General features: G+C 35.9%; 4 protein-coding genes across 6 annotated transcripts; 2 read left to right on the top strand and 2 right to left on the bottom strand.

Annotated features, from left to right (window-relative positions):
• The first annotated feature begins 32,880 nt into the window (after positions 1-32,880).
• stx18 (syntaxin 18) lies at positions 32,881-79,979 on the top strand. The gene is made up of 11 exons (XM_088921042.1): positions 32,881-33,121; positions 53,817-53,884; positions 60,821-60,936; positions 61,587-61,664; positions 62,044-62,110; positions 66,962-67,068; positions 71,346-71,437; positions 73,029-73,087; positions 75,958-76,027; positions 76,610-76,690; positions 78,335-79,979. Exons 1-11 carry the CDS (start codon positions 32,969-32,971, stop codon positions 78,428-78,430), a joined length of 987 nt encoding a protein of 328 aa, XP_088777168.1. The 5' UTR covers positions 32,881-32,968; the 3' UTR covers positions 78,431-79,979.
• On the bottom strand, positions 78,913-95,116 carry LOC148840834 (neuronal vesicle trafficking-associated protein 1-like). Its single transcript, XM_088921165.1, has 5 exons — positions 94,710-95,116; positions 94,089-94,252; positions 92,499-92,615; positions 88,729-88,839; positions 78,913-81,012 (listed from the first exon to the last, which is right to left on the bottom strand). Exons 2-5 carry the CDS (start codon positions 94,218-94,220, stop codon positions 80,812-80,814), a joined length of 561 nt encoding a protein of 186 aa, XP_088777291.1. The 5' UTR covers positions 94,221-94,252; positions 94,710-95,116; the 3' UTR covers positions 78,913-80,811.
• A 13,877-nt stretch (positions 95,117-108,993) lies between these two features.
• zbtb49 (zinc finger and BTB domain containing 49) lies at positions 108,994-120,600 on the bottom strand. 2 transcript variants are annotated; one of them, XM_088924326.1, is made up of 8 exons: positions 120,525-120,600; positions 119,481-119,704; positions 118,144-119,276; positions 113,821-113,867; positions 113,404-113,477; positions 112,510-112,592; positions 110,102-110,263; positions 108,994-109,857 (listed from the first exon to the last, which is right to left on the bottom strand). In XM_088924326.1, the coding sequence occupies exons 2-8, from the start codon at positions 119,630-119,632 to the stop codon at positions 109,202-109,204; spliced, it is 2,307 nt and encodes a 768-aa protein (XP_088780452.1). In that variant the 5' UTR covers positions 119,633-119,704; positions 120,525-120,600; the 3' UTR covers positions 108,994-109,201. The 2 variants fall into 2 exon arrangements, with proteins under 2 accessions (XP_088780452.1, XP_088780444.1); XM_088924318.1 differs by lacking the exon at positions 120,525-120,600 and having other exon boundaries at positions 119,481-120,258.
• A 1,369-nt stretch (positions 120,601-121,969) lies between these two features.
• On the top strand, positions 121,970-134,973 carry lyar (Ly1 antibody reactive homolog (mouse)). 2 transcript variants are annotated; one of them, XM_088910406.1, is made up of 9 exons: positions 121,970-122,004; positions 122,221-122,402; positions 123,354-123,468; positions 124,816-124,923; positions 129,969-130,052; positions 130,239-130,626; positions 132,914-132,982; positions 133,983-134,068; positions 134,742-134,973. In XM_088910406.1, exons 2-9 carry the CDS (start codon positions 122,281-122,283, stop codon positions 134,877-134,879), a joined length of 1,110 nt encoding a protein of 369 aa, XP_088766532.1. In that variant the 5' UTR covers positions 121,970-122,004; positions 122,221-122,280; the 3' UTR covers positions 134,880-134,973. The 2 variants fall into 2 exon arrangements, with proteins under 2 accessions (XP_088766532.1, XP_088766522.1); XM_088910396.1 differs by having other exon boundaries at positions 130,236-130,626.
• The last annotated feature ends 9,206 nt before the right edge of the window (positions 134,974-144,179 follow it).

Genomic DNA, 144,179 nt, shown 5'->3' with positions numbered 1-144,179 from the left:
CAAATGGAGAACATAAGAAATGTTATAAACAAAAGTAGGCCATTTAGCCAACCTACTACCCATTGTTTGGTAGTAATAGAATAGTAGAAAAACAATCTGGATACATGTGAAATAATTGGAAATTCAAGTTTTGACACATAATCAAGATTAATCAATTTTAATTTAAGAATTGTACAGAATCACAACAGAGTATGCACCTCAAAATGTTTTTTACAAGTAACATTCAAATATATATATCAACTTCTTAGTCTATTTCTTTTGATATTTAACAATTTAACTTGAAAAACACACTCGAGGATTTTGAAGTTGTACTGCAAGACTCTGTAATTATTGCTCATGTAATTAAATACTTGGATGATTGTGAAATGTATACCTTTAGTCCTGCAATCAAATATTAAAGTAAAATTGAATGCTACAAAAGATTAGCATTCTTAAAACACTCTGTCATCAGAGACTGCTGAAACCACCATTGCATTTTTATTTAACTGTAGAACCCACAGATTGGATTCATTTGGATAATCAGATGTAATGAAGCTAAATCTTAGATAATTGGAGTGTTAAATTACAAGCAAATCTTTAAAGACCTTTAACAACTTTAAGTTGATATGAAGGAAGCAAACAAATCATTATTATTGTTTGGCTCTCCACTGCTCTTTTTGTGTTCAGCAAGACCTATAACATTGTAGGTCGGATCTGATTCTGGTGCCGATTTTAATTTGTGTTTGCCTCCTACACAATATTAATAGTAAAGTTAGTCAAAAAGTCTATATTAAATCTAAAAAGTGTATATTAGAGTGAAATAACACACATGTTTTTGATTGTGTTAGCTGATTCTATCCCTATAGTCTTTTATTTCAATATGTGCACAAAAAATGTTAAGGCTTTGTATTCTAGGATTCCAATAAAAGCTACTTTTGGTCCTGCATTGCCAAATTACATATTTTGTCTGATATGACAAACAACCAAATTCAAATAAATACAATGTTACAGTGCTGAAGTAAATCTAATACATCACATCTGCTTACACACATGAAGAGAGGGTGAATACAGTAAAGGCTGTACAAAACATATTGCAGAATTTTCACAGTGCATTTTATTGTGTGTCAGAGATTTTACACTATTAATAGCTTTCGTAAACAGCTGATGATCAGATGATCAAAGGTCTTACAATTTTTTTCCATAGTGCTTCCCTGAAAATCCCCAGGCAAATAGAACAAAGGCTTCTTTTAAGACAAGAAGATAAGATAACATTTCTGTTCACATTTGTCATTTGAGCTTGATTCATTTTATCTGCACTCTCTCAAAGGCATCTATGCAGTCACATATAATATAATTTTAAACAATTTTGAGGTATGCATGTGGTCACATTTTTTTATCAGTTAGAAATTTCATAAAGGACTCCTCTATCCAATATGTGTAATATACACTGTGTAATACACAAATTGTCAGGGCACACAGTAGGTATTCACAAAATATTGGCAATTGCATATTTCTATTAAACCTGACATTGTGGAACAAGTTTTTCTTTAACTTTATATATCATATCTGGATATTAACAAATACCTCTAGTGTTATTATACAAGGAAAAGTAATTATTTTTATATTATTTCTGAATTAAAACTCTGGCTTTGAACAGTATAACAGTATAACAGGTAAGGAATTGCTAAAAAAATGTCTATAAGAACTAAAATTACAGACATCTGAATTCCTGATTAAAATGTTCTAATATAAAAAAATATTGTGACATTAAAACAAACGATTGAAACTAAACAACTAAATCATGTCCTTCGTGTTTTAAAATCTGAATGAACATATTGTAAATCTAAGACCAGGATTTACATGTAGTTGTATAAAATATGAACAGCAATTCAGTCAAAACCATATAATTTCAGAACATTAGAACATAAAACAAATACAAGTGAGCTGAAGCCTTTTTGTTTTTCTTGTTTGATTGCCATTTGTTTTATGATCCAAAAAATCAAAAAAGAGTCCAACGTTTCTTTTGAAAATATGGCATGATACTACGTCTCTGATCAATTTCAGAAATTAAAAATGAAAATTTAGTCTTCAAAAAACTTTTGTGGAGAAAACATAATAAATGAATTATTTTCAACAGGGAGTTTACAAATGTTTATTGGATATGTTAAGGATATATTGTGTGTCTTCACTTTAGGTTCATAGATGCCTCAAAACGAAAAACTCAAAACTGAAACAATGAATCTTTTTTGTAAATTTAAGCAATATTTTTAACTGTGTCTATTCTCATTAGATGTATTTTTGGGAATGTTTGGTTTGTGGTGGGGCAATTTAATTATCATCTCACCTGCACTGGTGGTCTTAAAATTATCTACAGTCAAAATGATGATAATTGAATTGAATTTAATTACACGGCCTAGTATTTTCAGAATATGTTTTCCAAAGGGGTCTCACCCTGTACTAAAGAGTCAAGTCTCTCAGGCAAATACTTGTCTTTACCATCAAACACTGACATGGGATCATTAACCTAAACAATGCAAAGGAGGCATCACTTTAGATCTCTATGAGAGTCTGCCAAATCATTTTCTTGAAAAAAAGAACCGGAAATTACTGTTCTTGCCAGATGCAGTAACACCAAGGTTAACGCTTTCTACCGTCTGAGGTGCAGAATGAAAATCTAAGTTGAGTGGACAATGTTTTTTTTAAAAAGGTGATTAAAACAGTTGGACTCTTTCAGAGTTTGTGAAACCGGTCTGAATCTACTTTACATGATTTGTGCAGTGTTGGAGGAATCTTGTGAATGAGTGGGCATAACAAACATGTTTCTGTTGATTTGGAAGATAAGAAATAAAACAAAGAGTTTTGATATATTCTTCTAACTTTTTTATATACAGTATCTTTATTTGTCATAGAATAAAGGAGTAAAACTATGGTTCTGGAAAAATTAAGATATAGTTTTGTTACGCATTTCTAAAAAGAGATGTCTTTACAGTAGTTCCGGGAGTATCTACACTTTACCTCATGAAAGGATGATACAATTTTTATTAAGGTTTTTATAACATTTCTGTTGGTGAGTGTTTATTATAATGATCTGCTTACAGCTAACATTATTATTTTTGCCTTTATACTTTTTAGGGATTTCACTGAGATGTGGAATATCTAACGGTGCTAAAGAAAGAAAGTAAAATGCCCCCATCAACAAGTATGGGATAGAGAAAGTCTCACAGTAGTAATTAAACGTGTTTGGATACCTTTCAAGACACTCTGGAATGAAGGGTTAATTATGCAGTTTAGCACAGGCAATTATCCTTCATTATTACTTCACAGTGTTCTGTTTAAAAGACCACTGGATCCCTGGTCTCTTGCCTCAGACTGAAAGGGACATGTCACAGACTGTCAGGGCCTAGACACGAGGTCTGAATGCTGCTATCATAAACCTGATGATGATCTGGCAGGTTAATATGTTTCTGGTCAAAATAAGAAGGCTGAGTAAGCCTGTCAAGTGGTTAAGGTGAGAGAGGTGGGAGGACCAGGGGGATAATGGTGGTTAGGGATTAGCGAAGGATTACGAAATCAGAGTTTGGGTCGATTTGTTTGAAGTGCTGAAGCTTAGGTCCCCGCTTACTGTGCCCTGTCACGATCACTGAGAGACACTGCAACACACTTACTGAAATACAGTTTCCGGAAAAAATAAAAATCTGCATATATGAATTGCATCGGTAAATATTTCGAATAAAAAATGTAAATGAATCCAACGTCAAAATCCAAACTGTCACAATTTGAAAAGAATTATCCACTTAGCCATTTTGAAAAACCAGAAATTGCAATCATGGCACTGCATGGGAAAGATAAAGTGAATTCACAAGGGGATTTTTCATGAATATATTAAAAAGTCAGTTTGATATTAAGATTTGTTTTATATTTACAACGGTAAGAAACCTAACTGAAATATCCATTGAGGAAGTGAAAGATGCAGTCTCTATTACTCGTGACCAAAAGTCACAAGTGCTCAAAGATTCATATTACAAAGCTACTGTACTGACTATGTGAAAAATCAGAAATAATCACTTACACTTATCTGTGATCCCACAACATTGTGCATTCCCATTATTAAAATTGAGCTCATTAAGAGTGTGGATTTCACACCCTACACAAAAGTAGTGGAAACTATTTGCATTCCCTCTGCAATGCATAATAGCAACAGAGGGATTTATTAGGAGGCTAGTAGAATTTTACAAGTGTTGACGACCCTGCTGTCACTGAGTTCTCAGGCTATTACAGTTACAGGTTAACATCTCCACCCTTGGGAAACTGGGTTAAAGGGTTAATTAGACAATTTACCATTCATAATTATCTCTTATTACAGCACAAAATTCCATTGATATTAAAACCCACTTGGGTTACTTTGCCATGGGGACACGTAATAAGGTTTTGACTGTCATCATTAAAAGAGTTGGCACACCATAAAAATTGCTCTTAAATGGATATTAGTGACCTCGTGCTATTCATACAGTGATGTTTGTTTTTACAAGGCTCATAGCTACCATGGCAACATTTGCTTGTGAATTTTCCAGTGAACTAACAGAACTTATGCTGTCGAAGTACATGTGATATTTTAGGCAAATTTGTGTTAGAGGATGTTTTATTCTTGACTAAACTTTTTAGTATAATGGGTATTTCAGCTACTTTTGTGCTGTACTGTTTCTTTTTCTTTTCAGTTTTGGAATTCCAGATTTCACAGTTATGGCAGATTAGTGATCTCTGATCTAACCTTTCTGAATCTAGCATCCTTTCTCCTTTTGAACACAAGCAGAAATAGATTAGGTCTTTTGGCCATTGTGTACTGAATGAACCATAACTGGCTTAACAGCAAAACCAGCAAGAGATATTATGTACTTATCTGACAGATTTTCAGAAGACAATAAAAGAGATCAGAAGTACAATGAAAAATCACATCAAAGTCTGATGATGATGATTTTATATGCTGTGATAATTTGTTTATAATTGTCATTATATTTAACATTATCTGACATAGTTCTAGTATAAAGGGCTGAAAAAAATGTTTTTCACATAATATTAAATTATATTAAAATTATTTTTTATTGAATCCCCCGGGGAGTACATCCTGTTACACTCTAACAACAGATTCTAAAAGCCATGAACATACTGTTGGCTGCTCTGCACTGGATACCCATCAGATATCAGCTTGGTAGTGAAAGAAAACACAGCATTTGATTTCTACTCTAATAGAGATTTGATATTTGGTTAAGATTATAACTCTTGTGTCTGAGACAGCACTTTTTTAAACAATAATTTCCCAATACCTCCTATGTTTTATGTCAGTTGTGATCTCTCCGGTTGATTTTTATAAATTTGTATGGAAAAGATCTTTGTAAATGAATACTGTAATTCTTGTGAATTATGAATTCACAGTGATTGTTTCCTGTGAGTGCTTGAAGGTTTTAGTGTCATATTCAGGCAACTAATTTTAACTCCTAAAGGTTACCCAAAGTCTCTTTTCTTGCAACCAATCTACCAAAATTGGCCGTCAGTCAACAAAGACTTGATGTGTGTGTTTACCATTGGGTTGTTAGAACTGAGGTTACACATCAAGTTTCAGCACAAGCTAATTGTTATTTGTGTATGTAAACAGCTCAGCACAATTAACATTTAAGATTCTGCTTTCTAATGCTGGGTCTTATCTTTTGTTTGCTTCTTACTTGTTTTTCTGTTCAAAAGACTGAATCAACAGATCCCCATAGAGATGTCAGGAGCTTTTACAGGCATGTCTGGACTGGCAGAAATACAGAATAATACCTACTGACAAGATTCCATCCCATGCACTGCATTTCATCCTTTACTGAAAGAATAAATAGGAGAAATAAAAGATGCTTCAGAGTGATTCATTGATTGAAACATGAGCCACTTGAAACAAATGTTTTCTTATAGAATGTACAATACCCAAATAAGCAGCAATATACAATAAAGCTGAGTTAATCCTGTTAAAATCGAATTCAAATAACTTGCTTGTACTGTAAATGTATACTTTATAAAGCAATAAATAGCTCATAGTTTATGTACCTGGTAGTAGAGAATCATATGTTGTGTATTCTTGTTTTGAGAAACTGGCCACTCTGTATACAACAGATAAGCAAAGTAAGAATGAAAATTGTTATTTAGACTCTGGTGGAGTCAAGTGGTTCAGTGTTATCACCATCCATGTATGATTTCCAAAACTGCATATATTTTTTGGCATTGGTTATAGTCACTGTCATGAAAACAAATTGCTTAGTCTCTGCTTTTTTATGTCATTATATTTAGTCTGGCACATTGAAAATAAACACTTAGTTTATCACTGTTTATATGACAATTGTTGGGATGGTTTGTATCTTGCATTACTGACTCCTCTCATTTCTTCCAATATACAGTCTAATTTAATACATATTGTACCACTGTCATTAGGTATTTGCTATTAAAATTTATTGAAATATGTTTTCCAATATTATTTTTTAATTCCCAATATATGAAAACTAGATTTAACAGTTTTGTTGTATATGACAATATGTAAAATTTAGGGTATGTATATATTTCATGAATGTTTCATAAGTTGCAATGCAAAAGAGGTGCTGTGAGACCAATACCAGGATCAACCAGCTTTTTTCATACTGAATGGATACACAGTGCCTTGAAAATTCAAACCTTTCATGGTGTCACATAATGTAAAATTATAAAATGATGAATATACATTGTTTTTAAACTGAAGATTTTATTTGGAATTGAAATATGATGATAGCACAACTATTCTGACCCTGAAACTCAACAGTTGGAGCACCCTTTGCAGCAATTACAGCTGTAAGACTTCCTAGGTTAGTCTCTTTAGCTGTTTTCAAGTTTTTCCACAGGCTCACAGAACATTTCGAGTCTGAATTTCAACTGGGCCAGTCAAAGACATTTGGTTTCTGTTTTTAGGCCACACTGATGTAGCTTTGGGTCATTCTGAAAGGTGAGTTTCACTGAAAGGGGCATTTTCTTCCATCTCAGCTATTGGGCTCTGTAGGTTTTACAAAATCACTGTTGACCATCATCCTTAACCAGTTCCCCCCCTTGTAATGCTGCTCATTTTGGAGGGACATCCTCATCTGGGTTTTGTTTGGGTAGTAACTTCTTAATAGAGAGATGATCTGCTCACAGAGATATTGAAAGATTTTGTTATTTTTTGTCAACTTCTCCTGATTAGTGCTTTTCAATGACTTTATCCCTAACTTTCTTTGAAAGCATCAAAGTGTTCATGGCTGAGTCTGAAATTCTCAACCTGACAAAAGAATCTTACAGAGACAGGTGTTTTTATTCTGAAATAATGAGAACTACTATTAGTGCACATGGACAAAGGCCACGCAACTAATTATGTGACTTGTTAAGGTAATTGTGGACACCCAAATTCAGATTTGCAACAACAAAGGATTTGAATACTTGTATCTTTCAGTTGAATTATTTACAGTTTCTTCTTGTTTTTGCTTTGAATGTGTAGGATAGGTTATGGTTATAACAAATATTAATTATAAACAAATAATAATTAACGTGTCATGACTATAGGCTTTAAAGCAACAAAATGTGAAAACTCTACTATTGTCTAAATACTGTCAAGACACTGCACCTACAATATACATCTTGTTTCAGCCTGTCATGCAGTGTGACCAATTAACTTCTGAGAACTTCCGAGGCAAAAAAAAATTAATCAAGGTGCATTATTTGTGCATTTTAGTGATCTATGATTCTACAGGTACAGAAAGAATTAGTCAGGCTCATAGATTAGTTGAATCTATTCTTGTGTAGCTTTTAGAAGTGCAGACAATGCATACAATTGTTTATTTACTTATTATTATTTATTTTTATTTATTTAAGTTTAGTGGTTTGAAAACTAAGGGATTGACATTCTGTTAAACTTCATTCTTTAAGTATTTTACATTTGAACTTTTCAACAAAGTAAGCACCAGCCCTGTTTCCATTTCTCTGAGTACTGCTTTCACTCTTTCTTCAATAGTCTTTGTAGAAACACGTATCATTACTTTCTTACAATGGTCTCTGGAGCAATAGCTGTCATCACTTTGCAGGTTATTGTGCAGTCTCTTTTGACACTGTTAGTATACACCAATAATAGTCCTGACTTTATAAGAATTGCCATCCTGGAAGTGATATATAACACTGACAGGACAATGTCAGTACTGTAATAATAACAATAGTTCGCCAGAGCTGAAATGCAATATTTGCAATAAAGAAAAAGACAGTAAGCAGATGTGGTTTTACTATCTCTTTCACAAGACAAGGCAGAAGGCATTCGAAAGATTATGCTCCTGAACTGTTTTCTGTAAAACATTTTAGTAGCTTTGGGCATTTGTAACCCTTCTATAACCAGTTGTATTTTACACAGCATTGCTTAATTACAAATTGACAATGTTTAGAATATTCCTAATAAATCTTCCAAACATGGATGTAAATATTTGCTCTATTAATTACACTCATTTCAAAAGACCTTCATAACTTTGCTCCTAGAGGAATATTCTCCTATTGTCCTTGTCAAACACTGAACAGAACCTGTATTGACTGTCAGTTAATTACACACCATTTTACTTCAGTGTTTACCAGTCAATGGGACTGGTAGGCTGCAATCATATCATCTCAATCACTGTCTTGGCTAACAAAAGGAACAATAAAGATGAGTCACTTAATGTCACCAAGTGTCTGATACTCAAAGCCACCCATTCCTAATTGCCTTTAGAGATGGCTGATAATACAAACTTTGAAGTGAAAATAAGTCTAATGAGTGTCCTTGCTGGGAGGGGGGAAGATCATATGTCACAACGGTTTGCAGATGCTTAGGGGCAAACAAAGCAGACCTTCCCCTCAGAGCTCACAGGGCTATGGAGAGTCTAGCGTTCTTCGACCGGCACAAAGACAGAGACTGGCTCCCAGCAGGAGACCCTGGCCTGCTGATCAGGCTTGACTCCATCCATCTTCCGATCTGTCTTTAATCAGCTCCGGCCCGGCAAAGCCTTGGGCTCTTGTCTTGTTAACGTTTAATTCTCAGGAATGGTTTTATGATGTCTCTTCCTGAAGGCTCAAAGTAACAGGCTAACAATAGCTTGAACCAAAGGGCCAATTCTAAAAAAGACAAGCAACCCACACAAAAACAGATGACTAAGATTTTCTATGCAGTTTAATTTAGTTTCACACGGCATTGTATAGTCTTTAAAAAAGCTTATTTGCATACAAAGTACATTTTTGTTCTATCTAGGCAAAAACTAAAATGCAGAGATTAATGCATGCCAGTAGTAATGCTTTCTTTATGTATTGTTTTAACAAATGCATTTCTTTTGGCTTCTCCCATTCCACATCATTTATTTCTTCTTTCTTCCATTTTATTCTATTCTTGATGTGAAATCAAACCCAATTCACTTATTAATTTGCCACATCATTCATGCCAGTTCTTTGGAAATAAGACTGAAACAGACCAGTATTTTGATAATATGGGAATTAGAAAGTATATTAAATGCAAATAAAATCTGAAAAAAGAAAGCCAAATACTCTAGACTTTTTTTCTTTTCTTTAACTAATTGCACATTATCACCCATGTATTATGGAATGGTACAGCAATTTTTTTATTCTAGACAAAGTTCCTTCTCAATGTTTATGCTACATCTCCCAGCTAGACCTCCAAATGAAAATGTTAGTTATGTATTATAGCTCAGCTAAACAAACATTAGTTCTTACTAGAAGCAGAAAGCAGAAGCAAATTTAGATTTTAAGCATTATAGGGTCTTTTTTTGTTATTGTTGTGGCATACATAAATCTTGTTTGTATAGCACTCTTTACTTCAAAGAGTTTCTTTGCTAAAACAAACCTATACATGTTCTATTTTAAATAACAATACCCAAGAATACAGAAGATATAAGCACAGTAAATTAAGAACTTGCGTGATTGTTTTGCCTTAACTAATTGCTTGAAAAGCTATTAGGCTATTAGTGTTAGAAGAAAATTTGAAAAAGGACAATTGGAATCTTTTGATCGGAGTGATCACAGGAAAACTGAGAGTGAACCAAAGGAACTTTGTGGTCTAGGGGGGGCAGGAGGAAGGAGGTCACCACAAGCTTGCCACCACAGCCACAACATCCCCAACACACACACACAGCATTTTCAACTTTTATTGGCAAACAGATGCCTGTAGCTCAGGACAATGCAACATTTTGAAGACGTTACAGCATCGGAAGATGTTACAGAGTGAGGCAGGTTATTTTAAATTTGACAGCTCAGTGTTGTAATATATACAGTAGGCAACACAAGACTCTGTGATGATCTCCAGTTCTTTTAATGCAATTTATGATCTGAAGTTCCACATTGCAACTCTTTGTGTGCTATAAAAATCCTCTTTTCAGGATTTTGCTAAGGCTTCTGCTTTATTTTTTAAAGTTATGACAATCTACATTTTTGTCTGTTTTTTTTATTTCTTCTGTATTCTAAAGTTAAAAAATAGGAACTTAGGAATTTGTAGAGATTAAATGGATTCATCGGAATTAATTTGAATCAGTTATCTTAAAGTCACTGTATCCACAATTATGATTTAGAGTTTCTTATATTTGTCTTAGAAATTGCCAGAATTCCAAGACACGTGTACTGAGGATCCTTCTTAAATATTCCATGCTGAAGTTACTGTTATTGATTTAAACTTGATACTGAGGCCCTTTTCTGTTAATGGAAACGAGCCACAAAATAGACCAAATACTGACAAAGTTACAATTCAGTGAAGACTCAAAACATCCAAAGAGAGCATAGTACACCGTTGTAAAGTTTAGAAAGTCCAAGAAATCTCTAAAGACACAACAAACGTTTCCTGTTGTAATCACTACAACTTTCAAATCTTATGTTCCTGCTCTTCATAAATCAACTCCAGTCCTACCAATAACTGAAATGTTTATATACTGCCAACATTATTATAATTATTGTTGTTGTTGTTTAAAATAATACTTAGAACAGCAAATAGTTATGGTGCTTCTAACACAGATATAACATTTATACAGTATATAGTAACTATTTCAGCAAAGCTATGTGTCAGGCAAAATGTTTTTTATATGAAAATGGGTTTATCCTTTATGTTCTCCACTTTTGTTGTCCAGTTGTGCTAATGATAGATCTTATACAGGTCAGTTTGACTTTTACAATTTATTGAGGCAAGAAACTGATGTTTGGCAATTTTAAGACCAATCATTTAAAGAGTTTCCAAAAAGATTTTAAAAGCTTCATTGCTCTAAAAAATGTGAACCTCACAGCATCTTTTGTCCATGCGAACCTTGTCAATTGACTGGTGATAGTAAACATCAACATAATTCAATTTTGAAAAACTATTATTTTAATATCAATACAGACTTTTTAAAACCTTTGACTTCTTTTGTTCAAAAAACTAACCAAATAACTCTCAACATATCCGGCATTATTCCAAGGAGCATCAAATTGAAAAAAGGAAAAATGGTATGTGAGGAAACCAAAATGGCCTCAATGATAATGTGTAAGGAATAAGTCTGGAGACAGAGAGGAGTCAGTGTAAATGAGACTGAATGGGACAGCAACTCCCAGAACCCTCAAGGGGAAACTGACCCAATAACCAAGGTGAAAGGTCAACAAAAGCCAGAGAATGAAGGAGAAGTGTGGTCCTTTGATGTTTCTTGGCTAGAGGTGACCCACAGCCGCTGAGTGGGCAGCAAGAGAGAGAACCACATTGGGAGAGAAAGAATTGGCCTTGGAAAAGAAGGAAAGCAATGCTGGCTTGTGGAGGCTGGTTATGAGTCTCATGGAGAGACAGAAAGGAAAGAGGTCAGTGCACTGAAAAGACTGTGGCTTGATTAATGCACTGTTTAAAAGACTCTTGAGATTCATTTTGAGCTTTATACAACCATTAACAGCATAGTAGTGAGGGGAAAAGAAATGGTTTACTTGAAGCTCCAGATATGGAGCTAGAATTTTAGTCAAATCTGCTTATTTACAGTTCTTGTACTGTAAATAATAAATGTGTGGGAGCAGACCTTGAGGAACCTGGGTGTGTTTGCTGTTTCCATTTCTGATCAGCCACCTCAAATTTTTTCCTCAAATTTCAAACCCCCACTATGAAAGAAAAAAAACATTTTAGGTGATCATTTCCAAATTTAGCAGGAAACAAAAATGGTGTTTGATTTTTTTAAATGTTCTGATGTAATTTGAAATGCCCAACATCTGAAACATGATAAACATTGTCAAAAAATCTCATGCTTCAAGCTTTAACAAGTGTCGACCAATCAAAACTGAATGAAAATCTTTGCTAACTTCTAACTCATTCTGGCTCGGGGAAAATAACAAACAACAAGTTGGAACTCTGAGCAATAAAACTTTCTGGGAGAAGAAAGCTAGATTTTTCAAGCACAGGAAATTTACCCAGAACATAGGGTTAACACCCCTACTCTTCAGTTCCATCGGATCTTTAACATAGTTAAGACTTCCATATTAAGATATAATCTGAAGCACGACACTTCCTATAGTATAATATCCCAGATCACCATACTGGAATGGATATTGGTCGACCAGCACAACTGACAGCAACGTGACTTTGCTTAGAGGTCTTCTATCCCTGTACTGACCAGAACCACGTTTGCTTAACTTCTGATATCTACACATTTTAATTACATCTTTAATTTATTTTATTAATTGTAAAATATCTTTGCATACTACATACACCCTAATTTTTGTCTTTTCATGATGAAATATTCCAAAAGGAGAAGAAGCATTCCTATACACTTTGTATATACTGCTTGCTTTGCTGAACAGGTCTTATTCATTTTTTTTTTCTTTTAAACAAACTTGCAGTCAATTTTATAGAAATACCACATTATTGTTTGATTCAATGTTGAGGTAACTTTTTAGAAATGAACAATACCATTACACCAAACAGAACAGACTTCAACATTTGGTCAATCTTATTATTAAAATTGAATGTACAGTAGTTTTCAGTTGAATGTAGAAACATTTGGGCTGAATTATGTGAGACACTCATGTTTGGCACCACTTCACAATGAAGCAGACCACCACACACATTCACAAATGTATGTACAGTGCCATGTGTGTACAGTTTAAACTTATTGAATAGATTTGTTCCAATCAAAGATCACTTATCAACTGGCCACATATTCATTAAACATGCAAGCTGTGTGAGTTTAAATTAAAGTTGTGGGACCTTTTGAAATTCCAATGCTTAGTTTTTAGTTGTGTTCTCCTAGGGCTATGGGCATGCAAAGCATTCCTTTTCAAGCCGATTTGATGTGCATTTTGTTAGCACCAAATCCATAAACGCTTTATAAAGAACAGACACTCCACAACTAAACATATTGTATTTAAGAGGGATGACAACTTACAAATGTGCATTTTGCAGTGCTAAACACATACAGTAAATACATTTGAAACAGTAGCTTGCTTCCTCATGTAAAAATAACAATAAAAAAATTGGTACATTATGACTGAATCCAAATTTTCCAGGATTGATTTTCAGCATTGGCAAAGCTTTGAGCAGGCTACAGTCTTGACCACTGCAGCTAATCACTGCAAAATATCAGTGACTTGGAGAAGAAAGAACAATTTGACTTGAAAAAAAATGGTCCATTAGAGAATCTCATTAACTCCTGTGGATTCTCTAGATCAAATTAGTTATTGTTGAAGACATTTGCTGTTGTAGTTCCTGGGATTTTTCATGTGCAGACTTGCAACTGTGAACATCAACTACAATGTAAAAGTGAAGAATCTGTACGAAAAGCATATGAAGGTGTTTATGATATTGCTGTCAATCTGTTGTAACTAAAACAACTGAATACAAGCAGAAAGAATATATTGATTATAAATGATGATTTTAAGCAACTGAGAAAGAACTGAAGGTGAATAATTCCACAATAGGAGTGTAGTTAGGATTCTCTGGTAAGTTATAACCTTACTGTCAAAAGTCCAAAGAACAACGGCTAATTCACTATGGAAAGTTACTGTATACTGTACATGTAGCATAAACAGTTAATGAAACTGAAGTGCTTTTAACTGAAAGCAAACATCACACAAGGGACATTTCATAGCTCGAAATAAGATTTAAAACTCACGACCAAGAAAAGTATTCAAGGCCAAAGAACTAATCTGAATTCCAAGCATTAAAAAACATCATTTGGCAACAAGAAATGAAAGTCTAAAATAACTCATTTAGGATTTTAGTTTGATAGTATTATTTGATATTAGAACAAACTAAAAGAGTAAGATGAGATCTCCAGCTTACAACTTTTATCATTTTGTAGTTGCTTGTCACACAATGTCCTTTTTTAAAAAATAATAATAATTTGTGTTATTCTTGTAATATTTGATTTTAATAACTCACAAACCTTTAAAAAAGCTGGGCAATGTTTATCATCGGACTGGCTAGGTTTCCCATGAAGAACAATGCCAAAATGTTCCTACAATTAAGAGTGAGAAAAATTCCTTGAAGTTGAAATTATTAGTATTATGGAGTCTCATTTGAATTGCAATTGAGTTCAATTTCTGGGCTGCAATGAGTGTTTGTGTGTGTTTTCGCAGGATGCTTCAGTTTCCTCCAAAAGTCCAAAAACATGCCGGTAGGTTAATTGGCTTCTGGGAAAGTTGGCCCTAGGTGAGAGTATCTGTGTATCTGTGTTTGTGTCTGCCTTCCCTGCGAAAGACTGATGTCCCATCCAGGTTGTACCATCCCTTGTGCTTGTTGTTTGCTGGGATAGGCTCTGTGTCACACTAATCAGTGCGGACTAGTGGTAAAGGTGATCGGACCCTATGCGGTGCTAAAAGGAATCGAGTCAGACTTCCAAGGGATGAAGGAAAAAGTTTGAGGCTGGGGTAGCCAGGCTAGGTTGGGAATCAAGAGGTCAAAACAGCGAGATATCCTAATCTGAAAGACGCGAGGCAGAGGTAGAGTCAAGGTCGGAGGCAGAGCATGGTCGGTATCCAGTAAACAGTATCGAAAGAAAGCACACAAGAGAAAGGCTAGGACTTATCTCAACATTGAGCGAGGAGTGAACGGATAGAATGGGTTTATATGAGGAAACGGAGTGCAGTGCTAATTGCTATCAGCGGCGCAGGTGTGTACGCCGGGAGGTGCACGCGGGAGTGTGGTTCGTGACACTCTGGTTTCCCTGTAATCCTGAATTAGAAGAAGAGTTCAGAAAATGGATGGATGTGTATATATATATCTTATTTACACTGAATAAATCGTGAAGCTATGAGACTCCCATAAAAATGGTAAATCCTCAGGCTTTGTAGTTTACAAAATTAATTTTATGTGTTGTGCCAGTGCTTACCATGGCTTACATTGGCTTTTATGACTTCTAATAAATATTAGCCATTTTGACGTATTTATTTACTCACAGACTTCATTCAAGATTCTTCACAGAGACTGGTTTCTTGAAAACCTCCAACCAGAAAAAGACAAATTAATGCCTTTACAGTCAGAGAATGTTATTAATTCCACCCAAAGTTTACAGTCAAGCAATAAAAAAATGTCCAGGCGGGTATTATATGGTCACATACCAGTTAATCAAACACTGATAAACAAATGAATAATATTGTGTTCACCACCAGCCCTTCTGCAAGTAATTTGTTTCTTCCAAGCTTTTGACCTGAATCAGAGTCCCACCAAATTATTATGAGCACCACTGACAAAGAGTAAAACAACTGCAATAAAACAGGACCCAGAAAACTAAGCAGTCATAAACACGCTAGGATATAAGTGGAATCCCAAGTTTCTCAATTTCTCAATACAGTTTACAGTATTTAATTATAAAGTCATCCTTTATATCCATTATATCCATCCATTATATATTATAAGGTCATCCTGGGCATGATAGGAAGTTTTGTTTTTTAAAGAAAATCTATACTGTACTTTATCAGGTAATTGATGATTGAATTTAAAATGAATTATTAAAAAATTGTAGCATTTACTGTATTTATAATGACCAGAAAATGCTGCAAATAGACTCAAGTTTGGGACCTGTGCTCAATCCAAGTTACAGGCACCACTGTAGCTGTCACTTAAAATAAAAAAGACCTGCTTTCATCAACCCACAATTTACTAATAATGAATACAAGCTGGAGTAAAGCTTGGCTTAAAACCAACTCAACCACCATTTTTGGTTCTGAAGGGAAAAAGTCTGCTTAAGAGACAAAAAAGTACCCAGTCTTTGCAATCTTCAAACAGGAGCAAGCTGACACTAATGTATACTTCCATACAGCTGGATCACAGCGATCAATTTCTGCTGACATATGCTTGTAATAGAAGAACCTTATAGTGAATTTTCTGTAAAAGACTTAAATTAACCGTCTGACATTGTGTTAGCCAAAAATCCATTCGAAAGCTGACAAGCATTTTTTTAGAATTATCACTAATGAAAACTTAATTCAAGCTATATTTAGAAAAAAAATATTGTCTCAAACTCTCTTGGTTGTTGTAGAATTTGTTTGTGGTATCTAAAACCTCCTTATCTCAAAGATTTGAATACCATGACAATCTGTTAATATTAATGTCAGTGTAGAAATTAATTTAAATAACCAAACTGTAATCAGTTTTTCCAAATATTTCACCCTGGATAAACCATATCTATATGTACATGTATACAATACAAGCCTATCCAATACAAGCTATAATATTCACATACCGATGAAAACAGAGCAAAGAAATATTAATAACTGTTTAAAATGTTGACAATTTTTAAAATAATGCAATACATGCATATGACAACAAATTATATCCATACAACCGTTTACTAGCTGCTTTGTCCAATAACTGGTCGTGGGGGAACTGGAGCCTATCCTGGCAGGATACACCCTGGACGGGATGCCAGACCATCACAGCACCCCAGCCCTGCAAGAGAGCAGTGCCTGCCTAATAAAATACAATAATCGTTAAATCAAATCCCTGCTTCTTTGTTGCCCTAGTTCTTTGAGGTATTGAAATATAGCCTAAGCACGTTTTTTTTGCAATCGCCTCATCTGCTTGTGGATTTCTTCACAAATAACTGTGAAATCTGGACAAGAGGACATGAGTATATGTAGAAAGGGTTGTGGGAGTCTGGAACAAGCTACCAGACATGTTGTCAAAGCTGATACCCTAACTTTTACTGCTGGCTGAGATCCACAAGCTACAAATGTGCAGGATGGGTGGAGTGGAATCTTTCTTATGTTCTTAAACTTTTTTTAGAGTATCTAGAAAACATTTGACAACATGGTTCAAAATAAATGATCATTTGTGGTGTTAACATGTTTTTTAATTATTCAATTATTTTTTTCTCTATTTTTGTATTTAAGAAGTTATGCACATCTGTTGCTCAAAATTCATTACAGTTCATTACAATTCATTATACAAACAAGAGAAAATAACAAACAGGCATTGTGGTGTTATGCCATGTATGCAGGAAATATTACAAATCAGAATTCGAGATTAGAACAATTGTATTGTTTCATGAGACGTATCTAAGGAATGCTATGATGGTATTGTGTAGTTTTCTGGTTTCGATTTTAGATTAAACCTCAGAGAGGCAAGTACGGGGAAGGGTACCGAGATAAAACAAAAAGCCAAGTTTAAAAAACGTAAAGATAATTTAAAGGAAATGAGGGTTTCAAAGAAGGATAGTATCTGTTTCACATGGTTCCATTCACTGCTGGTAAATCAAAATGAAATGGTAGATATGAAAGGAAAAACCTAATAAAAATGGAATAAACCATCATCCAGGGTTGAATTATTGTAATTATGGATAATTGACTGTTTGGCGGCAATGTCATTTCCTCTTAGATCCACAGTACACAGAAAATCACGATCACTTTGTTCTTGTCCTACCAATTGCTCAGGCTTTGTGCATCTCTAGTTACCCATTCCATTATGAATAGCATTGCTCCTGAGGAACTGTTTTATCTTTAGCAAATAAGCAGTTATCAATAAAATATTGTTTAGGGGTGTTCTTTAATGCAGTCTTTCATACAAGGCATGTTTACCCACACCAGATTATTTATCTTATTCAGTCTGAGTGGGTTAGGTAGGCATAGGGCAATCAAATGACTGCATGTGAAAACAGATACTGCAAGAATTAGAAACTCAAATTTCCTAAATACATTTTTAAATATTACCAGTTTTACCACTGGTAACTTTATTTTCTTGGATAAAGAGTTTTGTATATTCATGTTTTCTGGTCCTCTCAACCTCAGAGGACACTGAGACGGTTAAAAGGCCATTATCATAGACAAGACCATCTAGGATATGATTGTGTGATTGTGGTTTGGATTTGATGGAATTCTCATTTGAGATCTTTGTATTCTACTGTTCTTAAGCAAGAGCTTCATATAAGTATTTTTAAATTGTAGCAGTGTAATTATTTTATCTGTAAAGGCTGCATAGAAAATAATTTCATGTCCCACAGTAACTAGGGATGTTATTTCTCAAAATATAATTTTAATTAAATTACTCTATGAGATCATGGAATAATTTCAAGCTGAACTGTAACATGCATCTGTTTATGACATACTTATTTTTTACTAAGTTATGAAATGGTTTAAGCCATCGTCATTTAAGGTGGGCTGTGAGTGTAACTTCTGTAGACACACTACAATTGCTTTTATAAATAACTATCATGTTAAAATAAATGTAAACAATTCAGAGCAGATGTAACACCAGAACTCATCACATACTTTCTAAACACTAATATGTCATTTATTTCCATAATAAATATACACCAAGAAAACAATTTAAACTTCATAGTCAATTTAAATGACCTTTTGTGTCACAAAAGCAGTTAAATATATACATTCTTCCCAATTTTTCAGTTAAATAAATAATAGAATGAAAAGCAAAATCTTTGTATATATTTGAAAGGTATATAAAATTGTCCATGTTTCTCCACTGATTTACTGACAAAAACCATACTTTCAGATTGTTAGAAAGATTTCAAAGGTTAAACACTCAGCATTATTATGGTGGAATGTGAAGGGAAATCATGCAAAAAATAAATGCAATTATCTTTATTGTTTAATTATATACAGGATCTTGTTACATTGAAGTTACTGTTTTGCTTTCTTCTCTACAGGCTGAATTGGAATTAGATTCATTGCAAGTTCTTGGTTATTCAACATGATATGAAAAAATAAATTTAGGATTTTAGCTCTACCTTGACATGATAATAACAGCAGTATGTACTGTAGGAACATATTGAAAGTATATTTTTATGAACCTCTACTACTGTTAAATTACTACCTTATTTAGCAATCTGCTTAGAATTTGTACAATTTCACTGCACTTTACTGGAGCTTAGGAAAGTCAGCCAGTTGCAGTATGTTTGCATGGAAAGGTATTAAACCAGTAGTGTCATCAAAAGAAGTTTGTGCAAATAGAATTTGAGTCAAATAGCACGTTTTAAGATGCTGAAACATACAGTAGCAATTGGGGAAAACACAACAGTTTGTAAAAAAAAAAGTTCTTACTGCCAATTAAATTTAATAAAAAGAAACAGGATCACTGGTGTACAGTGACCTGTACAATGACACATTGGTTGCTTTAGGCAGTGGCACGATAGTAGTCCTCTTGAAGCACAGTGGCACAGTAGACAGGGATAGTGTTACATGTTAAATATTCCAGTGAAGAAAGGTGGTGCTGAATACAGCTGTGAAGCTTTTCACATATGTTGTTTTCTCATGTCCAAGTGTACTGTTATCCCTAAGGGTGAAGTATTTTTTTAAATTTATTGTAGCATACAGTGAATTCCTTAAGTTAGTGATAAATGTAGAAAACATAATTAATTTTACCATTTTTGCCAGGGAATAAAATAATATTGAGAATAATAGTCATTATATGAAACAGAAAGGTACTGTACACTTTTCTACTCTATTTCTGTAGCTGTAACGTAGTGTGGAAACCTTAGGCTGGTGGTCTCTCAAGCACTCGTCATGTAATTCATGATGAATAAAACTGATGAGTGGTTTAGGCCTGAGCTCAGTCTATGACTGTTCTATGCTTCAGTTAGTTTCAGTTTTTAATTCTGTATTTGCAGATCTTAATTTTGTTTTATTGTGTTTGTTTCAGTCTTTGCATGTGATACTTGTGTTTACAGAGGCCTTTCATAGAGCAAGACAGTTATTTAATCTAAACCAGAGTGCTACATTTTTCATAGCCTGTTTAAGCACACTAGTCATGATATAAATAAAAAAGTACAATATATGTTGAAATTTTGTTTGACTTCTGGTGCATAGTCTAACATTTTTTGTGAAAGTCATTTTTATTAATGTTATTTTCATTCTATGATATAAATATTATATTCTGTGGTTTACAATGAAATGACTTTCATGTTTTTAAATGCTATACAAATGGGAAATGTCTTGGTGGATGCTTTTGACTTTGTAATTTGTCTGCTATTCAGTCTTAAGATGGACATTGTTAATTTCCCATCATCATATTTGTTTATTTTGTATCAGAGAAAACTTCGCATTGTTTAAAAAATTCCTTTTTTCTCTCTCTCTCTGATTTCTTTATACTTAAATGGTGATAATTTTTTTCAGATTTTTCAAATTATTTCATACATAAACAATAGGCAATGAAAAACAATTTGGAACAATTCTAAAGTATCAGGTGTTTGCAGATGCTTTAATATGTACCATATGACTTGGAAACACTTTCATCCAGTGAAACAGTAATACTTTAAATGTTTTATTACTTTATGCTTCAGCACAGCAAAAATATTTTCCACCCAAGTTATATTTGAAAAGGGAAACTGTACCAATAATGTGATATGAAACCATGCTGTCAAAAGACATGAAGAAAACTTCTCAAGCACCATTCAGTACTTTAATGAAAGAATATAAGAAATAGAAAACCAAAGCAGAGGAGGCCATCCAAACCAATGCTTTTTCAAGGGCTAGTTTACAGATCCAAGAACCACATCAAGCAGTTTCTTGAAGGATCCTAGTGGTTGAACATCCACACCAAGGCTTCACAGTAAGCTAGTAAGCTGAAAATGTTATGTAAATAAATGTCTTGCAGTATCAGTTCTGAATCTTCTTGTGCACAATTTCCATATCTGGCCTTGATTTCTGTGTTGATTTTGAAGGTGACTAAGCCTTTTGAACATCATAGCCAATTGTTTCCAAAGTCCCCTCTGACTTTCACCCCAGAACTGCTTGATTATTCATCCACCACTAAACAAACTAAAATAAAATGAACGCATCAAACCCCACCAGTTTCGCAGATTTCAAAAATCTTTTAGCTCTTACACAATGTAATGTAAAGATCTGGATTCTAACCCTGAAAATCCAGATAAGGTATTAAAAAGAACAATGACGAATGGAAATGGCTATTTTTATGAGATACTTACTATATCTCCAGAAGGAAACAACTGGGTCTAAAATGTTTAGTTTTTCAATACATTTTAAAGGAGCACAATGTACTGGAACTCTTTAAAAAACAAAAGGTAGAAGGATATAGACATCGTATCGTATAATATGATACTGTATGATTGTTATCATACAGTGTTTGTATCATACAGTGCCTTGCACAATTTTCACATTTTGTTGCTCCAAAGTCTGCAGTCTTGACTCTGAAGTAGCAATTAATATTTGTTATACACACAACTTACTCTGCACATTCAAAGCACAAAAATAAGTATAAAAATAATTATTATCATGAAAAATTGGAAATTTCATAAATAATCAAACCTTTATAAATATAAATAAGCACAAATAAGCTAACACAATTAGTAAAGGTACAGATTTAACAAGTCACACAATTAATTGAATGGCTTCAGAGTGTAATAATCATGGTTCTCATGATATCATAATAAATACACCTTTCCCTGTGAGATTATTTTGCGAGATAGTGAATTTCAAGGAAAGACTCAACCAGGAAGACTAAGGAATTTCAACAGCAAGTCAGGAATAAAGTCATTGAAAAGCAAAGATCAGCAGAAGAATACAAATATACTGAAGTCTGTGAATATCCCTGTGAGCACTGTGAAGTTGACCAGAAATAAGTTGAAGGTGTACCATACCCAGACACTATATATATCAGGTTGTCCCTCCAAACTAAGTATGAAGGCAAGGTTAGGGATGCCGATTGTAAGTTTGAAAGAGCTATAGAGTTAAGTGGCTGAGATGAAAGAAGATGGCCATGGGTCAACAATACCCCTGTCATGTTTGTCATCCCTCCTCTAGAGGGCGCTCCTACCTTTTTTGTATTGTTTTTAGTTTTAGTACTTTCGCCTGTGTCTGCGCCCTGACTACCCCTTTTGGACTTCCCTGGATTTGGTTGCCTGCGCTTTTCCCCCGAGCACTGGATCACTACGTTCACTGATCCCTGTCTTTCAACCCAACCTAACCCTGCTGTGTCTTCCCCTGATGTTCTTCTCCAGACTCTTCCGGATTATACCGTCACGCATATGGTCTTACCAACACACTTCACAGGAATCTGACCCGGCTCCCGTGTCAATCTCAAACACTCCACAAAGCTGGCCTGCATGGCAGTATGGAAAACCCATCTCAAATCCCACATGATTTGGCAACAAAGCATTTACTGTAAGTGATACTGTAACGATGTGGCAAAATTTGTTTTGTGGTAATATAAGACTAAATTGGAACATTTTGGTCTAAATGCAAAATGTTACATCTAGTGCAAACATCCCAGCACATCATTCAGTCAACACTATCCATAATGTCAAGCATTGTCATGGCAGTATTATGTTATGGGGCTGCTTCTTGTCATCAGGGACAAAGAATCTTGTAAAGACTGAGGGAAAATGGATGGAGCAAAGTACTAGTAAATCTTAAAGGAAAACCTACTTCAGTCTGCTAAAGTTCTACAACAGGGACAAAAATGCTTGCTGTACCTGTCAGCAGGAAAAATACTCAAAGCACACTTCGTAAGAGAACTTGTGTAAATCTTCCCAGAAGAATGGGTAAAAATTGCACCAAGCCTGTGTAAAACCCGCTGAAGATGAAAATGAGCAGAGGTCGGCAGGTTGCGAGATGAACCCAAGTGCAGGCGGGGAGTCAAGTTTACATGGGGGAGGGCAAGCAGGCAGAGTGTTTAGACAGTGTGGTGTGTGCAGCAGGCAGAGGAAGGAGACGAAACACAGTCCACGGTTGTAATCCAAACAGTTAAGGTTTTAAGCCAGGTAGACATTGAGGTACAACACAAAGGGATATTAACAATCAGGGTCACAGTATGCAAGCAAAGTCCATTATTGAGATAACACTCAAACACAAGGGAATCGCCAAGAGTCGAGGTTGGAGTAAGCAAGGGTCAAGGATCCAGGAGGGAACACAGCAGAATTCAGGAAACTAAAGAGTAACCTAGGGTCAGAGCTCTATAAGAGCCCAGACCACTGCCAGAGCAGCCTTTCAATATATTCCTTCACCTGAGATGGGAGTGGTCAAGAATTACACACAGGTGAAGCAGGTTTCCTGTCAGGTTGTGTATCCATGACAACAGGCAATGACTTATAGGTGAGAGAGTCATGGCTGGCTGCCATGTCAACACTAGCATGAGGCTGTGTGTAAAGTTCATAGAAATGTATCCAAAACGACTTGAGGCTATAACTGCTGCCATAGATACTTCTACCAAATATTGAGTTTACAGGTCTGAATACCTATGTAATTCACATCTTTCAGTTTGTTAAGTTTTGCTGACGTTTACTGTAACTTAACTTTTTCTTTGAAGTCTTCAGTTTGAATATTCATGTTTTAGCAAACTATTAAGTAAAACAACATGTGCATCGTTTTGTAATTTCACAAAATGGGACAATATACTACAGGAAGGTTCTGTATTATTTTTGCAAGGTACTGTATTTTAGACCACTTTTGCTGATTTCTGTGAAATTATACTATTTGTTCATGCCATGCAACAATAATGCATTAATTGCTGAGATTGTTTTTTAAAACCGTTGTAGTTGATGGAGGATTCAAAAACATAAGAAACAATGAAAATAAGAGAAATAAATGTTATCAAATAATATATAATATAAAACAGAAAATCAACACAATAGATGCTTAAAAAGGTTTAGTTTAAGCTTAATAACGGTTAATAATATGGATAAATGGTATTACATGCAGAAAACAAAAATGTTCAATTTAAATATTAAATGTGCCTTTCTGAGCTCCAAAAAGCAAAGTGAGAGTGATCTAGTAACTTATATAAACTCATTGTATTCATTAAGAGAGTGAAGGGAAGTACAGCACCATAATAACGGCATTCTGGCAGTAAAATCTTGGAATTCTATACAGGATTCATGGAACTCCATCCTCACTGTATCGAACCAATGCCTTTTGCTGCTGTCTTTGGTACTATACCTGAACAGATGTCCCTTTGCAAAGTTTTACCCAAAAGAACACCACCCACCTATTTTTTTTTCTCATATCTCTTAATCTTTGCTCTGTATGTTTCTAACCTGTATGTTAGAAACCAGAGTACCCTTTACTGTAAACTTTAAGGTAGTCATTTCTGAGTAACATACAATAATAATACAAAAAATGACAAACAACCCATTTGTACAACTACATACTTTAGATGCTGCAATAATAAAGCATGTATTAGTTACTCACAAATAGTACTAGTATCCATATATTAGTAATAAGTAGCAATATATGGATAAATTCATAGTACTGTACATGGCTTAATTTACAAAGTTCTAAAATTAAGCAAAATAAGCAAATTTGATAGATTTTACTTAATACAGTACTATATTTACAAAGATGTCAATCAAATTTTATTAAGTTTTATGAATAGTTTTTTTCTGGTTTTTAGTACAACAAATAGGCATATCTGTAAGGGATGACCTAATGCATTACATTTAAATGGTATTCATGGTATTTGTGTAGGAGGATATTTGGGTAAGAAAAGGAAACAGCCAGAAGAGCAAAGATTGAATCCATAGATAACACCTGAGGAGTCCCTCACAACCACCAAAAGATAAGAAAAGTGATCAGATATAGTTGTCTAGACAGCACTCGTTATGCAAATAAGAACAAGACACAGAGAAAGTAGAGATTAAGCACTTCTTGTGACAAAATAGAAGACCTTGAGCCTTTCAAGGAAACCTAGTCTCACATTTTTGTCAACAAAACAGTTTCACCCAAGTCACCTGATACTTCAGGAGGCTGACCTATGGAAAGCTTCTCCTGAACCATTTTCTATGCTTCTCATACTGTATATTCCATTGTGATTTACTACAACTCAACATAAAAAGGATGAAGATATTCTATTTAGCCCATATTCTACAGTTCTAAGTTAAAATATTATTATTGTTATTTAGCCTTTTCTTTCACTACGTCTGCTTTGAATTTGCTTACCATATGCCAATCACCTTCACTTACTGTAACACTGTTATTTTTAGCCTGGCAATTAAGAATCAATATGTATGGTGCTATGAGATTCCAAGTGATGTCTACAATTACTGCTGATCACAGTGTGGTTTATGTGGCTTTTACATTTTAATGCATAATAAGTTAAACCAGAAGGCCACACTGATAATGTATCTATGCAAAAAAATATTTATAATGGTCTTAAAAACAGTACAAAAAAGAAACTGGAAACCACAGAAAAATGAAGCTAAGGAAATGGAAAAGAAAATATGTTTTTAACAATAAATATTAATTCCTTACATTTTAATAGCCTTTTTTACTCCACAGTGTTTTATACATATGAAGGAGACCCACTTTTTCCACTGCTGAAGTTCAGCACCCAACTTGATGAAGCACAGCCGCCATTATGCATCAGTACCTCTTTTTCAGTAGCAAAAGAAATAAAGACAGCTTCAAAAACTTAAGCAAAAGGAGCACTTTAGGACTTGTTCAAACTGGAATGGAATTTCACCAGGAAACCAGGGTGAATTGTGCCATAGGATCTTGAATGACCTCGGTTTAAGATCTCATCTGGAATTATGCCACTTCCTATAGCAGTGTCCAGGGTCACCATGATTTTAGAAATTCTGGTTTGGAATAGTGTCATCTACTAGTAGTCTACCAACACTACTTGCAACAACAGCAACCTGGGTATTCTTGGAGGTCTTCCATCTAAGTACTGACCAGGCAAACACTCACAATTCACATGTACTGTACCTCATATCCCTGCATGCAATCTACAATAACAACAGCTTGAGATCCTTAGATCAATTAACAACAAACTCTCACGTTCGATAGATGGGCCAAATAGCCTCTTCTTGGTTGAAACTTTAACTTATATTACTAACTTTATCCTATGGGGTAAACCAGTAAAAGTATTTGGTCAGATCACAGGTTGAGCTGTATAGTCCAGACACTGCTGCTGGAGTTTAAAGTGCTTTGAGTGGAGTCTCCAGAAAAGTGCTATATAAGTGTAAGCAATAATAATAATAATAATAATAATAATAATAATAATAATAATATTATTATTATTATTGTTGTTATAGTCCAGACACTGCAGCGGGAGTTTGGGCCAGTTCATTGGCCCACTGTGACAGAGATTACCTGAATGGTGGCATACAATTAGCCACATGCCATCATGGGTTTCAGATGGGGCTAGGGTACTATTCACTGCCAGCAACATACAGTAACTGCAATCAGTCCATCAGTCAATCATTTGAGGAAAATTGTGTTAACTGAAGCCTGCAGTGTTAAAATGTCCACTAGTACACATTTTGAAGAATAAGTGATAAATGGTGATACCGTCCTGAATTACAAAAAGAAATAAAATACCATTCCAAACCTTAAAAATGAAAAGGAAGAATGATGTTGTTTTCCATTTACAAAGGCATTTTAAGCATTTTAATTTTAATGCTCTAGACTGTGCTTGTGTTCAGATTCATTTCTATGTTAAAAATGTTTATTAATAACACAGAAATTGGTTTTAGTGACAGCTTCTACTACAATCAAAGTAAAGCAATGCTTTTGTTGGAACTGCTGTAAGAAAAAAGGATAATTCCACAGTGCACACCTGATTGGCCTCAGAAAGTTTCACTGGACTCTTTTTTTTTACAAGCTGGCGGCATGAGCTGTCTGAAGATGTAATTGGGGGGGTTTGCTTGAGGTCACTGGCTGTCAAATGCCATCGTCATCAGAAATTTCTGTCTGGTACTTGGGCACTGTAACTTGTCAGTTAATGAAAGCTACTTTTATATTCAACGCAGGAGAAAACACAGAAATTGTAAGGCTTAGGTGCTGAAGCTGCGAAAGTGGAGATGGAATCACAGAGTTATGCAATACAGAGCAGGGTTTATAATGCAGCATTAACAAAGGAAATGAGAAAACCACATAGCAAATAACAGGCTTTTTATGCTAAACATTAATGCCACTTTTTAAGTTTAGGTACAGTTCCAAGGGACTTCAAATAAATGGTTTTGTAAGAAATATTACGTACAAATTACTACATAAGTCTAGACAGGACATTATTTCTTTATTTTCTTTGGCAAATGCAGAGTTTGGTTTTAGTCAAATTGTAATTTTAAATATGTATGTTTGGACATATGTAAAAATAAGTAAAAGTGTGAACACATAAATATTTATGTAGATTAGTAACCTGTTATCCACTTCCTGCAATAAACAGAAAGAGTAATTAAAACAGAGGCTATATATTGTAAAAGGATATATGTGATTTCCTTTCTGTTGCTACTAGAAAGGTAGACAAATGTTTAACTGCTCCTGAAGCACCAAACCTGATTTGGTCTGAAATGGAGCACAACATTTTTAGTAATTATTGACTTAGTTAACTATCTAAAAGTAAATGATCATTAGAAAACATCTGTAAAGACTATAATAAAAATGACAATGATATTTAAGAAAGTCACACATTATGAATTACTTGAATGAAAACAGCCAGCTTATTCCAAAGTAAACCTTTGCTATGAGCTTGTAAAATCATTTGTCTTGTGGTTAAACAGTAATCTTTCATTTAGTTTTTCAACAATACCATTTGTTATTTCTCAATAACAGAAAATAATGTTGAAAAAGAGACACTTTCAAGTGAAAGCAGAGCAGCAGGATTAACAGTCGGGCAATTTATTTTTTCCTTCATTCTTGGTGTGTCTCTTTACTCAGCTATTAAACCTGTAGTTGTGAATTCCATATTCAGTATGAAAAATAAAGTTTAGTTGAACAGCCTTTAGCTTCAGAAGCTTCAGAAGAAGAATGATTAACTGAATGTAACGAACTGTTTATCAACACACAGTTGAATTCAAATAACTGACTTGTCACTCTTTTGTTGTTCATGTTGCCGTCTGGTATTGGGTGTGACTGGAGCAGATATTAGAAACACTAAAGATTAAGTAAATTCCAAGGCATTGTTATTTTCTACCAATTGCTCTAAAGAAAATAATAGATGTTATTCCTTGACTGTTGGCAAAACTTTCCCCACAGTCATTTAGGAGAGGATTAATACCCACTGACTGGAAAATGGATAATGTTGCACACATCCATAAAAATAGTGATTATCAGAACCTACTATTTATAATCCAATAGGTCTTACTACAGGTGATCTTATGGAAATGATATTAGAACTTACCTAGCAGATCATATCTGTATAACCGTAGGGTTTTATAATATAGCAAACAATGATATAGAAAAGGTATGTCTTGCTAAACAATTTTGCTATAGTTCTTTGAACAAGTAACAACAGTAATATATACAGAGAAAATGACATGGTTTATGCAATGTTTTTGGATTAAGAAAATTACTGCAGTATCACAAGGGCCTGTATTATGACCACTTCTCATCCTAATGCACTTTCTGTGGGGGAGCTGTCACGGACGTCCAAAGGGACTACCCGAGGGCAGCAGGAGAGCGGAAAAAGACCCATATGCGTAGCGGCGAGACAGGAAAAAGGCCCGGGCTCGTAGTGCAAAGAGTTCAGGAGTGCCGTATAGAAACCTATGCCCTCAGGTAGTGGACGTGGGGCGACCTGGTGCTAGGCGGGTCTCAGGACATCCGAACGTCAATGCTGAGCGAGGGCAGAGTGCAAGACCCGGAAATATATAGCCCAAGGGAAAGAGAGAGACCGGAAGGACAGCAGACCAGAAACTAGGGACAGGACAGAGAAGGAGCGCCCTCTGGCTACAGAGGGCGTGACAGTACCCCCCCCTTCATGGGCGGCTCCTGACGCCCATACAAATAAATGAGCTGCCCAGCACTGGGGGAAGGAAAAACCTCATTAAACTGAAAGGAAACCTCCGGGAGTCCACGGCTGAGAGCTACCCCCTCCTCCGGGGTATAAACCTTTATTGGGTGGAGGAAGGGGGGGTCGAGTAGAGCTCCGGAGACTTAAAACATAAAAGTACACAAGCACAAACACAACAGACAAAAACCTGAGAAAGACCAGGGAGACAAACCACAAAAAACAGATAGGAACCAAAAACAGGTAGAAGCCAAAGTTCCGAGACACAGGGAGCAGGGGGGACAAAAAAGGAGGGTAAACCAGGAAGAAAAAAAATCAAAACAAAAGGCAAAAACATGAAAAAAACACAAAAACCCCGGGGAAAAATACCGCAGACTAGGCAATAGGCACGTTCACATTCTAACGCTGATATCGGAGAGAGCAAGCCAAGGAAGAGCCAGGCACGAAAACCCGCTCCAGACACAGAAGCTCGGAGTGATATCCAGCAATAAGCATGGAGGAACGGCAGAAAGCTTACCATTCTATTACTGATATCGGAGAGAGCAAGACCAGGAAGAGCCAGGCACGAAAACCCGCTCCAGACACAGAAGCTCGGAGTGATATCCAGCAATAAGAATAGGAAAGCCAGCTCAACATTCAATCACTGATATCGGAATGAACAACCTGAGGAGAGCAAGGTACGAAAACCCGCTCATAGACACAGATGCTCGGAGAGATATCCAGCGATAAGACTAGAGGAACTGAGAAAAAAAAACAGCCCAGAGAACAAGAAAAAACTGCGGAAAAACAAAAGGCGCCGCTCGCGGGGTCGAAAAAAAAAGGCTCAGCATTCTGTCACGGACGTCCAAAGGGACTACCCGAGGGCAGCAGGAGAGCGGAAAAAGACCCATATGCGTAGCAGCGAGACGGGAAAAAGGCCCGGGCTCGTAGTGCAAAGAGTTCAGGAGTGCCGTATAGAAACCTATGCCCTCAGGTAGCGGACGTGGGGCGACCTGGTGCTAGGCGGGTCTCAGGACATCCGAACGTCAATGCTGAGCGAGGGCAGAGTGCAAGACCCGGAAATATATAGCCCAAGGGAAAGAGAGAGACCGGAAGGACAGCAGACCAGAAACTAGGGACAGGACAGAGAAGGAGCCAGAGGGCGTGACAGGAGCAGAGTGCATTTAAAAGTGAAAACAGGACGTACTTTTCACACAAAGATTTGTGGGAATTTGGTACATATTATCCAGTCATGTTGTAAAAGCCGATACCCTGGGTTCTAGAAACAGATGGATCGGATCCACAAGTGATCAATTAATTATCTATCATCTAAATAACACAGATGAGCAGAACGGCTTTGTCTTGTCTGTAGCCTTTGTTTTGTTCTTACAAAATGTTGTGTCACGTTTGACTACATTGTGTCTAACCATGTATTGTATAGCTTTGCAAACGATAAATTAAGGAAAATATTAATAGGACAATAGGGTAATGAAAGTAAGTGAGAAACTAAAGATAACTTTTTGTGTTTGTGGAATTTATTAATGGCAGATTAATGTATTCCTTCAGTAAAAATGAAAAACATCATTAATAGTTTATAACATACCTGTACCAGTTGAATATGCATGTTTAAATCAGATTATAGTGTATATATTTATATTAAATATAATATAAATATAAATATATTAAAACAGTATTGTTTAACTACACTGTCTACAGATCTGCATAGAGGTCATAGCATCAAATCAGAATGATACACAGACTCCAGAGGTGATTATGTTGTATTCATGAAGAATGAAGGGGGTGAATGTCCCTAATACAAGTTCATGGAGTTTTATATATTCTCTTTACCTGTCCATCTCTCATTACACCACTGCAATTCATAAAACACTTAAGATTAAGGACTTGTTTGTACATGGTATTTTGCCATGCCCTGAAGGCTTGCAACTATTCTTGGCTTTGACCAGAAAATGTTATTAAATGCAAAAGCCATACACCAAATAAAATGTGAAGTCATGACATGAAACATGACACAACAGTGTATCTATGTCCCAGAATACAGACTTCTGTTTCAAAAGTAGAAATATTTAATTATATTAGCAGTAAAATAACCTTCAGAAAAATAACATGCTTTCCTGTTTATCTTAAAAATTAAAGTAAAATGTGAATAGGTTTAAGGTAAGTAGCAACAATCACTCCTTGCTAAGCACAGAACTCTTAGTTACAATGATTTCACCATGTAAACTGGTTAGTTGTCAAATATATTTTATGAACTGACTATATTATTAGTTAACTACAGCAACATAACAAATATATTAGTTTGCTATACAGTTTAATACAAATAAATTAGAATGTTGGTGATTTGTAAAGCTTGTTTTTACTGTACTATTACATTTATCTTACTATCTACATATTCATTTCAGGATGTCAATGGTCTTTTTATGCAAAAAGGTGGAATTTTTTTGTGTGGTTTAAGTCACGTAGTTTACCATTACCTTTGTGATCCAAGTTAGCAAATATTTGAGTTCTGCTTCACAAGCCTTTGTGAATCATGCTATGGGCATTTCCTTTGTCATGTAACATTTTATTGTAGGGCATAACTATGTGCAAGCAAACCTTACCACTATGTTTTCCCATGTAAAACCTAGTATTAGAATAGGCAGACTACCCATTTTCCAAAGTTATTTATGACACATAACCACTTCACATTGTAAATTAAGGAGGGCAAGCATTTCAAAGCAAACTGGACAATGAATCCCTCTCATAAAATCTAGAAGTCTGACTAATGCTGATATTCTTGGCCTTCCCTGTGGTGTGTCAGATGTTGACAGCTTCAAAATTTTCCGCTTTGCTTACCGATTGAAGTTGTGACACTCTTGTGACTGCGGTCAGTCGTTCTTATAAGGAAGCTACATTTCTATACATACATCAAAATCCAAAAATGTTTTTGCTTGTATGAGCACTGCTCTTATTATATGATGTATGTAAAACATATTATGATTAAATGAAGTTCATCCAATACACAATACATTCTGCATATGTATAAAAATGTCTTCAAATATTTTCATTTCACAGTAAATGTATATATTACAATCTTCTCATAATTTAATAATCACATAATTTCAGCATTTCAGTACTTTGCTCAAGTTGAGAAAAAACATAAATTGTGCACACCTCTCTTAACTGCAAACGACATAGGCATTATCACAGTGCACATTATAGATTATATGATGCAGATGCAGGAAAATGAATTTGAGATGAAATCAAGGAAAACGAAATAGTACGTTTTAATTCTCTCATACAGTATATTATTCTTATTTTACCATTAAACAACATACATTTTAGGTTTAGTTGAGAGTGAAGTTTAAGATTGAAAGCATAAATTCACCCCCATATAATTACATAAAAGAAATCACATCTTAAAAACATTTGTAATTTGTTTTTACCAAAACTAGTTTCTTACTATTAAATAGCACACAACTTCACACTAAATAATTGATTTAAAGAGTAAACTGTTAAAACATGTATTTTGAATATGAACACTACGGACTGCATTACACACTCTTAACCCTCCTCAAGCGTGTTTTAATAAATAATTTTAAGTTAGTCTAAAATATGCTTAATGCTTTCAGACTTTATAATATCAAGAACATAAAAAATGACTCATATGGCTCCATCTTGCAATCAGCAAACGTTATGTGGAAGGGAGAAAGACCACGTGTATTGGTCTGTCGCAGAAATATGACGTTAAATACGGTGACGTGTCTTTGTTGACAGCAGATACAGGGGGTTTGCTTTAGTTTTCAACGTTTGTGAGAAAGGCATGGTTTAGAAATGGCTGTTGATATAACGTTATTGTTCAAAGCGAGCGTAAAGACTGTTAAAACCCGAAATAAAGCCATTGGGGTTGGATTCGACAGTACAAAAGATGACATCCTGAAGAAAACCAGACTTAAGAGTGACTTCTCCACAAAAGCTAAGGAAGTGGTGAGTGCAATTACAGTCCAGAAATAAGACTCTGGGAATGCAAACATTTATAAACCGTCTGTTTTACAAAGAGTTTAGTTATGCAGATTACAGTTATTTTTCATTGACCGAATTTGTAACGTGTTTTAAATCGGAATGTAGCACCTACACATTTTCTTCACAAAACTGTCGACTTTCTTATTAAATCTCAAATAAATACAGTCTAAAAGTGCGATATCATAGTGCAATAAGAAGTTACATTAATAAAATATCTCCATTTTCCATTAATGGTGTCCAGAATTTCTACTCGCCTTAACTTCAGAAATGTATAAATGCAAAGTCTGTCATGTTGGCTCCATCATATTGAGCCAACATGGCGTCAGTTTCAATAGCGATATGCTCAGGGTGTTTTTTTTTTCATGAAAGAGCGTGGGATTTTTATACTAGATTCACATGTCGAGGTTAAGTTACACATTAAGGAAAATGTAACTATGAATATATAGTCTTTCTGAAGCTGTTTCTTTACCTAATGTGAAACATTTTACGTACTTGATGTATTATCAATCATAACTCAAGTTGCTGGTACTTTACTCTGTGGTACTGCAGCAGTACTTACACATTGTAAACAGTGGAGGACTGCAAGTAGGGACGGACCCGGTAGATGGCATTCTTTGCTCTGGAACAGAAAAATACAATGCAGTCCTAGTGTGGTGACAGAGGAAGTGTATTGTGAGGGTACACTTGAACTAAGGTACCTATGGTCAAATACCATTAATTTCTCAGAGGCTCAGGTGTTATTACACCTTATTAATTACCTTCAGTATTTTATACTATAAAAATTGGATTTTCATGTTTGACTTGCTGATAGCATTCTACTGCATCCTTTGCTGGAATATGACCTTTTTCTGTTACAACAGATTCCTGGTTCATAAAGAACTTCTCACCACATTCCATTTACCCGAAATGTATCTGAACATCTAATGTCTAATATCTAAAAGCAGAAATGAAACAATTTGACTGTGCAGACTTTTATTTAGCATTATGAAAGATTTAGCCAACAGCTTAATTTGATAGTTTTTTTTTAAATATTACGAATATGACGTAAACCTTAAAGTGGTGGTAAATAAAAAATGAGCACTGTTACTGTTGTGTGAATCTCGTGGCATTCCCAGATCAGAGGCCCAGCTAGTTTCTGTCATGATGCATGAGGCATAATATGAGTTGAATCATGTTAAGAATCTGTCCTTGTGTTCCAGACAGCTCTTTTGTCTAGAGCTCTTTTGACACCGTGCTTGTAATTTTCAATTGTTTAATTGGATTAGGTTATTTTTTTCTCTCATTTGAGAATTTACCATTCACTTAATCTGCGTTACTCTTTTCCCCATGGACATTTACTGAAGGGGATTTAACATGTTTATTTTATCCTATTTGGTTCATTTAAAACTTAAGTAAATGCTTTTTTTTAAACAATTCTGGATGTAGTCCTTGTTAATTTTAAAAGATTCTATTTGGAGTATGAAATAACCAAATATCCTTATCAAAGCTGCAATTCATGGTTTTCCCAGGAATCTTAAATATCTTTTTTTTTATTCGTTCAGTCCTTGTTGGTCAAAAAGTGGAAATTGCAAATTCATCTGTTCTTCACCATTGCATACCACCCAAGTGAAATTTCATTTAGAGTAAAGTTAAAGACAAGTGGGATTCTTTTGTTGTGTGAACTCGTATTTCCCCAAGAGAAAAAAAACAAACTTTTCTTTTCCTTTTAGTTAGTGCCATATTCCTGCACTGTCAAGTTATAGTGACCTCACCTTGATGCAACATCTGAGTGTAATATTTTTTTAGTGGAACCATATTTTCTGTGCCTAAAACCTTTGACAGATAGAGCCTCTTGAGCTCTCTAACTGTTCAATGGGACAATTGTACAACGGATATTCAATTGTTGTATAGTTGCAATGTTAAAACATCAGCTGTAGTAGACACGACCAGTTAGAGAATGCCTAAGACATTGGAATTGTGAAGAGCCAAAATCTAAAGAGACCTTTAAAGGAAGAGAAATTGAAAATTGCAGGAAGACCCAACATCAATAAACTACACAATAGGAAGCCACTGGTAACATGGAATTCATAATTTAACATTCAATCGATGAATAAAAGAGATGAAAAAATTTACATGAATTAAATGCCATCGAGAGCAGGGCATTGCCGTGTTGCATTCTGAATGTGAAATGCCTAGAAATCCTATGCAAGGAGGTTGATTCAGCTGCTGGTATCTGTCTCCCTTGTGAAATTGAAATTGTTTAATTGTCAGTTCTTAGTGTTTTGCCCATGTAACTTATCCATCAATGATTATTCTATCAATTTCTAGACTGGTGGCACCATGTTGTTGGAATAGTGGAAATTTCCATAAGGTTTATGAAACCTTGTATGTATTTCAGTATGAGCATTAGGTTATAGGCAAAGTTTAAAAATAAATATTAAAGGAAATAATTGTAATGTAAACCAAAGATTTTATTGCTGTGAATCACAATTTCTCCCTTCTCTTTAACAGTTAAAAAGTTCTTAGATTTTTTTATTTTGCCTCTCTAAATATTTCAAAATGTATAGTTATGAAAACAAAGGACATTAATGTGTTTTTATCTTCATCTTGAATAATACAAAACATGAGGTACTGAATAAATATTTTCATACCTTTTTTCCTAAAGAATGCAGACTGTTTGAAATCTGCTGTAAAATACTATATATACTGTATATACTGGTTTCAGTATAGTATTAAAAAATCATATTTTATGAAATACCATTTCAGCAGATTGGTGAGGGGCTGTTTGTATTACATTATACCTATTACAGCATATAAAAGAAAAATGCATTTCTCTTTTTTTACAGCATGTGTGCAGCTGGAGGGAATTTTGTTATGAACTGTGGTTTTCGCTAAATGTTTTGATGGAACAAGTTTGAGGGATGCCATTTCCAGCAAAATTACAGGAAGCCATGGGGGGTATACTATTAAGGGCTATAGACTCACAGTGATGTGGTGAAGAGTAATACAAAGAGTGGATTTTGTAGCTTAAGTCAGATTTTGTTACATGCTCAAAGGTTTACTTGACTATTGTGTGTGTGTTATTCTCAAATTATAATTCTTAAAGGGAAGATGCACTTAAAACAAACTGTTTGCTTTTAGAAGTGAATAAAAAAAGAGCAGCTAACGTATGCAGAAACTTTGGAGGTAGTGAGTTTTTCATTTATTAACTGAAAATGGATACTTATAGAAATGTTTAAAAAAAAAAGGTTCTGAAACACTATATTGGCCGACTGTGTCATTCACCGAATTCCCTATTTTTGATTTGGGTTTTCTGGTCCAAAACTTTAATACATTTTCCCCTTTATGCATTACTGTTGGACAGGGAACAAGAATCAGTTCTAGTTTTGCATTGACAATTGTAGCCACGTAGTATATTAAATTGCAGGTCAAACTTTCTGACCTCTTATTGTTTCTGTCCTATAGGATGCTCCCAAAACCTTTGAAAGATTTTTCTATTTCTTTTTCATTATTGTTATCAAATTGTAGAAGAAAATACAGTCATGGTTGTGAACAGTAATGCTGCTTTCTTTGGTTATTATCAAGTAGTTTTCTGCACCTGATTAGTCTGATGAGTGGCTCTCTGCCCGAGAGACCCTGGCCGTTCTGAAGAGACGTTTGTGAGTTAAAGCCCTTAGAGCATAGTGGTTTTTAACTTCTTTATTTCAATCTGCAAATTTAATATGAAAACTCTTGGCAATTATGTTTCTAAAGAGTTTAAGTAATTATAGAATTGTTCATTCATCTAGTGTTGGTTAATGCATTTTCACAGTCTTAATTGCTCATTTCATAGATTATAAACTAAAGGTTTAAGGTCTTTACAGTTTTCAGTGTCTTCTAAAATAATACTGTAGTAATTATTATGTCAGGATGCTCTCAATTGAAGTTGAAATATCCTTTTAAAGAAGGAAATGTGAAGAGCATGAGTAGTTCTGTGTGACTGTACGATGATGACTATTTCATAAGAGATAATATTATCCTGGGGAAGTAGCAAAGACAAAGAACTGTCACACCACATTTGCTCTTAAAATGTATTCCTGCCATTGTGGCAAAACACTGTATTTAATTTCATAATTAAGGCTTGTTTATTCTTCTTTAAAATCCATATAAGTATACTGTTATCTCAAAAGAGGAGTATTTCAAACCTCTTTATAGTTTCTAGATCATTTGGCTAATATGCTGCTTTTTTATTAAAGAATGCACCAGTCTACATACATCTGTACAATACTGAGAAGGAAACATGTTCCTTATTTTTTTTTAAATCTGGAGGTTTTGAATCACTGATGTCAGAATCACCAACTAAATTATTTCACGCATGAAAAATGTCAACCTGTTTATTTCTCTTAAGACATGTTTCCTTCATACCCATTTATCAAGCATTGTATCCTTTTCACAACACATTAAATTTAGAAATCAGTATGTGATTTAGTGTTTCCACAACCATATTAAGTTCTGTAACATTTTGTTGTTTAGTTCAAACAACAATAAACATTTTTCATACATAAAAGTACATACTGTAGCATCAGCTATTTTACACTTGGTGTTCTTATCACAAGAAAGTATTCTCACAATTCACAATGTAATTGTTAAATGATACTTCTTGTATAATATCTAAAAGCAGTATTTACCTGTTGAATTGTTTGAAGACATAGTTTCTAATTCTTTGAGGCATCTTTCAAAGATAAAACAAAATTCAATGATTAGCCTAAACCCTTTTTCTTCTTTCTGCATTCCACCAAATTGGCTATACAATTGTGTTGTGTTGTGTTGTGATGAAAATTGTCAGAGGTCTTTCAGGTCTGTTAGAGAATTACACTTTTTTTTTCATTTTAAATCAGATTATCATAGTGCTGGAGGAAATAGTTAGCTATTTGTTGTTACACATTTGTAATATTTCTGTAAAGGCATTCCTTTTTTTAAATAGATTTTTAAAAGAGTACGAGTTTATAGTTGCATATGGATCAGTGAAGCTCAGCTCTTGGGATGAGGAGTTAAGAAAATAACCACACTGCAACAGTAGATATGAATTTCATAAAAGTGACCACAGGGCCTGTTCCTCTACACTGTGATTATTTTAGGTAAATCTGAATTGAACTGGCTCAGATCCGAGAACTCATGCCACTCAAAATTGCCTGTGGTTTTTCAATGTATTCAATTCACACTGTTCTCATCAAACTCTAAATAATAAACCTCTAAAATTGTAAATTTTGTGTTACAGAAAAACATAGAGATGAAATCCTTTTAACCATTAGTGGGGAAACAAATATTGTTCGATGAAAATAAAAACCATGCCTAACTACCTTGATGCTGACGACTGGAAATATAACCAGCTTATGGTATCCCTTGTTCCCAGTGTCCTGTACAGTAGATACTGTCTGAAATTGCCTGAGAACTGGAAACTGAAATTGTGAGTTTGGAATGTCCCGTACACAATTATATTGCGGTAAGGTTTTGGAAAAATAAAATTAAATTGAAAAAAAGCTCTGGAAGCATGATTTTCTAAACATACTGCAATAACATTTTCTTTATACTTAACAGTTTCTTTAAGAAAGTTGATATTCTCGTGAGGCAGTGATTAAAGGTGAAACATCAAAAAAGAGAAAATATTAAATTAAGCCTTCAGTAACAATGTTGACGGTTTGCTTGTAATGCTGAACAGATGTGCTCTTTTAAAGACTTGTATTTCTTTCTTCATTCCCAGTGACAGTCAAATATCTGGATTAAACGAAAAAGATCTTCATAATAAGTTGACTCTTCCAAAAAGAACGGAAAATAAATTTTAAGGTGCTGACCTGAAAGTTTTGATTTACTGATAACATCGATACGCAGAGTGGTAGGGTTTGGAATGTACTGCATGTTGAGATTTAACTCAATCAGCTATGACTGCAGTTCTAGAACACCGTTGATCTCTTGTATTGTGTTAGGCATATACTGTATGAGTTAATAAAAGTACCGCACTTTTGGAATTTAATAAAATTGTCTATACAGCATTTTTACAGAGTTCAAAAATCACATTAATGATAGTGCAATTAGATTATTCCATTTAACAGTGTGGAAGGTATAGCGATGCAGTCTCTTAACTCTCAAAAACTTGAGTTTTTCTAATTTACCAAAAAACTTTATTGTTCTTATATTCTTAGTAGGGAATGACCACGCATTTAACTGATTTTAAACTAGTATGCCTACATCTTTCTCCATTTTGAACAACCACTGAAACAGTATCAAACATCTGTTAACATAGTTCTTTGCATAATCATGTCAGGAATGTCATGTAAAGATACATTTTGCATATGCATTAACAGTCTGTTGTTTTTTTTAATATATCCTATCCTTGGTTTCAAAGCACTCTGCAGAAGTACAACAAAATGAGCACAATCTGTATACAATTTAGAATTACAGAAATATACTCCGTGAAGCTAACTTGCATTTGCTAAAGTGTTCAGTGCAAAATATGAAGGATGTCAGGTTAATATAAACCAGAATTACATGCTTAGACCAATGACTTAAGAAGGATTTTGCTCCATGAAAATAATTTAATTTACCAAGATAACAAAATAAACTCATAAAATGAAAATAATCTTAGGTTCACTGTTATTAAAATATTATGCATGTTGGTAGAATGAAAGGTCAATGCTTTTCAGTTACTGTACCATCATAACAAATCTGTACTTGTAAAACAGGAAATATATTTCAGCATGTACACCTTTGATTAGGTTTCTGTTTATGTTCAGACAAGCAGACAGTACAGTGAAGAAACATGGCTCCCAAGTAGCTCTTGATAATGGGGAAATAAGAACAACCGAGAACCAGAGGATCAAGTTGAGAGAAACAGAATTGGGACATCAGTGGGAGCAGTATTGTGAGGAGACTGATCTAGAAGTGGAGTTGAAACTCATAGGATAACCAATGTAGATGTGTTAGATGTGACATCATGTTTTCATATGAATTATAGTTTCGGCTGCTTTATTTTATGGAACTTGATGTTTCCTGGTGGAATAAGACGGAAACTTGCAATGCAGTTGGCTGAATCATTCCAAGCAAAAAGAGATGTCTTCCAGTGGACACTGGGCTGCAATGCAGTGTTTTGAAGGGGGTAGAAAAAACAATTCACAGATGATAAATGCATGTTGATTTTAAGATCTTTGGTCTCAACAGTCTCAACGGAAATCCTAGTTTTCCTAATGTAGTGGTGTGTCCTTGTGGCTGTTGATTGACAAAAGTCACTTGAAGCTGATGGAAAAACACTATCCTGTCTTGAAAACCCCTTTTTGACCCGCTCAGAATGTTACCAATAAAAAGAACAAAATACTGGTATAGTTTTTAGTAGATTAAGCAATGCATGAACATCAATAGCAGGTTTTGGAAGCCTGTGTACTTCCTGTGTAAGATTATGAAGGTAGGTGTAGTTCACTGACTCTGCAATGCAAAACAAAAATCAGAAATTAAAATATTGTATGTTTTCTTGTGGACAAATTAATCATCTGGTTACCTAAAAAAGGGGTAAATATATTACTGACCAGACTTTGTTGCCAAAACAAAACGTTTCCCAGCAAGAGAGATACTAATAGACCTCTTTCTTTATCGTGTTCAACAAGTGCATTATTACTCTATAGGACTAGTAGCTAAGGTTAAGTGAATTACTAGCCCTAATAACATCCACAAAGTACACATGGTCCATATCAAGGTTTGACCACACAGATTGATGGTTAGTTAAGTACATAAGGATCTCCTTAGTCATAGTTTCTTTACAAAAATGACTGAAACTAGTCAGAAAACATTGTGATTTAAATCCCTAGAATTTGGGGATTTTCTTTACAGTTGAGTGACGAGATGAATAATTAATTCTGAGAGAGAGAAAAACTCTGCCATCTTAAAAGATAATTTTAGAAAACCCATCAAAGAAAACGGTTACTAAAAAAATCTTTGGGGTTAAATAAAAACTTTGACCCTTGAAGTGCAAAATAATTAAAATGTGATTAAAATGAACAAAACAAAAACTATTTAGCTATTCATTCAATTCATTCAATCTATCCATTAGAAGATGTTTTAACAGAGGCTTCTGATTAAAAACAACCCGTAATTTAATGGAAGATTATTTAATTTACCTCTAGTGGAAGAGATAGAGACTTGATTTACAGTAAGTTATGGTAACTACTGATCATTTTATGTATTTTGAATTTGCTTAACATCTGTGGTAGAACCCAAACAGAAGTGCCCAGATTGGTTCAAGAACATTGATGTTGTATTCCACATTTTTCCAGTGGGAAAGATAATTATTTGCATTACTCCACATTTCAAATACTTTATTGTAATACTTTAAGGGTATACTGTATATGCTTCAAACAGTTTTTCTAAAGTCTTTGTATAGATGTTTTTGAAAGGGATTGATATAGCTATATCTAGCATCACTTCTTAGATATATTCTTCATCACTTCTTAGAAACGTATTTCCTTTCTTCTCTTTTCAGCATGGAATAAACCTATTACTTGTTCCTTTGCAGCCTACGCATGCTGACGCAGCCACCCACCAAAACTAAAATCTTGTTACATGACACCTGCATTTAACAACCAGATCTTCAAAATATAAATATAGAAATACTGTTATGTAGGGTAGCTGTTGTAATTAAAACATCTTAATAACAGAATCTGTCATAATCACGTATATGGAAAGTTTTTGATCAGTTACCGTTAATTATTTAGAAATCCTTCTAAATCTAAAATGAGGTATTTTATGTGGTCCATATGTAAGAAAAGTTGGGGTTCTGGCATTAAAAAAAAATATATATATTGCTACCAATCTAGACTTCCAGCATCATAAGAAAATGCTTTAATGGTTCTGCCAGTTGAATGCTGGAGGTAAAGGTTGGTAGAATATAGCTGTGCATACTTTACTTTTACAAGTTAAAATGCTTGCTATCTTTAAACATAAAGAGAGAAAAACATGTTTTGCAGGGCAAGTCATGCTTCCCCGAGGAGGACTCCCTGTCCACGCTGAAGGATTTGACATCACAATTTAAAAGCATTTGGAGTTAAGAGTAGATTTCAGTCCGAAGCGCTTCATACTTTAACTCTCAGTCTTGATTGAGGTCTATGTTTTTTGAGTTCTATAAAAGTTCATACTTAAATAATTCAAATGTATTAATTCCCACAGCATTGCCGTTGTCACTGTTTCCTCCCAGCTTTTGAATCTCAGTGACTTGAAACTTCATACGTCACTGAAGTAATGTGAGCAGAATTGCTGAATATGCTTAGTTTTAAATAGATGGTACTTTATTTTTGTCTTACACTTTCAACCATTTTTATACTTAAAGGTAAAGCACAATTGTTCCAAATTGCTTAAAACATCACAATTACTGAAGACATTCCCTTGGGAATCAAGAAACCATTAAACAGATGAAAGAACATTTGGAAAAGTCTGACCTTACAGGCAATCATAAAAATGAATCAAAACAGCCCTTTTTCCCCCTGAAGTGCACATAGTCCATCTGTGTCTAATCCAGTAATTATAGACAGAGTTCAATTACCTTTTCAAACTTGGAGCAGACTGGAGACTGGGCAGTGCACAAATTTAGGGTTTTTGTCTAGACCACAAATTGACCACAGTCTAAGGCTAAAATTTATTTCTAATTTTGTTATTTTTTCTCCTCTGTCTGATAGGTTTGATCGTTTTAAAAGCATGCATTTTGTGCTGTGTTTGACAAGTTGTGGTGTCGCAACCAGCTTTATCATCACGGTTTCGGTTTTCACCCACAATTTTATGTATGTAAATTTGCTTCTGAGAGTATAACAGCTTATAATTTTTTTATTATGGCTGCCTTAAAACCACCTTAACATTAAATGTTAAGTTGTGAACCTGATATCCATGGAACACCATGCCCAGAAACTTAAACATATCGGTCAGACGCCATCAGATTTCAACTACTCGTGTAAAATCATCCTGGGAAATGTAATTGGAGTGTTTTTCTTCATGCTCTATAGACATTAATAAATTGGCAACCTTCAATCTCCTTTTGATGTGCTGTCTCCAATTTGATACCTCAGTGTTTAATTTTTCCAAAGTCTTGTTTAAACAGAATTTTATAATGGCCGCTATGTTGTGGAAAGGTTTATGGAGATAGATAGGAGTGTTCTCTCTGAGGAGACCAAACCTGCTACTGTGCCTGAGTCCCTAATTTGTTATATATTGCACTATTCTTTTAGGCAAGTAAGTTCAAATAAAGATTAAAGATTCATTTGTATATTTGGTACAGGCTTTTAGGTAAGCCATTATTGAGTGTTGTTACCTCTGCCTGATGTGATTTAATTTTGGGTTGCAGTTATGTGGCTTTTCTAAATGTGAATTCACTCTTTATAATGTATTCAAGCAGGAGGGGGGGGGGGGTTAATACAGATTAAATTGCTATGTCTGCTATATCTGAAAATTATCCACTAACAAAAGAGCCAGTACATAGAGTTTTTTAAATTTTGTTGTTTGAGAATGTGTGTGGAGCTTACAGCTAAAAAAACTAAAAGGGATTATTTTTTATTTCTGGGTGCTGAACCTCCAGCAACACACATTGCCTAAAACAACCATCGGTATACAGAATAAATAATAGATTTATTCCATGCTGAAAAGAGAAGAAAGAAAACACAACGTTTCGGCTGTGAAGGCTCCACGGCTGAAATGTTGTGTTTTCTTTCTTCTCTTTTCAGCATGAAATAAACCCATTATTGTTCCTTTGCAGCCTACGCATGCTGACACAGCTACCCACCTGATATACAGAGTATACACAAATAGAGAGCAGAGCACAAATGATCTTTTTCTGTGTTCCAAACAAAACAAGCATCATTTAAAAATCAAAAGTGGAATGCATACTTAAAAGTGTAGTAGATGGGTCCTGTTCTCATATGTCAATGTTTAAAGTGAATGAGCTTTCAGAAAACTCGCAACTTCTACACTGAACTATACCAGCTAAATATGTGTAGAGCTGAAGTCTTTCATAGTCATAACCACACATAGCATCAATCATGAATTCAGTAAGAACAGTTTGGGTTTCAAAGTTACTTTTATATGTGCCAATTCCATAATGTTTTCTGAGTGTTTTTCTGATATATTTGTCCTGAATTTGGATAGTGATTTTAAATGCAAACTCTCCTGAGATGATATTGCATTAGTCCTACATTACTATGTATGCCACATTACCATAAATATAAAGTTCATTCTATGTTACATTAAAATATTCTCTTAGAATAATATTAGAGATGGAAATTTCAGTCAGTCTTGAAATTGGTATGGTATTAAATTTAAAATACATTTTGCTCATGTGACAATTTTGTTTTCAAGATTTTTTGTAAAGGTTTTCGTTCAGAAATGTTAAAGATTCATCTGAATGATAACCACAAACCCATTTCTTCTGTTCGTCTGTTCTGGCAAAGAGGCCTGTTTTTGAACTTTGCTCTTAAATTTTTAATTTAAGCAGAAATCAAAGTATGTGGTAAGAGTGACCAGTGATGATATGGCGAGCCCTCGTTTTTAAGGTTCGGGTGTAGGCTGGGATTAGCTAATAATAATAATGTGTGGTTAGTCGGAGGATACAGCTTGTGTATAGTTTGAAAGTTTGGTAAATATAATATGTTGTCACTTTAAAGCTGCCCTTTAAAAATGTTGCTTTGAAATGAGTTCTCAAACGAGTTTGAAATCAGTTTTTTTACCCCTCCTTTTAATTATCTTAGTTTTGAAATGTTTCTTTGAATTTCATATTTTTGAAATAATAAGTAATACATTAAAAGGTATTATGTTACAATTCCACTATTGACTGCTATAAAGCCCGGTAGGCCAAGAATGCCCTCTAATCTGTGCTTGCTAAATATTTTAGTAATATGATGAAGTTGCTTACTTTGATTTTTTAAAGTAGTAAAAATGCCTATAAATATTTGTAGTGCTTTTCAACATTGAGCAGTTATTTTTGGATATAAGACTAAAACTGTGCGGGTAGGTGCATGGATTTAGATGGTAAAATCCATAGTTTTACGTTACTGGTCTCCGTAGTATGGAGCAGTATTGTCTGTTATAGATAAGTGAGAGTCAACTCTTTTTTTTAAATCAGAACTTGTTTATTTGTGTTTTATACAGAAAATACATTTATACAACAAGTTAAATAGTGTTTCATTTAACACTGTGTACAACATAGTATGAAATGATATTTTCAATTTTGTGTTGTATACAGACTTCATAAGTCTCTTAAGAAGACCTACTTTATACAAGATATATTTTCAGTGATCCCATTATTCCTTTGTTTCATTGTAGTTGTTATCCAGTTGCTACAATGTAATCAAGGTGTTTAATGAGTTTTTAATGGAATAAACAATATTAACAATTTAATGTATTTTGAAAAGTTCTAATGTGGTAATAACTAGAGAATCAATTTTTCAGTGTGTGCAATACATCTGTATTTAGGGTTATAAGTAAAGGAAGAGATCTATTGTGTCGTGAGTTTTGTAGTGAGAAAAATTAGACACGCTAGACATGAAAACTTTTTTAGTAAGATAAGCATGTGATTATACAACATCATCTTGTGCAAGCTCGTGTTGAATTATGTTTTCTTTATTTAAAGTTTTGCAAAGCTTTTTTCTTCTCTAACTTTGGTTTGTATTATAAGTGTTTTAAAACAAATGTGTAGTGTTTTATGTACATCTTTTACACTTGTATGTGTCCTTACAATGCCCATATTTGAACTAATGTGTACAGCATATACTATACGTTTTGAGAGAGCTACAAGATTTTTACTTTCTTTAAAACAACATAAACTGTTGATTAAGTGAAGCTTTTATTGTACTCTCTGTCCACCATGATTTTAGTTCTACTCATCCTGGAAGTCTTACTGATTTTAGATTAATTCACAGTTATCTGATTTGTTTCCATGATTTCTACTGTTGTAAAAAGCTAATTAATTTACCTAAACAGTTCCTCTCAAATGATTGGACAGAAAATAAAAAGAGAAATAACATGCACTGTACATTTATTAAATGATTTTAATGGAATCACATTAGAAGGGATAATAGGTGCTTTTCAATTTAGAGATACTTTTAAGTGTGTACGACTGAAGTTTTTCTAAAATCATACACACATGATTACATAAATGTGCTGAAAGCCACATGCAAATTTTCTCAACGTTAATTCTAGTAAATGGTGTATACCTCCCTTTTCTACTTCTGGTGTGACCCAAAATAAAAGTTTATCTGTAAAGAAGATCTTTATACTGTATATGAATATACTGCTTGAATCAAAAATGTTTCTGTTTTATTGTTTATTGAAATACAGCATAATGCAAAATACATTTTTTGTATGTGGCATTCTTTTCCATAACTTACAGTGCAGTAAGATATACGGTACGTTTTTAGTATAAGAGGAAAAGAAGACATTTTATGTTCATGTTTGCGATAAAGGTAAAAATAAAGTACACATTGTTTTATTTTGTAATTGTCATATTATTCTTTATCATGTCTTCCAAACTTGGCAATTCCAGTTAGTCTGAAGTCCTTTTTTACTTGGGACAATGAAGAGCACTCTCACTTCACTCAGAGCACCGTCGTCTTTTGCTGCTGTTTCAAACTGCACCCCACAGTGGGAAACACAGAGAATCCCTGCCTAATAGCAAAGCCTAAAATTGAATACTGATCTGGGGGCTCTAGGAGGTGGAGTTCCTTACCAGCTAAGCCACTCCAGAGCGACAGAACAAGACTGGCAATGGTGGAACATCCCTTCTAAATATTCTCACATCTTCTTCGTAAGGCAGTCCCTTCTGCATATATTGTGGAATGGCTGTACTGCACAAGTTGGTTAAGTTTATTTTTAGTTGAGTAGTTTCTGATCTATTTCACTTCATCGTGTTTTGCCACATCTTAGTTTATTTCATCTACTACTCTGTGATTGCGTACCTCTTTGTGCCAGACCAAAACTGGTTTAGGTTTTCAGACTCTTTTTTTTTTTGCTTTAATTGTTTGATTAATTGCACTTGGCAAAGTTGGGACATTTTTTTCCCAGCATTCTAAAACTTGGTGACGTATAGTTTTCAAATTGGTTGATATATGGATCTTAAAATGTCAACCAGTAATCATACCGTGACACATTTCTCATTCAAGAACCAACCTGAAATGAACCTTGTTTGTTTAATTAAATCCTCCTTAGGATGGCTCCAGAAATAACTTGCTTTAGGCGGTTGTGGGTACCCATAGCTGCAGAGCCATAATTATGACAAGACGTGATGTATCCAGTTGACATGTGGATAGTATTCCTAATACATATTACATCAAGTGACTGTCACTCACAGTGCAATTATTTCTATTTTAAGGCGATTATCAGTATATATGATTTTCTTTAGTAACCTATATCTGTCAAATTCCAAATGGTGATAAAGATTTTTAATAGTTTTGCAGAATGCCGGATCTATATTATGCCCTTCTACTACTTTTGTTACAGAATAAATTTAATATGTATATGGAGTTCCTCACAAGGAACTTGCATTTTTCCTCTTGTGTGTTAACACCCCCACGTACAACTTTTAAGATGGTTATAGTATTACTGTCTGCCCTGTGTTCTTCACGGCAACACACTGCCTGACATATATTGGAGTTTTTAGTTTGAATTTTATTGAAATCTCAGTGGATAATGATAGCTTGACCTTTTCATTGGCTGCTTGTCAGTATCTTTTATCATAAAAAGTATGTTTTTCATAACTACTAAATTCACCTTCTGTTTACGGAAAACATGTACCCTTTTAAATAGTGATGAAGTCATTTCACATCTGAGTATACTTTAATCAGTGGATTTCCTGCTGGTTTAAGAAGGACTTTCATGACTTCTCAGACTTGGAATTAAGGTATCGTGAGTGTTTCATATAAAACGATAAAGCTAAACAGCAAAGAATGCCTACTGGAGACTGAGCAATGGATGAAATATCGTTGATATGATATGTAAACTTACTAATAAAATGTTGGTTTTGAATGCATACTGTTCTGCACCTACTATTTGGCATAATTGCAGTAATTGTATCTGGACTGTATCTACAGCTATCTGTCAAAACAGTCAAAGATCTACACTATTTTTTTAAAGTGTCCTAAAAATGTACTTTATATACTGTATACTGTAACAGATAGTTCACGCATTCAGGTTGTTTTATCCCTCTTTTATTTACTATTAAATATTATATAATAGTAGTTTCCAGTTCAGTGATTAAGAACTGAAACAAACTTTCAAAGCCCAGTGCTTTCGTAATTGAAATATGAGCTTTCAAAAATTATTACAATAAATCAGTAAATGAGTTATGGCCTTAAAATGTTGAAGCCTGTGCCACACAAAATATTTCTGGACACCTTAAATGTCTTTTTGAAACCTTAAATTTAAATGTCCAATGTAGTTAGCAAGGCTCAAATCTTTAACTTAATGTAGAGATTCTTTTTGTTGATTTTCATTTTATATTTATACATTTTCAACACAAATCTGTATTATTGTTGTAATTAAAGTGTTTATGTCTGCAGTGTATCTGGTTTTTATCACAGTACCATAATTCTGACTGGCAGTCTCTATATGTGCTTTTTTTCATTAAATAGAACATTTCTTTCTTTGACTTTTCATCTTTTTGGGAAACAAAAAGAGAGAAACATTTTCTGTGGCCTTTTCTTAAATAGGTTCAGGGTTAGAAAAATAATAATTGATTTGACTCTCATGGTACAATGTCTATAAATGTAATTTGCCATGGCCTACACAAACAAACACAGAAAAGATTAGGCAGTATTGTAAAGAGACCGTTTAGCAGTAAATTCAAAAAAGTTAAATCCTGTAAAATCACAACCTGATGTTTATAGAATAGTTGGGAGTTAAATATTGTGTTTGTAATGTACTCAACTTTAAGCAGAATTTTGCCTTTAGCAAGATTCGATGTGGAGGTCAACAAGTTACAGGTCATGTGGTAATGACTGTATCAGACTACTGTGTTATGATCAGCTCCATATGCTTTACCTTAGTATGATAGCAACCATGTACATTTTCCTAGACTTTTAGTTAATCCAAGAACCAAGCACTAATTTCTTTTAATATTTTGAGCCACATGCTTGGATGAATCCTTGTACAATGAGAAAAAAAAAATAGTCTTATTTTGAAAACCATTTGTAGGGTTGTTTTATTTACACTCTAGTTGCAGGATTCTGGTAGCTTCATTTTTTTCTTTTTTTAATTTAGTATACTATTTCAATATGGTTTCTTCCACTCTGTAAGATTCCAGAGACAAAGCATGCTTGTTTTTTACTTGGAAAAAGAAAAGCCTTTATAGACTATTTACTGTTAATAAAAGCTTATCCACTGTAATAACTGGCGGACCTTTATAATTTCAGTTCTTACAGTTGCTTTAGGTGTATATATATATAGGAAGAATTTTAGACATCTGTTTCCTACATGTCTTTAAAACATGGCATGTGCATAATCTTTCTGCTCTTAATTACTGATTGTTTAAAGGGCCTGAAGTGTTTTTGTCTTTGCATTAGAGCTCAGTTTGATGAATTGTATGAATTTGAAATGTATTATTCAGAACATAAAGCACAGCAGGCAAAATATTAAATTGTTTTGAAAACAAAAGAATTGGAACCTGTTTCAACTTGCATACACTGATATGCGTGATATCTCCTGCAGCATTTTAATGGTTTGGTTTTAATTTTAACTTCTAAAAGTCTAAGCTACTAGGAACTTACTCTTTGTAAACAATAGAAGACCAAAACCATTTCGTTGGCAACTATAATATGTAAGCTACGGTATAAGTCCTGGTTTAATATATTTTCTTTTTTTTGCATTATGAATTTATAGCAGTCTCTTATTATGAATAAAATCTTATCACATATTTATACATTTGCGTTATAGAAGCAAAGAGAGTGCACTAACTGACATCTTTTTTGATTAATTACATCAGTTGAAAAGTGTGGCAGATATTACTGAAACGATGTGCGGACAAAAGTATAACTAATTTCTTGAAAATCACTTACATCCAAAGCACATTTGTTATTAATAAATAGAAGTGACAACTGCATTACTCAGTACTGTGTTAATGACAAAGCTTCAAGTACTTCTGATTTCATTATTTTTTAGAACAGTTGTTCTCAGTCTTGGATTCAGGGGACCCTCAGACACTGTCCTGGTGTCCCCAGAGACAAAGGGAAATGTTTTGCCCCCGTACGAACAATATGTAAAATCAACACTCACACATATTCTCCTCTGACATTACAGAGAGAATCTGTTGACCAGTTATGTTTTTAATGCTATATGCTCTGTTGTATTGTTGAATATAATTATTCTATGTTTCAGGGAGAATTTATGTGTTATAGGGATATACCTATGTGGAGGTTTCCTGCAAAATGGGGATACCCAGCCAGAAATGAGGGGGAACACCTGTGGATTTTGAGTCATTAAAGCCTATTCCTGCTTCTTGAAAAATAATTTAAGTGTAACATAAAAAACACAAATGACATTCATTGACTTTCAATTTAAAATTCATTAAAAATAAACGATGCCTTAACAAGTAAAATGTACTTTATAATTAAGCATTGGAATATAGTACTTTATGGCTCTGCTGCCAATGTGTTATTTTTAAATTAAATTAGTATCATTTTTTTCAGATGTATATTCAGAACAAATCTTTTCCAGAAATGTGTGAATGCATCTACATAGATAAAATAGACAAAACATGCCATCAAAAGAACTGATGAAGCCTTAAAACAATCAGTTGCACAGTACAATTTAACATTTAAGAATAGAACTCCCCTATGTTTTGACTGTTTTTGCTGAGAAATAAACTAACACAGTCTCTTTGTTATGTTCACAAGGAACACTTTGAAACAGCTAAGATGGCTCAGTAAGTGATAGTCACTGAGTAACCTAATTACTAACAGTAACAGTGATCTTAATCAGGGTGTTTAAACTAGCTTTTAAAATGCCAAAGTGTAGCCACCTACTGTTCAAGCCTGCAGCTAAACCCAACTTTTAATTTTCATAATAAGTTAACATGTTTTTTTTTCTTTTGTTTTTGTAGTATTTGCTGATGTAAAACAGAAAGTGAAAAGGTAAGAGTTTTGATGATGAGATTAGATGTAGCCAGGCTGACTGTCTCCTTGGTCTCAGCTACCCTTTAAGTACAAGGCCACCCCTACCTCATTGTTTAAGTATTACTTGCTCTTTAGGGTCTTAAATTACAAGAGCAATTGATCCCTGTGACCTTTTGTAAAGCCTTCATAGCTGCAATGGGAATCTAAGCCGAAACGTATACACATGAGAGACAAATCAACAGAGCACCAGGCACTTGACATTTTGGAAAGTCTGCATTTGAACACTGCAAGCATAGCGCCATCTGCTGCTGTCAAGGAGTTTTGCCTGCAGGGAGATTTATATCTTTATAAACAAGGCAAGCTTGATAAAAATCATTCTTTGTGATTGCTTAGACCTTTTCAATCCTAAGGTGCTTTATATATAGGAGAAAACCCCATAGCCGCAGTCACGTGGGCGATATGTGGCAGCACTTATGCATCAGCAGTCACACTACATTATGAATCCTTCTGCATAAAGGAAGTAAAATTTAACTACATAATTATGTTTGGCGACGACGTGTCCTTGTGAAAATGAAGAACAGAAGTAGAAAATGCCCAAAAGGGACATTAATCATAATTTCTCTTTTCTGTTGAAATCTGCTGTGAATGTTTTCTGTGCTCATTCAAGAATCACTGGAGTGAAATGAGTGTTCCTCCATCTCGCAGACCAGACAGATTCACTTCAATCACTGCAGTCAGCATATATTGCTGAGCTGCTCAACTGTAGATAAGCTAGGCTTTATCTTGTGGGGTGCTTGTTTTAGAGAATTCACATGGGCACCTCTTATATTCCCTCTGCCAACACAGGAAGGTGAGCTCCCACAGGAGTTGACCCCACATTTTTACTACATTCTAACTCTCACCTTACAACAGTCAGGCAGCTGGCAGAAGCTTCTTTGAGCAAGTATTCTAAAGGCTTTGATTCCTCAAACTGTTGGCCCTTGTGTCTTTATTTGATACTTCACAGTGTCACAGTGCTTTTGAGGTTGTGCACAGGGGGTTATGCTGTGTTTCACAGTGGTCTTGTCTGTACTGCTGTATTGTGAAGCATAACTTGGAGTACGTTTACTTTGACATTTATACATTGATGGATTAAGTAGTGTATATGTTTATTAGCTTAAGACAAGAGTGGTGAGATTGCAAATGTCACCACCACTTTTATTTTTTGTTATTATACATAATGTGATATATTATTATTCCATATTTATGTATATAGCTTTGTATTATGTGTAGGTACAAAGGATCCGTTTTACAGTGATCAGTAATCCTCCCTTATGTGCTACTGTAGTATAGGGTTACATCGCAAGAATCATCAGCTTTTTACTGCTGTTCTGTGTTGATTATATAGAAGTTTGATGCAGTAAGGGTGATAGATGGCTTTCATTTTTTCATAGTCATCCGAAAAGAAAACGGGCATCTCACCTGCACTGAATTTCAATACATAAGAATAAAAGAAGAAACATACCTATAGCTGAACATGACAGAGTATATATCAATGGCCTTGTAGGAAGTCCAAAGAAAGCTGAATCATTTATCAGTTTTGTTTATGGTGTTTTGCTGACAAACCCACAACTCTAAGATCTCAAAGTAAGATCTCTTTTAATTACTACTCTACAAGGTTTCTAAAGACAAGGAAAACCCACCATAGAGGGGGCTGCATTTGTTGTAAAAGCAGCTCAAGCACAATTAACTTTTATCCAGATGCAAACAACAGCTTTTATTCTTTAGAGGCTCCAGTTTTCAATTTTCAGTACACACTGCCTGAAAACTTCGACACCATACAATCTGTCTTTGAATTCTGTAGTTTTTTTTCTTAAACAGTTTGAGGATCAGATTTTCCTTATAGCATGTCCTCAACATAAACTTAGTTTCAGTATTTTTTCAAAAAAATTGATTTTAAAAACTTCATATTTAATTTCTTAAAATAGCACCGTAACAGTTAAGAATTCTGTCTTTTTTTGGGGTCCATATATAGAATGCATTGTTATAGGGAAGCATTCTTTAAGCTAGAGATTGTTTCAGGATTTTGTGTCTGCATACGAGCTGTTTTTAAGTCTTGCAATATCAGTACCAGAAACATGATTTAGAAGTATTGCTGGAATTATTTGTGAGGGATAAGAGAGAGGGTTATTATATAGTGGCAGCAATGTTATAATTACATTGATCAGAGAGTTTCATGTTCAACCTTTTTATTATTCATTTCAGATCTTTTTCATATTCATTGTCACATTTTATTTTCAATAATGCAGCATTGTTGTTTTTTAGTTTTAATAGGAAACATGCACCACTTTAGAATGGTACTTCGATTTAACATGTTTCTAATTTGTACTTCAATTGAAAATGTTTTTAATTTTTAGAGGAGTGTATTTTGTCTTTGTCTTCTGTATGGCTGAGTAATCTCCTGCATTGAAGGCAGAGCATTACTTTATCTGCATATCTAGAAGAAGTTATTTCTATACATCTGTAATTATTACAGAGTATTAAAAACCTATATTTGAATGTTGATTAATGTTGGTCTTTTTTTGTCTCTTTTTCAGATTTCCAACATCACCAAGCTGAAAGATTTCCTCTTGCAGCACAGAAAAGATTATGTTAATGCTGGCAGGTAATATATTTTCCCACTTATGGTGATTATGTAGTGAAAGTGTATTTATACTCTGCACATATTTAAAGTGGAAAACTGAGGAAAATCTTGCTTTAGGTATTGTTTCTGATAATTTGCTCATTTTTAAATTTGCTTTTTTAAAGGACAAGATACCAAATAATTAAGGGAAAGCTGCCTGAAAATTTAGGAACAGTGGAAATTAATGTTGTGCAAGTTTTCTGCTACCCAGTTCCAAGGCTATTTTGTCAAAAACAGCTATGTTTTTTAGTAGTGACACTTTTAGTGGATACTTAGATGTGCATTTTGGCTTGTGTCTTTTTTTTACAGGGGCAAATTGGACAGAACTGATGTAGAATGCAGGTTATCTTAGTTCTTATACTTAGTGTTAATAACATCTAAGCCTCAAATGGGAACCAATTCTGACAGATTTGAGATTACAGGAAAATTACAGGTGCATTTGAAAAGAGAACTGGTTAAAGTAGCCAAGTTTACTTTGGTGGGAAAGTGCAGTTAAGCCACGAAGATTTAGGATACCTTAAAGAGCTTTGTCTGATTGTTTGCAGTAATTGACTAGAAAACCGCAAAAGAAGTAACCCCTTAGGTCTAATCAAATTTTCTCTCTAATCCAAATGCTGAAAGGCAGGTAAGAGAAAAGTAAGGAATTAATCTGCAAGCAGTCTGGAAAAGGGGGGTTTTGGCTTCTAAAATTATTTTACATAGAGGTACTTGGTAAAACTATATACAGTTTGGTTGTGACAGGTAAGAATGTGCTTCTTCCTCAGCACATCTGCTTTACTGTGGATTAAACCTATTAAAGGATTTACATTTATTAAAAAAGGCTTACATTAATGTCTGGGATGTAGATGTTTTTTTTCATTCTCTTTATTAGAACTAATACAGCAATAACTGCATTTTTTTTTACGTGTTAGCTTTTAATATCTTTAGCTTTTTTCCTTCACTTACCAGTTGACTTACTTGCACTTATAGTTTCGGTCATGTCTGTCAATTTAGAGAATTTGTCCAATGTAAGACAGCTAAGTGACTGATTACTAACACAAAATTCTAATACATGGAGTCAGTGATACTTGGAGGATCCTGAGGCTGGGATTCTCCCAGTAAACAATAGATTTTTTTCTTATCCACATCATTAATTTAAGCATTTTTTTTTTGTATAAAGATGATAACAATATAGGCTACCAAAATAGCAAATTTCTATTCACTTTGCAGTACTTTGTTTTAATTGTGCACATTCATCTTTAAAAGCCGAAGACTATCTTTAAGAAATGACCGGTTAAACTGTCAGCAATGATAAATGTCTGACATTTATCACTGCAGCTTTGGCAGAAGTTTCTGTTTGGTCAAAATCCAGCAGAGGTGTCATCCTTAAGATGAGGTATCAAACAGAGACCCTAGCTGTTTGGTCATTCAATATGCTATTTAAGTAAACCAAGTTAGCTGAATTTTGTTCTTTCAAGAACAGTAAATCTTCCTATTTTTTTTCCTAGCCTAGACTGTTACGGTCTTCTGAATTTTTATTGTTCTTTGCTTACTGACGTTGGGGAAAAACACTTCCTACCCAGTAACAAACCTACACTAAAGGACTACACTAATCTTTGCTATGTGCCATTAGAATGCTATATATATAGCAATATATATATATATTGGCTGAGTGAAATACACTTATCATTTAATAGCAACCAAGTGAGCTAGATGAACCACAATTCTTAACAGTTCCACAAGAGGGTAGTATGCACTTATACTGTGAATAGATGGTGAAGCATCACTGCAGTACCCCTAAATGCTCTTAGGGGTCTTCAGAGTGAGTTTTTACTTTAAGATTTATAATCACTGAATTTAATAATATGCTAATATTTTTTCTGAATATATAAAATAAAGTTTACAGCTTGGGGATGGGACTTCTATCCACGCCGTGAAAATCAAATGACAATAACCTGGGCTCATGCTGATTGCATGACCTTTTAATGAATAGTCAGTTCTATTCATTCATAATGATACCTTTCTGGGGGATTCTTAAAGCAGTGTGTACCGCAGTCCACTTCATTCTTCAAACTTTACAATAAGTGTTTGTCAGGACATTTTCCTAATCTGAACTGCTGCGACATGCCCAATTTTTACAATGATCCAGACAGTTTAGAAAATGAATTGAAGAAGCTACCTTTTATTGGTGAATGGAAGCAATTCTACAATATAATTTACAATTCAGTTTTCTTGTACTGCAAACATTTGCACCATAACTTAACATTACATTAACCCTGGATGGGATAGTGGTCCATTGCAGGGTACAAACAGCCAAAACTTATACATTTAAACCAGGGCCAGTTATCTCAGAAGCCAGTTAACCTACCAGTACGTTTTTGGACTGTGGGAGGAAACCAGAGCACCTGGAGGAAGCCCATGTGAGCACAGGCAGACCAATCAAACGCAACACAGATAGCAACCAAAGAATTAAACCTGTGGCCCTAGCACAGTAAGGCAGCATTGCTAAACATTGTGCTGCCCTAATAAAATACAATAATCATTAAATTGAAAGTTTCTGCCTACTTCTTTGTTGCTCTAATTCATTGTTGTATTGAAATGTAGCCTCAGAAAATATTTTTTGCAATGGCCTTGTCTGCCATTGAACACTAAAAATGAGTTTTCAATACACTGTCAGCTTGCCTTGGGAGAATAGTACACGTTAAGAAAATAATATGTATTACTTTAGTGGATATCTCAACCAGAGCTGCCAGGTAGTCCTAACTGTTAGTGATTTTGTCTCTCATCTGAGTTCCACTTCTGACTTGATTTAAGCTGTATTAAGGCAAGGTTTATTCTACTGTTACTAACAAAGAAAAGATCAGTTATCCACTTGAATTTCTGAGTTTTATCCTTCTTTTCTTCCTTTGCTTATTTCCATGTGGATCATTTCTCAGGTTTGGATTTTTTTAACGCAACTGAAATAGGACTTTGCTGCACGCTCTGCTAAGATACAGGGAAGTGCCAAATCCATGGCCTCCTTTGTGTGTATCAAATACAGATGTTTAAAATATCATCAGGCAGGGAAGCACGGTTTGTTATTGTGATGTATGTGCTAGTATTGATTTGTTCTTAGTTTCCAAAACAATTACCTGATAAGGAGTTTCATATAAATGTACTGTTAATCTCAGAAGTGTGTTTATACTCTGTTTAAGAAAGAGCATCATCAAATACAGGCACCATAGACATTGCATTTTTTTACAACCTCTTCAAAGCCTACCTTTCATTAATGTAAAACTGTTGCTTCTTTGGCATCATATTTTTTCTTTTATTTTCCTTTTTTTATTTTCAACAACCTTGCAGAGGGGACAAGTATGGAGTACATACGGATGCCCCCGACTTGCACATCTTCAAACTGTTGTTCTATTTACATAATATTTAAGCTGCATTAATTGGTGGATGGGTATTTAGCCATTAGGCACATCAGCAATGTATGTCCATGCTCTGTCAAATTCTTACACAAAACTTAGAAATTGCAAACCTAATTATAAATATATTAAAAGTAGGTTATATTAAATGGAAGTCCAAAAAGTTAAAGGTAAAAAGTTAAAAAAGATTTAAATCGGTCAATTTGTCGTTTAATATTATATAATTAAAGCAGTTTACCAGCATGGGAAGTGTATACCAGGTTTCCCCCTTTATCTTTAGTGGCATGTATAGTAGGTCTTTCAGGGTACCAATATAAGAATCACTTGACACAGTTTTTTATTATTTTAAAATTTGAAGTCTGAATTATTTAAAAATTTTGGATATTATCATTTGAGTTTTCTTGCCCTATTAAAAAAAACTTAAAGGGATAGCAGATGCTTGTTAAACATTTTCATCTTTTAACTTTTTAATCACGGTTAAAAATGGCTCCAGATCCGAAGTAAAACGTCCGCTTGGCATGAGAAATTCTTAAAAAAGTTCCTGTAACCCAATGATGATGTCCGCATTCCGACATGACTGAATCATCCTCTTCCCCTGGTTTGGCTCATTGCGTCTGTCTCGAGCAATTGAATTCAAAAGGTCTTCCTGCTTGACTGTCATGATAAGAAATGAAACATCTATGGAAATATGTTTTTAATCTGAGAGGAATTTAGCTGCATCCATTTTGACATTTTAATCTAAAAGTCAATGATTAATAAATAGGCTAAATAAATTAATCTTCCTTATTTGGGCTTTAGAATACATCTCACTGCTCCGTGGCAAAATATTTTGAATATATTTATAGATGTGTATAGCAGTTACATGTGTATCATCATCAATATGATGTTTTGCAGTTTCAGTATGTGATTATCTGAAAGCATCTTTATGGACAGTCTCTTCTCAAAAGATTTCTTCTTTTGATGCTTAAGACAAGGTCTTTCCCTGTAGTTGAAATAAGACTTTTTTTTTCCTTGTTGTATTGCTGTGTGAATGATGAGTTTAAAACGTTTTTTTCCTTGTGGTTATTTTGCTGTTTGAAGATGTTAAACACCTCTCTTCAGGATGTTGGCAGATACAGTGGGTGGCCAGTTTATTAGGTACATCTGCCTTTCCCAAGTAATTGACTGCCCAGTGACTTACACCATCATACGGTATGGGCTGACAATGCTATTTAAAGCAGGTAGGCAGGTACTTACGAATAATGTGTGTGCAGTTCAGAGAGAGAACGGAAAAGATAAAACATTTGAGTAAAATTGAACGCAGTGTGGTATGGGCGCCAGATGTGCTGGCAAGAGTATATCAGGACCTGCAACCTTGTTATGGTTGTCGTGTACGACAGTGTCACGGATGTATTGAGAATGGGCCACCACCCAAATAACATCCAGCCAATGTTGGTTCTGTGGTCGGAAACAGACTGGTAATGAAAGCGGCCGATGGGGGCTGATACAACTTGTGCTGAATAATAGACGGGCTACAGTCACTCTACTACAGCTGAGTACAACAGTGGTGTACACACAGAACTCAACTCATTGTACCTAGTCACGGATAGGATATGGCAGCCTACAGCTCAACCGAGTTCCACTCCTGTCAGAGAATAAACAAAATGGTGTTGATGCAGTGGGCTAAGGAACACAAACACTGGACACAGGTGGATTGGAAAAACATCGCCTGGTCAAATAAATTCCAGTTCCTGCTGTTTCTCGCTAATCGGAGGACCAGGATATAGCGAAAAACACATGGATCCATCCTGCCGGGTACGAGTAGAGCAGTGTTTCAATGCCATGGCAGCAGTGTATCCATCTGCGAATGGGCATTTTTTAGCAGGATGATGCTCCATGCCACAAGGCTAGGAAAATCCTGGAATCGTTCCAGGAATATGACAGGGAATTCAGCTTAATGCAGTGGCCTCCCCAGTCACCAGATCTCAATCCATTTGAGCATCTGTGGAATGAGATGGAACAAGCTATTCAGAGTAGAAATCCACCATCGGCAAATTTGCAACAACTATGGGACACATTGGAGTCGACAAGGGCCAGCACCCCTGTTACACACTTTCAGCACCTTGTTGAGTCCCGATGAATTCAGGTTTTTCTGAGGGAAAGGGCAGACCAACTCTCTACTAGGTAGATGTACCTGATAAACTGCCCACTTAGTGTGTGCACATATACATTCATACTCCCACGTATACAGTAGATGTATTTCGGTTTAGAATGTATATTGACTTCTAATATCTTAAACTCACATTGTGAAATTTTAAAAAGTTCCATCCATGTATTATATCTTAGCCATGTCATTTTTACGACAGAAACATATTTTAGCATTTGATCTTAAATTTCCATGACCTTAAACATATATGTATGCATTATTCTGATTTACCTTCTGCTTATTAATTCAAAAATAAATTGGCTCATAGCACAGTGATCTGCTAAAGGGGTGCAATGAGCTTTTATTTTAAAGTATCTTTTATACAGTGAAAAATTTGGGTTTGGATTTGCTATTAAACCTGGTTCTGTTACAGAGTAAATACAGTACTTGTATATTTTAAATACATTAAGTGTTGTTGTAAAGTGATTTCTTCTATTTGTCTATGGCCGCATGATTGCTGTATGATCCCTTGTTGAAACTGCTGTTGTTGAACACTAATCCTGTTATATGACCTGTAGTATGCATTATAAAAAGTACTGAATTCACACACAAAAAAAACTTTTTCAGGCAGTGTTATGTTTGAAATTAGAAAGTGTAAATATTGTCTGCCAAGGTTTCTGAAAGCTTTAACTTTTCTCAGCTGTTCTGCAGCAGGAGCTTCTACTCTATATTAGGCAATTATTTTTGTTCTTCCCACCACATTTGGAACAGCCAAATCATGCATTTTTCATGTCTGGACAAACAGCTATGAACCCGGCACCTCTCGCAGAGGACAATGAGGAAGTGTAGACGGACTCCCCCACCCTGCCCCCATTTGAGGCATTAGTCTTTTAATATGTCAAAGGCAACACAGCACTGTACTGAAAATAGAGCACTGATTGGGGGAGAGGTGTGTTCCTTACTGGCAACTCTGCAAGCCTGCAAGCGTCCATGAGGGCACAAGGAGCTCTGTATTGCTGAGAGCCTAGCCAACTGCCCTAACCTCACTGCAGTCAGTACTGTGGGTAATGTCCATTTTGGTTAATCCTGGTCAAATGTGTGTAGCAACATTGCCCAGACTGAAACCTATGAACCAGTAGTACTCAGGCGAATACCTTGACCTTCCTTGGGGGTTGTGAATTATATTTCAGTGAGGAAATTTGAAATAATCATTCGTGTTGCTGACAACACGTCTATGCCCTCAGGAAGGAAAAGAGAAATTGCAAACAAAAAGTAATACGAGTCCTTCAATTCCAACAATCCACACCACTTCTTTACAGAAGATGACGCGTTTTTATGACGTTGAACTCAGTCATATCTAATTTTGCTTAAAATGAAGCCTTGTGATTTTCCTTTTGTCTATTTCAGCCTGATCTCTTCTGATTATACTCGAATGACAGATAATGAGCGGGATCAGATTGACCAGGATGCTCAAATATTCATGAGAACGTGCTCAGATGCCATTAACCAGCTGAGAACAGAAGGTATTCTTGCAAGTCTCTCTTTTATGCAAAGCAATTTGAAGAACGTGAGTTCCCACATTGTTTACATAAATAGTTGGGTGTCATTGCTTTTAACAGAAACAAGTTTGCTATTGATTGAAGCTTTAGCAACCTGCCTTAATAGATATCCATTTAATGTCTTGCTTTTCCTACACAGATTGTGCAAATTTATAATAAACCATTGCATAGGTTATACTCTTCATTTTTTACAATTGATCCAGGAACAATGAATCAGCTGAGTTGTTTTTAAATTGAATAAACTGTAAATTCCTTAATTTACATTCCTGTTCACATTCAGTATATTGCCATGAAAGCCCTGATTTAATCACAGGTACCCAAGGATATGGCATAAAACTGCTGCAGTGCTCTGCCTCCACTTCACAGTCAGCTGTATGAACCAGTGTTTTCATGACTACAGGGCTCAGTCAGTACTGCAAGTCTGTCTTCACTAGTAAACCCAGCTGGGAGCCTGTGGGATATTTGTTATTAAACAATTCTAAGGATATTGGCTATTGTCACTTATTTTTATTTTCCACTACATGCTGTGAAGTTACAATTGAAATTGCAAACCACATTTTGTATAAATGTCAGGTTAATGTTTGTGTTTTGTTTTATCTATGCATTTGATTCAGCTGGTAAAAAAGTTATGTCTGCTCAAGTAAAAGAACACAGAGGAGCAGTTCTGGACCTGATCGAAGATTATCTGAAAGGTAATTATCGTTTATAGCTTATTTTCATCATGAGCATTGTCTCTTATATGTCACAAGAACATATAAGATGATATATAATATAATCTTATATAAAGATATAATCTGTAACAGATTATTCAGCAACTGAAATAACATGATTTCATAACTGATTGCTTTGTTTCAGTTTTGACCTGTTTATGACACAAATTTCTTATCGCAGTAATAAAAAGTGTGATTGTTTAGGTCACATCTGATATGTTATTATTGACAAAATTGTCTTTTTATGTGCATTCCCAAGACCTAAGATTACATTTTTATCTAAAAGCAGGAGATAAGCATCTGCATTTGAATAGACTTACAGGTGCGAATTTACAGTTTACTTGAACTAACTTCTTTCCAGGTGTGTGCAAGCTGTACTCGGAGCAACGGGCCATCAGGGTTAAGCGGGCAGTGGATAAAAAAAGACTGTGAGTAGCTCCATTTTCATTATAAACCTATCCACCTAACACTTGTAATCTGTTGTATTTTACAAAGTCTTGCTGTACAGTTGGAATTCAAATGTCATATGATACAGCATGCTACAAAAAGAGCTATGGGGTGAATACTTTAATGAATAGTTCTTATTTAGAAAAATCTGTCGGCTGTTTTTTAAAAACCTTTTTATAAAAGCTTTTTAATCTCAGCCAAAATAAATGAAAGCATTTTGCATTTCACATTTCTGCCTCTTGATATGTCATTGGATCCTGATAATGGCACAGAAATACTCCACGTATCATTGAAACACAATTTATCGTGACATCTTGGAAGGAAATTATGAAAAGATGTGCTCTTATAAATGGCTTGAATTTAGGACACAAAGGAATTACGCTTTGTGTTTTATTTCTCGTATCAGACCATCTTGTAACATATCTAACCTTGGCTTCGTTATTGTATAATACCTTAAGTTTTTTACAACAGAGTTGAATCTGTTTATTTACTTTCCCCATCCACTTTGACGTTTGCTGGTGTGGTGAAAGAAACCTCATCCATAATAAACAATAAGTGATGGAATGTAACCATCTAAAAATCCCTGATTAACTACCCACAGATAAAAGTAACATCATAATATCCAATGTGTGCATGTGAAAAGTAGTCTAGACATTTATATAACTGGCTACTTTGGAACAAATTGATTGGGACAGATTGATTTTGTAAGAAAACCCTCAGAAGTGGAGTGCAGAAACATGAGTGTCCCAATGCCTGATTTTCCTCTGTTGTGGCGAGAATGTGCACTTAAATTTCTGGGGTTATATACCAGGTTCTCCCAAGTTAATAGTGGTTAAAAGTGGGAGTGAGTGTTGACTCACGCAGTGAGTTTGGTTAAAGGCATTTTTATTGTTGTTGCTTTAGCAGTGGATGTGACCTCAAAGAGAGAAAGAAATTAAAAAAGGAAACCTACTGTACCACACAGAAGCATTTCTGTTGCTAAATTATACATTAAAATTACTCCCACTGTCTCACGTTTTCTAAATGTATTTTGAATAATCTTGTAAACTTGATTTACAACATTAATAATGATCCTGAGCAAGAGGGTTATAAAATTACACACAATTTAATGAATGGTATATATGACGTATCCCATATTTAACTAGAAAAATATCTTGGTGGTTATATCTATCTCATGGCAACCTGCATATGCAAACGTTCACGTTAAGTAGTGTTTTATAAAGAAGGCATATAAACTTTAGGCCTTATTTCAAAACTACTGTGTTTTAGAAAAATTGTGTGCTGACCTTATCCACTGGCAGTAACACAGCTTAAAACCTAATGTATTGTCTTGTTTTAATGCCACAGAACAGAGTACCCTTTATTATTAAGTTGGTTTCATAAACGTTCTCAGCTCTGTTCTGAGCCTTTGTTGTTTAATGAAGTAAGTACACATTATGCAGTTTGAGCATTATACACCAAGAGGCTCTTCTGTATAATGGGGATTCTAAGCTAGTATCATTTTGCTTCAGCTGATACCTCAAAGCAGCTTTAATTTAAAGACTGACAAACTCATTTGAATTTTTACTTCATAGTGCAGATTTGTGTCAGGGTTCTAACTCTTTATTTCTACTTTTGTCTTGTTCAGTTCAAACACCCAATTGCTGTTTGAAACACAGATTTGTACTGTGCTTACAATACATTATTTCATCAAACTTGCTATCAAAGGCAAAACATAAAATAGTGGTGTTTCTGACAAAATCTATAACTTCACATAAGATTCTATTTGTTATTTTTTCTTTTCATATATCTTTGGTGTGGATGCTGATTTTCCTCTTGATTAAATATTTGTTGTATTTTTTTCAGAGCAATGAGATTACAGTATGTTACACTTTGATTTGATTTAGTTATTGCATATTAGTCCAAATCATTAAAATCTCTGACTTTCATGGAACTTTCTTAAACTTAAACTTTCTTAAGTTTTAAAGAAAAAGCATGCTCAACACTTATTTCTACCCAGTGGCATTTAATGAAAGACTCTTGTATACTGATAACTTTAGAGTTTTGGGACCATAGTAATAATCTGAATACCTACTTTGAGCTTTCATCATCTGTCTGATGTAGCTTTGAAGTTTCTGAAAATGTCTAAAGGACTTTCTTACTTATGGTCTTGATTTGTTTGAACAGTTTGTATATTTTTTTGGTTACCTTCAAAACATACTTTCCATGGAGTATATCTACCTTCCTGATGCTGACTATGTACAGTGGATATAGAAAGTCACTACCCCCTTTCAAAATGTTCACCTTCTGTTGCTCTAAAGCCCAAAAAGAAGACAAGTAAAATCAGACTTTTTCAAGTTTTATTTACAAATTGTACTTTGCAACATCCAAGTGGAAAAAGATAAAGCAAAATTTCTGGAGAAAAATTGAATAATTGTGTTAGATAAGAGAGCACCCCCCGAGTTAATATTTGGTGGAAGCACCATTTGCTTGAGTCTGTTTGGATGCATCTCTTCCAACATTGGACACCTAGGGGTGGAATATTTGCCCTCCTTACAGAATTGTTCAAGCTCAGTCAGACTGCATGGTGACCGTTGATGGACTGCCCTCTTTAAGTCATTCCAAAGATTTTCGATGGGATTATAGGTCGGGGCTCTGACTAGGCCATTCACCTTCCTGTCCTTTAGCCACTGTATGCTTGTTTTGGTGGTGTGCTTTGGGACATTGTCATGTTGAAAGGTGAACCATCTTCCCATTTTCAACTTCCTGGCTGACGCCTGCAGGTTTTCTTCAATAATTAGCCTGTATATTGCACCATCCAGCTTCCCTTCTATTCTAACAAGTGCCCCAGTCACAGATGAAGAGAAACACCCCCACAACAGGATGCCGTCACTACCATTCTTTACTGTAGGAATGGTTTTCTTTAGATGGTAAGATGTATTGGATTTTCACCAGATGTACCGTTTTGCATTCCAGCTCTCATCTGACCACTTTTGCCACTTGGCCACAGAATAATTTAAGATGCTTTTTAGCAAAACCTAAACGAGACTTGTTGTGGCTTTTTTCTTTCCACCCTCCCACACAGGGCAGATTTGTGGAGCTCTTGTGACATTGTTGTCACATGCACACAATGACCAGTCTTTGCCCTAAAGGCCTGTAGCTCGTTCAAAGTTGCCATCAGCCTCTTGATAGCCTCTCTGATCTGTCTCTTTCTTGCTCAGTCATCCAGTTTGGAGGGTGGCCTGATCTAGGCAAAGTCTGGGTGGTGCCATACGCCTTCCACTTCTTAATGATGGTCTTGAATGTGCTCCACGGGATATTTAAAGCCTTTGAAATCTTTTTATACCCATCTCCTGTCTTATGCCTTTCCACAACATTGTCTCAAAGTTCTTTTGAAAGCACCTTTCCTCCCAATCCCAATCAATCACCGCAATTGATCAGAGGTGGGAGCCAATTAGTTTGTGGTGTGATCTGTAAGGTGATTGGTTATACCTGAGCAAGTTTGCAAATACAGTTGTAAGGGGGGTGTTCATTTATCCAAATAAGTATTTTACCGTTGTAATATTAATTAATTTTCAGAATGTTTTAGAATTTTATTTTCACTTGGCTAATGTGGGTTACTGTGTGTAAATAAAAATGGAACAAGCCTAATTTAATTTGTTTTTTTATTCAGAGGGTCATACAAAAAAAGGTACACATTTTGAAAGGGAGTGGTGACTTTCTATGCCTCCACTGTACCATCCTTTCATGTACCAGAGTTTGAAGTATGTTTGCTCGTGCAGTTTGCATACCTTTGTCCAGGCATAATTTATGATTTGAGAAGAAAATCTAAATTGTACAGTATATAATATTAAGGCTACTGTAAGTGACTATTGAAATGTCTTTAAGAATCAAGGTATAATGTTAAGCACCTGGCTAGGGATAAATAGATGATAGTTTTTGAAACTTCAAAGTGAGAAAAGAACTATAGTTTTTACTTGGTTGTGCTGCGTGTGAGATGAATTGATCAAAGAAATCATCTGCTTTACCTTGGTTAAGTTCTGGATAAATGATTATCAATAAACACTCCAGGAACACAGGATGAAACAGACTGGTACAGGGAGAGCAGAAAAAAAGAAAGAGGACATGGGAAGAGACAGAAAGACAGAGATGGAAAAGGAGGACACAGAAAATAAAGCACAAGCCAGGCGAGAGCTCCTTATCCAGGTCCTCTGTAAAGGGCAGATTCGACTTAAGTATTTGAAGCTTGTTAAGACGGCGTGCCATTACATTGTTTTTAGGAAACGGATTTCCTGTAGAGAGAATCACTGTATAGAGAGTCCCAGGTCTCTTGCAAACTGCAGCTTGTTTTCTTCTAGGATTTGTCTGTACAGGCCCTTAAGCAGAGAAACATCCCATAGCATGATGCTGCCCCTCCATGCTTCATAGTAGAGTGGAGTTCTCAGGCATACCACAAACTTAGAGCTGACTATTGAGGCCAAAAAGGTCAATTCAACAGACCATAGTCTCGCACATGCCTTCTGACAAACAGTAGTCGAGATTTGTCTTTTTTTTTTTCAGTAATGGATTTCGTTTTGCCACTCTCCTGTGACACCCAGATTTTGGCATATGCAGAATCAGTCGGGCATATGCAGTTTCTCCCATCTCAGCAGTGGAAGACTGTAATTGCTTTAGATGCATCATAAGCCTCTTGGTGGCCTCCCTGCCTTGTGCTCATCTCACACAGATCCTCAGTTTTGAGGATACCCTGTTCTACACAGATTCACAGATGCCATATTTCCTCCATTTCCTTGTAAGGGACTTGACTGTGCTTTGGGGGATATTCAATATTCAACTGCAGATTTTTTTTGCAGTTTGAGACTTGAGCCTGAGCGACACAGCAAGCTTCTCTCTTCTGCCACTGAGAAAAGTGCCCAACCAGATCCCTCAGATGAGAAGACGTTAAAAGATAACACCACAGGTAAGTTATTTCTTGTAATAGTTTGTGTTTCTTTATCCCCTTAATTTATTAAGAAATAATTAAAATATTTGTACATTTACACATTAATTATGCATTGTTATTAGAAATTGCTATAAAGCATTATCGTCACAGCTATTTGCAATACTGATTGTAGTACATATGTTTATATATCTGAAAGCACACAAACATATAAGTTTATATGCCAGTACTGGACCTTGGTGAGGAAAGGAGGAACACTAAGTTTATTGAAAGCAAGACCAGAGATGTGGCTCATATGTTAATTAAGCACATAACATCCCAGCATGCTTAGGGTGATTTATAAAAGTGCTGAAAAGATTCCTTATGCTTATGACTACAATGGCTTTAAAGAAAGATGGGTGGCTGCGTTTGGAGTTTTGACCAAGACAGCTCAACCTGCTGATGTTTCACAAGCTGCAGTGTCAAAGGTGATGTTAGCATGGAACTCAAAGGGAACAGCGTGATCCGAAAAGGGCAAAAGTGACCAGAAACACATTCAAGTACAGGTATTGTGATATCCATACATTAATTCAAAATCCAACCAAAACAGGTGAGCAAATGCATATCAATTCATTGCATATATCAACCTGGGACACAAGCAGACAGTTTAATCAAGAATGGTCTGCAGAGAACTCCACAAAGCTTGATATTTTAGCTGGGTTGTAGTATACTAATCGCTCATTACACTGAGTCCAGTGCTGCAAATAGCACAGGGAATGGACTCCCAGGCAGTGCAGAAATGCGATATGGTCAGAAATATCCTTCACCGTATACTTAAAAAATGGATGAGGGCAAGATCAATGCTAATCTACTTAATAATAAGTAATATGCTTACTAATTATGAGTGATCATCTTCACCCCGCGCTCCACTATTTCTTTCCAGAGGTGTCTTCCAGAATGGCAATGTCCCCATGTAGAGAGCATGTGCAGCCTGCCCAGTAGTTTGATAAGCATGACAGTGATGTTATCCGTCAACAGATCTAAACCCAATTAAGCATTCATGTGATGTTGTGGCACGATACTTGAGATAGCATTTCCACTTCGATCAACCAGATGTGAGCTGATTGACTTTCTCTTGGAATAATGGCGCAACATCGTCCAGCAGAATTCCAGATGCTGGCAGACTCTAAACGCTTACAGGTTGTACTGGCCGCTTGTGGTGGCCCAGTGCTCTATTAAGTAACTTTACATTGGTTTCCCATTTTTGTCCATTACATTTATATACAGTACTGTTATAAAATAGAGCATGTTCTTTAATTCTGCGGCACAGCTCTGATAGAGTAACAAGCTCAAACTCAACAAATTCGACTCAAACTTTGAAAAAACAAAATATTTATTAACGCCAATTTGCACAACTATGCAGAATGTACTGCATACACTTTAAACCCAGAAAATTCTACAGTTCTGCCTCTGTAATCTAAATACACCACCAAACACCTTTAAAGGCCATCAAGAGAAAACCTGCATCCTAATATAAATGGATCCTATCAAGGACTACATCTCCCTCTCCGAAACACAAATGCTCACAAGTAAATAGGAACCAATTTCTGTATCGTAATAATGCATCACTAAAATAAAAGGAACACTTTTAGCCTGAGGATTCCCCAACATAGAAAATAAGAATTTCCTGTTTTTCTGCCGTTGTCTATTTTTATTGAGGTTTGAATAATGGCCTATCACTATTGAATGTTTTTCTTTAATATGGTGGTTTTCTTGATTTACAGTGATGTATTTTAATGTGTGTAAATCATTGGGAATAGTCTGTGATCATCAGTGTCCATTCCCCATGTTTACTTTCTTCCTGGCCCAAGGCCAGCTATGTAAATACAGCCAAACAATATCAATTTTTCAAACCCTTCTAAGGTAACCAATCTGAGAAGTCAAAAGATTGCTAACCTCTCTGAAACACTGTATATGTTCCTATTTACTGAAACATGTTGGAAAGCAATCCCCGATTCAACATTGAAAATGTGTTTTGTGAGCTGAAACTCATTTGTGATTATTCAGGTCAGGTACCCATATGTAAATGATCAGTATCTGACAATGTAAACAGTATGAGATAGGCAGCCAGACATGTTGTACACAGACCACACAGATGTTCCTTCATTTGTTCTGTAGAGCATCTCTTACATTTGCAACATTATTGGCAGATTGTGAATTGATGGACCCTGCACTAGACACTTCTCAAGTTGAATGTCTCACTGGTTCCTTCTTTGTCTTTCACAAGCACAAGTTAATAGCATCCTTGCTGTGACATCTGTACACACCACCATTCTGCATGCAAACTGACAAAAACACATTTTTGCTATATGTGTGCTTTTTATGTTAATGATAATATTCATGGGAGATAATGGAGGGAAAACAGCTGAAGTGAGCTCTCGCAAAGTTTTTTCTTCTTTTTTCTTTTAAACAGGAAATTAACCTCTCCGTGTTACTTTGTCATGCTCCCCTCTAATCTCTTTATCATTTATCTCTTCATCATATGTTAATAAGTATTAATTAAAATTAGAATTGAAGACACTTTGTGTTTTTGTGTGACTATTTCATAAGCAAAAGATGAATGATGAACAAGCTAACTTTTTTCTTTTATATACTTTACTGCCCACATACTGTATAGCGGAAATTCTTCTTTGGCCTCGCTGAGACAACAATAATCAACAGTGTAATACAGAGTACGTTAAACATCCAGTGGATTTTGTAAGATGTGTGCGATCGATGCAATATAAATAACATTGCAATGCAATACACTACAGTACAAAAAATATAAGATTCAAGTGTAATGATACTTGGTGAATGACTTCTTAACAATGTTGTTGTAACCTCTCGTTCTCTGAAATATCGGCCAGATGGTAGTTTTTCAAATTGGGAGTGTAGTGTATATGAGGCATCATTTACTTCTAACATTGTTTTCCTGTAAGAATCCTTCTTATACATGCAATTCAGCTAGTTCTGTTTCTGATCAATAATTTGCCCTTGTTTATAATCCTTTAGAGCTTGGCTCTGCCCCTGACATCAAGATTCCCATAACAAGTGGAGATGTTAAAAAGGAGTTGTATAGCCCAACTCTAGAATGTGTTTGCTCAAAAACCTTCAGCCTTCTCAAGAGAAATAACCTCAGCAGGTTTTTTTTAAACCACACTCTGTGTTGTCTGAGAAATTGAGCTTGTTATCAATGTATGTGCCCAGATATTTATAGCAAGGAACAATCTCAATAACCTGACTGTTTATATTTATAGGCTGGGAAACTACTGGCTCAAATCAGCCCGAGTGTAGCACTTATTCTTTTGTTTTCTTAATGTTTGTTTCCACATTGCTTGAATGGCAGCAATTAATACAATTTAATACTTTGTCAAAGTAAAGTGTTTGTTCTGGACTTTCACTTTCCTGCAGAACACCAACCAAAGCCACGTTGTCAGTGTAAGCAAGCTGAAAACACCATCATTGATCCGCATTTCATGTAGATGTGGAACAAAAACTGGTGATAAAGCACACCCCTAGGGAGTGTCATTCACCAAAACCATATCCGCAGAGAGTATACCATTCAAAAGGATTCTTTATGGTCAGTTACTAAGGAAATCTCATTCCACCCCCAAGTGGACTCATGCATTGGGTGAGAGATTTCCATAGTTCAGATTCAGGTATTAGCACCATCAAACTCAAGTCCCACGTAGAGCTCATCTTCCTTGTTGTTTAAAGAGCACACATTCACTAGAGTCAACACTTGAAGTCAACACTGGATGTCTGCAGCCCAACATTTGTATTCTGAACTGTTAAATTCTGCCTCTTTACCCTCTTTTCTTGAGTTCGCTTTTGTGGTACCCTCTCCACTTAAACGCTCTTCTTGCAAGGTTCAGCGCAAAAGGAAAGTACTGTAGGTCCTCAAGAGTGCAGGTGAGTTTCATTGTATATGTTGTATATGTTGTTGGTACATAAAGCCCAAGACAAGCTGGCACAGTATTAAAAAGTGGCAAATCAAAGCAATAAATCTTCCTGCGATTGTGTTACCACTTGAATAAAACAATTTAAAATGCAGCAAAAAAAAAAACTTAAAACATACAAGCTCATAAAAGAGATGAGTGAAGCACCAGGTCAGCAGCAAAGCTGTAGTCCTCGTGGCTTTCAGTTATGGTAACCTATTGTACATTTTCTTTAGTTTACTGATGCCTGTAAATTCTTGTGTATACCCTTGACAAGGAATTCTGCTTCCATGCATGTCTTCTGTTGTGTAATGATGCCTGGAATTGTTCATGTTTTATTAGATACAAATGTAGCAGAGGCTCAAGAGAGTGGCGTTGGCCTCTGGGAAGATGGCAAAGTTGAAGATGAGCTTTCACCTGAAGAAATTCAAATGGTATGCTGTTTGCTTGTTTCTTGTCGAAGGGCAACATATTTTCTTTCAATAACATTTTAGCAATATTCAACACTGCTCTTCAGTGATAAAAGTACTTGAATACATTTTCTGATTGAGAGCGTTCAGTTTTTAAATATCGCAAATGGTATTCGAATAATCAATGTCTCATTCCATATATTTATTTAAAGCCAAGAAGAGGGGTCCTAGTGCTGGAGGGTCGCATTCCTACAGGTTAAGTAGGTCTATAAATCAGCTTAATCTGAAAAAATCTGCTAAAACTGTTCCAATTAGGCCAATAAGTAGTTTAATTAAAATGTGAATAGTTAAGATGGAAAGCAAGATCATGACTTTCCCGGACTGGAGGTCCACTCTTTTAAACCCCCAGTTTAAAATGATTTCTAAATAAATATATTTACAGATGTGGAATATTAGTTTAAACTTTATTATTCGTAGGCTGGTAAGCAGTGCGAAGTGTGCTTGTCAGAAGAAAGAACAACAAAATTAATTATGACACCGCAGTATTTAATAAACTGGCTTCAGTTCTCTTCAGAAGCTCAAGATAAAAGAATGAATGAAAAAGTAATTCTAATGAAAAGGTAGAACATTTCATTTATATTCTGATTTTTTTATTCAGAAGATTAGTGCAATGCAATAACTTGTCACTTCAAATAAGGTTTGACTGGATTTTTTACATTAATTCTATAGAAAGCCCCAAATAATTTTTTTCTTAGTATACCAGTTTAAGGTGTAATGTGTAAAGCTGTCTGTTCTTGATTTCTTAGACACTGTAAGAATCAATTACCTGTTCCTTTGCCTATTTAACCCCTAACGCATTAAAGAAAAAATGTGCATCTAATTAACAACTACTGTATACCATCTTTTAAATCTCTAACTTATATATAAGTTTGCAGACGACACTTGATCAGTTTTATATTATTTCCTGTACAGTACTCCCTACGGAACAACCCTTCTACCACATTTTGGTGAAATTGCCTGGGGATATTTGTGAAAACATTTAATGTAACCTTGTGGTCTTTAGACAGTCATTCTTGACTTTGTTCCCTGCTGTTAAATGCAGTCATGTTGGAGCCCCAGTAGCCACAGTACTGAATGAGCAATCAGAAGTCCAGCTCACCAGCCTGGACATACAAGCAGCTTAATTTAACAGCCTATGATACCTTTGGTCTTTATAGAATATGAAAAGACTTTTATGATTTCTATCAGTTTGGGTTAGCTACAGAAATAATAATGATTTGATGGCCGAAATGCAGATTAAAAACTGTTCAGGTGTGTCCATGGGATTCAGACCACAATCAAAGTTTTCTCATTTGGATTTCTTTTCAAAGCCATGTGATGTGTTCAGAGATGAAGGATTATGTAAAGTTGAGTGTAATGTATTCAGCACAATGACGTTAAGAATGAAAGGATCAACTCTAGTGTAGCTGACTCCTCAGCAGTACTTTCAGGATACAAGTATCGTGTCTATGGTAATGTGTAATATAACTTCTTCATTTACGAAGGAGTTAAATAAGAAGTTAACCACTTCCGTCTCCAGAATTCACATGGTATGTTTTAATGTCTGCATTGATAGTTTGAGCAAGAGAACCAAAGGCTTGTGAGTGAGATGAACAGTCTTGTGGATGAAGTCAGGTATGTGTTTTTGTTAGTTTTATTATTATATTATTCACAGTATAACTTTTACACAATGTTAGTACATGTTTATTGTCTCTTTATTGTATCTTTCTCCTTAACTGTGAATAGTTCTTGGCCTATTATTTGAGGGCAAGACTACCTATGCTTCTCATCAAAATAGTACACAATTCACGGACAGGTTGTTTTTTTTAATTTAAACTTGCAATGTGAAATGTTGCCAGTTTGTCTAAACAAATTCCAATCATGAAAACCCCAAAAACCAAAAACGCATGCAATATTATTGCAAGAGCACAGCTTAGAATGTCTGGCCTGGTGTTTTTTGATATGATGAGAGTTGTTCAAAGGGATTGGAAAGGAGAACAGTGTAGGCCATTGATCCCATTTAGCTTGTTTTTTTTCAGTAGCTAATTTATCCATTGGTCTCACCCACCTGTTTCTTGAAGGAAGCTTAAACAACACTGATACACATCTTGTTCCATACTCCCACAGTCCTTTACGTAAAGGCATGGTCCCCATTTTCAGTTCTAAATTCCCTTTTAAATCGGTTTCCCTTGTCTTCTCAGGTTTGGGGTTCACTGTTGATTTTATCTGTAGTATTAACTTTGTCAGGGCTTTTGAGGATTTTAAATACTTGAATCAAGTCCACTTGTGGTCTGTCAGGACTCAAAATATTAATTTCTTTAACCTGCCATTGTAGGACATATTTTTGAGCCCAGAAATGTATGCAGTTGCTCTTTTGTAAAAATATTTGTGGGCAAAATTATCTTTCTTATGTTTTGGAGGATAATATTGCATAATCTACTTTTCTTCACAGCACACGGGAGCAGTCTATTGACATATAAGTCAAACACTTATCAAAATTATTGTTTGTAAATAAAAAATTGAAACATGAGTATTCTTAGCAATGAAAACCAGAAACAATCATCTTTTATCACCTTAGAGCTTTAAAAGTATACACAAATTCAACAAAGTAAATTAGGTGCATGGGTATAGTTAAGAAACTGAGTGTGCAGACAAACCCATATTGGATGTTTTTAAGAAAGGCTGACAGATTTGTTACAGGAAAGGGTTACTCTTGTGTCAAAATCAGACATTTCTCGGTTTGCAATGTATTTAGCTAAGCAGATACTCATAGAAGAAAGTAAACACTTCACTTACAGTACAGTATATTACTGTAGAGGGACAATAGAAAAGTGCGTTTCCTGTGTTTCTATTGTATATTGTAAATATGCATCAACATTTTTAAAGCATTTTCTTGTAATGCCTCTGGTTGGAAACCCTGTATTTTGTACCTGTATAAACAAGAGGGCAATCACATTTTACAGTATATTATTACTTTTAAGTTATCAAGATTCCTATTTTATCTGTTCCAATTGACTGAATAAAAAAGCCTAGCAACGGACAGCTATAAATAATATCCACTAGTGAATACAATGACCATTAAAAACAATGCTGGATTTCGTGTTTGGATCCTCTTCTTCCATGTAATGTGTTCATTTTCTTTGCTTTTCCTCGACTGGTATGACAGCCATTGAAATGACTTTCTGAAAATCATCATTCAGCTGTAGACTAGGAAAAGCCAAATGGAGAACAGCACCACTGGATGGGATTAACGTTCAATGTTATGCTTCAGAGCAAAATGTGTTCCATTTTTTCCAATGCCAAAGAATCTCCATCTTTTTTATAATTAGCAAAATAATTTGTTTGCTTTATGTTCAGTTTCTCTAGGACCTCACTTCTACACTTTACATTTATTTTCTGAAAATGGGCAGCAAATTTTTCTGTTCTGCAAAAAAGAACTTTGATAAGGTTTATGTTAAAATCATATAACCATTGCTGCAAAAGTTTGTCTAGCCTGGCCCTAGCATCTCATTACAGGCTTTCTCAATGGATATTTCACAAATCCTTTTCCATGTAAGAGTTATTTATGTTTTGATTCTCAATAAATTTGCTCCATGTTCATCTATGGTCACACTTAGTAAAATTCTTTATTTACACTTGAAGTCACAAAAGCGAACATCACAAAACATAGTATAAGAAACTTGTGATTATTTTTCTTCAAAACAGGATCATGTTATATGAGGTGTGATTTAAACTTCATGTGTTGAAAGATCCAAAACACTTACATACTGTTTGGTTACTTGTCATTCTTTTCTAATGCTGAATATTTAATAGCTAAATGAGCAGGAACGTTATTAGAGGAACATGGAAGTACATACAAGTACTGTATATGTACTGTATGTTTATGTCCAGTTTAAAGAACATCAGGATGTAGCTAAATATCCATCGTACAACCACAATGTACCCATGAGCCTTAAGTAATACCTTCAAATAACAAGAACGGCAGGGCACCACAGTCAGTGTATTCACTTGTGGATATTATTTATAGCTGTCCGTTGCTAGGCTACTTGTTCACAAGTTAATTAATGAAAGGAAAAGGCTTCTTGAATTAATCATTGCCATTAACTCATTTGTACTCTCACATGAACTGAATATTGTCAGAATGTTTGACATCCTGAACCTTTACAAAGGTTTTGTGAAGATGCATAAAATGTCTTTGTTTCATTAGGTGACAAGTGGAATGTTTTAATTCTATAGCTTTTATTACAAGATTTTAACTTGTTTTATATCAGAATTATTGAAGAGATAAAGGAGAATATATATGTGGCAAACATGATCACTAAAACTGTTATTCAGTGCCCATTCTTTAATAATGAATTTTTTGTCTTTATGCTTCTTTTATACTGCTATATTCATGTCAGTTCAAATCCCCAGTACAATAAATCAAGCTAATATTCATTACATGACCTCAATACTTTGCCTGTTAAGTGTACAAATTTCTAATCTTTTTTTTTTCTTCTTTGTAGACAAATTGAAGGCAAAGTTGTGGAAATATCTAGACTGCAGGAGATATTTGCAGAGAAAGTTTTACATCAGGTAGTGCAATTTTTGTTGTTGCATCTGACATGAATTAAAGTTCAGTACATTGCACAGATTTCAGTGACAGTTCCTACTGCCTGTGTGTATGACCTGGTCATTTTCTGCCTTTTTAAATAAAATAGAACTTTAAGTTATATTGAAAAATGTATTAATTGAACACCCTCTATTTTTAGAAAAGGAGGAAGTATGTAGGAATGAGAATGATTCACCTTTCAATTAAAGGCCAGTGGCCAGAAAGCTGCAAAGCATTCCTTTTGAAAGGCAAGGTTATTCCTATTGAAGGAACACAACTAAGGTGTACAGAAGAATATCTAGTTTGTTTTCAGGAGCAACATTTGAAACCATGTGTCTAATGCGTAAGAAGATATAATCTCTCTCATTGAATATCTGTTTTCGTTTTTGCATTAAAAATACAATTTTGCATCATCTGCCCCTGTTGATTTATTAAAATGTAGAATGCCATTAGGAGTGACAGCACACTGAGGCATTGTCTCTTTTCTAGAAACCTGATCATGCCTCCCTGTAAATTGTGACTGTTCAGTGTTTTTTTCTGATAGGTTTTTAATTGTTGCCCAACAGGAAACAGAGATAGATAATATTCATCAGCTTGTGGTAGGCACAACAGAAAATGTCAAGGAGGGGAATGAAGACATTAGAGAGGTAAGGCTTGTCAGCCGTCTCCTTTCTGTGCTTTAACAATTACTGTTCAAGACATTTAATTAAAATAAAAGATTATGTTCAAGGTTTAAAGGCAGCGTTCTAATTCAGATTGTTTTAATAGTGTGTCTACTGTATAATACACATTGTATTTAAGATTAAATCCCCTTTATGAGAATTGAAAAGATTAACTGCAATCTTTAGTATTTACAACACTATACTTGAGTCTTAATTTAATCTCCCAAAAACGTATTTTCCCTCTCGTTATTATATCCCATGTTATTTAATTTAATCTTGTGGAGCCAAATTTTGACCGTTTCTCAATAGGTGCTTAGTCATATACCAAGGAATTCAGGAATCACTTTCACTCTACTCTTAAATGTCAAACAGCACACCCTGCTACAGAGTTTCTACTTTTCTGGACGTGGGATCCCTTTAGAATTTCTCCCATCATTCCTCTAATGAACCAGACTCATTCCTCCTTGTGAGTAGTCACAAGGCTCATACTGCAGCTCTGAGCCAATTTATAAACATAATTGCAGAGACCTCTACTTTTTTGTTTGCTAAACAAATTTGCATTTGAGAAATGCCCACAAAATAAAGGGAAATTAAAACACTAAAAGAAACTGAAAGATAATAATAATTGCTTACACTTATATAGCGCTTTTCTGGACACGCCACTCAAAGCGCTTTAAAGGTAATGGGGACTCCCCTCCTCCACCACCACCAATGTGCAGCATCCACCTGGATGATGCGACGGCATCCATAGTGCGCCAGAACGCTCACCACACATCAGCTATTAGTGGGGAGGAAGGTAATGAAGGTAATTATTAGGAGGCCATGATTGGTAAGGGCCAATGGGAAATTTTGGCCAGGATGCCGGGGTTACACCCCTACTCTTTTCGAGAAGCACCCTGGGATTTTTAATGATCACAGAGAGTCAGGACCTCGGTTTTACGTCTCATCCGAAGGGCGGCACCTGTTTACAGTATAGTGTCCCTGTCACTATACTGGGGCATTAGGACCCACATGGACCACAGGGTGAGCGCCCCCTCCTGGCCCCACTAACACCTCTTCCAGCAGCAACCTTAGTTTTTCCCAGGAGGTCTCCCATCCAGGTACTGACCAGGCTCACACCTGCTTAGCTTCAGTGGGTTGCCAGTTGAGAGTTACAGGGTGATATGGCTGCTGAAAGATGAGTTTCCAGAGTGATTATAAGAGCTTTAAGAGGCAATTCAATGCTGTGTTGCTGTTCATCACATCTGTGAATTAAGAGCAGGATTAGATTGTGTTAGCTAAATCTAAAGTATTTATGAAGACTTGAGAAGTGAGCTATATCTATTTACAATTTGTAAAGCACTGAAATGCATGAGATAATGTTAATTAGATCCAATTTTAAAGACTAAACATTGTGCCCACAGCTCTAATAAATTAAGGCACAATGTATTAAAATTGTATGACATTTGTAGCATATGTGCGGATATAAATACTGCATAGCTTTTTTCAATTGGGTATATATGTTTTTTATATAAAGTGAGACACTGAAAGTGTTACTGATTTAGTCTGCAGAGCATAAAACGCCATTACTGAAAAAGTGACATTGCTGAACTGAAAACTAAGAGCTGTTTTTGTGTTTTGATTTTTTAGGCCATTAAAAACAATGCTGGATTTCGTGTCTGGATCCTCTTCTTCCTTGTAATGTGTTCATTTTCTTTGCTTTTCCTGGACTGGTATGACAGCTAATGAAATGACTTTCTGAAAATCATCATTCAGCTGTAGACTAGGAAAAGCCAAATGGAGAACAGCACCACTGGATGGGATTAACGTTCAATGTTATGCTTCAGAGCAAAATGTGTTCCATTTTTTCTTATCCCAAATAATCTCCATCTTTTTTGTAATTAGCAAAATAATTTGTTTGCTTTATGTTCAGTTTCTCTAGGACCTCACTTCTACACTTTGTTTATTTTCTGAAAATGGGCAGCAAATTTTTCTGTTCTGCAAAAAAGAACTTTATGTTTATGTAGGTTTATGTTAAAATCATATAATCATTGCTGCAAAAGTTTGTCTAGCCTGGCCCTAGCATCTCATTACAGGCTTTCTCAATGGATATTTTACAAATCCTTTTCCATGTAAGAGTTATTTATGTTTTGATTCTCAATAAATTTGCTCCATGTTCATCTATGGTCACACTTAAATTCAACAAGAAAAAGTAAAACAACAAAATATTTATTATATTGTTTTTGATTTATTTCTCTTTACAAAGTGAAAATGTCAAGAGTTACAACCAACTTTATATGCCCCTCTACATTCATTAAAATTCTCTTTAAAATTTTATCTACAGAAAATGTGCATATATGGAGGCCTAAATATTACTCATACATTAGGCAAGGAAAACATTTGGCACTGTTTTTATTGCATTTCATGCACTGTGACACAGTTTACAACATTGTACATCTAAGCCGCTCCTCTAACATTTGCTGAAAAATATCAAGATATGTTAAAAAAAAACATATACCAATAATAACTTGATGATTGTTAGTTAAGAAATATACAATTCTTGCAGCAATAAATTCAACAAAACACTTTTATACATGTTTATCACTAATTAAAAACACGAAAGCCAGCAACAAATGACTTAATTGAACTATATTTCATGGAATGTTTTATCTTCCAATAACTGTTTAACTCATGTTACTTTTGACATTTCCACTACCAAGTTTTACATAGAATGGAGAAAGAAATTCACGGAAAACTGCATTAGTTCAAAATAGCTTCTTTGTTAAACCTATTTCACTAGTTCCAAACAGCAGCCACTTATTACACTGGAATTAAATAAAATAAAAACAAACTTTGCTTTTGATTGCTAATGGTATAAATGAATGTTACATACTGTACTATATCTCTGACCTCACCTTAGCTTAAATATTCCTCTTTAAGTTATTTATTGTGTTGTGTCAGACACTGTAAGTGTATATATGAAAGTTAGGTATAAATATTTTAGATGGACTTAATCATTTTAGGTTTCCAATATAATTGTTACTATTTTACAGTGCATGCCTGATTGATAAAATTACTAAAATGTTGTAAATATTATAAAAGTCACATTTAAAATCAGATTTCAGTCCCTCTTTCCCCCACATATAATTATAAATGTGGTCTCAAAAACCTACAGTTTATATCTGTGTTCTTCTCTTATTGATAGAAAATAAGCAATTTCTATTTATCAGGACATTGTATATCATATACAGTAAACTGTCCATCAGTGTGTAATAAAATATTTCTTTTAAATCTGGAATCAGTAAGAAGCTGATGTGTAATTTCATTTTAATGTGGTGTAATACACAGCCTGCATATTCACAAACAGGACATTTATTCAATCAGTGACTGAGCAAGGATGCTGAAGTTATTAAACCTGGGAAATCATTATTTTGTCTTTCAAAACTGTTGTGAAATGAAACTTGTCAAATAATGTCTACCTGTGTTTTTTAAAGGGCTTAACTGTACACCCATCAGTATTCCAGTGCACATCCTAACAAAGATGTGACAAGCCACAGTAGAGAAGCAATGTAACTGTCTTGCAGAATTTATAAAAAAAAGTGCCCCGTGGCCCAGAACTCCATTATCATTTACAAATCAACAGCAGTAGTGGATCGTGAGACAAGAGAGGGAGCAAAACATAAAATATGTGAAAAGAGTATACTTGCCCACATGGAGCATTCCAATAGTGTTAAGATACTTCTATATACAGTACAGCTATGTGACCTGGAACCCAACATTAATTACAACCATGGAAAGAATCATCCTTACAAATGAAGGTGAACTGCTCTTTGTTATTAACTTTGGAGATCATGGACGACATAATGAATTTGAAGAAATTTTAGAGTTAAAACATACTACATCTTCACAAAAGGACTTAGTTTTTAGATTCCTTGTTCTGTATGCAAAGGAGACTCTAGATAATGATGAATCTGCATGCAGTGTTTTACAGTGATATACATACTTCAAAAATCTTTACAACTCTTTGTAACCCATGGTTATATTTAAGGTGTAGAGCTCCCTTTTTGTACAATGTGTCTGCTTAGCTCCAGTATCTTGAGACTTTATTTAATTAGTTTTCACTTTATTTAAGCCACTTTCTCTGCTGTCTCTGTCTCCTGTGCAGATACCTTTTCTTCTGACATCACTGTCATCCAGGGTGATACTGAGCGAGTGATGGTCTGTTTGGCCAGGTTGTAGTGGTTAATAACAGTGTAGAATTTTCCTCGGGCGCTGGGGCCTTGTTCAGAGTAATAACTGTCCATACCAGCCGGCACGCAGCGATTGTGCTAAGGAAAATAAATTTAATGTTTATTGGCAACATACAATTGATAGCTTTTTGTTCTCAGAGTGCTATTTTTAAAATGTAAAATGTTACCACATTGCAGTCTATCATTAATTTGAAGACCACCTAACCTGATGAAGACTGTCATCAGGTTAGAAGCTGTAAAGATGCTTTTTTTCCCCTCTCATTAACCTCGTCCAATCTGTTTTAAAGTTTTAAATGGGTAAGGTAAAGATCCCTTTCAACAATTATACTATTCTATTTACATTCTGCACAATATGACTGCTCCCAGTAGAAAATTAGTTTATACATGTATACATTAGAATAAAACTGGAAACTGTTATGTATAACCATTGATTTAATTCTAATCATAAAATGGACAGAAATATTATATGTAATTTCAATATCCAAGAGCCATCAGCTCAAAGGGCCATAGCTTATCCTACTTTCTGTGCAATGACAATTAGAATACAATGAGAAATTTCTCCACAGCCGCTGACTTTGCTGTGCAAATAATATTATTACATTAGTCTAAAGTACTAAAGTACCAAATTAAAGTGGAAATATTGATTTTGGAGTGGACCGTTACACGACTGAGGTGATCTCCAACAGTTTGTCTTCTGTCTTCAATGAATAGGGTTCGAATCAGAAAAAAGTCCCTGCTAAAACCTCTGCAGCGTAAACTAAATATCACACACAACCATAAATTAATGTTCTGGTTCTATGCCAGCAATGTGCACATCAATAGCTGATCATATTTTGGCTTTGCCTTTCAAAGCAGATCAGTAGAAGAGCCACAGATTATGCACTTTGATTACTATGATCTTATCAGCCATTCTCCCTCTAGTGATGAACAGCTATAGAATGTGTTTTGGCAGCTGTGTTTGCATGTTTAGTTTTTTGATTGATGCTCAGTAATTCAGGCATCTCCACATGACTTTTCCAAATGAATATGCCCTGTAGAGAGCAGATGGAGGAAATGTGATGATCCATATAGAGAAAATGACAAAACATTAATCAAATTACTAACAATTTGGAAGGAGGCTGTAAAAGCAGTGAGGTATTTTTCATATTTTACTGTGCAATGATTTACACTTTTTTTAAAGTAGTTAATGTATGTTGTACACATGTTTTGTGGGAGAATGGCAATATACTCAAAGGTGTTGTGTACAAAGATGTTTATTAAAACCTGGCTAGGAATTTCCCCATCGCAGTGTGCTTTACAGCTGTATGTTGTATACAGGGCCTATGCTTTTGTACAAGGGTTACAAGTTCTAAAACTTACTTCATATTAAACAGCGTAGATATGCTTGTAATTATTGGGGTTCTTGAAGAATAAGAGATGCACATCCATAAATTACCATAGTTATTATACTTTATATTTCATTGGCTACCTGAAATGTACAGTAGCATTTTGTACATTTCTTCCTTGCTTGTTCCTTCAACATTTTATTCAGATCATATTAAGGTTACTTTAATAAAAGAAAATGTCTATTCTGTAGCTACAGGTACTCATATATTTATTTAGACTATTACATTGACATTTAAAGGTTCACATGTACTAGATGGGGTTTCTGCTAGAGAGACATGAAGTAAAATTAAATACTCCTATTAAAGGTTCTAGAACTGCAAGAAACAAATGCAATACACAGCTTAGAGAAGAGTGCTGCTCTCTTCATCACTCTGGCATTGCTTTACTCTTGCTTTCCTATCTTTCTTCTGCTCTTTACTTCACACTGTCACTGCACTTAAGTATTGAACTCCTTCCTAGTATCACCTATTTAAATGGGTCCATTCTATAGACACCCTATCCCAATAATGACGTGCAAAACCCAGTACATTATCTTACAATTGGATGAATAACAACTGAACACTAGCAGGCTCATCACAGACTATAGCCTAGTAGTACCTGCTAGGAAATTTCCAGGAATTAAATTATATGCTCGTGTTAGGCCCATATACAGTATTATCACATCTTTATAGCACATAAAGGATGTTACATAACAGTTCCATGCATAATCTTCATTATTCAGAATACCTAAAAAAAAGGGAATTCTAGAATGTTCTATTATGAAATGACTAACATATACATGAAGATTATATGATGTCGTCTTAACAAATAATTTGTGAAAAAGTGAGTGTTTAATATTACATTAATCCTTGGTTTACAATTCACTAATGTGGCTCCACATCAAGTTATTACACTGTCTATACAGCTCCAATGCTGCTATCAGCATGGTGTTGAGATTATTAAGTGTGTGTGATATATTTGAATAAGTGATTTATTAGGTATTTTATATTAACCTTTAACATAATTGAATTATGACTTGTATTTACTTTTAAAATCAAATTAATCATTTTATCCTTTTAATCTTTGCACACCAAATGAAAAGAAAATCCAATGTCACCATCATCCAATGAAAAACATCCAATGTCACATGGGTTTGGGATAGTTTGTATAAACCTGTAACATATTAAGTAGGATTTTGGATTTTCATAAAGAACACATTTTTATTATTAAATTGGGCTTGTCGGCCAATTTCTTGTGGGTAAAATGTGGCACTAATACAGAGCAAATACAACCCAAACAAATACATTCCAGGTTATTAGAGGAATAAAATGCATGTTAAACACTTTTAGGGGTGACTAATTAGTTCCTGTCAGCTGCGACCTATCTGTGATCAAACTGCAAAAAATAATCAGTAATTTAATTAAGACACAAACTTAATAGCATAGCAAGTCAGCCCAAAACAGTTTTAAGGGGTGTCACTTGATCAAAGGTAAACCCACAGAAGAAATCTAATTTGTAATATTATTTGTATTTGTACAATATTTGTATTTCAGATGAACTAATGGTGAGGACTAAAAGTCTTTTTACCTTTCATAAACCTCGCAGATTCTCTGTGCTTATTTTCATTCTAAATGCATGCAGTTAAAAGCAAGGCAAGTGGAGAGTGCAAAGCCCTGTGTCTGCCCACTTCTACTTCTATACAGTAGGATATGCTGCTGGCATGTCAACTGGTCTGTTTTTCCTCTGTTTTCTCACAGTGGGTTAATGACTGAGCTTATTTGATCTCTCATCTCATCTATTGCTGAGTGCGTATGCTCTCCAGCCTTCTCTGGACTGAACCAGACTTGGTGTCCCTGAAGCAAAGGCAAAAGTAATAACTACAGAATTCTTTTTTAAAGCTACTCATTTTCAGATGTAGTTCACACTCATTTTTATAATGGTTAGTTTTCTACGACCCTTCCCCACCATATTTTTGTTTCTCCTACAAGGGTTGTAATGGCCCTTTCCCTTTTTTTGATCCATTTCCATTTTTTTCTTTTGGTAAGCAGCTTAGCACATCCCATTTCTTCCCTGGTCTTTGTCACTTTCCTTTGCTTTATTTATGGGTCTGATTGTTTTGTCACCATCTCTCCCCTTCGCCATCATACATGTACCCCCACTGTGGTTATACCATTGACCTCAGTGCTCTCTGTACACCTTGGTGCCACTGTGCAACTCCATATATATCATATCTTCTATCTCCATTCTCCTTATTAACAGCCCTCTGGATACTTAAAGATTTCATTGTCTTCTTAAAAAAGAACCAAAAATGTTGTTGTGCACCAGATTAGGTATCCGGTGTCCTACGAAACAAAAAGGGGAAAGGGAAGTGTGTTATCCCTTGTGGAATCCAAATGATTTTGTATTACTTGCAACATCCCTCTCAGGAAAAAAAAAAAGAGAAGTGCTCAAGATCTTCAATTGTGTTAATTCAACAAAATAGGACATCATTGGAAGAAGGCACCAGGCTCTTCGCTAAAGGAAGTTTGCCTATCTGCTTGAAGGTTAATGGATGTCTCTGCTGCTCTGTCACAGCAGCAGACTATGACAGGTACATGTGTTCCCTGTTGTTCCTCCAGAACCAGATGCCGATTACCCAGATGTGCTCTCCTTAAGAGTCTTCTGATGATGGATTTGTTTCCTGAGGTGGGCTGACGATACAGATCAGGCCTTCCCTCAAATGTCACCTCTGCTCTCCACCACAGATGTGGCATTGCCACTCCCAATGAAACTATTGCATAAGGAAAGCTAGACTTTAATAAAACCTGGGTGCCATCCCCTTTTCTCACAGGGTTGTCTAAAAACCTTGCTTCTTCCAACAACCAGTGCCATTAAAAGTTGGGAGAAATCTGTTGTTCCTGGGACTCAGGTACATTGAGACCTGAATGCTACAAGCCTCTTCCAAGTGTACCACACCACACTTCTTCAGGAGCTTCCACTTATTCCTTCGTATCCCAACCATACCAACCTATGGCACTCGGCAGACACCTTTCTCAAACGTACAAAGGCCTTACTTCCGTTACAGCTACCTTTTACCCATTACAGGTGGATGTCACAAAGGTTTAGATGATGCAGGCCGAATCCTCGATAGTAAGACAGATGGGGCATCACAGTAAGATGCCCCTATTACTCCAGGTTGTGCCAATGACCCAGCAATGGATGGGATTATTTGCTGGTTCAAAATGTCTGAGGAAGGTGCTTCCATCTGTTAGGCCCCTTAAGAGTCAAACAACACAGAAATCACTGAAAGCATTGCTCCATATTTCAAAGCTATTGTTCCTGCCAGGGTTTGATGAAGAGGGGATGCTGTTCAAAACAGAAGATGTTTTCCTCAACAGACGTTTTTGAAGATCATGTTCCAGGAATTCTTTTGCAGCCTTCTGATGCAGAAATCCTACCTGCCTTGTCATATTGCCCCACTTCATGCACCAGAGTCTTATCACCATGTAGTTCTTTTATGCATTTGTGATTTGTTCAGCTCCCCCTGCAGGGAATTGATCCTGGTGACTCATGTTGTCATGAGCATGTTGGCAGGTCCACTCCCTAGACAGTGGAAATCTGCTCCACTGTGTCCTTCTCATGGGAAAATTCTGCACAACTCCAGTGACTATTGTAGCTCTACTCTATGCCTACAAGGATTCGATTACAGTCACCAGTGGGCCATTATGTTTTATCACAAGATCTGGTGCTCTGCCACTGAGCTCTACACTGTCAGGATTTGAGAGGTTGGTGACATCACTTCTGTAACACTTCTGTGTGCTGAGCTCTGTTACATCTTGCAATATTGTCTGAAAACATCTCCTTTTATAGGAGGTGTCTGTTCTCACCCTGTTTGTGAAAAAGGCACTTTTTGCAAAGCACACTATAGACTTTCAGCCCCTACTTCTATTCAAATTTCAAAAGGACTGTTTGTATTCTATTCAAAACACCACCTGGTGTCCAAAAATGACATAGAACACACTATATCCTTGACCTTAGCTACCTCAATTAGTTCCTCAGAGTATTGTATTTAAAATGTTCATGGAAAGCAAATTCTCTGATTTGTTTTAACTAATTCAAAACAGCCAACTTATAGGACGCTTATTATCACATTCCCATCAGAGCAAGTCACAGGAACAGATTTGACTTTCAAGGCAAATGCTTCAAATTCTTCGTATGAATTCTCAGACCCTTTGGTCTGTCTTTTACTATTACAAGTATGTCTTCCAAGTGAAATAAAAGCAGAGGACATAACGTTTCTGAATTATCTGAAAGACTGTCTTATTTAAGCACCATCCAGAGAGCTGGTACTATCAACACTGGTCTTTTCACAGATAAACCTTATTGACTCAATCACACAGGCAACCAGGACAGCATTCACTGTGAGGGCCTTATTGTCTCTCAACATAATTTCTCCCTGTCACGTGCCTCTCCCACTTCAATATGACTAGAACTGACTGTCACAAAGTGTCAGAGATTTCTGGGCCTGTAGGAGGCTGCTGCAGGCCCTACATGCAGGGGGCGGTGCGGTGGCTCTGAGGCTAAGGATCTGTACCTGTGGCTGGAAAGTTGCCAGTTCGTATCCTGCAGCCGGCAGAGGAATCCTACTCCGTTTGGCATCTGAGCAAGGCCCTTAACCCCAACTGCTCCAGGAGCACTGTTTAAATGGCTGACCCTGCACTCTGACCCCAAGCTTCTCTTCCTGTCTGTGTGTCGCATGGAGAGAAAGTTGGGGTATGCAAAAAGACAAATTCCTAATACAAGAAATTGTATATGGCCAATAAAGTGATCTTATCTTACATTAGGCACACTTTACCTTTGGACACTGCAGTCATGTTTCAGCACCCTTGTGTTTGGCCCAGTATGTGACAGACACTGCTGGCTGGTGATGTCATGCTGTTTTTCATAAGGTATCCAATGGTAAAAGAATCCTACCAATCATTCCCTCAGTTTTTACCTACACTGTAGGTATTTAACTCCTAGAGTATTTTGCAAAGTTATAAACACTTATGCCTCCAACACAGACTGGCACCCAGTTTGGAAATGGAGATGTATGCACAGCCTTTGCAAAGGTTGTTGGCAGTCTACATCAATGCTCTGTAGATCAAAGCAATCTTTCAGCAGCCTTTCAGAAATTCCTTCTGTTGCTCCAGAACCGACTTGCTAATATGGACAGACAGCATGTCTGCGATCTCCTACATCAAGTTTACATGAAGCCTTAGGTCCACACTTGGGTGAAGGTGCAGCTTGTTCTTTAGGCGCAAACCTGCCTTACATCCATTCAACCAGTCAAAAGAAGAGGTCCACTAGCCTCAGCGTAACATCTTCCCTTTCTGGTGCTGGTCCTTATTTGGACTCAATTTGGGAGGACAAGTGTAGATCTCTTCACATTGCAAAAGGTCACTCATTGCTGCACTTGTCTCTCAGCTATATTCCTTGCCTCCAATGGGAATTTTAAAACTTCTTTCTCTTGAATATTTTATATATCCATACCCAGAAAGCTGCTTATTCTTGGTAAGAGTTGCAACAGCCTGGAGAATATCCCTCAACTATAGAGTACAAAGGTAGCAGGCATAACATGCTACACATAGACAGACAGAAAGGTTTGCAGTTTATAGACTCAAACCAGGACCAAGGCCTAAGGATTTGTCTACCTATAAAACATGCTTATCAAGTTTTAATGAAAATAAATAATTCCCTAACTTAGTTTTCTGCAATAATAAATTAACTAAAAGAATTCCCATGGAAGAGTCCATCAATCCTACCAATCCTACCACATGCCTCCTCTGTTTGCTCACAGGCAGATCAGTGATGGCACTCTACTGTCACACACATTCCAAGCCTTGGTTCTGACTCTGAGTGCTGAGTGTTACATTTTCATAGTTTAAGATATAAAACCTCAAATTGAAAACTTAATCTCAGATTGTAATTTTAATATAAACTCTCATCTTTGAGAGATGGAACTCAACTTTTGGTTACTATACATTACTATACATCAATATATATTTAATTTTCAAAAAAGTATGGCCATTAGTACCACAAATTTGATAATAAAATATCAACCTCTAGGTTTAGACCACCACAAATAAAACATCTGTTCTTTATGTGTTTTAAAGTACATAGAAAATTCAAAAGACTTCAATATGTGTGACCTGAACATTTTCAGTTTGCTTACCTTAACAAACCAAGAGGTTTACTGGAAAAGTCACAATAAAATAATTAAAAACCAAATGTATTTTTATTTGCTAAACAGAATTAATTAATTATTCTCTAAGTTTTTGAATAAAAAGTACTCCTTACCTTATGAAAGGGACCTATACAGTATCTTCACCTACAACTTACAGACAGATTTTCTTACACAGCCTCCCTACTCTTCTTAAAATTACTGATCAAATCTTTTTAAAACCTTACCTGAAAGAAAAATCCCTCTGGGCAGGTTTGGTCATACTGATAGACTTTGTAAACCACCAGGAACACAACGCAGACCAGAAATGCCAGCGCACAAAGGACTAGAAGAGTCACCTGTAAAGACAGTCCTACTTTAACACTAGTAAAATAAAGCATAAGAAATAGAAAATAGTTCACGTAGGTAGCTGCGTCAGCATGCGTAAGCTGCAAAGGAACAGGTAACGGGTTTATTCCATGCTGAAAAGAAAACAAAGGAAACACAACGTTGGGCCGTGGAGCCTTCCTCAGGTGTGAGAGTTTTCTTTTCTGTGTTTCCTGGGTATAGAAAGTGTCTTGGGAACTTGAATGTAGCATTGGTTAATAAAGTAATCAACTGGTGGAAAATGGCCGGAAGGGGGAGTCCAAGAACTCTGTTTAGGATTGATATTGTTAATGGCATCAGTGACCGGGTTGTTGTCCACTGCTGATGAGGAGGAGTCGTCAGCAAAATGAGTTTTGAGCCGAATTCTGCGGTAAAAATGGTTGAGGGATAGAAAACGTTTATTAGCTGCACTGTTAGAAATGTAAACATCAGCTGTGACTGGTCATGTAAGGACAGTTCATGTGTACAGTATTTTGTTAAAACTGTGGCTTTTATCACATTTGCGCTCATTCAACCCTTCAAAGGGTTATGTTGGCTGGTGAAGATTGTTTAAATGGGAAAGAAATGTACAGCTTGCACCAACACTGAAGGAGATTTAAAAAGGACAAGCAGCATAAGCAATAAGTGAGATGTTTGAGTAAACAGCAATTAGCTGCTGAAGCAATTCAACTACAAGGACATCTTTCTCAAAGCCTTTGAAGGAATAGAAATACTAAATCATGAACCCTAAAGCATTTCAAAATAATAAAATGTATTATGTAGGAAAAACAATGTCATCTTCTCTTTGTAGGTCATCCCTAAATTAGCGAGTTGAAATGTAAACTTTGTGCTGAACTCAAGTCAGTGACACAGTGCTGTAGTGGTTTGATCTCTCACCTCACAACTCCAGTGTTCTGTGTTCAGCTGTAGTGTGGTGTTCTTGCCTGTGTGGGATTTACATGGTTCTCTTGTGCTCTTGTGAGTTTTAACTAGACTCTCCACTTTCTTCTTGCCTCTCAAACATATGCAGTTACTGTACGTCAGGACTGGTCAGGGTTTGATTGGAAAATCTAAATTGTTACTTTATGGCAGGATGGTTTTTTTATTGAATTTCATACTTATGGTGGGTGGTTGTTCCCGCTGTACACAGTTACTGGTTATTGACTTATGAAGAAAATAAAACTAGGTGATTAAGTTCTCGATTGGCTGAATGGCCTTAACTCAGCTATGGGCTTTCTGATGTTCCACTCTGATCTTCTTACAAGAATCCAAAATGGAATATAAGCAGAGTTCTTTTACATGAGGATTTTTATTTGGTTTCTGTTTCGAAACTGAGAAACTGCAGAAATTGGATTAGATTTCTCAAATCTTGAGTGTTGTTGTATTTACCAAATATTTTAATCTACAATTATCTTCAAAATATTTAATACCCTTAAGAAAATGTAGCTGGCACAATCCTCAGCTATACACCCACCCCCATTCTGTTTTACAGGAATACAAATGTGCTGTAATATTTCTTTACCAGTTCAATCTTTGCATGATTTTCCAAATCCTCTTAATGCCTACCTCCCAAAAACATATTCTTTCATATTTTACTACGTATGAAAGAGAACATTACAGCAATTTTAGAATTCCCCACAGAAAAACACCTCTGGTTGCAGGAGGTTGTGGACAAGGTAATGTATCAAACAGCCAGTGAAAGATAAAATCTATTCTACTGTTTTATTCTGCTATGAAAGACTAAAGTGTTCCTTTTGATGATAGAACCGTAACAATCTCAGCCATACCACATGCTCTTAATTGTGTTTAACTGCAGGCAAAAAGAACATTAATCACAAGGACAAATAATATCTGTGAGAACGACTGACATAGCCAATAAAGAATCACCAACCAGAAGCTTGGTTTAACTCTTTCAGTAATGTCTTTCATCTCAATAAACCATTTAATTTCATATGTATCTACTACTTCTTGCTACATCCTGAAGTCACCAATGACAAATGAGTCAACATCATCAGTCTCTGAGTTACAGTTCACTTTGAGAGTGCCTGTATTACATGACTCAATGCAAAATCAAATCTTTACCAGCCTAAAGCTATTATTAGAAAATTCCTATTGGCAGACCATCTTGATTAAATAAAATATATTTTATTAATCTGCACATGTACATGTACAGCATGAAAAAGGGATTTTTAATTTAATAAAATTAGCTACAGTTATATGGTGAATATTATTTTAAAAATCTTTGTACTTTTTTAGTCAAGACAGGATCACTATTGTGTTTATCATTTCGAAATACTTTGGTTAGAGGGTTCACAAGGTTAAAAACAGGTTCTTCAATGTAAAGAAATACTATAAGTTCCTATTGTACCTTCAAGTAACCTTTTCAATAAAAATATTACTTTCTATATATAAAGGCTTTTAAGACTTTAAAAAGTGTCCTTATATATTTAGCCATTGCAAACTTTTAAAAAATATTGTTCAAGTCAGATTTCTGTGCTTAAATGATGAAGTCTTAATTTAGGTAATTCATATATATTATTATAACTGGGCTTCAATGTGTTCTTTAAGTACACACTATTACCTTTATTTTTTAGCTGTCAAGCAAATCGTACTGACTGTAGGTGTGTCTAATTCAATTGACACTAAAACGCTTAGAATAAGGATGTTTTAATAGTTTTGTTGTAGAGTACCTTGAGCATATTAGACATTTACTAGCAACAGTGAAAAATAAACCACTTCATTTTTAACAACAGGTCAGATGTATGTATATTTGGAACAGTAAATATCAAACCACATTTGTATAAACAGCTTCACGACTTCTTTGTCTTGTTTATTATTTTTTGTTTTCTTAAGCAACGTTCTAAGCTTACTGCAGCATAATAAAATACATGATGTTCAAACAAAAGGGTTTTATCATAAACAGCAGATGCTGAAGATTAGAATAGCTTGAATACATTTCATTACCATTCACCATTAATCCTCAGGACATGGCAGACATTACAGAATAGAAACAGCTGTCACAGAAATTTATATTTTTTGAATTTTCAAGATACAATTTTCATTTTATCACACAAATTACCACATTTCTTACCAAAGACTCAAGAGCGTGATGATAAACTGAGTCTCTGATTGTGAACTCAGTACATTAAGCGCAAGTTCCTGGAACACTTATATAATGCACCACCAATACCATAAAGGCACCTTGTATTTATGTTAACCTCAGCATCCCTAGGGATGTGGTTTCTCACAGCAAGCTTTGTCTAATTTTGTTACCTAGCAACACAGCATAGCAACCTAACAGCATGGGTTCAAATGCTCAGTTGTGTAAAATCAATCAATATTCTTCTTTGACTAAATCTGCTTGCTTTCATTTGGCAATTCCCCTATACACAGAGAGTTTTTCTGCTGATTTGTAGTATTAAAAATTAAAACACATGATATCATAACACTGTAAATTCTACAGTGACATACTAGCACAAACTTTGTAAATGTTGTGTTCGAATAATGATTATAACAATTGATTATTAAAGTGCTTAATATGTCCTGCCTATTAATGTTCATGTCATGAATATTACCAAAAAATCACTCAGCAAAAAAGAGATCAGTTAAATGAGTCAATAAATTTGTCTCGATTTGACATAATTGGACTTACTTTGAGTCGTTCAGAGACACCCTCTATGATGCTTATTGTAAATTCCGCTATTTTAGGTGAACGGAATCTACCCTTCTTGTGGTCACCTTCATATTCTGTTTTTGTTTTCACAACCACCTGAAAAGAAATACAGACAGACCTCAGTCCCGAAAGCAAAACACAAAAAGGCCCAAGTGATGCCCTGACAAAACTTTCCATTTCACTGGCCTTCACGACTTGGATCATGTTCTGTGAAGAACTACTTTGGTTTTTTGTGTCTAAATATTAATTAACAAGGCTTTTAAGAAGACTGTTGTTTATCAAAACACGTCATAATAGCACATTTCCAGTCAGACATAACATCTTTTATAGACAAGATGTTTCTAAATCTCATGTCATATCCCTTCAAACACAAACAGTCCTTATTATTAGTGAAATACCCTTCCTCTGCACGGAAACGCAGAGACTTTAGATTTGGCACAAATTATTAATTGACCAGTATAAACGCTTTGGGCGTTATGAAGTTCTGAATCATATACAATAAAAAACAATGCATCTTTAAAATGACACCAGTATGAATTCACTGACGGTGAATGTCACACCTGTTGGTTTATTCATTTATTTAAATGCAAGCAGCATTCAGACAGGATTTAACAACCTTTTGTTTCCTGTCAGATGTCACTAATAAATACTAGATGTATGACTCCTGTATTCAAGGACATCAATCACACTTTTATTTCTTGGTGCAGATCTGTCTGACTCATAAATCTCAAGATGGGAATGGTAATGGTAACAGGTCCGGTCATCTAAAAATACCGTACCAATATCATCAGGATTTAGTTTTTACAAATGTTTTAGTCTGACAGCTAAGCGCTAAATGCAATACAGGGGCAATGTAATATAAGTGTCCAAATACACTGTAAATACTGAAACAGTACCATGGAAATAATCAAAACAAATTGAATTTCCACACATGACTTTCATTTTTGTAAATTATACAATTTAAGGTTTATCTTCTTTAAGGTCTTAAGGTACACATACACTGAACAGTGCTGTCACTAATTATTTCATAACTAGAAGAAAATAAGTGAATATTAATTGGCTTATATTGAGTAGTGGTGGTATAAAATCTGTGCATTTGTCTAATATCCCTTTAAGCACTGCAATGATGTATATGAAGCGTGTTTTTCACTGTTTTCATGTTTTCTTTTCCACACATTAAAATGAAAACAGATTCATTTTCAATCATGTGAAAAGATGATCATCATTAGTGATTTATTGTTTGACATTCAAAGTAATCAAAAGTCCACAGCTAATACTAAATCATATTTTAAATGATATATTTGTGTATGTCTGTTTAGAAGCAAAAAAGCTAAGACAATGGATAATAATAGAGACATACGGCCTTTTTGATTCAAAACTAATGAGTACTGAAATTCTACAAATGTCCTACTGCACTGCATCCTTAGGTCTTCCAAGTGCAGGACAGGTAATTCACATTAATATGTCTAAAAAACGTCAAAAGTATGACGTGCCATATTATTAAAAAAATAACTTGCGGAAATAAAAGGCGAATTATTCACAAAGTAAAATTACGTAAATGAACCTTACCTTATCAGGAGGAGGGAACTGTAGCTGATTGACATCTAGTGGTGTGATAAGGGGAATGGTGTCAAATCCATCTTCTGAGACGGGCTGCTTTGTGTTATTCTTTTCGCAAAAATTGTTTCCTAATTTCACCATTTTCCAAGGTAAATCTTGAAGATTGTATGAATCTTTTAGAAAGAAAACGTTAGCTAAGAAAATATTTCAAAATGTACGAAATATGAACAAAATACAGTAAATATTTATCACAACATCCATATTACTGGTCATGCCTTTACTATTGAAATATTTTATTCGTCCCAGATTAACTTTAAGGATTTAAACAATGTGTAATCTAAGAGGAATGAACAGCTACGCCTAGAACAGCTATCGATTATATATGCCGTATACGAAATTATTTAACATTTCATGCCACTGAAATAGAATGCAGTGAAAAGCCGATAAGGGATCGATAAGTATTTTTTTTCCCTGTGTTATACAACCGAAACATTTTAATGCATAGGAGCAACTCAGAAGCATAGCCAAAGCACGCGCCGCCGAAGCATCCCTGTTGTGATCTACACTACAGCATATGACATGCAGTATATTCACTGAATATATATATATTTTACTTTTAACAAATCTTACCTTTCGATATATGCAACCTTAAGAAATAACGGTGTGACACTCCCAATGTAGCTCAAGATGTTTCAGTAATGAAACGGATTTGTGAGGGATGTAATTTTGTGCCACCGGTGCAGGTGTGACGCAGACGATTTGCTCGGTAGATATGCTGCCTTTGGAAGTGCAGCTGCACAAAAGAGCCCCTCCGAGGTATCAAAGCACTGCTAGCCAGTGATGTAATAGCAGCATGTCCCTTTGGAAGGCTACAAAAAAAAACTATTCTAGTTTTCATAATTTACAACCGCTTTTGCTTTGTCTGAATCTAGAATTTTCAAATATGCGGTGCAGGAACAAATCAAAATTTAAATATCATCAAAACCCAAGCATAACTACTGTCACTTACTCTTTTAACATAGAAGGGACAAACGCCTATAGAAGTCACAGCTTTGCACAAAGTACCATCTATTGTCTGAATGCCATATAGAATACGTCATTTTTAAAATATCTTGAAGGGTTGGTTAAAAGTTACATTGACGAGAAATTAGAAAATGCTAAACAGATATTTGTTCAAATATGTCAAAAAAGGGATGAAAACACAAACAATATTTTATAAAAACAATTATCCAATTCCCGGGTTTATTTTAATTCAGTTTCTCTTTATTTTAATCCCATTGCACATTGAGGTAGTAAAGTGCAATCAGGCTTTTTTGAGTCAGACTATAAATAAAATAAATATAGTTTCTTGAATACCACAGCTTGGTTTTAAGTTATGCAAACAGAATTTTGATGAACTAGAGAGCTCAAATTAATGTTTAATTTTTAATATCTATGTTTATAATTGTTTTACAGATATTACCCAAAACATGACATCTTCTATATTCAAATACAGTCCTAAACCTTATACAGAGCCTGATGGGCCTGTTCTTAATTTTACTTACCATGAGAAATCCAAAATGCCTTAATACAAAATGAAGTTTAATGAAAACATTTAGGGTTTTATTTAACAATTTAAATGTGTTGAGTTATTTTTCTCTTCAACTCTAGATAAATCTGGTTTTGCATTATAAATATTGAAACAAAACCATTTCTTTGAATAATACTTTTTTGTTAATTAAATATTTGGAAGATCTTATGCTATGGATGAGGAGAGTTAATGAATACAGTACATTAGTATGTTACAAAACCTGTTTTGCCTACATAGCGCATATACTGTATATCCATTCAAATTCAGCAGTCAAAACTGAAATTCCACCTCTTCATACAATACTTGTGTCCGTAAAACCACATACTGTACTGTGTTATTACCAAGCAATTTGGGGATAATTTTATTTCAGTGTAATTAGCTATGCTTGATGCTTGGATAAATAAGTATTAAATAGTCCCCTCTCATTTTAATTAATCTCCTAGTGCTTAATAATGTTGAATTAATTTGATTAGTTTAAATCAGTAATGTGATGATGTTACATTATTTACAAAAAATACATTAAATGTGTAATCTCTGTGCAATTGAAGTTGGTGATACCTTTTCTTAACTTAGTAACTCTTTTTGGTCAAAGTTGATTTCTTTGGAAACCCTCCTCTGTCATTTTGTATTTGTAACCTTACTGTGGGATTAGTGTGACACATGTTTTGAGAATTTTACAGTCCTTGGGTAAATGCTTGGAATGTATAATACTATAAATGAAGTAGATTTGTGAATTATCAAGTAATTCTGCTTCACAAGTGCGTAAGACCTTCAGTTTTCTTTTGCACTCCCACACACATCTGCCACCACTTAACAGGGTCATGGATGCATTCATTGTAAGATGCTGTTTATTTGGTGCCTGAGCCATCCTGGGCAGCCATCTTTATAGCACATACACTAGCAGTAAGAAGGTATGGAGTAGTCAATAAAATGACCCACACTTGCCACTTCAATATCACACATAAAACAATTGTATTACACACTCATGCTATTATTGCCAGTAAAATGCACTTTATTTGTTGATTTATCCTTGGTCCTCATTTATGGTTTAAACTCCTTGAGCATTTTATAGTCCTTTCTGTATTTGTTTTCGCTATTTAGTGTTTAATGGTTTGCTAGTGTAAGATCTCTCTTTGTGAAGCCCAAGACTCTAGTTTGAACTAAAATGGAAGGGAGGAGTTCTTACTGTGTATGCTCTTTAATGTAGGAGTATATTAAAACTGAATATGCTTAGAATATCAGAGCTGGTTAAGCTTAATAAAACCTATTATCTGGTGTAGATTTGTTTAAAATAAAATTCTACTTTATTGTGTACCAAGTACCTCACTATCACTACAGGTTATCTAACTATCCATTTTCTGACTGCTTTATTCAATACAGTGCTGTGGGGGAACTGGAGCCTATCCTGGCAAGCAACAGACACAAGGTAGAATAAACACTGGTCTCGATGCCAGTAAATCGCATGGTACACACAATTTAAAAACAATCTTACTTCAAGAACATATCTATACAAATGAATGTTGAATGTCTACAGTATTCTCATATAATGTTCCAAAGAATTACATTAGAATTATAGTTTCAATATACAGTAGTGTAAACGTATTATGATTTTTGTTTTCTTCAGGTTGCTATTAACCACTTCTGAATTTTTACATAAAACCGTCAAAAAGCAAATTCTACATTTTTGCATTCACATTCACACCCAAGAAAGGGCAGTGTTTTGGAAAACTAGCACTGGTACTGTTATAACATGTTATTTGTCCCTTTCTCCATACAGACCTTTCCAACATGCTTTTAATTGATAGGCTTCATGAGCAGTACTTACTTCATAAGTACACAGGATTCCAAATGAGTCCCCTAGAGCCAGGCTCATAACAGCTCAACATGTTAATGATAGCAAAAAAGGTCAGAACCTTTAATGCTGCACTATGCTTCTCAGAAATTCATGTAATATTTCAAATATGTTTTTAACAATACTTGGGCATTTACTCCAAAATACAGTATTATGGTTCATAAATGCATAGAATGTGTGGTATCCATAATTATAATACAGTTGGGAAACCCTCATTCAATGAGTTTTGATTTTTTGCAATTCGTGCGGCAGTGAAATGTGGGCTTGGTCTTGGTTTTTGTGGTACCTCTGCTATTTAAAGCCATCTACGGATGCTTAGTCTACCTCACCATTGGCAAATCCTTTGTAGGAGACAGTTGCCACTGATCTTCTCATCCACAAGAGCAGATGGAAGCAGAATGAATAGAAAATATAACAAAAGACAAGAGTGACTGCGTTAGTAAACTTTCTTGTCATTCATCAGAAGATGTTTCTTTGTGTATTGAATTCATATTATGAATGTTCTCTGCAGATACAAGCAGTGTCTTAGTGCATCGTTTAATATTCTTATGTGTTGAATTCAAAGCTTGAGTTTATTTTCTGTAATAGCTGATGAAGTACCATGAATTAAAGACCTCAGGCTGTTCTGTAATTTCCTTCTGTAATTTGAGAATGGTTGAAAAGTAAATAGGAAACAAGAAAGGGAACTAGCAGCACTGTAACAGATCATAATTACTGGCAGTGTGACAATACCTTTTATCATGGTTAGAAAAATGAACTATTTATAACGGACAAGAAAATTAAAACACCTGGGTAGATAAGAAACACCATCAATACTGAATATTGAAGGCAAGGGTTTTCTCACAGATATGGATCAGATGTTATGCTAATAATATCCCAGCATGATTATGGTCATGTATATAATAATTTTAGAAATATGTTGGACAAGCCTGGTTGTCTGTGAGTTTGGTCAGCATGGCCTCAAGAGGACATTTCACGGACATTAAAAGAGGGGTTATTGTAGGGGTTTCTTTTGGCAAGAGCTTCAGTGGGAAAGCAATGGTGTCTAAGGTGATGTCTCTAAAGCTATGATATCACCAGCAAAGTGCAACACTGGGTAAAAGCAATTTTCCAGATCATGATATTAATTTGAAACGCAAGGGAAACTAAGCGAGCAGCTGAAAAGCAATTGACTACAAATTCTAGCTTGGGCTACTAGCAGCCAGTTTAATAAAAAAATAGTCCTCCTGGAATTCTATAGAGTAGGACACCATCATCGGCACTAACCTCAACGCGTTCATCACACCTGGCAATACAAGTTGTGAGTCCAGAGGTGCAAATAGGTGCAGAAAGGAATGGACTACCGAGGAGTAGACAAATGTGATCTGGTCAGATGGATTATCCTTCACCATGTTCTCACTAACAGATGAGTGCAGGTGTAGCCTTAAGAGCTCTAGTGCTTGGTTCCAGCAGTGAAGGCGTCTGATGGTTCTGTAATGTTATCGGGCTCATTATCCTGGCATGGTTTGGATGCTTCTATTCTAATGGTACTGAGTGATTATTTTCCCCCTGTAATACAGCGTTTCTTTTCTGCCAGAGGGGCACCTTCCAGGACTAGGTCCACATACACGTGTGGTCACTCAATGGCTTGATAAGAATGATACTGACATTTTACACATCATTGTCTTCTCAGTCATCAGATCTGAATCCAAACAAACATTTATGGGGTATTCTGGGATGATACTTAAGACAGATTTCACCTTCATCAGTTAGGTATGACTTAATTGACATTGGCATGAATGGTGCCTCATCCCTCCTGCCTCCCACAGAGTTCCAGATGCTGGTAGCCATAGCATATATAGGCTGTACTGCATGGCCCAACAGACTATTAAGTGAGTTCATATTGGTGTTTCCATTTTGTGTTCACTACCTGTAGCAGACAGAAGTATTTTTTGATTTGCTCTTTATTCAGTCTTAGAGGTATTAAAGGATTTTAGAACTTCAGTCAGTGGGCTCCCAAAGAAAAATACAATAACATAATCATTCATGTACATACCACTGATTACACACCAAATGACTTCTAAATATAATCTTTATATCTCTATATAAAATCTAGAACATAATCATTTACTGTGTTTAGATTTTACAGAAAGAAGAATAAAATGCCTATTATTAAGTATTCTATATGTATGTCAGCTTGAACATACATTAGCAGAGCTGCTGTTTCTTTCAGCAGGGCTTCTGTCTGCTGATGAATGACTGACAGTATGACTTTGATTTTCCCACAGCTGTTTTTTTAAAGCCAATTTGCAGTGCCAATAACATGCTGCTATGCTGCTGCTCATTTTATGTAAGCCTTGAGATACAGTATGCACCATAGCATTGAAACATACACCAAGGCATGAATTGATCACCTCTCACGTTTACTTCCTTTTTACATTCAAATAATATCAGTAGAAGAATGTTATGTGAGTAATATTCAAATATCCATTGCATTTTTGAGTGCAAATTAAGATCAAATTAATCTCTACAGTAAACTGTGGTTGATTAAACCAAATATTCCAGTGTCAGGATTCTTTCAAGAAGTGACTTGATGACATCTTCATACTAATTCTGTCATTTGCAACCTCATATTATCAATTTTCTTAGGCAGTTGGCAAGTGGTTTGTTGTAGACATGGGGTGACTTTTCACATCTTTCATGTCTTCAAAAAATAAGAAAGGAAAGAAATAAGACAGAAGGCCCTTATAGCCTTTTTGAAAGTAGATCATTTATTTAAGGATCTCATCCTGGTTTTTTTTTAAAGTAAGCCAGGGTATTGACTTCATCAACTTGGATGAGAGCTTGTTCCACACACCCACAATCTTCTGCATAAAGAACTGTTTCCTGTTCTAGGTTTAAAATTCTTGAGAGTTGGGGGGCACAGTCCCTGAAGAGGGGCAAGAAGTATAATACTTAATTATTTTTTATTTTAGTATGTGCAATGGAAATGAATTATGAATAAGTCTAGAAATTGTTTGCAACACTTTTAAATTAATTTATGAATACAAGCTAAGAGATGTTGTGGGTTTCCAGAAAAAAGGAACAAATAAACCCTGGTTGCTCATGACCTGGTCAAGTATTTAAGATATGGTTCTATTGTGCAATGTATTTAGCCTCTTTATTAATGTACATTTTGTGACTGTGTTCCCAGTTTTAGGGTCTTGCTTAATTTATGCAGGCCATGATGTCTTTTTAAATTCCATCTAAGCTTAATATCTACTCTCCACATAACACAATTGTCTGAACATGTGTAGCAAAACTATTCCACATTGATAATACTTTTTAATAAACATGAAAAATATCACAGAAAAGAAATTTCCATTGCAAATCAAATATCATTTTATAATGTTTATGTAATATCAATAAAATAAGCTTCTTTCAATGGAACTGTGCTCCAGATTTATCCTTTAAGTCTAACTTCTTGATAAAGACATAATTATTGTGCAAGTAACAATTTGAGAACCTGGAGCAAATTGTCCAAGGTAATTGTGTGGAGAAAGAATTGGAATTATCTAACATGTTATTAGGCTATGCAGTTACAGGCTTTTAAGGAGAAACATTTACTGTGTGAGATTTTGTCAATTACATTTTTCTTTCAAATAACACTTTCTTTTTTTTATTTCACTTCATCTTTCAGACCTGATGCTAGATAACGTTTATTAGGCAGCATGCAGTAAAAGGAGAGACATCTTCAGTTTCTTTTACTCAGAAAGTAAATTTTCTGCATTATTCTAAGACGACACACTGTTCGTACAGTAGCGCAGGTTTAATGCCTTGTTAATGTATTCATACCCTTCCATTTTATGAAATTACATAATCATACATACACATTTTTTAAACTTAATATTTTATTCTAAGTCTCAAAGATCAAACTGAAGACTTGGAAGACAATGTTTGCCCATTCTTCTTGGCAGACTGGCTCAGTCTCACAAAATGTTGCTTATGGTTAGCAGTTTAGAAGCCTTTCCACAAGTTCTCAAGATGAAAAGGATTTTGACCGGGTCTCTCCAGTGTAGTTTTGGCCTTGTGATCTTGTTCATTGTCCTGCTGAAAGGTGAATTTTAGCTGTCTAAAACAAGTTTTCCTCCTAATGACCTTTCCAGTCCCTGCAGGAGGAGAAGCATCCACATACTGTAGCACTACACTTCTATCCTCATGCTGGACTGTAAGAATGGCTTTGAAAGGGTGATACACTGCATTGCTTTTAATACTAGATGTAATGCTTTGTAATCACACCCAAATGTTCCTGTTTTGTCTCATCTGACCACAAAATCTTTTGCCACATATTTTCAGGATCACATAAATGCTTTGTGGATAATTGCTTGTGGGATTGTGGGGTGTACCACTCTGCCACGCAGGTCTGGCTTTGTGGGATGACTGGGATATTGTCCACTCCTGGACATTTTCTCCCATCTCAGCCAGTGAAGTCTGGGTCTCGATGAAAGACAGTTTTAGTCTTACGATGGCAAGCCTCACCAGTTTTCTCCTTGCCCGACAGCTCAGTCTGGAGCAGCGCCATGACCTAAGCAGTGCCTGGGTGGTGTGATGCGCCTTCCGTTTCCTGATGATAGATTAGACCACAGGGTTATTTATGTACCCTTCTCCTGATCTGTGCTTTTCAATGACTGTATCCCTGACTTGCTTTGACAGCTCCTCAATCTTTATGCTTGAGTTTTCCTTTAAATTCATTATCTGAGTTCAGAAGACAGGTGTATTCTGAAATAATGTGAACCACTATTAATGCACAAGGATAGAGGCTACTCAACTATTTGTGTGGGTTGTTAACATAATTGTGTTGACGAACATTAAGTAAGATTTGCCACAGAAAAGGGTTTGAATACCTATAAAATCATGACTTTGCATATTATTTACTTTTATGTTTTGCTTTGGCTGTGTGGAGTAGGTTGTGTATAGAATATATTAATTGCTGCTTCAACGAGTCAGGACTGCAAGTTTTTAAAAAAATGTGACAACTGTGCAAGGGTCTGAATACTTTTGCACGGCACTGTACCAAGCAGTTTATTTTTCCAGTCGACTTAATTTAGTGTTCTCCTGATGCTGAAGTGAATCTTAAATCCACATTAGAAGCACATCAGTGACTTTTGACAAAGACCACTCTGCAGCCCATCAGCAACGGGAAGCTCAGAAGTTATATGTTTCATATCACTCTTCTAGAAAGAATATGCACATTACAGCTACAGTAATTAAAAATAATTATGCTATCCCCACATACAATATATGTATTCTTTCATTTTTATAACTTAATTTTGTTGCAATGAAGTAGAGTTAGGAACACCTTTATACAGTACTTCTGTGGCCACAGTACAAGAAAGAATCTCTGTACTTACAGAGATTCTTAAGGCTAATCCATGTCAGTACATTGTCCCACAATGCTTAGACTTTTTGGTCTTAGACAGATGCATGTGATGGATAATTATTCTTCACATTTTTGTTTCTAATCTACTACTTACTGGTGACTTAGCTTTATGCAACTATTAATAAACATGGAAAAGCTCATAAATCCTAAACATACCACTTTTAGATTGCTTTTTACTGTACATTATTCTTGCTAAGTATTCTTAATATCATGTCTTTCATAAAAATATTCCTTGTCTTTAATATTTGTTACCTTTGTATTGGTAATTAGTTCATCATGCACATTGGAGTCCAAAAGGGAAACCAAAAGAAAAGGGAAAGAAATTGAGTCATAAAATTAAATAGAATATCCCATTATACTGTATGCGAGACAAGACTCCATGGTTTTACTTTCCATTTTTATACCACAGTGAAGACAAAAAGCCACTACAACCTCAGAAAAAAACAAGACTGAAATGATTAAAGAGTTCTCCGTCGACTTGGGGAAGGTCATTGCAGACAGTTTAAATGAGCACTACATTAGCTTGATATTAATCACCTCCACAGGGAATAACAGTGGCCATTTTGAGTGCAATGACTAAACAGAAATCAGCATTAAACCTTGACTAACCTGAAAAACACACAATTCAATAGATGTAAATGAAACTAGCAAAAAAGAAACCAAAATAACATCTTTCTGTCAAATACGTTTACAGATAGCACAATTAATGAAACCTTAACCACTTAGGACTATTCTTGGGTTGTATTTCATTTGATAACCAAAAACATTTTGAAATTATTTAGGATTTAGATTATGAACCACAAACATGGTGTAAAATCTTACAGTAGGTTTTAGTGTGAAAAAAGGTTTTAAAAATGTGTGTGTGCTGCAGCACTACTGAGAAATGAGTCTTTCAGATTCACAGTTTTTGTTTTCCTAGAAGAGAGCGGTAACCTTTTGAAACCCTGTACAAAAATATGAAAGTGCTGATCATTAAAGTTCAGAGCAGTAAGACCTTGCATACACAGAATCGATACAATGAAAGAAAGGCTCACAGGGGGATGCATTTAAATCCACGTTAATTATTGACACAGGCACACATTTTTCATTTTTTAAGATATGTTGAAAGGGATTTTTGGCAGAATATTTAAATGATAATCTAAACACAGAATGAAGTATTTTGCAGTTGCTGAAGTCTACATTATGTCATTTTTAATAAAGCATTGCATTTTTCACCCAATGAGCTGGGTTTAGACCATCGTGAGACAGACTAGTTTTACCCTACGGATGTTGCAGTAGTAATCTTGCTCAGCATGAGAGGAACAGAATGTTCATGCTGTATATTGGGTGTACCAGTAGTGTAGAAAAAAATGAAATCAGCAATGTGTAAGGATGAAAGAGGGAATCTTGTTTGAAAACCACCTACAGTATCAGAGTGTAAATGAGGCACACTTGGTTTAAATAAATAATTACCATCCAGTGGGAGTGAGATTCCACAGGAGGAAAAGTACAAGTAGGATAGGCTGTGTATTTTATTGGTCAGTCTGCTGGATTAGTGTTCTGGTGCTTATTGAAGCTAGTAAAGGGCACCTGTAAGAAAGGAAGAGAATGAGTGCTCAGAGTCCATGTAGAGAGTATAGATAACACAGGGGAAGTCCTTTGGGCTCACCAGCAGACAGGCTTGTGGTCTCTGTGGTAGAGACGGTTTGATAGGTGTGAGAATGCAGGGTTTGTGAGGATTACGACTAGGAAAAGATAATTTGTGAAGGAAAGATACAGATTTTCAGATCAGTCAGTGAGGTATAATATTTTAGCATTTAATTTGTAAAGATCTAGTGTCTCATTATGGGAGGTTATTAGTTCTGATTAAAGGGAAGCTGAGAAAACTGGGTGTAAAAGGTTAAGTAGAGTTAAGTGCCCAAGAATGTCTCCGCTTAAAAGGGACAATCCAGTGATTATTGTAGTTGAGAGACATGGCTTAGTTGAGAGAAATTCTCCCATTTCAGGACTAAGATTGACTGATGATGTAAGAGGACATTGCTGTGGAAAATTGATGAGAAAACCATTTGAAAAGTGGACTGCGCGGGCTCCTCTGAAAGGGGACCACCTGAACCTGAGCCCAGAGGTGTTTCATCCACAAGATTCAACGACAGGTCACTGGAATGCTCACATTTTAAGGTGACGTGCTGACTTTGAGCCACATTCCATAATTCAAGCATCAGTAAAGTCACTCCATGGGACATTGGGCCAACATACGCTGAATGGATAAAACATTAGGGATGTCTAATATTGCGTTGCATCAACTTTTGCCTTCAGAACAGCCTCAATTCGTCGGGGCATGGACTCAATAAGGTCGAAAGGGTTCCACAGGAATGCTAGCCCATGCTGACTCCAGTGCTTTCCACAGTTGTCATGAGGTGGCTGGTGGTGGATCTCTTCTCCAAAAAGCTTGTTCCATCTCATCCCACAGATGTTCAATTGGATTGAGATCTGGGGCCAGGGCAAGCCACCAGATTAAAAGATGAATTCATTGTCATGTTTGTGAAACCATTCCTGGACAATCTTAGCCTTGTGGCACAGGGCAATATCCTGCTGAAAAAATCAATTTGCTGATGGATACACTGCTGCCATGAAGCAATGCACCTGATTGGCAACGATGTTCAGATAACCTGTGGCATATAAACTTTGTTCCACTTTTATCAAGGGGCCCAGTGTGTGTAACGAAATCACACCCCACACCATCACAACACCACCAGCCTGCAATGTTGACACACGACATGATGGATACATCGACTCATTTTGTTTTCTTCATACCCTAGTCCTCCCATCTGCATGAAAGAGCGGGAACCAGGATTCATCAGACCAGGCGATGATTTCACAATCCTCCAATGTCCAACGTTTACGTTCCTTAGCCTACTGCAACCACAGTTTTCTGTTTTTTGATGAAAGAAGTGGAACTCTTAAGGTCGTTGGCTGTACTACCCCATTCGTGTCAAGGTGCGTCAAGTTGTGCATTCTTTTATGGTTCTTTTGGCACCAATATTGTACTGGATTGTCAGTTGACTAATGGTGGACTGTCTGTTGATCTGAACAATTTGTGTCAGCTTCCTTTTACCACTTTCATCAATGAGCCATTTTTGACTGCTGGCCTGCCATTGGCTGGATGTGTTTTGGGTGGTGCACCAATCTAGATACACACAGGACACAGTTAAGCTTGAAAACCCAGCAGTTCTTGACAAACTTAAACCACTGCATCTGGCACTTCCTATCATATACCATTCAAAGGCACCTACATCCTTTTTCTGGCCCATTCTCCCTTACATACACAATCCATGTCTCAATGGCTCAAGCCTTAAAAATCCTTTTACCTGTCTCATCCCCTTCATCTACACTGATTGAAGTGGATTTGATAGGTGAAATCAATTAGGGATCATACCTGGTCGGTCTATTTCAAGGAAAAAGTAGGCATCCCTAATGTTTTGTACGCTCAGTGTATGTGGCCAGTACAGCTTGTATGCGCAGTGGCATGGAGTCTACCAATGTCTAGAACTCTACAGGAAGGGTGTTACGGCACCATTCTTCAATGATAAAATTTATCAACTATTGCCTGGCTGATGGAACTGGAAATTGCTGTCTCAGGCAGTGTTTCAGAATATCCGATAAATACATGATCATGTTCAAATCTGGTGACTGAGAAGGCCATGGAATATGGATAACAGCAGTCTCATGTTCATCAAATCCAGTGGTTACTGGGTGACCCTAAATGCTCTGTGGCTGGTGGCATTAACATCCACAATCTGAAATTTGTAGTCAATTGATCTGCAGTTGCTCACCTGTTTTGCCTCATCCTTTAAATTAATACACAGATATCATGAACTTGAGGTATGCTCTTCCACTCTCTGTTGCACTTTGCAGATGTCATTCTCTTGGAATTTTTGGAGAAACATCAGGTAGCTGAATTGTCTTGTTTACTAAAGCTCCTGCTAAACCCCAACAATCACCCTTCTTTCAAAGTAACCCAAATAGTGTCTTGCATAGTGCATTTGTGCCACGATATGGTATAATTTTAAGCAAACAAGTCTGGCCAACATTTTTATAAGGATCCTTAACATTCTTGGATGTTATCTTACTAAAGCATGATTCCACATCTATGTGAAAGCCTGATTTACTTGGCTGTTTTCATTTTTTCTACTGCCTGTATGTGGCATGTTTTTTTTGCCTTATACTATAGCTACCATCTATGGTTTATGACAATGCTTCTAATTCAAAATCTCACAGAAAAGGTGCTGTAACAACATTTTATGTATCTGTTTTTGAAATTTTAGTACCATCACATTAAGACTTCAATGGCAGGCGGAGCGACATGCCGGTTGGAGTATTCTCGGTCGCAGTTAATGGCAATGTCAGCTCAAAGATTTGGTTCAAACCACCAAATGGAGACTGGTGTGCCGACAAGCGAACCCTGCTGATGCGGGATTAACGCTAGGAAAGAGAGTACCATCACATTAAGACCCTTTATATTTTATAAAATATTTATTTTAACTTTCACACCTAATTGTCATTTTAAGGTGACTTAAAATCTCTAAGATTACAATGTTAATCCCAAATATACAAATACTTTGCACACATTTCATATACTGATGGAAAAAAGAAATACAACAGCTCCTCCTCCACACTCTGGTTCCGTCTGCGTGGAACAAGCTGAAGAGTGACTCATCCGTGAAGAGGACCTGATGCCACTGCCGACAAGTCCATCGCGGCCTCTGTCTGGCCCAAGCCAGCCAGGTGTGACGTCTAGGAGGTGTGAGCAGAGGGTCTCTGACAGGTCGCCCTTGGTTTGAGGCCAACAGTATGGAGCTTCACTGTCCTGTCACTGATGGAGACATTGTGTCTGTCGGCAGTTTCATCAGCAGCACAGGTGGCAGATCTAAAAAGATCTGTTAGATGGACCAGTCTGATGTGTCGGCCCTGCTCTAGTGTGGTCACTCGAGGATGACCAAATCTTGGACGGTCATCTGTCCTGCCGGTCTGCTGAAACCTTCTCTGCAGTCAGGACACAGTGGAGTGGCTTACTCCATAGTGTCTGGCAACGCTGGCACATTACATGCCTGCCTGCAGCATGCCAATGGCTCTCTCCCTTGCTTCTGGTGACATTCGAGGCATTATGGAATGCACAGAAAACTGACTAAGTGTGCCCTTTTTCTTGCAGTGGCCTAAGCTTTGAATAAAGGCCTTTTCATAGGTGACCTGATCAGGCATTGTTCCACCTGGACCTAGTTGGGTAAAAGTTCACCTTTTTGTGTGATTGGCAAGTTGCAATGCCTCACTGCACAAGCTGTATAGCTGGTCAGTGTGCTTAAAACAAACTGACAACTTTTTGTGAAAGTATATAATTTATACCTATAGTATTCTCATTCCAGAAAATATTGCATTTCTTTTTTCCATCAGTATATATCTAGAGAGTAACAAAATAATTTACTGTGGGATGTACAGATTGAGAGTTTTGTTCATATTATTTAGATCAGGCATTTCCAGCTTTGGTCTTGTAAAGCCCTAATACAGCAGGTTTCATAGGTCACCATTAAATCACAGATATGAAAGAATTCTATTGTTATCAATTAAATAGGTGGTTTGTTAATATAGAAATTTGGCTTCATTACTCTGCTCTCCTCCCCACTAATAGCCGATGTGTGGTGAGCATTCTGGTGCACTATGGCTGCCGGCGCATCATCCAGGTGGATGCTGCACATTGGTGGTGGTGGAAGGGAGTCCCCATTACCTGTAAAGTGCTTTGAGTGGTGTGTCCAGAAAAGCACTATATAAGTGTAAGCAATTATTATTATTATAATAAAAACCTCAAAGTACAGTAACTGGACCTTTTTCATTAGACATATATATTAAAATGTAGTCTAAGTAATAAAGTATTTTACCATCAAGATGTTAGTTTCACACATTAGGAGACAAAGGTTTTCTAACAAAATGAAAATGCAGTTTAACATTTTTAACGTTTAACATTTTTAAGCTTAAAAAAAGACATTTGCATAATATATCTACTGTATATTGTAGTGTAAAACTGTGAGAAATAAATGTAAAGAAGACTCATAAATAAAGACCATTTATTGAATTACTTTTAATATTTTCATCAAGAAAATACTTTCAATTCATCTTAACATTTTGACAATGATGAATTCTCAAGAAAGGCAGGCACAGTTATGCATTTTTATTTTCCAAAAATGGTAGAAGAAAATAAGTTGTATAGTTTATAATAACATGAGTCTATATTTGGATGTACAATGAAGACTTTTAAGAAACATTAAGATATTTCATTGCTCCAGTTCATTATCGTTCTGCAGAGTTTTCATAGCTAATCCCCAGAGAGTAACACTAGAGAAAAAAGGTCCTTCATTATTTCTGTATGAAGTGGAATTTGTACGATTCCCTAAAGGAAGACTACAGTGATTTTCAAGATTTGTTAGGGATGGACGGGTCATGGATGCACTGGGTGTCTCCTCACTATTCGAACTGTTTTCCTCAGTGTAAGTAAATGAATCATGTGGTACCGGAGGCTTTGGCAGTTTAATGGAGTCTGGACACAATTTCTCTTGCTGAGCCAGTAGGTGGTGAGGCACCATGGAGCGGAGCTCTGAGAAAGAAGCTGAGGAGCTGGGAGTAAATTCAACATTAGAGGGTGGATCACTTGGGGAAGGTGGGAGCTTGTCTTGTGCGGGCATTAGGGTAGAAAATGAATCCGAATCCTGCGATTTCTGGCACACAGGGTCAAGGAATGGGCTTTCCATTGACCCAGATATCTCCTCGGCCACCTGGCTGTCTTGGCCGGTCTTGTAGTGCATGGTCCTGTGTCTCCTCAGCACAGCCGAGCGAGTGAAGCACTTGCCGCAGGTGTCGCAGGTGTAGGGCCTCTCACCTGTGTGCGTTCTGACATGTCTCCGTAAGTCTCCGGAGCCCGCAAAACTCTTCCCTGCAAAACCAGATCTGCACATTGTAATTTGTATCCTGTATTATACATTTAGTGCAGTTCTACAAAAATGGGGGAAGAGAAATACCAGTGACGGGCAATTTCTGCAGGTGAAAGTGAGAAGCCTAAGTAAATTACACAAAAAACTTTTTTCAAGACTAAACAATAGAATGAAACACCTTGTAACTGCAAACGTGAATGGTGAATTTTAATCCACTAAATGAAATCAGTGCAACACTCAACCTACCACATGTTTGGCAGGTGTAGGGTCTTTCTCCAGTGTGCCTGATCCTGTGTTTCAGAAGCTTCCTATGCATGTTAAATGACTTGCCACACTGGTCACAGGTGAAAACCTTGTCCGTGGTATGCGTCTTCTTGTGTTCCTTCAGGTTACTGAAATTACTAAATCCTGTGTACAGACAGCAAGCAGAAAGCATTTCTTTAAACCCAACACAGGTGCTATCCAGCAATTACTCGGTATCACTTTAGTTCTCTTTGCTTTGTGCTTGTGTATTAAATAAGTGATGGAGAACATACCCACTAACATGGCAAACAGAAATGGCTTTGTTAATTCATTCAAACAAGTATGTTGTACTAAAGATGAAATTATGTATCAGAGTGAAACACATAGCATAGAAATTCGTTCTGTACTTATCCAAAGCAGACAACGTCTTTATCCATGACTTAACTCTATTAATATAATTAGTAGTGCAAGTAGAATATTTGTCTCAAATTAATGCAAACTTTGCTTCTACTTTGGTGTTTCCCAACCCTGGTCTTGGATGAACATGATTTCTCTACGATGATAGAGGACCGATGCTCAGGAGTGGTCTCTTTGTAGCATAAAGATCCTAATTTAAGGGTACTGTTTCATACAACTTTTGAATATAGAAATATGTTGACTGAACGGCTCTTAGTTGATCATTTGATGATTTGGTGAGAATGACGCTATCAAACTCCTACATGTGAGGCAAACCACATAAAGGATGGCAGTTCTGAAACTGAAGTTTGTACAGGGTTGATACTAATTACAGATTCTATTTGGCCATTTAAGAGATGAAATTAAATTTATAAATATGTCCTCAGAAGTAAACTGAAATTAATTAGCTGATGATTAAGACCTTGGCTGGAGCAAAAACCAGAAGACACAGCGTTACTTATTTATCTATCCATAATTTGCACTTATCTAACCAAAATGCCATTATGTATAATTATGTTCCTGGTATTGTCTGTAGTAATAAATGTCAAGAGATTTCCAAGAAATTACATTAGGAAAGGCACTGTAATTCCTTCATCTGATATTTTCGTAGAACTGCACAATCTATTGGTTTGCTTGCATTGCATCTGATTTACAACTTTCTAAAAATATAGATATCCATACAGTATATACCGGATTCTTTTGAGCCTACACAAAAGGGGAAATAGTACAAGCTCACACATGGGGTTTTTCAGTCCAGATCAATGCCAAATTACAGAAACAGTTTTTGACGCATACTATGACTGCGATTTGTATCCATTCTTGTACTAAACTATAGTGCTGCCTTTGGCATTGCTGATCATACAGATTAGATCAGAGATGCATGAAGATATTACTGTGAACTGCTTTGATGAGGTTTAAATATTGAACTGACAGAAAAGAGTTTGTTCAAATTGGTCATAGTTCTTACTCTACAAAGTAGTCACAAGGCTCTGTTCTTGGTCCAGTTATTTTTAACATCTACGTTGCCATTAGTTCAGAATCTGCACAGGAATTAGATTTTGTGTTTGTGCTGATGATGCCCAAATACTGTAGGTGTTTGCATGAATCCGACATTAATCAAGCACCGTCTGCACACTCTGCACACTGTCACAGTCTTATTGTTACAAAATGAAATGTTACAAAAACTCTGCAAATCTGTTTACCTTTGATGACTAATGATGGTGCTGGAATCAGTCCATGTTCCAAAGCCCTGGTCTGCAAATTTCACCCTAACCTTGGCGACTCTCAGCCACTTGTGCACCAGTGCTTGGGGGAACTCAGTTTCATTCCGCTAGTGACATGACCCTGCCTCAATCCTGCGATTCCTGCATTATAGGGGCCTTTACTTGCTGAACCACCCTGGAGGCCTGCCTAAATATAACTAAAGTACAACTGAAATGCATTAGCACATCTCAACTATTTTAGATCCCTTGCCCTGCCTCCATATAGGTTTTAGAGTAAAATTCAAATAAATGCTGCTCACCTTTTAAGAGATGGAACTGTTTGGCTTCAGTACTTCAGTAAATTGTTAACTCTCTATATAGCTACATATTGTTCACTTACTCTGATCTTCTTTCAGTTCACAAAACAAAGCTGCAAATACTGGGAGACTGGGTTTCTGTGCTGTTGCTTCAAAACTCTAGAATAATCTCCCTACCCATTTCATATCTTGGCAAACATTTTCAAATCCCGTCTTAAAACTCACTTCTATACTCTTATGATTAATTTATTTTAGAATTAAACATTTACATTCAGTGTTTATTTTATTTAACAGCGCTTTGAGATGTACATGAAAGGTACTATACAAAATAAAGATGATTTGATTTGTCTTTCAGCAGTGAGAGAAGAAACTGCCAATGCAGTTGCTCTGTCTTTTCTTGCGAAATACTGAGACGATACAGAAACAATTCACTTACCTCGACCACACATATCACAAAGATGCGGTTTTTCTCCTGTATGAATCACAATGTGCCGCTGAACATCACCGGAGGCAGCAAAACTGTAAAGAAAAACAGAAACAATCTCATCCATGATAGTTAAACTGTAAATCTGGGGAAAGTTACATTTTTCATGCCCGATCCTGAACAGAGAACCAAAAAAACTAACACTAATTAATAACTGAAGGCAAGTAATACATCTTATAGTACACAAAACCTATACATTTCAGAATATGCAACTTAAAGGTCTTCAAGTGTTTTTAAACAATATTCAAGGCGTTAACCATTAAATGATACAAACATAACAATAAATACATTTTATGCATATTGCACATCTAAGACCTCATTTAGAGTACTGTGCACAATTCTGACAAAAGACAAACCTGCTATTAAATCAATTCAAAGAAAAAGATTGAAGTACATTCCAGGACTCAGAGGACTGTCCTACACTTCCAAGTATATAGAACTGAAGTTCTTTTAAGTTTTGAATGGAACTTTTTTCTGTTCCTCTTCATTTAAATAATGCCCTTCCTAAAGAAAATATTTAATTAATTCTCCCAATTCTTTTTTTTCCCCCAATAAAGTGCTGTTTTACAATTGCTAAGTGTATCAAAAGTGTATGTGGAATAGACTAAATACAGTAACTATAACATCTTTATCATTAAATGTAATTAATTGGCTTCACTAAAAAAAGGCACTTTTAAAGAAAAAAAAAAGATTTTGTATTAAAGATAGTACTTCATCAAATGCTTATGATGCTTACTATGCCTTATGTGCAATGGTCAGTGTCAAGCAATCAGTATTAAGCATCAACATCTTCCCATGAGTAAGCTACTTTCAGTATTGTATAATGAAAGAAACAACAGATTTTACCTTTTTCCACAGATTTCACAGATATAGGGCTTTTCACCCGAGTGTCGCCGTAAGTGAGTCTGTAGATTACCTGCCTGGTTCATTCAGATAAAGAAGTGGAACAGTGATCAAACCGAACTTCATTCAGATTTGCTTTATTTAAAAATTCTAAGAAATATCACCCCACACATTTCCCAGATGGTTTAAAAAGACAGTAGCTAAACAGTAAGCAAAAGGAATATTTATGTTCCCTCCTTTTTCCAATTTTGGTCAGCTTTTTCTTCAATTGCTATCCCCTTTCTCCTTCTACTGCTCTCTGTTTTTGTAAGAGAACATATTAGACACTGGGCAACTGAGAAATAAATATGGCCCTTCCAAGGAAATAATGTCTATATAGTGCTCTACAATAAAGGACGTACCACACTGAAAGTAGCTTACCTGTGAAAAGTTTTTCCCACAGATGTTGCACTGAAAAGGTTTCTCACCTGTTAATAGAAACAATACATCACCTAATTTTAACATTTCACCCATGAACCCTTACAGCACAGTTTAACTGATCACAATATTAAACACTGCTGTGGTGGAAAGCACTGAAACGCTGCACAATGTGAAGAACACAGGGGGTTTGGCGCACTGGCAAGCCTGATGGGATATCTTACTGGGAATGGCTCTACTCATAAGCACACATTCTTGCCTTACTATTCAAAGCATGCATGGTTGGTTGCAGATAAACTTCATAAAAATTGTGCAATTTATCACTCATAGAACACAAGTGTTTTATTAGCCCCACAACCCAGCTTTAACCCTGTAGTTTAGGCAAGATAATTCAATGATTAAAAACAGCAGGTTATCACAGACATCTCTCACTGATTTGGCTATACTGAAGTTAAAGACTTCCACAGTTACAAAATATTCCAGCACAAGCTGTAGTTTAAGGACTGGTTAATCCATCCATTAATTAGCAAACAGATTTCCCTGGTGATGGTTACAGCAATCTGAAGCCTATACCAGAAACCTTAATTAAGAATTAATCTTAATCTTGTAATGTCAGTGTGGAGTCACACATAAAATCATCTGAAACTAGGCCTTTTGATTTGTGTGCCATGCCAACTACACTATACTGTACTTTAAAGAAGGATTGTTTAAAGAAGATCAGTGTTATCAAGTAGGTTTAAGTCTACATTAAAGATAAAAAACACTGATCCCATCGTAGTCTTCAAAGCTTTACAAAACCCCGCATAAAACACCCTAAAGCGTCATGTTTAATTTCTTACATTCAAAGAAAGCAAGATTAAAAAGTTGACAATATTCCACAATACAGACTTTGACAAAGCCTTGGGCGAGAAAATGTTTTGATTTTAGAGTCAAACGAAAACTCCCTCCCCTCTCTCAAAATGCTTATACTGAGCTTTTGAAACAGCAGACGTTTTACTATGATACACTAGTGAGTGTAACATAATATATTCTTCATAAATGTCATGCATGGATGGGTGCTTTGAAAATCCTCAAGTCCAATACGAAAAGCATGCATTTATTTTTCCATAGGTCTATGAGATTATGATGTATATAAACTTCAAAGAGCATGATTCATTTAAACAGAAAAGACCTAATATTTTTTGTGAAAATGCAGCATTCTATGACTTTGTGACATGAGGTAAAAGAATATCAAATTATGCTTAGCTTTCATATGAACTAAAATAAACAACCAAACAAAAAAACTGTTCTAGCTGCTACCATCAATATTTTGATCTCTAAGTTAACTGTCAAACAGGAACAAAATATTTTCTGTAGATAAATAAGCTTCAGAATAACTTGAATGTATCAATAGCAGGGAAAAGAGCTTCTGCAGCTTATGAAGTTCATATGATAACGATCAACATGAAAGCACACAAACACTTGATTTATAGTGTAGTGAAAAGCACTTTTACAAATAAAAATGTAGTCATTATCATTAAATGTACATGCACCTGTACAGCTACTACTAACTACTATAATCATAACATTATAAGATGGTACCATTCATTTTTAAGAAATCGCACACAGTATGTCAGGGTCAACAAAACTCTTTCAGAGTCACGATCTATTAGCACAGGTGCCCCTCAGGGCTGTGTGAGCTCTCCAGTTCTGTTCACACTTTATACAAATGATTGTACAAGCAGTAGTCAAAGCAACTTCATTTTCAAATTCTCAGATGATACAGCTGTTCTTGGCTTAATGCATAGAGGTAGCAGCTCATCTGTATACATGTCAGAAATCCAAAGATTTGTGCAATGGTGTGACAACAATGGCCTAATTTTGAATGCAAAAAAAAAACCAAAAGAAATAGTTTTCAATCCCAGAAAAGTTGGTGATCACTCACAGGTGGTAATCCACAATGAACTTATCACTTAGGTTTATTCATATAAGTACTTAGGTGTACACATAGACCGTAACCTGTGCTGGTCTACTCATGTTGAGAGTGTTTGCTTCGCAGCGCTTATATTTCCTGCGAAGACTAAGAGTGTTTGGGGTTCAACGGGAAGTAATGCTACTCTTTTACCGTGCTGTAATCGAGAACATTATCAGATATGGTATTTCAGTGTGGTTTGGTAATCTACCAGTTCATTTTAAATCGCAAATTACCCGCCTCATCCAGACAGCTTTGAAGGTCATGGGAGTGAAACAGCACCATTCCCAGCAGACAATCTTTGAAAAATCCATAATCAAACAGGCAGGAAAAATTCTATCAGATCCTTCCCACATCCTCAACTCTGAATATCAACTTATTCCTTCTGGCAAACGTTTTAGGGTTCCCAAATGTAAGTCAAGCAAATACAAACATTCCTTTGCTCCACTATCCATTAAAGCTCTCAACGTAAATGTCAAGGATAAACAAAATTTTGACTTTTACAACCCACGTGAGTGCAATATGTTTTGTGATGTGTTATACTGTACATGTGCAATAGAATGATGTGCAATGTTTTTCTTACTTATTTTTTGTAATAGTATAATGTGTTATGTTTTGCTTCTCTTTTTTTGCATTCTATTTAAATGTACAGTAGTGCTGGGTGTCCATAAAAAATTTCCCTCAGGGGACAATAAAATCTTATTATAAATATTAAGATGTGATTTGCTTGGACTTTTAGTAATCTAGTTTTTGACCATTGAACAGGTCAACATACAGTAGTTCCAACTTCTTTATATGTTATAGAAATTATGTAAAAAATGCACATAATATATATGTTCCTCTGAATCACAGATCATGTCTTTTGAATATTTTATGTTTTAAATAAGTCTGTATTAAACGTTTCGTGGTACTTTTTTTCCCAGTAATGGAAAAAAAAAAAACAGTAATGCAAGTTCATCAAGATGAATCATTTCTCATCCCCCCCAGAAGCCTGGCATGCTAGAGTTTCCCTGCTGACATTCCAGAAATCTTTTCATCTTCTGAAATGCACACATCACTGAATAAATAAACACAAAGAACAAACACCAACCTCTATCCTTTGCACTGCAGCCTTTCTGCAATCACACAAAATACACAGTACACCTTTCTATTCCTGACAAGATAAAGGGTCCCTTTTAATTTACTCTTCTACTTTGAATGTACCAGATGACATTTTCCTCAGGTCTCACCCAGTCCAAATCCTAACACATTACAATGACACTAGCACCTTGCATTTAAAGGGGACATGACCAGATTTGGGGTGGTATGGTGGGGCAGTGGTCAACATTGCTGTCTTGCAGCACTGGAGCCCTGGGTTCAATTCCTGGGGTGCTGTCTAGGTGGAGATAGTGGTTTGCATTACGTTTGTATGGGGTTCCTCCCACAGTCCAAAGACATACTGGTTGGCTAACTGGCTTCTGGGAAAACTGGACCTGAGCTGGTGTGAGTGTGTGCATGTTCGTGTCTGTGTGTGCGTTGCTTTGGACTGGTGACCTGTCCGGGATGTATCCTGCCCTGTGCCTCTTGCTTAAAGGGACAGGCTCTGACTGCCACGCAGCCCTGTACTGGATAAAGCAATTAGAAAATGGATGGATGGATAACCAGATTTGTTCCCGATAAAGTCCTGCTGTTTCCAGTGCCCATCTTCCCATTTAATCTCAATGGAAATTCACTTCCTTCTTGTCCCTTATAATTGAGCTTTTCTGTGCAGCTCACAAACAATAATCGCAATGAAACCCAGCAGTTCTGGCTACAAAGTTGCTACCTGGCTGCTTACTATTTTCCATATAAAGCAGACTCAGGGGCTATCAAGTTAGCTGACCCATTCAAACAACTGTATTGTTCAACTGTAAAGAAAAGAAAATTTGGTAAACTTCTAAATAAAATCAATTCTGCCTTTCACTTCTTGCTTGCTGGGACAGCCTCCGGCTTCCCTGCAACCCTGTATTGGATAAAGTGGGTAGAAAATGGATGGATGATAAATAAGATCATAGGATCACTTCACCCTGGACAATATCTGAACAAATCAGGCGGTAAAGATATCATCAACATCAACAAGAGGGAATACAGTGTGTTCCTGGGATGTCAAACAGCCAGCACACCTCCCCTGCGAGCACCCAGTGGAATTATACTCCAAGTGCAAAGTGTTCCCCATTGTCCTATTTGTATTTGTATAACAACAGTTCACTTCTGCATGGAGCACGGTTCTCATGACACAGTTGTCAGAAAAGGCCAACTTTAAAAGCACCTTGCCTGTCGGCGTGTATTGGTTCTTAACGTTTCTGTAAAAAACAACAACAACAACAACAACTGAGCACCATTTGACGGCCAATTACCTGTGTGTGACCTCTTATGGAGCTCCAGATTGCTGGGATGTTTGAATGTCTTTCCGCACATCTCACAACAATATTGTTTCTGGTAGTTTTGGAGGTGGGCAGCATCTGCCGTGCCAGCTGCCGGGTGGTGCTCAGGCTCATCCAGCTGTGCGAGCGAGGCGCTTGGAAGCTGCAAACATGGCGCGGGGGCAGCTTCGCTTTCCTTTTCTGCGCTGCGGCTGTCAGCGGAATGGTCGTTAGCCCCCTTGCCGGGCTCAGACTGATTTGTCTCTTTCGGGGCGCTGTCAGCTATCCCGTCCGGCTGTAAAACAGACTCCTCCAAAGCCTTGTGGGATCTCAGGTAGTCGTATTTCTTTAGGTACACCGCCTTTTTTGGTCGAACCTGCCTATTAATTGGAGAGCCCTCACCTGCAGAGCTCTGACTTGTATTGTGTTCCACCGCTGGAGACATGACAAAACTAGACCCCAAGGATCCCGCTGACTCAGACACACAATGTGCCGTGTTGACAGCTGACACAGGCATATCCACCGGAGGGCTTGTGTCTGTAACACTGGAAGAAAAGTGCTCCCCTACCACAGTACTATGAGGTGGATTTACAGCCCCATTCAGAGCTGCATTTTGTTTAAAATACTGTTTGCTGTAAAAGTTTCGCAGCTTATAACCATGACTCAGCTGCTTATCTGGGATCACTGAAGCACCGCTCAGTGGTTCAAAGGCCTGGGTTTGCAAATGTGTCTGTGGTCTTCTGGAAAGATCAATGTCTGTAGTGGCACACGCAGGTTTCTGAGCCTCAGAGGTGCCGTGCAACTCCATCTCAGGAGACAAACTGGCCCCAAGTATGCATTCAGTATCTGTTGCCAAAACACCTGGTAGCGAGAATGAGGAACTACCAGGGAGGCTTCCCGATGCTTCTATGGCTGGAGTGTATGGTTTCAGGAAATTATTGCACATATTGAGCACATTTGGTATTTGGAGACACTGAGCCATTTCTAACATTCCCTGCACATTGTCCTGGTTCAGATCAAGATGGGACGTATACATGAAGTCCAGAATTTGCCCAATTCCTCCTACATCTTTAATGTCAAGATGAAAAACATCAGTTTTCTGACCGGGTGAATTTTGAAATAAGGACCTGGAGAAAAAAACAACATCAACAACAACAAAAAATGAATTCATAAAGTTGGAATATTACTTAGCTTTTTTTAAAACCCAGGATTTAGAGTTTTTTAAACATTTCATTCCAATTTAACAATGAAATTACCAACGCATGCATAATACAAAGTGCTCAGCCATATATGTTCAGCAGTTCTGAATGTTTTAGCGCTAGTAAACTTACCTAAAATATGAACTGAAGGCAGCCAAGACATTTTTGTGGGCCTTAAAACAGACTCCCTTGACAACCAGCATGCAGTCACACAGAAAGCCCTGGATACGCTGCTCTTGGAGCTGCTGAAGGAGGTAAGAGCTGTGACTGGACAGAGACTCCATGCTCAACCTTCATTCCATAGCTCACACGTAGAACCAGGACCATTCTCATCAGGTTTCACATACATGACTAGGCTGTTGAGCAAAAAAACAAACTATGAGTGCACATACCCTGACAGTTACAATTATAAGGACAACTGTAGTAGAATGAATACCAGTTCCTCTCATTTATATACAGATTTTCATCCCATACGAAACTAAAACACTTAACGGATAAAAGGGGAACTACTTCATCCACCTCACCTGGGTGACGAGACAGCCATTTAAATCTTAAGGAAACTATAAAAAAAGAAGTTCTTTTAAGACAGGAGCTTCTGAATGAGTTAGAGGGAGCGTGTAGCCCGAGCTACAGTGGCCAAGTACGATATGAATCGAACGACTGTGTAGTATGCACCAGGGTGCAATGTGAGGGACATTGAAAGAAAAGGCACCGTTTCATCTTAATGGAGAGCACAAAATGTGAAATATCAGAACTCAAATACAGCTTCAAGATTTCAGCTGCAGCGAAATGGTTTTGCGTCTGTGATTCTTCATCTGAAAGTGAAAGTGTCACAGCAGTTTTGGTTAATTTCACCGCATGTGTTCGGGCGCTAAACAACACAACACACAGCCACACCTGACCCAAGTGTCTGCTTTCTTTCTGCCTGAAGAAAACCACGCAAGCTACGGCGCATTTATCTCATTTCAGTATCCCTAGATATAAAAACTGAAGAGACCTGCCAAGACAAAAATAGGCCCAGGATAGAACAACCGGCAAGTAAATTAGTGCTCAAATATACAAAACAGACAGTAAACCACGTATATATCAGGTTCTGTAGCACACTTACAAAAACTCAGAATAGGCTGCATATTAGACAAAGCACAGTTTAATTCAGTGATATGTTTTAAAAAATACCTTCTTTCCCGTTTTGTTTGGATGATCAGTCACCACGTCCTCTTGAACCTTTTACCTCACTTCCGCAACAAACTGTGATCGAAATCGCCACCTAGCGGTTAGAGATAAAATAATGATGTGGGGATAAAAGGGTGTGTTGTTAATAATAATAATAATAATTGCTTACACTTATATAGCGCTTTTCTGGACACTCCACTCAAAGCGCTTTACAAGTAATGAGGACTCCCCTCCACCACCACCAATGTGCAGCATCCACCTGGATGATGCGACAGCAGCCATAGTGCACCAGAACGCTCACCACACCACACACAGCTATTAGTGGGGAGGAGAGCAGAGTAATGAAGCCAATTCATAGATGGGGATTATTAGGAGGCCATGATTGGTAAGGGCCAATGGGAAATTTGGCCAGGACGCCAGGGTTACACCCCTACTCTTTTCGAGAAACACCCTGGGATTTTTAATGACCACAGTCAGGACCTCGGTTTTACGTCTCATCCGAAGGACAGCGCCTGTTTACAGTATAGTGTCCCCGTCACTATACTGGGGCATTAGGACCCACATAGACCGCAGGGTGAGCGCCCCCTGCTGGCCCCACTAACACCTCTTCCAGCAGCAACCTTAGTTTTTCCCAGGAGGTCTCTCATCCAGGTACTGACCAGGCTCACACCTGCTTAGCTTTAGTGAGTTCTAGTTGTGAATTGCAGGGTGATATGGCTGCTGGCTACTATGATTTTTGTTTTTTATTTTGGTTAGATATTATTGATTTAAGGGAGTGGTCCAAAGTAAATTATGCACTTTCAGAATAGTAAAGGCACTCCCTTTAGTGGCCTTAAAACCTATCACGAATACGGATTTTTCACTGTTCTGTGCCCGAGCTAAGTCTGTTGTTGGGGTGCCCTTCTGATTTTTTTTAACAGTAATAAACAGTTTAAATTGTTAATAACACCAAGCCCTCATTTTCTAGTATAATGAATATAAGCAATAAACACAGTTTTGCGGGTCATGTGAACTCAGGAGGACACAATTTTTCCAGCTCCGCTCTCCACGAATCCTGAATGGCAAGTCTGGAATCCTCTTCCTGGAAATCCCATTTTAGGAACAAAAGTTTTGCCACTGAGCGACTTTCTGTTTAATATATTTCCGGAAAACGTATATTATCAAAGGGATTTAGGTTTTGCCAGCGATAATGATTCAGTATATACAATATGACAATAACCCATTATCGCTTTTCGTCTGTTTTTTAAAACTTTGTTGAAAGTTTATTTTGTACATGCTTATTGCCACATGAACGTATTACACTAATATTGTGTCAACACTATAAGAATAGGTAAAAATTTCGATTTATTCTTCGACCGATATCAACAAGGTTATATTCAAAACTAATCCAGAGCACTTTTGGGAACATCAATTTGTGTGCGGTGTTCCCACGGAATTTAAATAGTGTAACACTGCTTATCCGGAACACGTGAAGTTGCTTTAGGTATGTTCAAGTGATCTGTAAATTCAGACGTTTAAAACAGTAAATTATTATGTAGTTTTAATTTCATATAAATGTACACGAACGGTTTAATTAAAGTAAAAATATCAACATTGCAGTACTGTGTTTTCACTAGACAATCTAGAACAGAGAATTTAAAATTGTAAGATTTTTCATTTACCCTAATCGCTATCACGTGTTTTTTTTTTTTGGTTCCAGGGTCGCAGAGATCTGATTGGGGAATATTATTTTTTTGTTCCAAATTCGAAGTATTTCAGGATGGTTTTCTTCACCTGCAATGCGTGTGGAGAATCATTAAAGAGGGCACAAGTAGATAAACACCTCAATATTTGTCGGCACTGTCAGTGTTTGTCGTGTATTGACTGTGGTAAGGATTTCTGGTGAGTATCTTTTTAGGTCCGAAATATGTTAGCTTACATTTCCCAGATTCGTTTTTTTCTTTTTCCGCTGGAAGGGTGGAATTAATGTCGTTTGCAGTGTGTGTGCGCGCAACGTTGCCTTCATTAAGGATCACTCATTGAAAGCCACTAAATAACAAATCGAAGTTAACTTTTATTTTATAATCCCCATAAACTAGGTTTGCTATAATTGTATTTCATCCTAATTAATTGAGAACCAATAAAATAATACCGCTTACTATCAAGAGGAAGCCGTTTGGTTGCTAACGGTTAAGTGATCTAGGGATCTCATCCACATGTTTCTTGAAAAAATCCAGGTTAGTTTGTTCCTACTCGTTGTTGAAAGAAGTGACTCCTGTTCTCAATTTTAAATGAACTTCTGCATACTTTTCACTTGTTACGTTTGGTTTATGGTTAAATGTTGTTTCTGAAGAAGTCAAATTACTTTGTTAACGCCTTAGAGAATTTCCAATATCAGAACCAAGTTTCCCTTTTTCCTTTATTTTATCCAAGACTAAAAAGAAACAGCTGTTCTTTTGGCCGTACATTCATTCACTTAAAGAAATCGGACTGCTCTTTGAAATGAGCAGCAGTATTAATTTTTCTATTCTGGTAACCAAAATTGTATGTGATATGCTGAATGTCTTACTAGTGCATTGTACAATTTTAATATAAAACCCCTTGAATTCATTTAATTTTAATGAGATGATTTTAGTTATGTAACCTAGCATTGTTAGCCTTTTTACTGCTTCCCTACATTGGTTTGATGAGTCTTGTATACAAAACCTGTCATACAAGACTCTATCCTGTTTCAGTCTGTATTAATATTTCTACCTTAAAAATATTTGAAATATTAACAGTATTCTTGTAGGAAATGATAATCTTCAACACATTTCATGGATTGTAATGCAATTGTTGTTTTTTTTGCTACAGGGGAGATGACTATAAAACGCACCTTAAATGCATCAGTGAAGATCAGAAATACGGAGGCAAAAGCTATGAAGCCAAGAGTAACAAGGGAGATGTGAAACAGCAGCAGTGGATTCAGGTAGATCAGTGTTGTCACTTCTCCAGGATTACATCAGACTTCCTTCCTTATTTGTTCATAAGGCATGAAAGTCTGCTGCAACCTAATTTTATCATCACGATAGATTTGATGTATACTGTCTCTTGAAAGTTTTGTACTATCACAGGTAAATGTTTTATAAAACTGTAAATCACAATTAAATTTCACAAGTCTGTTTTTATATTTCAAATTAAGTATTTTTTGTCACTAGGCAGGTGAGAAAAAGAATCATTGATGTCTTTTATTATAGAATAAAACACTAAACTGAAGTGTTTTGTTTTAGAAAACAGAGCAGTATAAAATCTATCTGCTCTGTAATTTAGTATTCTGTTTTTAATTCTAAACCTAAAACCCATCTCCTTACTGTGGTCTATGTCTGAGTGTATTATGGATTGTTTTGTGTGTTCTTGTTTGTATTTTTATCATTATGTACAGCATCCTTGGGTTTGGAATGAATCTGAATAATTATAAACAAATGTCATTATCATTCAGGTTATGTGAAATTAAAAAGTTTTAGCATTTTGACATTTTTTAATTGGATATTGTTTTCCCTGAAAGTTTAATAATGTAAAATATTTATGTGTTGGGATGCAGCTGTCCTGCACATTTGTTTTATTTTTTTAAGGTTGAGTGGGCAATTATTTTTATTAATAAAAAAACAAGTTGAATTGCACTGACCCCTGTATCCACATGAACAAAAAATAGGCCCTCTGTCTTGCTATTCAACTTTTGACACATTACAATGACATTGAGTACTGATTGACAGTAATGTATACACATCTCTGCCATCACCCCAGACCTGCCAGCATCCAGGAAATCACTGTGGTTGCTTTTTAACTGGGAGCTAAGAGAGTTCTGGCTGAGCAGTCTAAACCCTCTATTGCCACCATCTGGACAATCCTGGTCAGCATTAAGCAATTGGTTTAAGCACATTCTGTGGTTGGAATGAGCACTATTGCCTTGTTGAGCCACTCAAGGGGCCCATTCAGCACATTTTCCAACTGTCTTTGAGCAATTATTTGCTGAACTTGGGGGAAAAAATGATTTCAAATAACTTCAGCATGTGAATTTAGGGAAAATGGAAAGTGCTTTTGGAACTCAAGGGTCAGTGTTTAAAGCCTCTTTTGTAATGGTAGTATTGTTTCTCATGATGTTTTACTTTTCATATCGTTCAGGCTCCTCTAAAAGTAACCGAAACATCCAGTACTCGCAAGAAAAGAATTGCTTAATAATTCAAATGTTTTGCTGTTCACAATTTCTACACGGTTATCGTAAATATTCTCACAAGAAATAACTGCCTGCAATATTTATGAGAATAATCTGTTGTAGAAAATCCATGAAGCAGTGAATAAACCAGGAATCAGTCCAAAATTACGTGAGGTGCTGTCCCAAGTGAGTTCCTACGACAATGTTCCAAGAAAAAAAGGAAAGTTTCAGGTAAGTGAACTGGTTTGCTTCTCTCTTATCCCAAATGTGATATTATGCTGTACTTTAACAGGCATTAGTTTCCACTAGCACTTTAACACACTGAGTATCAAAAGTAAGACTCTGTGTGTCTTTATTATGAGAAGTAAAGTATAGATATATGCATTTTGGATGTTGATAATGTTTTGGCATCATTTAGATTCACTGTGATGCATGCGAGTGAATTTTGACTATTGCATGCACACTACATTGCCACATTAGGGAGTTAACATTCGACAGTTGAAAAACAAAAAAAAAAAGAATAAACGGCAAAATGTCACTTAATAAGAAAGCGATTCTTAGGTTCCATTGATTTGTCTTAAGTTAGACAAAATCACCTTCGGCAGACGCGTTAGCGATGAATCAAGGTTTTGTGTCAACCACCCTGATAGATGTCGGCAAGTGGAACGATGTTAACTATGTGCTAATTGGTGTGAATTTGAGACCAGTCAGTGGAGGGCTTCAAGTATGATGGTGTCTGGGTACGAGTGTATTGTCACCACAGAGCTCCAATTATACTGATTGATGGCAGCCTCATTGCATAGGGCTATGTTTATTATGTCCTGTGATTTCTCTTGCTGCCCTTTTTCTAGTCTCATCCCAGATGTTTTTTTGTGTTATACCGCATGCCCTCAGGCTGCACGAAAAGCAACAGCTTTGTTGTGTGGTGAGAATCTTAACAGTTATGCCATAGACGTCTTCTTGCCAGACCTTAGCCAAAATGAGCGTGGGATGAGCTGGATTGACGTATGACATCTAGATCTCGGAGACCAGTAAACAGGCCCAAGTTTCCCACGCTTTACAGAAGGACTGCACCTGCAACTGGGGGGAAGGCATACATCACAGATAAAATGCCTATTCACCCACTATCTGGGTTACCCACGGGTTTGGTTCCTCAATTCTTTATGTAGCCCTAGTCTTGCATAAGTCGGAAGCGACACTTTCCTGGCAATTGGGTGAACAATAAAGAATTACCAGCGATCCTTCCTTATTTTTCCCTAGCTGTGTTGGCAAGTGAGGAAGGAGGTACAGGAGAGCAGAGCTGCAGACTCACCAGGGTTTATTGTCCTGTAATGGTTAACAGGTGTGTGGGAGCTGATCATGGAGGGGGTAGAGAGCAAGAGAGAGAGAGAGTAGCAGCAGCTGGCAGTCCATGAGTAAGAGAGAAAGAAAGGAACCTTTCCCCCTTTATTCAGGGGGAAACAGTTTGGTGCAGTTGCTATAAATCATTTTGTAATTGTCTTAATAACTTTATGAATTTGTTGTAGTTATAACTGGCTAGTTTATTTTGATATCTGGTATGCATCGGAGCTGGAAATTTGGGCAGAAATGTAGCTAAAGATGGCTGCCTGCATCTCCACTGCATTTGCTCAGCTACAGTTGATGCACTGCCTTTAAAGTCAAGTGGGATTCCAAAAGCCTTCGCTGTTATGCATAGCTTTTGTCACCAGGTTTTTGTTTTTAATAGAGGTGCTTACTTGTCATGTGACTGTTGAATTCTAAATTCATATTATTTTTCTGGTTTAGGAACAGAAAGAATTAGCCTTAGAAGAAATTTTTAATCGCTGAAAGTTCCTTAACATGTGGTTTGGATGTAACTCAAAATCTCTTTTAAAGACGTGAGCTCTGATGGTGTCTTTAAGTCCATGTTGAGCTCCTTGAACACAGGTTTGAACCTGAAATATGTCATTAACTGATTTTATCTGGATCTCCAATGCAGCAGTGTGCAATCGACTGAGCACTGCCAATTGTAAAATGGGATTAGTTGTCCAGGGTTTTCTAGATCAGTTTTCAGCCACATGGTAAATGGGTACCTGGAATTATACAGTACCCGTTGCTGCTGGTGAGTGATGTCTTTTTAGTCACCTCCTACTCAGGGCTGCTTTGTGTGTGTCACATGATTAATATTGTAAAAACCAAGAGATTTGAGCCTGAGGTGTCCGTTCGCCAAGCTTTATTGTATGTATACAAGGAACAACACAATGAGGATTATTGTTGTTATTCAAAGGGGATATGGCTCTCCACAGCTTATATACACCCACCTATTCCTTTCTTTGAGGTACTTTCTTAAGGAACTCAAGGTCTGGGAGAGCAATTAAAATATTTCTTCCTTATTAGGGAGTTTGGTTCAGAGGATGGGAGTTTAGTACAGAGAGGGAGAAGCAACTGTGCTCAAGCAAGCATGAAGGTTAGAGTTTAGCATGTGAATTCAGCAGGAGTTCACAGCTCCTACCACTATATAGGTACAGGGTAACATACAGATTCTGCTAGCAGACTCCAATATCACAGAGGCAGTTGGGACAGTTTCTTATAAGTGAATGATGAAAACAAGGAAACCTCTCCCAGCATTATTTGGAAACTTAGTAACAGAAATTACTGGATAGGCAAAGCTTTTTAAGGGTAAAAAGAATGCTTTTACTTTAAAATGGGTTTAAAAAACGTTTTGCAAATAGAAATTATCAGTAACCCTGAGATAAACCATAATCATTTTGCCTGTATTCGTGAGAATGGTGAAAGATAATTTTGCTGCTCTAGCTAAACATGGCTTGTGATGAACATTAATTTATTTTACATTGTTTTTTGTAGTCTTTGTGCATAATTTTCAAAGCTTTTTAATGGCTTTCAGACTTTAAACAGTGCTCACTAAAATCTCTTTAATGATTGTTTTGTTCCATACATTAAGGAGTGTTTGAAATTTCTTATTATCCTTAAACAAATGCCTTATTTATTTCCTTTGGTGTCATACTGTTGCAATTGCCATCCGCAATTTAAGACCTTGCATCTACACCCTGTGTAAGGATACTTCTCCCTGGTTCAGCTGGAACTCATTTTTGCGTTTGATACATTAAACTGTACTGTTGCCAACCTGATGAGGTTCAGATGTACCCCAACATCACTGGAAATGCCTTCAACTCAGATTGTTGAGTTGACATGCCCCTCAAAGTGGTCTAGCGAAAACAGGACATCAGATGTAAAATTATGAAGTAATGCAATCTCAGAACTTGACCTTTGAATTAAAAGTGTAGTGTTGGCATCTTTTCATATGCATCTTACTATTGTAAATGTGTTTATTTTTTATTCAAATGTTTTAACTTTATTTTCATTTTTGGAATGAAGTAGTGGAATAGTGTCTGTTGATTTTTGCATTTTATAGAAATTACATTTTAAAGGAGTAGTTCATGTTTGTGTTATTTTTCCCTTTTTTTTTGAAAGCGCTTTCCCTGTAAAAATAGCTTGTGATAATTGAGGATGATTAGGCCAAAGTGGGCAGAGGAGCAGTATTAATAACACTCAGTCTTCAGTAGGTGAGTCATTATGTGTTTGTGCAGTAATACTATAGGTGTACCTCACTACAGAGTTCCTCTCATTCAGCTCTTTCTAAGCTATTTGTACTGAGATGATTGGATAATCTAAGTAAATAAAAAAATTGCAAGATATATTAAGACATGGGATTCAGCTCTGTGTCTGCACCACTTTTGTAGCACTTTTGTCTTCTAGGTCACTTCTAGGTTTGAACAGATGTATCCTTTCTCTTCATTTCTTAATTTTAAGGGTGTTTACAAAATGGTGCCTGTGGCAAAATATCCTCACTTCATTTTGTCATGCTGCATACATGCTTTTATTCTTCTCTTATTGCTCTTATTTTACAGTTGGGATTGAACTGACTACGCTTATTCCAAAAGAACGGAATAACATCTTTGTACAATTTAATTCACCATTTTACACAAAAAGATATTGTTATTCTGTAATCAGTCCCGAGAGGAGCCACAGGCAACATTCCAGGGTTTAAAACAATGTCCTGTGTAAGCAGTTTTAAATAACTGAATCTTTTTAGTCTTGAATGGAGAAGTAACCTTATAAGGTAGATGAACAGATTACCATCCTCTCTTTTGTAACATTTCTTTTATTGACTGGACCTGTAACATGCTAGACAAGACAGGATTTTACAATTAAATAATTGATTGAGCAACAGAATTATTCCCACAGTGTCACCTGTTTTCAGTAATATGCTGCTAAATAGAATGTTTTGAGGGGAAATAGTAAATAGGAAACATAACATACATTTTAACTTACTTTGTTACAATGTTTGTGTTTTATTAAGAGTAAGCTTTCTATTGACTTGCAATTCTAAGTTCTAAGTTTTTTAGTGATGCAATTCTACCTCGATCATTCATACCTTTTTATGAATCAAAAGGTGAATCTTTAGATTTGTATAAGCTACTTAGATACAGGTTTTTCAGATATTTTCAAATTTTATATTTACAGATGTTTTTTGTTTTGCTTTGCATTAGAATTTAGGCTTAACAGGCTTCACTTGCAGAATCAGTTTATGTTGTGAATTGTGTTCCCATGTGTAATTTTCACTCCAAGCTTGTTTTAAATTGAGAGTTAAGTTGAGCATCTGCTGTGATTCATTCAACAGTTGAGCACAACAGTAATGGAGATATATGTGGCAGCTTTCCTTTTGCCTCTCTCTCTACAGTACATTGTCACCCAGCCATTAAAATATTACAATAAGGGCCTTTAACTTTCTTAGGCTCAGTGACAACGACCACCCTTGTTGCTGGCTTAATGCCAAGAAGTCTTCACTTCTTGTGTGTTGATTAGAATCTGGTTGGCTGTTTTTCAAGTAATAATGAAATTGCAGGAAACTGAGCTTTAAGTAGTCAGCACTTTGTAATTTGACATGTTTTGCATACCTGTGGAGCCTTTTTAAAATATTTCTCGGGGACAAGTTTATTTTGTTGGATTAAACTGATGTAATCTGTGTTCCTCAAAATATACAGCATGAAGCTTCAATGGGAGTGTAAACTGGCTGTCCTTAATTGTGCAAACCTTCTCTCTTTTTTTTTAAGTATAACAGTGATCTTAAAAACTTGAAATACTAAGAATTAAGATAATTAAATGTTTGCAACCAAGTATAGTAGGGCTTTTGTTGTTTGACCTGACAGTAAAAGTACTAAGATTTGTTTAATTTAAATATATATACTTTTTTTTCTTTTTGGACTTTTTTGAAGAACTGGATGAAGAACAGTTTAAGGATCTCTAACACAACATTGTATGACCAAGTGTGGGAAATCTTTTCTGCAGCAACAAGCAATGTAAGTCTAAAAGGCAATAGTAGTGCTGTTAAAGTTTTGTACTTGATTATTTTTATTTGATATTTCATATGTTGATTTTTTTTTGTTGTTGGAATAAGTGCAAACAATAATAGCATTTTATTATTCTCCACTGTGTTTTGTACGCACGGAATTTCATTTTTTTATGCATTTGTTGTTGAACAGCAGAGCCAGTCTCAAGAGGGTATAAGCAGTCAGCCTGAGGAGTGTGAGGATAAAGTACTGGCCTCTGTGACAGAGGACAGCACCAGTTCAAGCGACAAAAAGAAGAATAAACGAGAGCGGAAGGAGGAAAGACAGAAAAAGAACAAAAAAGAAAAGAAAGTTTTTAGACTGGAAAAGCAAGAGGAGGAGGACAATGACCAAGCTTTGAGGCTTGAGCCTAGAGATGAAGACTCAGAAGAGGAGCTGGAGGGCAGACCTACTGAAAACCAGAGGGAGAAGAAGAAAGGGAAGCACAAGCTGGCTACACCTGTGGAGGTTAATGGAACAGAACATATCAAAGCTGGGGTCACCAGCAAAAAGTGCAAGAAACGCAAACATGACAACTTGGAAGGTAGATAATGGGGGGGGGAATGTTACACTTTTCCTTTATCTTGCATGGGACAGCTTTCAAGGTTAAGGCATTTTTAAGAGCAAGTCAAGACTAATGTTCATATTCCATAATTGATAGCGGCTTGTTCGTTCTTAAAAAGCGCCATAACTCTGAAAAGTGCGCCTTGTAAGATAAAGTAATATATTTGTTTCGTTGGTCAGTGAGGTATGTCATGCTGATAAGCTCTGATATGGATGAAAGAACTTAAGTCGTCGTTTATACAATGAAACGCACACATATTGGGACAGTGAAGTAATTTTTGTGTAGTATTTAAATTTGTATTTCACATCAAAAGATGAATATTAAGAAAAAAATGCCCGCTTTAATTTCTAGACATTTTTGTGCATGCACATTAAGCAATGTTGGCGCAAAAAACATTTATGAAGTATTTGGTTACATATCTTTTACATGCAATGACTGCTTCAAGTCTGCAACCCATTGACATCACCAGACTCTTAATATGCTCCTTTGAAATGCTTTGCAAAGCCTTAACTCTTTACTTTTCAAAAAGTAAAATCAGGAAACTTGGCCAATTTTGGAAGTTTCCATGTCTTCTTCCTGATGAACTCCTTGATAATGTGTGTAGTATGTTTTGGGTCTTTCCCTTGCCACAAAGTGAAATGCAGCCCAGTGAGTCTGGAGACATTTTTTTGGATCTGGGCAGACAATGTGTCTGTAAACTTCAGAATTCTTTCTGCTGCTGCTGTTATCAGTTATATCATCTAGAAAAAAGACCAGTGAGGTAGTTCCAGAGGAAGCCATGCATGTCCAAGCTATAATACTGATCTTTGCCATCCTTCACAGATATGATTTGCATGTCCTCTTTCTCCACTCTTTTGATTTTGTCACTTTGAAAAAGGTCTCTTTGTCTTATTTGTCCATAAAATGCTGTCAAAATGCTGTCACGGGATGGTTGTGTCTCATGTTTGTACTTATTTGCAAGTTCTAGGTTTGCAGGTTACAGTGTAGCCGGTCTCCTATCAAAGTATTTTGTGCACAGTGAATTGAGATACAGTACTTTCACCCATGCACTCTGGACACCGTCTGCAATCTCTTATTTTATGTTTTTTGGTCTTCACTTAATTTTTCTGTCATCAACTGTTTTTGTCTTCCTTGGATAATCTAGTTTATGCCGTTTGCTTACTCCACCAGTATTTTCTTTCTTTTTCAATATATTCCATGTTGTTGCTTTTGCGATGCCTAGTCTTTTTGCAATGGTTCTGTCTGCATTTTTCTTTGCTCTCATCTTCACAGTTGCTTGCTTTTTCATCACACATATTTCTTTAGTCTCCACCTTGGTTTATGCAGACCCAAAAAGTAAGCTCCAAAGTCTGGAATCAAAGCTATCCTTTTTTATGTTATGTTTTTACAATGAATGTAACATGGACCTGACTGGGTGGTACGGTGGAGCAGTGGTTAGCATTGCTGCCTCGCAGTGCTGGGTCCTTGGGTTCAATTCTGGAGTTGGGGTGCTACAGTATCTGCATGGAATTTGTAAGTTCTCCCCAGGTTCACAAAGATTTCCTCTGGGTGCTCCAGTTCTTTCCCACAGTCCAAAGACATACTGGTATGTTTATTGACTTCTGGGGAAAATTAGCTCTGGTTTAAGTATGTGTGCCCTGAGATAGACTGATGTCATTGTCAAGGGTGAACCCTGCCTTGCATCTGTTGCTTGCTAGGATAGGCTCTGGCTCCCTGTGACCCTGAATTGGATAAAGTTGTTAGAAAATGGAGGGATAGAACACCTGAGCAATTAGAAACACCTGTCAGCAATATGTTTCAATACATATGCTCACATGAAATGGGAAGAAGGAGATTGTTCTCAATCATAATACCCTGAAACAAAAGCTGAAATTCTATACTTTTGCCTCATGTTAATCTTTTAATATAATTTAATTAGTTCATGGCAAAAATATCATTTCACTTTACTGTCCCAATACTTATGCTTTTCCCTGTGTATGCAATGTCTCTGTAGGAATTTCTGCTTTCAAGCATTGTGAATTGACTGTTCAACTTGCCATAATTTATAGACTTTAAACTTTTATGAAAATAAGCTCAGATATTGTAATACTGTAAATTATTCTAAGTATATCCTTGGTTTGGGTGTTAGCTGAAGTGATGCTTCAGCAGAATATGGCCATGATTTAGTCCTGTATAACTTCCAGAACTGTAATTTAATATCACCTACGCACACCCTTTTTGGATAATTATTTCCCCAGTCATAACACAATTATTTTTTTCCTCATAGATAATCAAAAATCCAAGCAGATGAAGATGGAAACTGAAGACGATGTAGAGTGTGACAATGAAAGTAAAGGTATGAACAGGACACTTAAAATGATTTTTAAAAGATTTCGCTTAATGAAGAATGTACAGCACTTTGTTTTTTTTAAGTGTAGATTAAACTTATTTAGCTTTTATTACAGCGTTTTACAGTTTAGATTCTAGTGGCTGCTTAAGTTAGTTTTGTAAAGCTGAACTGCTAAAATACATTATGTGGGGAAAAAAAATCTATACTGAAGCAGCTAAGAATTTGATCAAATTTTGGCACTAGATGGCAGTGTAAGTACATTTTATAGCAAACCTCTTCCTTTTTCTGATTACTCAAGGCTCTGCTTGGTCACAGAGCCTATTGCTATTTATTCAGAATGAGTACAGATAAACTATGACAGTAGTGTGGTTAGGTTTTATTATTTCTGCCATTATGTGAAACTCTTGTTAAGGAGGACTTTTTTATGTTTTGTCTTATGCCACTGAATATTTTGAGCTTCTTTTAAAATTTTTGATGAATATTTCAAATGCAGAAGTCATTTATACTTTTCAGCATTTTCAGTTCATAGAAAATCGGCAAATACTAAGATGACTGTTAATAATTACAAAAAAAAGATCAGTTTAACACATGAACAGTTTTAAACATTTAAGCTGAAAGGCTATCATCTAGATTTTTTTCTAATTTGGTTTGGTGCAAATGCAAGACAATTTTTTTTAAGTCAGATGCATTTTAAAAATCATTTTGTGGTACAGATCATCGTTGAGATTTTCTATGTGCTTCAAAGTTTACTATAGATTGTGTTAAATTAAACATAAAAGTAGCTCACTTCAATTGTATATGTAAATATATTTTTATTGGTGGTTAAGTTAGACTAAAAGGTTTTTAAATATTTCTCAAGAGAATCTTTAGGTACATGATAGAACTGATATTGAGTAAGTCTACTACAATAATTGTATTGGTAAAATTATATTTTTTGTAATCAAGGAAATCATACAAACTCCCTTTCCAATAAATACATGCAACTTTGTTCCCTTATTCCTTTTAGGCAAGTTTAATTGGAAAGGAACAATAAAAAGCATCTTAAAACAGAACCCTGAAGATGGCATTTCAGTTAAAAAACTGAGAAAGAAGGCAAGTTTATAATAATTTCTTATGCTTTTTTTCCTTCTATGATTTTTTTTTGTCTCCTGCAGTTTATTATGAGTAAAGGTCTCCAATTGTTCTAATCTTTTTAAATAGCATTTTCACTTACGTTGCTTTTTAATGCAATTCTTAAGGCAAAGTTTTAAATGTGTTAAATTATATTTCAACACAGGTCACTGCTACACACAGATAAGTGATTATTAAATCCATACATCATTAATCAAACAATTGAGATGTGAAAATCGGCTGTGGAGTAGAAAACCACAGAATTCAACGGCATCTTTTGAAATTGTAAAATATTTAAAAAAGACATTCCATTTGTGAATGAAAGTGAAATCACTATTAGGGAATAAAATACACATGATATTGGTCTTGCACAGTATTGCATAGCTGTGGCAAAGAATTCTTGAAGTGTCATACAAGTCCATCAACTTACAAAATTCAAAGTGGCACATTTCTTATTTCATTCATATGTTCAACATCTATTTATATCTTTTCAACCACAACACCATTGTACACTATTTTTAGCAATGTGCTATAAACTTTATAAACTATGTGCGGCTGCATTAGCAGTGGCTTTTGTGGTGTAAGGATCAATACAACTATTGGAACCTAACCTCTTGTTCAGTTAATACATTTTCACAATACTTTTTTTTTATAGGTTTTAGCAGCATACTATGCTTTCAGTGGGGAAGGAAATCACAAATCTGAAGAAGAGCTGCTTTCCCTGTTCAAGAAGAAAATCAGCAACAACCCTAAATTTAGAGTTTTGAAAGATAAAGTAACACTTGTAAAATAATTAAGTAAAATAATTTTTTAGTGTTGCAAAATTATACTTAATGTAAAATCTTAACTAGTCATCTACTTTAAATCTCTGCTTTACATCAGCTGTAAAATACGTTCCATATGCACTCTTGGATTATAAATACATTTTATTGAAAGCAGTTTTGAATTTAGGACTGAAGCTTTTGTATTTTTTGTGATATCTTTTATGTCTTAACTCTCTTACAGCATCTTATTCAACAGTTAAGTAAAGATTGTTCACCCCATCTGCAGTTCTTACTGTCTTGTGCACGATACAGATGTTAATGAAATAAATATTTTTTTTTTAAACACTTGGTGTTACTTTTGCATAAGAAGACAGGTTCAATATATACAGGGAGAAAGACGTACATGTTTCCCTTTATATACTCTGTGCTCTAATGTATAGTCAAAGATACCTGGAATTGAGGATATCACACTCTATCTTTGGCTAACTAATGCATGAATGATGTCATTTCAGAATTTAGTATTAATAAAACTGCTTTTGTGTCATGGACATGTTGGAGGCTGGCCTATGTCAGTGTCTTGTTGCTTGCTATTTGGGGTGTTCACGGCAGCTTCTTATTTGGTAAGTTGTTACAGTCAGATGCAGTCTGTCGATGATGAGCAATGATCTGGAAGACAATGAGCCAAAGGTTGTAGGGTCCAGGTTTCAGGTTTGATGATCTAGACGGGAGATCTGCTCCTTGCTACATTGATCAAACACTGGGATTGCTCTTAATGATAACGTCAGTTACCTGTTACAAAAAGATTTTGCTGCAGATATGCTTCATAGGCCATTTACCTGCTAAACTGATAAATGCAGTTTTAGGTGATGTTTCTTTTGATTCTCAGATAGTATCGAAAGATAGATACCTAGTGGTTTTCTGGAATGGTTATTTAATCACCGTTTTTTTTGTTTTGCATATCCTTGCATACGGATAATGCAAGGTGCATGATTTCCTCAGAAAGACAATTTTCTTTAATGTATTTTGTCGTTGTTTACTTGCAAGCTGTCAATAAGAAATTAAAGTGTTCGCTATTTCCTATAATCCGTTTTAGACCTGAGCTAGGTGCGATTTGAAACCCCAAGCTTGATCCAGGATGTAGCTGAATTAAAAACAACATGCAGAATTCTAGCATGAGTAAAAAATACTAGATGCTCTTCAGAACATTATGCTCTATTCAGCAAATTTCTGCTCTTTTACTACATGGATGCCATTCCATAGTGAGATTCATTCTTCCAGAATAATGTCCATCAGTTTACTAGTTCCAGTTTTCTAAGTGAAGGGGGTTTTACACCTTGACCGTTTTTTGACACTTGTGTCTTTTCAGCTAAACAATCAATTGCTTAAATTGCCCTCACACCTGAAGAAGGCTCCTTGGCCGAAACGTTTTCTTTCTTCTTTTTTCAGCATGGAATAAACCTATTACTTGCTCCTTTGCAGCCTACACATGCTGACACAACTACCCACCTGAACTACTAATTGCTTAAATGACGACACCTTTGCTTAATCTGACCTGAAACCAAATCAAAAGATCTGGCTAGCCACATTATTTTCCTCAATGGAACCATTGTTTAAACACAAAGGCACATTTCTAAAATCATTGAAAAGAATAGCCTCTTAGCTCTGCAAGTGTCTGAAGAAAGAAGACAAATCATTATTATGTGTTCATATTTACCCTTCTAAGGAAGTCCGGTGTGGGAGGAAAACTGAGACAGTTTAACAATAAGGAATGCAAAACAATAAGCAGTTGTAAAAAATGGTAATAAAAATACATGTAAATATGTCTTTAACATATATGATAGAGGTGACAATAAACTACTGATTGAAGACTTTATCATGAAGCACAAACGTATATCTTTGCAAAGCTTTATCACATCATGACATTCACATAACCCATACTATAAGCATTTAAGAAATTTACAAGTGAGAGGAGGGTATTCAGCCTATCTTGCCTTTTTGGTAGTTAATAGCTAACCAATTCCAGGATCCCTGGAACATCCAGTCATTTGATGTTCATAAAAGCCTATGCAGCCATAGATACTTTATTTTGACTATTGTGGAAATTTGTCTAAGTTCTCTCATAAAAGTACAAAACACAAGCAAAATGTATAAGTCACACAAAATCTCATGAAGTGCATGAAATCACAACAACAGTATGTGATATATTAATAACAGAATAAATAAATAGGTAAGTTTTTTGTACATTCCAAATATGCTCTCATGTCCTCAATCTGTTATATTACACTTGGAAACGGTGTGAATTTTAAAGGAAATTAAAATGCATTTATTAGAGAACACTTTCAATGCTGAGAGAGAACATAGAACAAGAACTTCTTTTTTCCTAGTGTTGAGTTACAGTATGTGGTCATTAAACGTTTGAATCTGAGCCATACTTTTCTGTGCAGGCATTGACCACTTCCAATCCCTTTGCAATTTTCAGCAGCTCTGTACCACTCTCCGTAGGCAGCAGCCTTTCAAATTATTTGGGGTTGTGATCTGAAAATGTATTCACAAATGATTGTCAAATAATTGCATTGCTCTTGCACCCCTCGTTCCTTAACAGAAAAAATAAAGCATTGCTTACTGTTAATTAAGGCTAAATTAATACTGATGCTTGTTTAAGAGAATGCATTCATTTGCATCACTGTCCTGCCAATGAATATTAAAGTCCACTTGTGCTGGTGTCAGCTTCCTAGCAATTAAGGTAATTAAAATCATTTTCTGTCGTATCATAACTTATATTAAGTGCAGATTCTGGGCTTTGTTGGTTGTATTGGTGGTTTTTGTAGAGCTGGTTCCCTGAATTATTGAGTTACCCCTTTCTGAAATGTAGATTGTAGCTCCTGTTAGATTTACATTCACGCAGTGCCATATTCTGTGATTCAGAATGAGGCAACCAAACATCTGCTGAGCATTGCAGCTTTGCAGTACAGGGCCCCTGGGTTCAGAGTGTATTCTGCCTTGCGCCCGTTAATTGCCTGGATAGGCTCCAGACAATGGCTGAATGAACTATGTTCAGGTCGTGTAATACAGAAATAGTTAAAGCCTTTAAGTTTAAGGGGGCTCTTCTAAATACTATAGAGTTCAGTAAGTAAAATTATAAAGGAGGTGAAACTTCAAGATCTCATATCTTTACATAAATGTATTAGCCACCCTGATATATGGATACTATATACTAATATATGTATAGTATACAGTGTACGTGTACATATCTATGGACATTTGTGATATTCCTCAGGTGTATTTGCTTCTGGACATGGACTGACCCCGCTGTTAGGGGTATTCTCTGCTATTTTGATACAGCATAACTTATATCACCTTCAGCTAGCACAGGTGCTCCGAACGGAAACTAATTCACACTGATACTGAATATTGTGTCTTGTATGTTATCTGGTGTGTAGAAGATTTTCCTTTCAAATTCTTCTGGTAGCTTTCTTTGAGAAAATCATTCCCCGTCTGTGCCATACTAACAATTCTTGTGCTTTTGGACTCTTAAGACCAAATGACTGCAAAAGGCTCTTGGCTTCCAGAGGAATTTCCTGGCAAAAGCTAATGTTTGGTTCTTGTTGACTGCACTGATGAAGGGTTTCTTTTCAGCAGCCCAACCACTGCATCTCTCCTCCTTTATTCTCTTTGTCATGCGTTTGCCATCACATTAAAAGCAACAGGGTTCTAAAAATATTAATTCATGAACCATTTTCTCTTCCTTTTTTGTCATGTGTTTTAACTCTGGACCAGTTTGTTCACTTCCAAGATCCCAGCTTTCGTTCAGTACTGCTGGGTCAGTGTGTCCTCGTCTGCTTCGGTTAGTCGTAGCTGGTAGAGATTGATTCTACCTCAAACCATGAAATTGCGTGTAGTAAGGATTTCTCTAGCTCTTGCAAGGACATATCATGGAAGAGAGTACACAAAGCATTTAGTTTACAAAATCTACCAGGATTTGATCAAAAAAAGTCAGGCATTTTACCAGTGTTACCATGTCACCAAATGTGGTCTTATAGCACACTACTATGCTACATGGAATGCTATTGCCGGCTCTGACACTTTTATGTATTTCCCTGATTATTGTTTAAGCAAATATTAATCTCCCATCATTTGTTTTTGTTACAAAATCGGGGGGTATTTCTAAGTAGGCCAAGCGTGCACTTTATAAAAATAGGCATGTTTTCAAAACGTTTCACTTTGACTATAAAGAATTGCAAAGGCTGTCTGCGTAGAGCTTGTATATTCTCCACTCTGGTTTCCTCCCACAGTCAATAGACATACCGGTAGGTTAATTGGCTTCGGGGAAAATTGGCTCCTAGTGTGAGTGTGTCTGTGTGTTTGTGTCCCTATGTCTGCCCTGCAATGGACTGGCATCCCATCCAGGGTGTATCCTGCCTCGCTCCCATTGCTTACTGGGATGGGCTTCTGCTCCCCTGCGACCCTGAATCGGATAAAGCAGTTAGAAAATGTACAGTATGGATGGATTGCAAATGCCACCATTTCAATAAATGTTGCAGACCATGTACCTGCACAGACACCTACACTACATTACATACACCTACAGAGCAGAAGACATTTTTTCGTTTTAGTATTCTACAGTAACTTCAAATTCAGTCCTTTGTTCTGTCCTGAATATAACATACAGGTTACCTATGTAACCAACGTATTAAAATGAAAATACTTTTAAATGACATTTGACTCTTAACTTGACCTTTTTGGTTATTTTTTCACTACTCTGTCTGAATTAAATCAGTGCTGCTTCTTAAGAGTAGGCTGTTTCAGTGTCAGATTTGGATATTAAACAAACAGCTAGGTTGGGGAATTTGATGAGCACTACGCACTGGTGATAGGTAAAGACTTTTATTAAACCAGGGTCTAATGGAAAAAGGTGAAATGTGAGATGCTTTCAGAAAGGCATTGCTTACTTATACATTGGTCATGGATACTTATGTATTGTGCTAAACTACGTTTTTAACTTTCATAATCCATTCCTGTTTCCTCAATCATTTTATCTCATTCTCAGAGAGAGCGTGTCTCTTTCATGTGCCTGGAATCCAAATACATATTATGAAAATGAAACAACACCTGTTATTCTGTGAAAAGGCCATGGTGTTGGTTCATTTGCTTCAACCTCTAATGAGATTAACTTGGCTTAGAGTTCAGAACTCTTGTGATGCTACAGGAACATTATGATGACCTTTTTCTTTGCCGTAATAAAATTGTTCTAACTTCATGCATGGTTGATCTGTACAGACAGAGACTTTAAAGAGCCTTTGTTTCTGAGACAATGAGGAAATGTGTGCTACATAATTGTTTATGAAGAGAATATACTGTAGATACATATATAATTAGAGTTTTTGGAATTGACATGGTGTGGCAAGGTGTCACAGTGGTTAGCATTGCTGCCTTGCAGTGCTGGGGCCCTGAGATTGATTGCTGGGGTGGTGTCCTCCCACAGTCCAAAGACAAAGTAGGTTGATTTCCTTCTGGGAAAATTGGCCTCTGTGTGTGTGTGTGTGTGTGTGTGTGTGTGTGTGTGTGTGTGTGTGTGTGTGTGCGCAACCTTTTGCCTGTTGCTTGCTCGGAGGCTCTGGTTCATGACTCTATATTGGATGAAGTGGCTAAAAAAAAGATGTCTTTACCTTTTAACTACAAAATGTTGACTTCTTAAATCTTTTTTGAGAGGTGGGCTATTATATTTGAATACATTAATGCATAATGTGTGAAGTTTAAGAATATCAGTGAAAAGAAAATCACAGAAAATTATATCTATGTGGCTCATTCCAAATACGTGATCTTTAAATATTACATTACCTTTATTGGACATTAAATTACCTTCAAACTTTTACAAAATCAGAACATTCATGAACAATGAATGTTGGAGCTACTACAAAATCATTTGACCAATATAGTGCTTTATTCTTAAATAAACGTTAAGTATTTTTCAAAATGGTGTCCTGGTAAAGAATTAGAAAATCCACTGAAGCTGCCGTTTTATAAATGTCCATAATTAAGTATACCCTACCTAGAAGCACATTGTCTTATATTGTAGTCTTCTTTTCTAATTAGGCTTTAAATTAAACACATTAAATTAAACTAAACATATTAAACAGACTTAACAGGATTAAAACACTCTATGCTGTCCCATAAAATCAAAAGATAAATCCAGTTGTAAAGACAAAAGATTTTTATTTCCATGGAAAATGATTCAGCTTTAAAAGTCACTATTCATTATTTTTTTATTTTGTCTTTGTTCTCTTGCATGCGTCTTTTGTTCTTGCATAGTTTCCTGCTTTGACACTGAAATCTGTTTTTTTTAACATATATATGTCGAAATACATGTTCAATATTTGTTTGGCATGGATTCATTGAAGTGCAAAATGACAAATGTGACCTACAATGAAAATAAAATAGAGGGGGGGAAAAAGTCTATCATAGGTATTATCACTCACATAAAGTTCTTTGTGATCTGGATTTCATGTTGTCCTTGGGATTTCCAGAATGAATGGAAAAAAAGGACAGGGGTTGATTTTTCCTGTTCCCATCTTCCAACTACACAGCAGCCACCCATTGAGGTTTGATAAAGATCAGAACAACTGAGCTCTGTTTTCCAGGGTTAAGTTGCTTGGCAGCATTGATTTACCAGGTTCCTTTAGTAACAAAGAAGATCTGGCTTGTCATTAAGATTGGAAGACACTTATTGATCTTCAGTGCTTGCTCATGTGTGAATTGCAACAGTTTTGAAAAGCGCATTTGAAACTGGAAAAGGGAGGAAAACAGAAGGGGGAAAAAACTGGACAGAGGACATTTTTTGCTACACCAAAGAGGAAGATGCTTTTCTATTATATTGTAGTTGAATTTCTTAAGATTTTTAATAAGGCTCAGAAACTTAAGATACCATATCTTTACGGATTAATTGTTTAAGGGCTAAATAAACCAGGGAGAATTTGACACTTACGTTGAGCAGACTAATGCACATTCCACGGGACCCAGAACAGTGTTCACTTGGCTGGGTACACAGAAGCTCTATACAGGTACATTTGTGCATTCAGAGCAAGTCACTGGTGTTAAAGTCTGATTGAATTTTAATGCTGTCTGATTCCTTGAGAGAATAAATAGCCTGTAACCCACACACAGAATGTTGAAGGAAATATCCCCTTCTTTATGAAGCCCTCTTAATCCTCTGAGTCAAACAGAGATCCTCATTCATTGCAGTGCTTGTCTGTAATTATATATCGCATGCCTTAGATATTAGAAGACTGTTACGATTTCATGTCCAAAAACTATGTATTTTGTTCAAATTGAGGTCTAAAGTCATGTTATAAATTGATATTGGACTTCAGAGGGATTAACATATTCTTTTCACAGTTTCAGTCAGTTTTTAGGACACCTAGTAAACCTTCCTCAGTGTTTCCAAAGCATGTTTTCCATTTAATTAAAAAAATAATTAAAATTCAATTTAATGACTAATTTTTGGAATCACAGAAAATTTGTTGGATCAATATATAACAATATGGACAAGTTTATAAATCTTAATGGTGAGGCTGTGGCTCTCTGGCTTAAGAATGGATTGCCTAAATTTATAAGGAAGTGCCCTGGATGTCACAGGGCAAAGTTTTGATAAGGGTTTTTGAACTGGGATGTGAAATTCCGCATTTCTTTGTGGACAGCCCATTTGATTTGTCATCTTGATTGCATGAAGAAAACACAGTATTCAACACACAAGACAAAGTCAAAGCAATGATAAAAAAACTATAGTTCTGGGCTAACTGTGTCCATCAACATTTCCTTCAGCGCTTTGCAGTCCCAATTTCTCAGACCTGTTATCAAATATTGGTAACAAAATAAATTAATTGAATGTATTGCAAATTTTTACAAATTCCAAAATAAGCACAAAATTGTGAGCTTTGTGAAAGAACTGTATAGGCGCCATGTTGTCTCAAATCCCTGGTCTCGTCACGTGTGAGAGCGAGAGTTCAAGAGAATTGTGACGTGTAGCAGCCCTTCCTGCTCACTAGAACTGTAATGACTAATGTGATGTACGAGCAAATAAATACAGGTTGTGCAGCGGACATTTCACCACAGAAATGTCCCAACATGATCTGCATACAGAGTTAACAAGTAATTTGTATTTGTCTACAAAATCATCTCAAAGTCAAGAGCAGTATGTCTTTTGGATTAAAAGAGATGTACTGTATTCACAAGCCTGCTTGCTCACAATGTAATAAACCTGCATCACCTCACCAGAAGTTTGGGTGTCTCATTCTGAATCGCAGAACATGGCACTGTGCATATCTGGAAGTTTTGCATGTTTTGTGATGTACATTGGAGGTTTTACATGTTATTGTGTACATTTTACTTTGTGGTTTGAAATTCACTCATCAATGCCAATTGTTTCTAACCCCAAAATATAAAAAGCATTGCAGTTCCCCTTTAAGCCATTTACCACAAAATACCTTAGTGAAGCTGGTTTCTTTGCATTCACAGCAGTTAAGACAGAACATCACAGAATGCTGGATGCTGACAGCAATTGAAGGGAGAAACTGTCTTTTATTAAACCTGACTTTGCTAACCTTAATTCCAAAATGCAGGTCCACCCATCGCAGATTAAGTCATAGTTTCAAAGAGGGCACTCAACCAAAAAAGTTTGAAATTTGGAATTCCTTTAAGCCCAGGAATGAAACTAGATGCTCTTCTCCGGACTGGTTTGAGGGCTACATGTTTTTTTTGTTCCACAGTGACCTCAATTGCTAATTGTATAATGTCAATTTCAATGTGTGAACTCTGTGTGAACTTTGTGAACTCTTATGTGAACGTCTTCCCTTATGTAAACTCTCTGTTTTCTATACTGTACTTCACCAGTTCTCAATCCAAACACATACAGTACATTATTTTGAGAGACTACAGCCAACAATTTAAGACTGTTAGGACTCTTTAATATGGACTATTATCAAAAACCTTCTGAAAATCTTAATTTATCAAATCATACACATTTGCTCTATATTTCTACTACTGTTGTTGCTTGTTCAGATAACTCTTAACATATTAGTTAAGCAAGACATCTTTTCTAAATTTCTGCTGGCAACTCACTAGGTTCATACAGAAGATCCTCTAGTTTAGTTACAACTATCATTTCCATGACCTTACACACAATATAACACACAATGTATTGATTTAGAATCATATGGTCCAAATGATGAGCTGCTAAGGAACATGAACAGTAGATGTTAAGTCAACAGAAAAATAGATCTTGTGCTTTTGGTCAACCTCCTGGTTAATATTTTTCCCTTTTTTTGGTCTGAAGC

This window comes from Atractosteus spatula, chromosome 1 (genome assembly GCF_055471065.1).
Source record: "Atractosteus spatula isolate fAtrSpa1 chromosome 1, fAtrSpa1.hap1, whole genome shotgun sequence".
NCBI classification, from domain to species: Eukaryota; Metazoa; Chordata; class Actinopteri; order Semionotiformes; family Lepisosteidae; genus Atractosteus; species Atractosteus spatula.
This window is presented reverse-complemented; position numbering and strand designations above follow the sequence as displayed.

Bases quoted from the DNA above. Each gene is read 5' to 3' on its own strand.
- lyar (XM_088910396.1), top strand. From the start codon at position 122,281: ATGGTTTTCTTCACCTGCAATGCGTGTGGAGAATCATTAAAGAGGGCA. The intron at 123,469-124,815 runs GTAGATCAGTGT...AATCTGTTGTAG, and splicing joins AACAGCAGCAGTGGATTCAG to AAAATCCATGAAGCAGTGAA. The intron at 130,053-130,235 runs GTAAGTCTAAAA...GTTGTTGAACAG, and splicing joins TTTCTGCAGCAACAAGCAAT to CAGAGCCAGTCTCAAGAGGG.
- LOC148840834 (XM_088921165.1), bottom strand. From the start codon at position 94,220: ATGGTGAAATTAGGAAACAATTTTTGCGAAAAGAATAACACAAAGCAG. The intron at 92,616-94,088 runs GTAAGGTTCATT...ATTTCTTTTCAG, and splicing joins AGTTCCCTCCTCCTGATAAG to GTGGTTGTGAAAACAAAAAC. The intron at 88,840-92,498 runs GTAAGTCCAATT...CTGTCTTTACAG, and splicing joins GTGTCTCTGAACGACTCAAA to GTGACTCTTCTAGTCCTTTG.
- stx18 (XM_088921042.1), top strand. From the start codon at position 32,969: ATGGCTGTTGATATAACGTTATTGTTCAAAGCGAGCGTAAAGACTGTT. The intron at 60,937-61,586 runs GTATTCTTGCAA...CATTTGATTCAG, and splicing joins TAACCAGCTGAGAACAGAAG to CTGGTAAAAAAGTTATGTCT. The intron at 73,088-75,957 runs GTATGTGTTTTT...TCTTCTTTGTAG, and splicing joins AGTCTTGTGGATGAAGTCAG to ACAAATTGAAGGCAAAGTTG.
- zbtb49 (XM_088924326.1), bottom strand. From the start codon at position 119,632: ATGGAGTCTCTGTCCAGTCACAGCTCTTACCTCCTTCAGCAGCTCCAA. The intron at 119,277-119,480 runs GTAAGTTTACTA...TTTTTTCTCCAG, and splicing joins GCCTTCAGTTCATATTTTAG to GTCCTTATTTCAAAATTCAC. The intron at 113,868-118,143 runs GTAATTGGCCGT...TTCTATTAACAG, and splicing joins CCATAAGAGGTCACACACAG to GTGAGAAACCTTTTCAGTGC.